At 37.1% G+C, this 108,493-nt stretch overlaps 2 protein-coding genes across 3 annotated transcripts; both read right to left on the reverse strand.

Moving 5' to 3' along the window:
• Positions 1-936: 936 nt before the first annotated feature.
• On the reverse strand, positions 937-50,819 carry LOC141489667 (glutathione S-transferase A4-like). Its single transcript, XM_074190179.1, has 7 exons — positions 50,774-50,819; positions 30,737-30,847; positions 28,312-28,363; positions 9,887-10,019; positions 6,739-6,880; positions 4,144-4,275; positions 937-1,667 (listed from the first exon to the last, which is right to left on the reverse strand). Exons 2-7 carry the CDS (start codon positions 30,821-30,823, stop codon positions 1,545-1,547), a joined length of 669 nt encoding a protein of 222 aa, XP_074046280.1. The 5' UTR covers positions 30,824-30,847; positions 50,774-50,819; the 3' UTR covers positions 937-1,544.
• Positions 50,820-76,865: 26,046 nt separating this feature from the next.
• LOC141523755 (glutathione S-transferase-like) lies at positions 76,866-103,965 on the reverse strand. 2 transcript variants are annotated; one of them, XM_074237198.1, is made up of 7 exons: positions 103,859-103,965; positions 98,808-98,912; positions 91,371-91,422; positions 88,946-89,075; positions 88,243-88,384; positions 84,652-84,783; positions 76,866-77,672 (listed from the first exon to the last, which is right to left on the reverse strand). In XM_074237198.1, the coding sequence occupies exons 2-7, from the start codon at positions 98,892-98,894 to the stop codon at positions 77,553-77,555; spliced, it is 663 nt and encodes a 220-aa protein (XP_074093299.1). In that variant the 5' UTR covers positions 98,895-98,912; positions 103,859-103,965; the 3' UTR covers positions 76,866-77,552. The 2 variants fall into 2 exon arrangements, with proteins under 2 accessions (XP_074093299.1, XP_074093300.1); XM_074237199.1 differs by having other exon boundaries at positions 103,855-103,959.
• Between the last annotated feature and the right edge of the window lie 4,528 nt (positions 103,966-108,493).

The raw sequence follows: 108,493 nt of genomic DNA on the forward strand, positions 1-108,493 counted from the left end.
CTATGGTATTGCCCAGAGGTTCACAACTGTGGTCTTCTATGAGTCAAAGGAGCTTCCTTTGATTCATGGGTTCAGTAGCCACTTTTTTTTACTCTTAGGAGCATAAATAGTCTAAAATGAATACTAGACTGGAAAGTCCTTCCCACATTCATTCATCCAATGGACTAAATCCTAGTTCTGGCCCCAGAGCATTGGTTATGCTAATGACCTCAAAGCATCTACCTCACATTTGCCTAGTATTCTCCTAGGTGATAAAAAAGTGATTAGATTATTTTCCAGAGGTTGGTAATCAATAGAAAATTGGCCCCTGGGTCCATAGAGAGCAATGAAGGGATATTGAGAGGTTAAATATCAATGGGAGCTGAGGAGGAGAAAGAGAATTTTGTGATGTTCAGATAGCTGAGTCAGGCTTTGGATGGATGAGAGTATATTGTTATGTCCAAGTATGGCTTCCCAGCAGCTTGTGCCTAAGCTATGTTGGGGTTTGTAGCTATGTTGGGGTTATCCTGAAGGGTCTTATTTGTCTCTGGGGTTGAATCTGAGATTGAATTAAGATATGAGGGCAAGATTTAAGCAGTAGATGTCCCAGCTTGTGCAGATGAATATTCAGATTGTGTATGAGTGTGTATACCCACACATTGGTACCCTAACCTATGTCTGGAAAGCAAGCAAGCAACAAGAATCCTAAGAGATGCTATATCTGAACAGCAGAGATCTCAACCATCGCAGTAGTTTTTGCATGGAAAAAGAGAAAACCTGCATGTAAAAAAAAGCTCAGTCACTAAAAATAAATAAATAAATAAATAAATACAATATTGGAGAGAGGAAGAGAGAGAGATGGGGGGAGGGGGGGAAGGACACAGAAGGATTTCAGGGAGATCTCAGGGAGGCAAGAACTTGAAATGATTAAATTTACAATTTGCATCAATTCTTCCATAATATGTTTATTTTAACTAAGTTGTAGTACTTCATTCCAAATTATCAGCTACTTGAAAAAAACAACATTATACCAACAGAGCATTTATTGACAGACTTCACTAATGTATTGGTGTTTTCCTGAACTGCTTTATTTTTCTTTTTTATTTATTCTTTATATCAAAGAATGATTTTCTTGGTAGAGAGAAAAGGTTTATTAGAAAATAAAGGTAATATGAAAATATCAAAAAAATCTTTAAAAGGACATATCATACACCACAAAGATAGTTTTAAACTGAATCAACTTTGCATTTGATTTCAACTGTTGTTTTTAGGGGCATCATTAGTTTTATACTCATCTAACATTTTATTTTTGGTTCCCAGAGATAAGCTTCAGTTAATCACTATAATGCTGACTTTGTGCTATTGATAACAATATTGTTAAAATCTTTATACTCTCTACTTCATAGATTCATTGATTTAGAGCTTAAAAGGACTGTTAGGTCCAGGCCTATCATTTTACAGTTAAGGAAACTGAAGGCCAGGGACAAGCTATACAAGCATCAGAGACAGGATTTGAACCCTCATCTTCTAATTCATGAACTGAATCTTTGGTCCACTCTTGGCCATTACATCAGTAGAACCTTCTTCACGGTAGCCACGTAGTGGTCATCTGGTTGGGGTTTCCTCTGACTACCAGGCTGAAGGAATTTCTTAATTGTAGGGATGTTGCTAATTCTTGCTTTAAATGCCTAATTGAAGAAGAAAAAAAAACATAATTTAGAGGTGAGCTGCAAAACAATACTATATACAAGGCATATAAAAAACCTTCCTAAAAGAAAGTTGGGGGGGGCAGCTAGGTGGCGTAGTGGATAAAGCACCGGCCTTGGAGTCAGGAGTACCTGGGTTCAAATCCGGTCAAAGACAATTAATAATTACCTAGCAGTGTGGCCTTGGGCAAGTCACTTAACCCCATTTGCCTTGCAAAAAACCCCTAAAAAACAAAAAAACAAGAAAGTTGGTCCTCTGACCCAAGATATAGATAGAAATATTTGACCTAAGCAGATTGAGACACTGTGTTTGAAGGAAAAATAAGGAGATAAACCAGCTTCTCAGTTGGATATTAGTTTATCTGATTCAAAGAAATATCTACTCAAGGATACCAAGAAGAGAATAGGGTTGTGGGTTCAAAAGAGGTCAGCTAAATTTTGATGCTGCAAAAAAGCAGAGGGAAAGGTCTGAACATAGTCAGTCACTAAGCTCTTAGTAAATAATATATACTAGCCACTGTGCTAAGTACTAGGGGTACCAAAAAAAAAAAAGATTAAAAAAGCTGCTCCTGAGTTCAAGTCTACAGTCAGACACTTAATAATTAATTACCTAGCTGTGTGACCATGGGCAACCCACTTAACCCCATTGCCTTGCAAAAACCTAAAAAAAAAAAGTGCTCCACTCTCATAGAGCTCACATCCTAGCAGGAAAGATAACTGGTAGATAACTATGTAAATACAAGCTGTAAAATAATAATCATTGTTTTTTGTCTAGTCATATTTTTTTTCTAGGTTTTTGCAAGGCAAATGGGGTTAAGTGGCTTGCCCAAGGCCACACAGCTAGGTAATTATTAAATGTCTGAGGCCGGATTTGAACCCAGGTATTCCTGACTCCAGGGCTGGTGCTTTATCCACTGCTCCACCTAGCTGCCCCTGTTTAGTCATATTTTACTCTTCATTACCCCAAATGAGGGTTTCTTGGCAAAGACACTGGAATCGTTTGTCATTCCTTCTTCAGTTCATTTTACAGATGGGGAAACTGAGGCAGATAAAGTTAAATGATTTGCCCAGGGTCGCACAGCTAGTAATATCTGAACTGGATTTGAATGCAAAAAAAGGAGTCTTTTTTGACTCTAAGTCCAGAATTCTATCCTCTACTCCACCTTGCAGCCCAATAATAATAATAATAATGGCTAATATTTATATAGGGTCAACTATATGCTAGGTACTTTAAAAATATTCATTTTTCTAACGAGAAAATTGGAGGCAAACAGAGGTTAAGAGACTCATTGAGGGTTACATAGCTAGTAAGTGAATGAGTAGATTTCAGCTTAAGAAGACTCATGGTCTGGACCTCTATCCACTGAACCGTCTAGCTGTCCAATAATAATAATAATAATAATAATAATAATAATAATAATAATAATAATAATAATAATGATAGCTAACAGGGTCTACTACTAAAGTAGTGCTAGGTACTTTAAAATAGTATATTTTACAGATATATTATTTCCATTTTATGGATGAGAAAACTGAGAACAAACAGAGATTGTGTCTTGTCCAGGATGATATATCTAATAAGTGTCTAAGGTCACATCTGAACTCAAAGTTTCCTGACTCTAGGTCCAGTGTGCAATCCACTGCACCTTATTCTACCCCACTATTCTACACAGAGTAGACCGAAGGTAATCTCAGAGGGAAAACTTTTGTAAGGAGAGAGGGACCCTTAGGCCACCTTCAACAGGTCAAATTTGATATGGGTATTGGAGGAAGCCAGGGATCAGGGTAACCAAGTGATAGATAGAGGTGGATGTGGGGGGGGGGATGAATTTCTGGGAGAAAGCCAAGATAAAGTCATAGAGTTTAAAGATAGAAGAAAATGTATGGCCAAGTGGACCACTGTAACTGGGGAATAAATAAAATATGTAGAAGAATGGTCACTGCTATGAAGGGAATTCTGAGATTGCATAGTCAGTGGATAGCATGAAATACTTGGCATGATACAGAGTATGAGTGAGATGACTTTGGTAAAAGCAGCACTGACAATCTCTATAGAATATATATGTGTGTGTGTGTGTGTGTGTGTGTGTGTGTGTGTGTGCACACACACACACACACACACACACACACACACACACGTTTTGCCTAAGGTAAGTCCTTACTTTAATTAAGAAAAACACAAAACAAAATAAGCCCTTGAAAATTAACAGTGAAATTAGAAGCCCAAAGGATTTAATCCTTTATCCAGATGTCTCCAAAATAGATAGCAAAAGAAGGAAAAGTTAACGGAAACATCCAACTGGTATCCTTAAATTTCTTTTAGATACCACATGGAGTCCTAGGGATTAATTTGGATAGATCACTTCTATTTCAAACTTTTCCTGCTCCTTTTTTCAGATGTATGTTGGGAGATAGATTTCCCCCCTTCCCCCTTCTTCTCCCACACTTAATCACATACCTGTAGCAGAGGAAATTTGGAGAGAGCAGTAGCAGATAATTCTTCTACCATTAAAATAACTTCCAGCAGTTGTATGTCTGCCCAACTAAATTTGTTGCCAACCAGAAAATCCTGTCCATGGTTCTTCAAAATCTGTAGAAGGGAAAGGAAAAGACAATAGCAAAAGGATGTTGGGTAAAAATAAACTTTATCTGACCTTGGCTCAGCAGGACTAAAAGTATGTCTCATTGCTTCATTTGGATTACAGTATTTGTGTGCATGCTTTAGGCAATTAGGTGGCTCAGAAGATTGAATATTGAACTTGGAGTCAGGAAGAATTCATCTTTCTAAGTTCAAATCTGGCCTCAGACACCTATTAGTGTGAACTTGGGCAAGTCACTTAATCCTGTGCCTCAGTTTCTTTATCTGTAAAAATGAGCTGAAGAAGGAAATGACAAAACCGCTCCAGTATTTCTTTGCTAGGAAAAGCCCAAATGGGATCATAAACAATTATGTATATAGTTGTGAGAAAAGAACTGGATTCTTTGCTTGAGCTGGTTTCCTTGGTTGATACTTTAGGCCAAGGTTTAATCCTCATAAAGGCCATTGAGATAAATTGCTTCTTAGTCATGTTATCATAGATTTAGAGCTGGAAGATTTAGACCTCTCTAGCACAACTCCTTTATTAATGAGGAAATTGACGTGAGCAAGAAAAATTAAATGATTTGTCCAAAGTCACCCAGGTAATAGGTGACAGAAGCAGGACTGGAATCCTTGGCTTCTAATTCTAAAATCTATATACTGTTGTTATTCATCCTTTGTTTCCAAAAGCAACCAATGGCATCCCAGGAATGATGCCTTGATTCTCTAGTGAATTGGATTTAAGAGAAGCAGAGTTGCACAAAGTTTCTATCTTCCTAAGTTATCTAAGTTCAGTGACAAGACAAAAGTCAAGATAATTGGTGATGGTCCATCATCTTCGATGTCTGACCAAACTCCATAATGCCTTGTTCAGCCGCCTTCATGGACACTGGCACAAATTGTTCTCATTCACCCATTCCACCAGGGGAAGACATCCCCCTGATTCATCAATAGTTTGAGACCTGTTGGTTACCTCCTCTGTAATAGTCAGTACTGAGTTGTTATCCCCAAAGTGTATCCCTTTAATCAAGAAGCTCATTTCAGCCCCAAAATTGTATGGTAACCTTACAAGCAATATGAAATACTAACTCAAATATTCTTTTTAATACAAATTCAGTTGGGTGAGGGAGAGGAACTCTAGGATATTATCCTATGGAATGGTGGCAAAGACCTTGAAGGCAATGTGCCTCAGAAAGAGGAAAGGACTTGGAAAAGTGAAATGATAAGGTACTCCCCTAAGATACAGTTGATGGGGGGTGCAGTTGGAGGATAGGTTTTTATTGTTGAGTCTTTTTAGTAGTATCCAACTCTTTTTTTTCCTAGGTTTTTGCAAAGCAAATGGGGTTAAGTGGTTTGCCTAAGGCCACACAGCTAGGTAATTATTAAGTGTCTGAGACCGGATTTGAACCCAGGTACAGGCGGGTGCTTTATCCACTACACCACCTAGCTACCACAGTATCCAACTCTTTATGATGCCATTTGGAGTTTTCCTGGAAAAGATACTGAAGTATTTTACTATTTCCCTCTCCAATCTATTTAATAAATGAAGAAACTGAAGCAAACATGATTAAGTGACTTGTCCAGATAACATAGCTAGTAAGTGAATGAGGTTGAATTTGAATTTAGATCTTCTTTATTCCAAGCCCAGTATTCTATCCACTACACCACCTAGCTGCTCCTGAAAAAAAATATTACATGCTTTCAAACTTTTAAATTCATTCAAACAGTTCTGTGTATAGTATTAAAATTTTTCCTTAATATTGGCCGAAATCCATGAAGTTCTGGTCTGATATTGTCTACTCCTTCTGAGACAATATATAAATATTCTCTTCTCACACAACCTTTGATTGAATCCAGTCCAATTCAACAAACACTTCTAAATGTACACTCTATTCAAAACCTCATGCTAGATATTAAGACCGAGACAAAACTGTCCTTGTGTTCAAGGAGTTTACATTCTTCTGGGGGGAAATAACATGAACAGAAATAAGTTTGAAAAGTAAGTGTGAAGTAAATTCAAAAAGAAGAGAACCCCAAAAGGATGAGTGGGGTGGGGGGTTGATAATCACAAATGTACTAATGTAGGAAAAGGTTCTTCAATTATGCTTTTATGGAAGCCAGGGATTTTTTGAGGCAGAAATGAAGAAGCAAATGTATTTCCCCATTCTGATGGAATCTGGTAGAAAAGAATGCAATTAGGAACTAAAATGTTGCATAAAGGGAACAGTTCTCAGGCTAGTCAATCTAGAACAAAGAGTAGGTTCAAGACCAGAAAGAGAAAAGGAAATTTTCATTTCATTTTATTTTAAAAAAATTTTTAATTTATGGAATAAAGCAAACATTTCCACAGATGATTGAGGAGAAAAGGAAAAGAACCTTTAGGTTCTAAAATATTTATAACAGCACTCTGTGATGGCAAAGATTTGAAATTTGTCATGTTAGAGCAGGTGAAATCCTTGACTCACAGTCAGTTACCTTTTCAAAGACAGAAAAATAGCGGCTTTTGGCTTTCTCTACAACAAGCTCAGTCTCCTTCTCCCTTTGTTCAGGTGGTTTGAAATAAAGCATCGCAATTAAGAATATCAGGTCCATGGTGCCATCTGTATACATATCAATCCTGAAAGCAGAGCATTTCAAGTTTTACTCAAAGTTATTCTTTTGGTGCAGTTTCTATATCTACGCTAAGTCATAGGAGCATAGATTTAGAGCTGGCAAAGATTTTAGGTTCATTCCAACCCATTCATTTTATAAATGAGGAAACTGAGACACAGAGAAGTAAAATGACCTACTCAGAGACACACACATACAGGGATTGTCTGAAGCAAGATTCAAATCTAGGTTATGTCTGGCACACAGTTGGTGCTTACTGCCTTGACTAATGCACCACAGCACACTGGCAGAAATTATATTTTTCCATCTGTAATTTTTTAAAATCTCTTTATTTTAGTAATTTGGGTTAGACCTTCAGATAGACCTTGCAATAGTGTTGACATTTCCCAGGTGCTGAGAAGTGACCCTTGTTTACCAAATGCCTTTCACAACTGGCTTGCTGATGCCTCTAATTCTACATTGTTCTTTTACTGAGTAATAAAGTAGAATGATGATGAATTTGAAGATCATCAGGAACACAGGCATACATAGAACAAAGGCTAGATATACCTGACCATGACGGTTTGTCTTGGAGAGAACATCACCATCATGGTGTGAAGACAAAAGCATAGAACTTGGAGTCAAGAAAGACCTGAGTTCAAATCCTTTCTCAAATCCTACTAATTTTGTAACCCCAACAAGTCATTTAGCCTCTCTCAGTCTCAGTTTCCTCATCTGTAAAATAGAAATAATAATCATACCAACCTCACAGATTATCATGAAGATCAAATAAGATAATGCAAATAATGGGCTTTAAAATCTTAAAGTGACATAAAAAGGCTAACTATTATGAAAATCATTATCATTATGATATTTTTTATTTTAAATTTTATTTTCTTTTATTAATTTTTGTGTATGAGGTGAGCTAGGAAGTTATTGAGCTGGCTGAAACCTAACCCATGGGATGTGAAAATTTACTTAAAATAAAAGGCCAAAAAATGAATCAAGGCTTACCAAATAATTTGATTTGGTTTATTTGAAAAAATAAAAATGACTATAAGTATGTAAATCTCCCTTCTCAACCAAACCTTCTAAATATAATATAATCTGTAACTTGATTTAGTTTACATATAGAATCTGTTTTAGGGGCAGCTAGGTGGCACAGTGGATAGAGCCCAGGCCCTGGAGTCAGGAGTACCTGAGTTCAAATAGGGCCTTAGACACTTAATAATTACCTAGCTGTGTGGCCTTGGGCAAGCCACTTAACCCCATTGCCTTACAAAAAAAAATTAGTCTTTAGAATCTGCTTGATTAGGCTTGTTTGTTTAGGGATGTGTGAGATTATGATTCCATTTAAGTTTGCTCAACTTTTGTGATTTATTTATGGGATTATAAATCTTCACTGTTTAGTTTTTATAGTCTAAAAGAACGTATGAGTGCATAATATGTATTATTTCTCTGTCCATCTGATGTAATTTTGCCTATTAAAACCTCTTTATAATTCTAATTATATGCTTAATCATAATAAAACCTAAGATATTACCTCTTTAATTTCTGCAGTATTTCAGCAGCAGTGACCTATCACATGAACTCAAACTCGAGATATTTCTTACCTAACATTATCCTTTCCATCAAAAGACAAGTGCTAATGCTTATCCCTAATGTCTCCTAGAATAATAGCCCCAAGATCAATGCATGTTATTGAAAAACCTGAGTTCGTATCTGGCTGATTCCCAGTGGATGTATTTATTACCTTGGGGAAGTCACATCCCTGGGATTCAGTTACCTTATGTCTAAAATGGAGGAATTGGAGTAGATGGTATCTCAAATCCCTTTTAGTTCTAAATCCTCTGATCCTAAAATATTTCTGGTATAGATAATATATTAAGCCCCTTTAGAAAGTTTCATCTCAGTTTTCCCCTGTTTATTTGGTCCTTCCCTGGGGAACAGATTTTGATAGCAGACTCAAGAGGGAATGTGAGAATAAGAAAGAATGTGAGAAAATTGGGAACTTATAGAGTACAAGAAGAAGTGTACTAAGGCTAGGGAAAAGACCCAGAAAGAAGAAGAGAAAACAATAAAGAAAAACTGTTCCCATTTTTGAATTCTCCTTAGGGTCAGTTTCCCAGTTGAGAAATTACCAAAAATATGAACAAGCACTTTTTAAGGAAAGATATCCAAGCTATTAGTAGTCATATGAAAAAATATACCAAACCACAAATAAATCTGAGAAATGCACATTAAAATACATCTGAGATTTTAGTTCCCACCAGTAAGATTGACAATATAGACAAAAAGGGCAAAAGACAAGGGGAAAATAGGTTTGCTAATCCACTGTTGGTGATGTTATGGTTATTTCAGTACTTCTGGAAAGAAGTTTGAAATTATGCCCCAAAGTTACTACTGCACATAGCATTTGACCCAGCAATCCCATGACTAGACCTATATTCAAAGAGATCAAAAGAAAGACCCATATTTATATCAGTACTTTTTGTGGTGACAAAGAGCTGGTAACTAAAGGAAATGATATTACTAGGGAATGATAAAGATGAAAAACATGGAGTCAGAGAAATCAGAGAAGAATAATAGGAACTGATTGAAAGGAAAGTAAACAGAACCAGAAGAAAAATTATTCAATAATGACAAAATTGTAAAGAAAACAACTTTGAAAGACTTCCAAACTCTGGTCAACACATCAACCATGAATCCAGAAGATCAGTAGTGAATGATACCTCCTGACAGAGATGTGATGGTTTAAATATACAGAATAAGATATCTTTAGGGGCATGATCATTATAAGAATTTGTTTTGCTTGTTTATTCTTATTTGTTACAAGGACTTTATTTTTTTTAACTGAAAAAGAATCAACTTAAAAAATTTCTCTAAGGACAGTCTAGTCTCTGTCATTATCTGACCCACCCTCTTTCTCTTCTAAAAGGTTGACTTCTTCCCAAAGGTTATATCAGAATAGGTTCTCTATTATGGGAAACTTATAGTGGGTCAAAATCAGGTAAGGAAAGAGTTGATACTGTACAATGCTGTTTCTTTCAGGTCTTTCCCATACAGCTTGTATTTAGCAGCCAAGTAGCTAAGAATGGCCCGGGTTTGGGTGAGTTTCATCCCATCTATTTCAACCAAAGGTACTTGCTCAAAGAGGAGAAATCCATCTGTGGAATAAAAAAAAAAGACAAGTTCATTCAATCTCCTTTCCTGGTCATAAGAACTCTTAAAGAAATACATTTGTTATTATCTGACCTAAAGATCACGAGTTAGGATTTTCTATAAAGATTCAGCTATAATTTTCTTAAGGAACACAGTTATTTCATTACCTGTGCCTAGATGAATAAACACTGTAATTAAAAAAACGTTGTACATAGCTAAAATGAAAATGTTTTGCATGACTACACAAGCATAATCTATATCAAATTGCTTGCCTTCTCAGTAAGGGGTAAGGGGAGGGAGGAACAGAATTTGGAACTCAAAATTTTCAAAAATTGAATGTTAAGAACTGTTAACATGTAAAATTGGGGACAATAAAATATTAAATACATTTATTTTGTTTGTTTTTGCAAGGCAATGGGGTTAAGTAACTTTCCCAAGATCATACAGCTAAGTAATTATTAAATGTCTGGTGTCAAATTTGAACTCATGTCCTCCTAACTCCAGGACTTGTACTCTCTATCCACTGTGTCACCTAGCTGCCCCCATATTAAATTCATTTTCAAAAAAGTAAACCAGGGGTAGCTAGGTGGCTCAGTGATAAAGCACCGACTTTGGAGTCAGGAGTACCTGGGTTCAAATCCGGTCTCAGACACTTAATAATTACCTAGCTGTGTGGCCTTGGGCAAGCCGCTTAACCCCATTTGCCTTGCAAAAACCCCATTTGCCTTGCAAAAACCTAAAAAAAAAAAAAAGTAAACCAAAAAACTTCTAAAAAATAAAGTTGCAAAAATGGTTTTCTATTCATGTTTAGCAGAAAAAAATAAAATAACAATCTGACCAAGAGTAGAAGCCAGTAGTCACCAATATGTCCTTAGTAATGGGTTGTGATCCCCCCCAAGTTTTAATGATTATTAATTTCTCAAGAGAAAAGAATAGAAAGAGATCCAAATAAGGGATTAGCTGACCTGAGTTCTAGTTCTACTTTACCATTAACTGGCTCTGTGATCTTGGGCATATCTCTTAACCTAAGATGCATAGATTTGTTTTTAAAATATTTTAATAATTGTGTTTCAATATAATTGACTTTCTTTATAATCCTAAGTATTTTATTTTATGGATTTAAAGACATAATTCTGAGGAGTCTATAGATTTCACTGGACTGCCAAAAGGGTTCATGATTCACAAAAAAAAAATCCATTAACAATGTCTAGTTTGTTATTGTTTTTTAATTGTTCAATTATTATATTCACTTCTTTGTGACCCAGTGGATCATGGCACTAAACTATTCTCTCCTAGGCTATTTCTTGAAATAGTCTCTAAAACTATTTCCAGTTCTATCAAATGTTCAGCATGCAGAAAGAGCACTCCAGTCAGAAGACTGGACTTGCTCTTATGAACCTCAGAAAGTTATTTAACTTCCTGAGGTCTCACTTTCCTCATTTGTAAAATAATGGGACTGAAATAGCCTCTGATGGCTTCCCAGATCTCAATCTATGATGCTACCATAGCAAAGGGGTATTTAAATTAGCATCCTCTTGTGTCTCCACATAATAACACCATCTTAGGCCTTTGAAAGGCCGCATCCCATCCCCCATTTCCTTATTTATTTTTCTAACTACAAGTAATGGTATTTTTCAACAATATTTTTTTATATTTTTTCCCGCTCCCCCAAACCCAACAGAACACAATGTAATATAGGCTCTACATCTATAATCATGCCAAACACAGATCCATATCAATCATGTTATAAAAGAAAGATCACATCCAAACAGAAGAAAAATAATTAGGGAGGAAAAACAACATAATTCATAAGACACTTTTTTTTAATTGAAGATAGTAAATGGTCTGCATTTAAACTCCACAGTTCCTTTTCTGAATATGGATGATATTCTCCATCACAACTCTTTTAGTATTGTCTTTGAGTATTATAATGATGAAAGAAGTCCATCATAGTTGATCATCAATCCATGTTACTGTTAGTATGTATAATGTTCTTCTGTTTCTGCTCATTTCATTTAGCATCAGTTCATATGCAAGTCTTTCCAGGCTATTCTGAAGTCTTGTCCCTCATGATTTCTTATAGAACAATAATGTTCCATCACATTCATATACCACAATGTGTTCACCATTTCGCAAATGGTGGACATCCGTTGAATTTCCAATTTTTTGTCACAATGAAAAGAGCTGCTATAAATAACATGTGGGTTTTCATCCTTTTTCATGATTTCTTGGGGATACAGGCCTAATAGTGGTATTGCTAGATCTATATATAGCTCCAAATTGCTCTCTCCAGAAAGGTTGGATCAGTCACAACTCCACCACCAATACTTTAGTGTCCCAGTTTTCCCACATCCCCTCCAACACTGATCATTTTCCTTTTTAGTTATATTGACCAATCTGAGAGATATGAGGTGGTACTTTAGAATTGTTTTAATTTGTTTGTTCTCCTACTTGGCTTATGATATCACCCTTTATGTCTAAATCCTGTACCTATTTCAACCTTATCTGGTATAAGGTGTGAGATATTGGTCTATGCCTAGTTTCTGCCAAACTATCTTTCAGTTTTCTTAACAGATTTTAATCAAGGAATGAGTTCTTATCCCAGAATCTGGAATCTTTGGGTTTATCAAGCAACAGATTACTATAGTCATATACTACTATTTCTCTTGCATCTAATCTATTCCACTTATCTACCACTCTATTTCTAAGCCAGTAGCAAACATTTTGTTGACAGATGCTTTATAATATAATTTTAGATTTGGTATACCTAGGCCACCTTCCTTGGCATTTTTTCATTAATTCCACAGGGGGTATATTATTTTTAATGTATTTAGTATAATTCAATTTAATGTGTCTATGTATTCCATCTCAAATGTCAGACTCTGAAAAGAAGTAGGCAATTTAATTAAACATTTATTAAGCACCTATAGTTTGCAAGGGCCAGTTCTAAGCAATAATGAAAAAGAGGAAAAAATAAATATGTTCTTACTCCCAGGAGCTTAGTAGAGGGATATGACATATATACAGATAAGTAACAGAAGTGATTGGGAAGAAATGAAAAGATAGAAAAGGAGATGAAAATGTTAGGATGAGGATTATGGAGTTTGAACAAAGACCAAAGACTGTTGCTTTTAATTTAAAAAAAACTTTATCATATGTAATTTTGCTATCTCTTCTACTTTATTTTTTTTCCCTTAAGGATATGATCTCTCTCTCATCACATTCAGCTTAGATCAATTCCAATATCATGGAAACAATGTAAAGACTAACATAACAGACTGTCTTCTGTGGGGGGGGGGGCAAGATTAGGGGAAAAATTGTAAAACTCAAAATAAATAAACAAATTTTTTTAAAAAAGAAAAGGTTAGGGAGGTCAAAGGAAAAAAGATTTCTATGTTGGTATCTCTGATTTCAATTCATCAAATTAAGTTTCTGTAAGATGAAAATGTGTCTTATAGATTGAGGGCAAAGCTTGCAAAAAGGAAATTCTGAGTGCATATTTCACCCTTGAAACAAACAGTTTTAAGATCATGGACAATTAACTTAAACCTCTCAGCATCTTCTATTAGAATAGGAATCCTTAATCTCTCTCTCTCTCTCTCTCTCTCTCTCTCTGTGTGTGTGTGTATGTGTGTATGTGTGTGTGATGTGTGTGTGTGTGTGTGTGTGTGTGTGTGTGTGTGTGTGTGTGTGTGTGATGGACTTCTTTGTCAGTCTGATAAAACATATGGACCTTTTCTCAGAATAATCTTTTTTTAATGCATAAAATTAAATATATAGGATCACAAAGGAATCCAGCTAGGTGGTACAATAGATAGACTACTGGAATTCAAATCAGGAAGATTCATCTTCATGAGTTCAAATCCAATCTCAAATACTTTCTAGTTGTATGACCCTGAGAAAGTCATTTGACTTTGTTTCAGTTTTCTCCTGTAACATGAGCTGGAGAAGAAAATGGCAAATCACTCCATTATCTTTACTAAGAAAATCCCAAATGGAGTCATTAAGAATCAAACAGGGGCAGCTAGGTGGCGTAGTGGATAAAGCACTGGTCTTGGAGTCAGGAGTACCTGGGTTCAAATCCGGTCTCAGACACTTAATAATTACCTAGCTGTATGGCCTTGGGCAAGCCACTTAACCCCACTTGCCTTGCAAAAACCTAAGGAAAAAAAAAAAAGAATCAAACAGAACTGAAATGATTCAACAACAGTTACAAATCAAATCTTAAAAGCATTAAATAAGTGTAAGTTTTTTATGGTTTTATCAGAGAGGGAAGGGCATAAATTTGTCCATAAGCAATCGAAGAAGGAGGATACTAAGAAAGGAGCAGTATCGGGGATAGAAAAATAATACCTCACACTAACATGTACTGTACAAAGTGCTTTCAAACACATTATCTCACTTTAACTAGTCAACCCTGTGAGGTTAGGTAGCAATTATTATGCTTCAGATGAGGAGAATTCCTGTCTTGCCCAACACAAGACATCAGATACTGATCTGTTAGAAGTAAATCAACCTTAAGGAAGCCAGTAGGCTCAAATAATTGTATTATGTATTAAAACTCAATTTTCTATCTTTTCATAGGATTCTGAGGCTTATACACATACTTTCCAGATCAACTGCTTTAACAGAATTTAATTCTGTTCATTCACTGAGCTAGCTAGACTCAGCTCTACAATACACCAAATCAATCATATTATTGTTCAATGGTTCCAGTCATGTCTGATTCTCCATGACCATATTTGAGGTTTGGAGTGATTTGCCCTTGTCTTCTCCAGCTCATTTTACAGATAAGGAGACTAAGGCAGACAAGGTTAGATGACTTGCCTAGGATCACATAACTAGTAAGTGTCCAAAGAAAGATCTGAAATCAAGTCTTCTCCAGATCAAACACCCAATGGGCTCCTAGTAGCCCTTTCATCATATAGACAAGGTCATTATACAATTGTCATATATAGTGTTACAGAGTGGAAACTAGTATAAAGCAGTTAAAGTTGTACTTTGGTTACCAGTATCCTACCTGTTCCCTACCCTGAGCCCTACACATTTCTATAGTTTCACTGATTACTTGATCCCTCTTCCAGGTCCTGGACTCCTAAGCTTAAGGGTCTTATCTCATAATAAATAAAGCACTGAAATTGAATTCAGGACAACCTAAGTTCAAATTTTGCCTTGGACACTTAACTATTATGTGACCCTAAACAAATAATTTAATGTCTCTCAATCTCAGTTTTCTTACCTGATAAATAATCTTGCTCTTATCTGAGGGTAATAATCTCACCTTCCTCAGAAGATTATTTTGAGGACCAAATGAGATCATATGTGGAAAACTCACTTTGCAAATTTTAAAGTGATCTATATTGTGCTCTTCTCTCACTAGAGATGGGCCATATACCAAGACCATCTGACCAGAAGACCCATGACAAACTGGAACTTATATCCCATAAGTATCAAAATCAGCTTTCCACTGGTCATATGGGTTATCACCAACCCCTAAATAGTAAACACAATACAGGTTCTCTCTAGTTGCTATCTCCCTCTACCCTTCCATTCTTCACTCCTGGAGCCTTCCTTTCTTGTGTAAAAGTGGAACAATCACTAGATTTTAGTCAGAGTCTTTAAGTTTAAATTTTGATTCTGCTATTTACTACCTGTTTGACCTTGGGCAAGTCCCATCCCTCCTGCCTGGGTCTCAGCTAGGTGGCACAGTGGATAGAGTCTCAGACACTGACTAGTTGTCTGACCCTGTGCAAGTCATTTAATCTCTGCCTGCTTTGGTTTCTTCATCTATAAAATGAAGATTATTACACTGCTTAGCTTCCAGGGTTGTTATGAAGCACAAATGAGATATTTTTAAAAGTCTTTGGAACATAGTAGATGCTTAAATACTTCCTTCCTTCCCTTGCCATCCTCACTATTCTTCTCCTCCCAAGTCTCCTCATCTATAAAATGAAGAGATTGAGATTGGATTAGATGACCTGCAGGATCTTTTGCAGGTCTAGATTCATGATTCTATGAACTTTCCTGACCCTGGGTGAATCACTTATCTTATGTGGACCTCACTTACCTCATCTGTAAAATGAGAAGGTTGGAAGAGACAGCTTCCAAGGTCCCTTACGGTCCTAGATCTGTGACCTTATGATTCTGTCCACCTACATGATCTTAGTAAGTTGCAATAACATCATCATCATCATCATCATCATCATTGCTAACATTTCTATAGTGTCTACAGGCACCACATAAAGAGTTACAATTATCTTATTTGATCCTCATCAGAACCCTGGGAGGGAGGTGTTATCATTATTCCCATTTTACAGATGAGGAAACTGAGACACTTAAGTGAAACATTATCTGAGACTGTATCTGAAATCAGGTTTTCTTGACCACACCTGGCTCAGGCATGACTAGGTGACCTCTGAGGGTCCATCTTGCTCTAATGCTTCTCTGTTTCTTCTCATACTTCTATTGTTCACTGAAACTAGCCTTCTTCTAAAGAAACCACATACTTGATCGAAGGTTGGTTTCTCCTTTTATTAAAACATTCTGACATATGACACAAAACTTGTTTCTCACTGCTTCTTTCAGAAAAATATTTCCTTTGCTAGGTGGCACAGTGGATAGAGTACTGGCCTTGGCATAAGGAGGATAGGAGTTTGAATCTGACACTTACTAGCTATATGTCCTTGAGCAAGTCATTTAACCCTATTACCTCACATCCAGGACCATCTCCAGTCAATCCTAATTCATATCTGACCACTGGACTCCAGATGGCTCTGGAGGAGAAAGTAAGGTTGGTGACCTAGCACAACACCTCATATCTAATTTACATGCCTGTCATGGCATTATCTCCCTGATGTCTTAGTCTTCTTTGTGAACAAAGGATAAACAGTATCCTCTGCTCTCATCATACAGAAACCAACTATTCTTTAAAATTCTCTTTATCCTGTCCAGATTCTTGTTGCCGTCATCTCTGACCCTGCCCCATTCCCATCCAGACTGAAAGATTAGGCCTGTTTCAGTCTTCTCCCATCTGGTCTTTGTCCCTTCATATACTCTGGTATCCCAACTGAGGTCTCCAAATGACCTCAATCATAGTCAAATCTCAGAACACCTTCAGGTGGTAGAATTATCCATTACCTATCCATCTGTTTTACCAGCTGATATTTAGTCAGGATGCCAAACAAAGAAGTATTCCCAATACTGTTAAGCTTAGGTATAAGGTCTTGAGCTTCAAGCATGTCCTGGGATGATGGCCTCACCTACCATTATAGAGAGAAGGAAAGATAGGTCAAGATCAGACACAGCAATATATGGACAGAATAGTAGAACAACCAGCTCCTTCTAGAAGCTCTCAAAATAGAGTAAACATCCTGTTACTTGGTGGTTTTACTTAATGGCATATAATGTTTTCAGTTCCACAAAAAACTACTCTTCTACAAAGATCTACAGATGTGCTTAGGGTCAGACATGAGTTGGAGGATGAGGAGAATAGGAGTGGGGAGTAGTGTGTGAAAAACTGAGGAAGGTGAGCTTCCAGGCTTCCCTCATCACCCCTACCAGCCCCCCAGGGCTGACCCTGAGGTCTCATCAACCCCAGCTGCACTGGAAACACCAACTACATTCCTTTTCTCTCATTTATTTCTCCTGAAGAAAAATTCCAGGACAGCAAGCTGTGGTGGGGAGGGGTGTGCAGAGAGGCTTGGGTCAGGCAAAAAGAAGACCTTCATTTGGCAAGGGAAAGAATGGTACTAAACTTTGTTGTTCTTAGTATCTGAAAGATTATTTAGCGCAATCAGCACACCAAGGCCAAGGCCCCTACCCCAAGGAGAGGTTTTTGAGTACAAACAAGAGATAATATGACTGTGAATAAGTATTTCAATAATTTAGATAGAAATATTTTTGAGGATATAATCAAAATAACTTGATTAGGTAAATTGAGTTTGGAGATGGCGTAGATTAGGGTCAGGAAAGAGAAAAGTCCAAAGTTTAAGTCTGGGTGGCCAAGAACATTAAAACTTGAAACTTTATGTACAGTTCCCTCATTTTACAACCGAAGACCTAAGAGAAGGCATAATTATACCTACCCTTTAGAAAATTCAATATGACGGCTAAATGGAGGATGAATAGGAGAGGGGAGAGACTTGAGAATGAGAGTCCAACCAACAGACTACTGAAAAAGTCAAGGAATGAGTTGATAAGGGCTTGCACCAGGATGGTGGCAATTTCAGGGCAGAGAAGTGGGAGGGCACTATATGAGAGATGTTATGAAGGCCAAATCCATGAGTCTTGGAAACAGGTTGGAAATAAGAGTTGAGAGAGAGTAAGGACAAAGATGAGACTTAGAATGAAAGCCTGGGGGAACTGAGAAGATGGTGATATCCTCCATACTAATGGAAAAATTCAGGAGAAGGGAGGTTTGGGGTAAACGATAAGTGCAGATTTGGACATGTAGTGCTTAATATGTCTTCAGGATATATAGTTTGAGATGTCCAATAAAGAGTTGGAGATGGGAATTAGAGACTGTACTGTCACCTATTATTGAATAGGCCTAATAATTAGATCTGAGAATCATCTGCAGAGAGAAGACATTTGAATCCATAGAGATTGATGAGATCTCCAAATAAAATAGTAGAAGAGACAAAGAAAAAAGGATCCAGGATAGAATACTGGGGCCACTGAGGACTCTGGAATTCAAACTTAGCTCATGTTATGGCAAATACAGACCCTAATATTTTATGCTTTTAAAAATATATTTTCAATGATTAATTTAAAATTGGCATCAAATATGAATAATTCAGCTTGCAAAAACAAAAAATTAAATTAGAAATTATGAATTTCTATTTCATAATTTTTTCCAAAAGTATATATTAAACACAGGAAGGACAAATTTGCCCTGTTTGCTTGTGACCCTTTTTAAACTATTTTGAGTCTTATGTGGATTTTTTAATTGAAGCTTTTTTCTTTCTTTTAATTTTTCTAATCATTACCTCCTGACTTCTCCCCATCCTCTAATACACACACACATACACACATGCAAACTACACACAAACATACACACACATATGTATAGTTTCTTTTGAAGTACAATATCAATGTTTGAGAAATTCCTGTATAGAAAGGGGTCCCTGACATCCTTCTGGGCCCTGAGAAATTCCTTAGAAATATAACTTTGGCTAGGTGCCTTTAGGTCTGAAGATAGTCTGATAGGCCCCAAGGGGTCATGGTTATACCATAAAATTGTCTAAAGATTTACAAAGCACCCTTGTTAGCCTAATTGTCTTGCTGTATCTGTTAAATTCCAGGACTGCCTCCCCCTTTCCCAGATGCAGCTGGAACCATAAGATAGTAAATTCCTGACTCCCTCCATCTCAGAAAATGTGTTCAATCATTACACAAAGACCCTGACACCTTCTCACCCTTATCTATATGGAACCCTATGTTTACATATGTATATGTCAAGATAATATATCTAACTGCTGTCTTTGCTTTTCTGTATTTTGCTTGCTCTCAGTACCCCACCCCCCAAAACACTATAAAAACCCTATCCCCTGAATACTTAGGTACTGTCTGATTTGGGTACTCAATCCCCAGATAGTCCCCCGGAATAAAGATCTCCTTATCAAATTCTGGTCTCTGTCTCGCTCTTTGGGTACAACACTTTGAAGATTCATAAATATAAACAAGGCCATGGATGTGTTAGTGGGACACCATAAACTTGACTACTTTAGTAATATGTTTTTCTAAAAGTCTGAGCCTATGCAGTCTCACAGATCTGAAGTTACACATCCTTCCAAGTCAGGGAAAGCTGAGTTAAAGAGAACAATGAAACATAGCACATCCTGGCTCCATATTGATTTGATTGATTGTGCGGTTTGGGATGTCCTATTACTAAAAACTGGTAATCTGAGTGGCCTAGCAATAGTGAGGTCTGTCTATTGCTCCCCATGGCTGGACTTTCAAAGTGACTCAGCACTGAGGTCCTCATTGTACATATAGGTCTTTTGTTAAAATAATCTCCTAAACTGGAAAGGCTATAATCCTTTCACAATAATCTTTGGCATGTTGCTAAGGCCCTGGCACAGCTGGCCCAGTCACATCCGTGGAGGGAAATCTGAGTGTGGGGTTGGTATAGTTATGGTCTGGTCATATTGGGGTGTTTCTATTCTGAGTGCATTCCTTACAAATGGGTTTGCCCATTTGGAATATGTCACCATGCAACTCTAGCAGCACAATTATAAGACAAAGCAGAATTTCACTTTATTTTTTGATGTCTGTGAGAAACAAATTGAGGATCATGATTTTGTGATCAACAGATTAGAGAAAAGCCAGGGTCCATTCAAGGTTGGGTTTACAATTACTGTTTGTGTATAAGGATTTAATGAGATCACTGAGTTGGAAGTGACCTCAGGAACAATTTAATTCAATCCCCTCATTGTACAGATAATGAAACTGAGGCTGAGAAAGTTTAAATGTCTTTACCAAGGTTGCTAAGGTAGGAAGAGGCAGAGCTGGGATTTGAACCCAGGTCCCTTGGTTGTCCCTTCCAGCTTTCTTTGTCCTGAACCTACTGGTAGTCAAGAAACAAAAGGCACAGTGGAACCTCTTCTTCCTCTACCTTTCAGTCAATTATGTGACTATTAACAATGTGGTCTGCCTACCTGTCACCTGTTACTTTTACAAAAGATGCTGTCAATATAGATCATTCCCATAAAATTTCTTATTAAAAAATAAAAATGGGCAACATGTGGTGAATAGAAAGTCGACCTTAGATTGAGGAAGACCTGGTTCAAGTCCTACCTCTGATGTATACTGGCTGTCTGAGTTGGGCAAATCATTTAATCTTTCAGTGCCCCTAGACAATCCTCTAAAACTAAAAATTGTAAAATTGATGCCAATCTGCATTAGTATAAGTTTTCCTTCATTAAAGGTTCACCATGTATCAATCACATCATAGTGGACCTAGTGCCCTCCCCCCCCAAAAAAAATTAGGTCTGTGGCTTGAGTCATTGACATTTTTTGGTCACTTTTTTGGGGGGAGGGAGGAGAGAGTAACAATAAGGAATGAAATATTTTCTAAGATTTTGGTATCCTTTTTTATTTATTTTTATTATTGGTATTTTTGTCTTCCCAGCCCCTTTTAGGATATCTTGAATACATTAGCTAAAATGTTCAAAGGTATTTTCCATCTATCTGTATAGCTGGGCGGTGATGTTCTCTGTCAAGGACCGTAATTCAACCTCCTCTAAAACTAAGCCTTCCAAGAAGCAAAATTACTGCAACTGTTCTTTCTCAACAGCTGCAAAAGGCAATGACAAATTAGACCACCAACTCTCCCCATTCATCTCCCTGCAAAATTACTAAGCAACATCTCCAAGATATATGAATAGGAAGGAATCCAAAAGACTGAGGATTTTTTTACAGGGTGGGCTTATATATCAAGCAGAAACTCATTTCTTTTTCTTTATTAATCAAGATATATCATAAAAAAGCCAGCCAGGTGTCACAGTGGATATAGATAGAGCACCAGGCCTAGAGTTAGGATGACCTGAGTTCAAATGTGACCTCAGACGTTAACTGTTTGACTCTGGGCAAGTCACTTAACCCCTGTTTGTCTTAGTTTCCTCATCTGAAAATGAGCTGGAGAAGAAATGGCAAACCACTCTATTGTCTTTGCCAAAAAAAACCCAAATGGGGTCACAAGGAGTCAGATACAACTAAATGACTGTCCAAATATTTTGAAGACACCCTGCTTCCCATAGTTGAATTCTAGCAAGAAGGCTGTGCCCTGAGCACTCTGGATGATCTCACCCTCTGGCAAAGTGTGTTGCTTTGACTGACACAGGTATTCACGGGGATTTATGTTCTTATCTCCTCCTATTTCCCAAGGTCCTAGGAGCCAACATCCATCACATCTCTTGACATGCTCACAATCCCTGTTTATTGGAGCTGCCAAGTGAACCTAACCAGGTCTGTACTCCAGTTCCTCCCACACTAACTCTGGTTACCCTACTGTGAGACTATCAACTTGGAAATTATTACCATGGGATCTAGGAACACCTGCATTGTATATATGTAAGCCTGCAGTGACATACTAATTAATTCTGCACTTATTGGCAGCTAGGTGTCACAACAGAGAGTTAGGACCACCATAGTTCAAATGAGGCCTCAACACTTCCTAACTGTGAGCCTGGGCAAGTCACAGCCCTGTTTACCTCAGTTTCCTCATATGTAAAATGAGCTGGAGAAGGAAATGGCAAACTACTCCAATATTTTCGTCAAGAAAATCCTAAATGGGGGTCACAAAGAGTTGGATACAATTGAAAAATGGACAATATCACACAAAGAAATAGTACCAACTGTTAGAGAAAGCATAACTCTTAAGCTATTCTCAACAATAACAACAAAAAAGTATTACTTGAATTGTTAAACCCAGAGAATCGCTGTCACTCATCTAGTGAAAGAGGAAAGCCCTGCCTGAGATCCAGTTTGGAGACCTCTTCCCTACTTCAGGAATATGCTGCCCTGGAGTATCCTATACTACATCAATTCTAAGCTTCTCTAGAAGACACAGAGTAGATAACTTATTGCAGACCAATAAAATGACAACTAGACCCTCTGACTAGAAGAAGGAGGCTCAAACTTTTCTGACTTTTCCAGTCCACATAGGTCTTTTCTTTCTCTGAATTCCTAGAAACATTCTGAATCTGAATTATGCAGAATAATGCTTATATATAGAAAGTGGTAGTGGAGAATAGTGAAAAAAATTAAAGTAAAATGAGAGAATAAACTTTTCATAACTAATGTTATAAGAACAATAACTAAGTGAATAATAGTGGGGGTCATAAAAGACAAAATAGATTATTTGGATAATATGCAATTTTTTAAAATTGTGCACGAACAAAATTAGTGCAACTATAATAATAGAAACTATCAAATGGTAAAAAATTGCATTAGATATTTCAGATAAATTTTTATATATGATACAAAAGGATTTAACAAAAACATATAATTAAAAGCATTCCCTAATAGATCACTAGATAGGAATAATTTTTTAAAAGATTAGATCATCAACAACCATATAAATGTCTTCCAAATCACTAAATAAAAGAATATTAAAACAACTTTGAGGTTTTGTCTCATACCCACCAATTTGACAAGGATTTTTAAGGATGGAAATGATGTTTGTAGACACATCAACCCATTCTGGAAAGCAATTTGGAAATAATTATGTGAGAAAACTTACCAAACTGTTCATACCTTTGACCCAGTGATTCAACTACTGAGCATCTACCACAAAGAAATCAAAGACACAAAGACAAATCCAATATTCATGGTAGAACTTTGAGTTCCAAGGAACTAGAAAGAAAGCAGGTGCCTATAAGATGGGATAAGGGCAGCTAGGTGGAACAGTGCCAGGCATGGAATCAGGAAGATTCATCTTCTTGATGTCAAATCTTATCTCAAACGCTTAAGCTGAGTGACCCTGAGTCAGTCATTTAACCCTGTTTGCCCCAGTTTCCTTACCTATAAAATGACGTGGAGAAGAAATTGAAAAAGCATTCTAATATCTCTACCAAGAACCCCCAATGGGAGTCACAAAAAGAGTCAGACACAACTGAAAACAATGACTGAACAATATCAGATGATGAAAGGATGAATAAATTATGGCTTAAAAATGCAATGGAATATTCTAGTGCATCATACAAAAAGTAAATATGAGAAATTCATAGAAATTTAAGTAGACCTGTATGAACTGAGGCAGAAATAAAAATAAAAAAAAACAAGAAAACAATATATAAGTATACAATGGTACAAACAAAAAGAATACTAAAAAGACAACTGAACTCTAAGACAATGACCAATCTTGACTCTAGAGGAGTGATGAAAAAACATACATACCTCTTTTCTCTTGTACAGAGGTAGAAATTGAAATGGATTTTGGAGTCAGAGGACCTAGGTCTCAATATTGTATCTATAACTACTTTGTGAACATTTACCCTTTCTGGGTCTCAGCATTATCAAATGTAAAAGGAAAGTTGGAGGGACCTTCCAGTTCTGCACTGATATCCCAAATTAAGGTAAGGAATCACATGATTAGAATATTACATACACAATAAGATGAAATCATTATTATCTTGTTTTGTTTGATTTTCTTTGTTTCTGCAGGGTAGGGAATGTCTATGGTGTAAAAATGAAAGATAATAAAACTATTTTCAAAACTAAGAACACTAAACAGAACCTGAAAACCAAAGTTTCAGTTTATCATTTACTAATTTTGGGATCTTGTACAGGTTACTTAGTCTCTATGAATCCCCATTTCTTTATCTACAAAATGTAGAAAACAGAGAGGCAGCATGACAGTGATTATAGTGCTTGAATAGAATTCAAGAAAACCTGTATTCCAATTTCTTCCTCAAATACTTGGGAGAAGTGTGATCCTGAGGAAATTCACTTGAGTGTCAGTGTCCTCATCTATAAAATGGGAATAATAACAGAGGCCCCTCTCCCCAGGACTGCTGTAAGGAGCAAATGAGATAACTACCATATATAAGCACTTTGTAAACTTTATAGTGCTATATAAATGCTAGGAATTGTTTTTCTACCTCACAAATTATAAAAATTAAATGAGATAATGAAAGTAAAGTACTTTAGAAATGTAAATTTTTATCATCAGGTAAGATTTTGATAACTACTGGTGCCAGAAAGAGGTGTGCAATTTATCTTTTTTTAAAAAAAATTATACTATGTTATAGAAATGTTTGCTTTATTCCATAATTTTTTTTTGTTTTTGCAAGGCAATAGAGTTAATGATTTGTCCAAGGTCACACAGTCAGGTAATTATTAAGTGTCTGAGGCCAGGTTTGAACTCAGGTCTTCCTGACTCCAGTTCTAGCCACTGTGCCAACTAGCTGCCCTATTCCATAAATTAAAATAAAATAGATAATAATTAAAAAAGAAAGAAGTTGAGTCTTGGTGTAGTCTGACTCTTGGAGTGAGTAGTTTAGAATCTCCATCCTTACCTATCTGCTTTTGCTTTTCATTACTTACTACTATAGGACATAAGTCTTGTGTCTATCTTACCTTCAACCTGTACTCACAATTGATTCAGTATAAAAAAGCCTTAACAATGAAGAGACCTACAGGTGTTGTCAATAACATCCTAGGCTAATAAGTTCCAAGGAGGAAAAATATGACATGAGTATTTCTCTGGGCTGGGTCCTCCTGATGCTGAGCAAAGCCCAAGTTGGGAAAATTACAAATAAAACCACGAAGAATGGACAGTGGACCCTGCCTTTGTCAAGGTCCACAGAGCATTTGAGAAGGAAAGAAAACACAGGAAGATTGGATACTGACAAAACAAAGGCAACTCCCTCCAAAAGTCTAGATAATCAAACAGGGTAGAGATTGATGAAAATAGTCTTGGACTCCCATCAAAGACCTCAGAATTAAAAGGTCAAAGACAAAGGACTGTTTCAAAAGTTAATAATTAGGGTATTCAAGAAGAGAGAGCTGACAGAGTCAATAAGGATGGAATCTGTGTTGATTTTCCTTGATTGCTTATCCTTACCTCCAATTAGTTAGCCAAGGGAAAAACTGGCAACATTTTTGGGAAAGAGTACCAATACAAGGACTAACCAAAAAGAAGTGGGGTGGTGAGCAATAATCTCTTGTTTTAGACACTGAGCTTTTCAATTGTAGCCAGAGGACCACTGAATTTGGAGAGAACATCTTTTGGAAAAGAAAGGAAAACCATACATAGATAATAATAATAATAATACCTTTAAGGTTTTCAAAGCACTTTGGTATATCATCTCGTTTTATCCTCAATAACTCTGTGGGCTTGGTGCTTTTATGATGAGGAAATTGAAACTTATAGATAAAGCAAATGACACTTACCAGTCATAGAGAGCTGAGAAGGCAAAATTTGAATTCCGGTTTTCCTGACTCCATGTCCAATGCTCTACCCAACTACACCATTTTGGGTAACTGCTTTTCAGATTCACAAATAATTAAGAGAATAGATAAACAAAAGCATTCAAGCATTAAGCCTTATGATGGTCTTTTTTGTATGTTATAGACAAAAAGCTATCCACTAAGGAGACATGACATAGGAGGAACATAGACCAAAAATCTGAAGATGATGAAACAAGTTGTATGCATGTATGTCTATATTTGTGTGTGTGTGTGTATATATATATATATATATATATATATATATATATATGAGTATATAGTTCTGTATATATACATGTATATGTATATACATAACATAGGTAAAAATGTGTTTATATTTATAAAAATGAGGAATCTGAGGGAGGGAAAAGAGTTACAGTTTCTCAGAGCATCTATCTCTTCCAGGGATGTTGTAAGGATCAAATGACAAAATAATTGTCCATTTTACCCCTGATCCTAATTTTATTTGTAATTCTCCCAACTTGGGCTTTGTTCAGCATCAGGAGAATCTAGTCCAGGGAAGTGCTCATGTCATATTCTTTCTCCTTGAAGTTTCTTAGCCTATGCTGCTATTGACAACACCTGTAAGATCTCTTCATTTTTAAGGCTTTTTTATATTGATTCATTTGTGACCACAGGTTGAAGATGAGATAGATACAGAACTTATGTCCCACAGTAGCAAGTACTATAAGTGGAAAGAGACCTGGTCTCCTGCAAGGAGCAAACAAGGTGAAGAACAAACTTCTCTGGTTTCTCCCTCTCTCCAGTCTCAGCAAGTAAAGTTCAAAATAAGCCAGGAGAATCTGTTAAGTCATTGCTATTTTTATGTCAATGTTCTCCAAACAATAACCTTGACTTGCTATTGCCCCTGGATGATAAGAAGTGGGGTGTTTTCAGCTTCCTTGTAGATGAACTCTCCTGAACTCGATCTCTCTCCCAATTAGAATATGAGGTCCTTGGGAGTAGGGACTGTCTTGCTCCACTACTTGTGTCCTCAGCACTTAACATAAAACTTTACACATTGTTAATGCATGCATTTTTCCCCACTCATTTAGTTTAGCCTGAGACTAGAAACTAAAAAATTTCTTGTCATGCTTTAGAAACATGAAGATCAGTGGGAAGGAGAGAAGAAGAGGTAGAGTGAATGGGAAAGAGGTAGAACGAAATACAAAGGGAGACAGAAAGGGTTGGAAAGCCACAGAGAGACACAGAAAGGCAGGGACTCCCAGATATTTAAAAGTATTTATAAATTGGAACCAAAAGAAATAGTCAGGAGGAAAGGGGTCTCTATGTAGTACTCAAATTTGGATCTGTGACTTAAATGTACATACATATTTGAAATTAATTGTTGTTCATTTAAGATTTTCTGTTTTTGTTTTCCTTCTTTTGTAGTGTATGCTTGCAAGCTGTAAAACAGTCTCAGAATACTGAGGGAAGAGAGAAGAGTTATAGTTTCTCAGGTTTCTTGAGGGAAGTTTCAAGTTAAGAGAGGGAGAAAGTACCACATGATGCAAACCTACAGCTTTCAACTCGTATTCCACACCATGACCATTCCATAATATTTGGGTAAAGTATTATCAGATGTAGCCAGACAGTAACTAAACTCAGGAAAAAAAAATTTCCCTGAGTAAACCAAGTAATAATTTTGCCTCATCATCATGGAGTTTACTCAAAGAATATGCTTCCAGAAAGTTTACTTTGCCCGTCATAATCAATATGCCATCTTCCAACCCATACCTGAAATACTCTCCTTTCTCATACCATTCATGGGAATAATAGTGGGACAAGCCAATTCCCTGGCTTACTTACCTTCAGATCATTTTGTCTTCCCACTCAGGAGTGGGAGTAAATGATTCATAGGTGATAACCATTAATACCAGTTATGAGAAAGATTGAAGAAATACAAAACCTACATCCCTGATCCTCTTGAACATTCTAACCTTAGAGTCAATGCTTTCTTCCAGGACCTGGAGTCAGGAAGACAGGAGTTCAAATTTGGCCTCAGACACATGCTAGCTATGTGACCCTGGGCAAATCACTTAACCTCTGTCTGCATCAATTTCTTCAATTGTAAAATGGGGATAATAAAAGCATCTACCTTTCCCAGGGTTGTTGTGAGGATTAAATGAGAAAATGATTTAAAGTGTTTAGCACAATGTCAGAAATAGAATAAGTACTAGACAAATGTTAGCTCATAGTTTGCTGTTTATGTTTATGAAGTGAAATACACATACATTTGCTTAAAGTACACTATGTCTTTTCTAAACGTTTTAAATGATTTGAGTTCTAAAGAGTTAGTTTCCATTTCAAGCACAAGCTATCAATAAAACAATTCAGGCTTACCCTCCAGTAATTTCAAATATTGTTCTCTTGTTTCCAAAAATACTTCTTCAAACTAAAAAAAAAACAATAAAAAGGAGACATTATTTTGTTTTCAAAATCTTAGATAAAGGCATGTTTCTAAAATGGAATGAAGAAGAGGAAGTAGATTATAATATAAAAAAGTAGTTTTGAAAACATTGCATCTCAAAGTTGGAAGGGATTTGGGGTATTAGTACAACCTGTACCTGAGAACACAGGTATCTTTAAGACATACCCCACAAGTAGTCATCCAGTCTCTGATTAATGACTTGCAGTGATGAGAAACCCTCTACCTCCCAAAAAAATCTAGGTCAAATTTATGTCACCTATGTGACCTTGGGTAAATCATTAAATTTTCCTGAAGCTTAGTTTCTTCATTTGTTAGTTAGACTAGAAGGCTTATGAGGTTCCTTCTAGCTTTAAATCCATGATCCAGAGACACCTATCCTCACTTGGGAGGTAAGGCTAGAGGGCAATTCATCTGAAAAAAAGTTTACTTAATTGAAAACTCTTAGTGAGCAACTATGTGATATTGTGTTCTTCCTCTCCTCCCTATTCCCACCCCGAGGGGGTGGGGGAAGAGGGGAGGGAAATTGATTTGATCTAAGATTGCATTAAGAAAGTCACCTTACTCCCAACTCTGACCAAGCTACATTACAGTCAAACTGGGTTACTGTCATTCTTCATAAACAATATTCTAATTTTCACTTTTATGACTGGAATGCTCTCACTCATATTATCACCTTTAGAATCCCTGCCTTCCTTCATGGCTCAGTTCAAAGGCCACCTCTTGCGAGAAGCTTTTCTTAATTCTTCCAGTTGATAGTGCTTCTCCTTCTCTCCACAAGATTTTGCATTTTTGGTATACATTTTTAATTACACTTATCTGCAAGCATATTGTTCCCCACTCCATATAAACTCCTTTGAGATCAAGGTTAATTTTGTTTTTGATTTGGTTATCCCTAAACCTTTAATAAGTGTGAATTGTATTGAATTGAATTCAATTGAAATGGAATTAATTACATTGAAGTTGAGAGGGATGACACAAACATTGATGAGTAAATATAAAATATGTAAAAAAGTAAATTCAAAATAATTTCAGGGAAGTGGTGAAATTCTAAGGGGAGAGAAGGAGGGGAGGAGAGAAGAAAGGAAAAGAAAAAATCTCTGAGTGCCTCATTTGAATTGAGCCTTATTATTCCATCCCATACTTATTTATTTATTAGACCTTGCCCAGGCTTATAACTCACCCAGAAACTATGCTAGGTCTTAGGTATATAAAGATAAAAATGATAGAATTGCTGCCCTCAGAGTGCTTATATACTATAACCTGCTAGCAATTGTAATAGTAAACTAAAACTGATTTTATGTTATTGAATTCATTGGTGATTATAATACCAATTTTAAAAAGCAAAGTTTATGTTATTGAGTTAAACAAGAATATGGAATTTGAATGAAGTGTCTTTGTGAATTCACATGGATAGGCTGTTTATGGTTGTCAGTCTATATGAAGATTGGCAGGGAATTATCAAGCTGTTCAGGATAAATAAAAGGGGATAAAGAAAGAGAACTTCAAAGGCCACCCAGAAAATCCCACCAAGGAAGAGACCTCACAGGGAGCATAAAAGCCAGATTTTATATTCAGGAACAATGTAACTAAGTGGATTTAAAAAAAGACACTGAGAAACAATGAATGAACTTTCACCCACAGAAACTTGGCAAAAAAGCTCCATTTGACTTCAAAGAAAGACACAGGATAATAAGTTCTTCCATTAGTGATTTACATCACAACCACAACTTTAAGGAGTGAAGACAAGAAAATTTGTTCAAATTGCTTATTTACTTGAGGCCAGATGCCAAGTTGTTTTGACATATACAATCAAGCTTTGTTCCCCCTTCTCTCTGATACCACCGAGACCTTCCCCTTCACCTCCCTACAATGTACGCTCACCAAATGAAGGATAACATGGATAAATGCAGATATTCATGAATAGAAATATAAACATGTGGCAGGGGGCATGAAGCAACAAATCTCTAAAAATTGTACTTCTGTGTTCATTGCTCATCTGCCCTCATATGTCTTCTCTCCTTTAGGGTTTCCCTATGTACTTAGCAACTTCTTTCTTCCATGATAAGTTGCTAATAAAATGGAGGGCAGAACATGAGCTTAGATCTAGGGACAAAAATGATCAGAACATGTGGTAGACACAATAAGAACTGACTGCAGCAGAGGAATAGCCCAAAAAACCATCCCTAATTATTTTCTGTCTCTTCCTCCAGATAAAAACAGTTTAACCCCTTCACTTATGAAAGAGGGTTCATTAGAAGCAGACAGATAGCAGGAACTTGCAGGGCTTTGACTTTGTCCTGGAAAGCCAGCTATTAAAAATAAAGTCCAAGAACTAACCTCAACTCCAGCTGCTGCTAGGAGCCATCGAATGGACTCCATTCGACCTCTCCCATTAAAGTAGTAGAGTCTGGGTTTCTCTGCCATGACTTCAGGTTATCAATTGGCTGCCTGGGGAACAAAATAAAGAGAATTTTTAAAAAATATAAATTAGGAGTTGATTGATGAATATTTTTCACTCAGATACTCTGTAGCTGAAAACCCATTTGTGACTGAGTTGAGTATGACTTACTGTTGTTGAGTGTGATCTCAATATGATTGTCTTTTCAGGCAGAATATAACCTTGCTTTTAGTCAGCATATTTAGACATGTCTGATTCTTCATGATCCTTCATAGGATTTTCTTGTCCATTTTCTTCTCCTGCTCAGATTACAGGTGAGAAAACTGAGGCAAAGAGGGTTCAGTGACTTGCCCATGGTGACACAATAAGTATTTGAGGTTGAATTTGAACTCAGGTCTTCCTAATTCCAGCCCTGGTGCTCTATCCTCTGCATTACCCACCTGCCCCTTTGGATGACCCTGTAAACCAATGTATCATTCAAAAGTAATATATAATAATAATAATTAACAATTGAAATTAATATATTATACATATTATAACATGTAATTACATAACTATAATAATAGTCACAATTAACATTTAGATAGTGCTTTAGATTTTATAAAATGTTTTACATATTTTTTCTCATTTGAACCTCAAAACAATTGCAGTTATTATCCTCATTTTACATAGGAAGAAATTGAGATTTACAGAGAGATTAGGTAACTTGCCCATGATCACACATCTATAAAATGTCTGGAGAAATAGGTGAATCTAGGTCTTCTCACCCAAAGCCCAGACTTCTCTCTACTAAGTAACATTTTCTCTAGTTCAACAAGTCTAGAGACTTAGCTAAAGTACTTAATTTGGACTTTGAATTGAAAGAGTTAACCATGATATTATGGCACCTATCTTTGTGTGGAAAGAAGTCCCAGACAGAGAATTACTGACATGAGCATGTTTTTGTAAACTGATCTCAGTATGATTGTCTTTTCAGACAGAGTATAACCTTGATCCATTATCTTACCCTCCCTTCCTCTCAAACACCATCCTTGAAAACTTTGCAGATAGAAAATTCCCTAGCCTATGGGGTACCTGGCTAACACTTAAAATATTATTTTATAAGCACCCCCCCCATAGTCAGTCAACTATCTTAAACTCATTCTTTCCTTGACTCCAAGAGCTTACAAATAATAAAGGTTGACTGAATCTCTCACAATCATTTACTTTTTTTTATTTTTTTAGGTTTTTGCAAGGCAAATGGGGTTAAGTGGCTTGCCCAAGGCCACACAGCTAGCTAATTATTAAGTGTCTGAGAGCAGATTTGAACCCAGGCACTCCAGACTCCAAGGTCGGTGCTTTATCCACTACACCACCTAGCCACCCTTTCACAATCATTTATGAACCACCGTGGGGTTCCTAGAAACTTTCTGGGTCCCTTCCCTCAACAATGGAAGCAAAGAACAAAGAAAAAGTCCAGTACAACATGGTGGATAGAAGTTGAAGACATTTTCCAGAGTTCAAATCCAGCCTCAGACACTTACTAGCTGTTTGACTCTGGATAAATCACTTAAGCCTGTTTGTCTCAGTTTCATCATCTATAAAATGAGCTGGAGAAGGAAATGGTAAACCACTCCAGTATCTCTATCAAGAAAACCCCAGATGGGTTCATGGAGAGTCAGACATGACTGAAAAACAATCGACTGCGTAATACAAGGTAGAAGGCAAGGGGAACAAAGGAGAAATCTATACAAGTTGCTCTAGGAAAATTTGAGGGGGGAATGATCATACTTATTATTTATTCCAATTCCTGTATAAATCCTTGAGAATTTTCTAAATAGAAATAATTTGAGCTCTAGCTCTCAAGTACACTAATACCAAGTCACTGGAATAGTGACCACAATTTTTTATAAAATTAATCCTTTTAAGTCAAGAATATCCAGAAAGATACTGTTCTTGAAAGTAGCTTTAACATGATCACCCAAAGCTAAATTGTCAACAGGTCATTAATATAAAAAAATCAGTCTGTATATTAAGGGGGTTCATTTTGTTGCTCCTTCTGTAATCCATGTGTGAAATAAAACAAAGAACAACACTTCTGATTTCAAGAACAGTACAGCAAAGAGGAGAAAACTAGGAAGACAGAAATAGTGGAAAAGGAAGTATAGAACAGAGTGATCATGTACTTATTTATTGATTTACTTATTCATTCATTCATTCATGCCTACATTATTTTTTCCCCCTGAATCCTTGTCTCCCTAACTTGTCCAAGTTGGAAGTGTCATGACTATGTGAGACTGATCCCATTGCTTATCAAGTTTTGCCTTGTTCCATTTGTGGCCTTGGCTGGTTTCCACATTCTTAGATAGCCTGGTGCTTCCTTCACTCTTGAAGGCTCACCATATTGGAACTAGATTTAGAGCAATACCCTATGAACCCAATTAAGTGTAGCTCAAGTAATCCAGTTTCATTCTCCTAGTAGTAGGGATTATGGGCAAGGATCATCATTCCCAGATGGCCTACAGCTTTATAATAATAATAATAATAATAATAATAATAATAATAATAATAATAATAATAACAAAACCCAGTGATCTGATTTAGTTTAAGCCATGCCCTAATAGAACATGTGCAAAATTCAACTGCAGGAAAAGGGGTTTGATTCCCTCACCTTAATCAATCAATCAAAAAGCATAATGAAGTTTTTGAAATGTATTTATTATTGCAGAGAAATATATATGCCTTAGTATGCTAACCACTTCCTGACAGGCATTAGACTCATGTTGAGGAATGAAATAGACATTTTTATATGGAAATTTATTTTGTTTGACTATGTATATTTGTTATAATGACTTTATTCTTTTTTTTTATCCATTGGGGGATGAGAGGAGATGGAAGGGGAAAAAATACAAATGCTTGTTAATTGAAAAATATTAATTAAAAATATTGCCAAGTATCTGCTAATCAATTAGAAAAGATGAGTAGATTCATGGGAAAGCTTCAAGAATCAGTTAAAGGATGTATGAAGGGCCTGAAGACTATGAGCTTTGGAATTACCTGCCTAGACTGTTTGCAAAGATTAGAGAGATAATTTGATTGTGGTAATAAGACAACAAACAAAGGATATATTTGTCCAATCCACCATTCTATAAAAAGAGGAAGGACTCACTGACAGGAAGACTTAAACACAGAGGCTGATAGAGAGTTGAGTGCTTCTGCAGATTGGGTTAGATGGTATTATATATGAAATGGGACTTGACATACAGCCAAGAGACAAAATGGTATTTCATCCATATTGGTTTTTGATTTCTACCAGTTGGTAGAAACAGTGTGCTAATGTAGAATGAGTGTAAAGCTGGTCAAAGAGATTTCCATAAGAAATTTCAGACTTGACTGGCTCAGGAACATCCTCTCATGTTTGGGCCACAGAAGCAAAGGAAGGGAGCAGATCAAGAAATACAGAACCTGACCAAAAAGACTGATCCTTATCAATACAGACAAACAAAACTATAAGTCCAAAGACAGGACCATTGCTGTCTAGATCTTTTAGTGTAGAAATTCATGAGGTTAAAATATAATTCACACATAAATTTTTTTTAAATGTAATTCACAGAAGGTAGAAATATTGATAACCAGCCTTGACCTTCAACAAGGTTGGACTTTGGAATTCTGATCAATAGATCTGATGAGGAAGAGAATCAGTTGATAGCATTAACCAAATCAACTCTAGAGACAGAAAAATGAGCAGATCATGAGAGCTAGGTCCCTCCAATCTGTAAATAGACTAAGTTATGAGGTTACAGATGAAACTAGAGAAGTATAACCCAGAAAAGCTATTTGCCCACATAACATATGATTGTTTGCTGAATCCAATACAATTATTCATGAGAATCAATTACAAAATTTTCAGTGTAAGGATTTGCATCTCAAAAATGGGCAAATGCTAAAAATCAGGACTTGTTTTTATTGTTTTTTCATTATCTAAAATTAAGAAAGTAGAAGGAAAATGTAAATACTGCAGATTAAATTTTAAAGTGAGTCATATATCATGTACAATGATTATTTATTAATATATCATTCATATATGATTATTAATATATGTGTTATTTACTATAAGTTCTGAATTTTGTGTTTGTTTTTTATTTTTATGTCTTTGTGCTACTGTTAAAAATGCAATTTGGCAGTATCTGTATGTTAGCTATGCATTGCTTTGTTGTCCATTTATTTGTGTACATAGTAATGCTTATATTCATTATTTATATATCTATTGCTATTGCTAATTTTCTTTGAAGGTTTTATTTTTCTTTTTTTTGCTTATGTAGTATGAGGATATGTGTGTCCTGTATGTAACTTAGACATTTAGCCATTTAAACAACCTGCCAAGTGATGGTTTGCATTGTGCTTTGTCTATTGCATATAATTTTTTTCACATATTTTAATTTTATTTCATTAAATATTCCCCAATTACAATTAATTTTTTTTAATATTCATGCTTTAAAATTTTGAGTTTCAAATTCTCTTCTTCCCTCCTACTTTTCTTCCACTTCTTGAAAAGGTAATAACTGATATCCATTATACATATGAAGTCATGCAAAACATATTTCCATATTAGTCATTTTGTAAAAGAAAACCCACACCCACACAAAAAAAGAAAAATAAGGTTAAAACAGTATACTTCAATCTGCACTCAGAGTTCAATTTTCTTTCTGGAATATAGATAGCATTTTTCATCATGGGTCTTTTGGAATTGTCCTGGATGATTATCTTGATCAGAGTAGCTAAGTTTTTCATAACTGATCATCCTTACAACATTGCTGATACTATCTATGATGTTCTCCTGATTCTTCTTATATTATTTCATGCAATATTAATATGAATTTGATATAAAAGGTATCATGGGGTACCTGTGATGCTAGAATACATATCTTTATTTTTTTTTAAATGTTGATGTTTATTTTGATGCTTCTGACATATATTTGCAGATGTCAGGTATACCTCAGTTGATTTTGCAAATTTCTGACCCTGGGAGAAAAATATAATCTGGCTTTGTCACTTCCACAGTTATTGTCATGGAAACATGGTAACAAAGGAATTTACCATCAGCTCAGGAGACTATCTAGAATTCCCTCCTACTTAAGAGAGTCTGATTTATTCCCTATCTTTGAAATTCTTTTATTTTAGGATTTTTTTCAAGGCAATGGGGTTAAGTGGCTTGTCCAAGGCCACACAGCTAGGCAATTATTAAGTGTCTGAGATGGGATTTGAATTCAGGTACTCCTGACTCCAGGGCCCGTGCTCTATCCACTGCACCATCTAGCTGTCCCCAACTTATTCCCTATCTTGAAAAGACTTCTAAGAAAAAGAAGTCAATAAAGTGACCAGATCAGAGAAGTTTTTTTTTAGTTTTTATTTTTTTGCAAGGCAAACGGGGTTAAGTGACTTGCCAAAGGCCACACAGCTATGTAATTAGTAAGTGTCTGAGACCGGATTTGAACCCAGGTACTCCTGACTCCAGGGATTAATATCCCTCATGATTCCATCCTAAAGTCATTCAACAATGAAAAAAAGTGTTGTATGAGTAGAGCATTAACACAAAGAGAAACCTAAAAAATTTTGGAGAGGCCATTAAGACAAAAGTCCCTAATAGCTTTGTTTTCCTCTTTACAGTCACTGGCAAGGCAAACTGCTCTCCCTCAAAACTAGTTATTGTGATTTCCTTTTCTAACTTTTACCCTTCTCCAGGGAAAAAAGGAAAGAAGCATAGAGGGGAAAAAAATGCCAATTTTGTTCCCTATCAGGAAAAGCACCAAGCAATCATATTTTAGATGAACTATTCCCTGTCTGTTCATTCCCTGTCCATGCTATTTAAATGGTTGATTGATAAAATCTATGTCCATTACCCAAATTGTTTGCAGTTGTTATTAAGTGTGCAAACAGATAGAGAGGAAAGTCCCATTTCTTAGAATAGGGATGGGGAATCTTTGGACAGTGGACCATATTGGTCTGGTGTTATCAAGATGACAGCAGGTGGGACTCAAAATTCAATAAATCTAGGTGTTTTAAGGGGTAAATTAATTAAATATTTGACCAAATATAGCCCTCAAATGATGTTATAAGTATACAAATGGTCCTTGGCAGAGAAAAAAAGGTTCTTCAACCATATCTTAGAGGAAAGGATAAGAGTTTTCTTTCAGCATAAGGTGGAGGATCAGGGAGAGGTTAAGAAAAAGGAGTGTCTGCTATTTTCAATACCTTGGAGAGTGCAAATGAGTACAAGAGAACTAAACAAAGAGAGAAAAAAAATCACTTTTTTTTAGGTTTTTGCAAGGCAAATTGGGTTAAGTGGCTTGCCCAAGGCCACACAGCTAGGTAATTATTAAGTGTCTGAGATCGAATTTGAACTCAGGTATGCCTGACTCCACTGCACCACCTAGCCGCCCCACTGCGCTACCTAGCCTCCCTGAAAAATGTCACTTTTGAAAGCCAGAAAGTTCACCCATTGGAAATAGCATCCACTTTTAGCTTTAGAATATTTTAAGAGTAATTAGCTCTCCACCACCACCACCCCCCGCCCCACTTTGAGTGACAGCTTGAAGGAGCAGCCCATCAATCAATCAAAAGGGAAAGGTGATAATGTCATCCATGCACCACTGGTCAGAATTTGAGGGTTTTGATTGCACAAGCATCAACTTTATTGAGGTCACTACTGACAAGCTATCTGTGCTTAGAGCTGAAGAGCTTTTGACCTTGTTCACACATGTCCTTTGATGGTTATGCAATAATTTATTTTTCTTAACTAACAGCATGCTCCGCCTTCTCTGACCACAAAAATCAAGTTTTATAGTGTTAAAGGAAAATGCAATGAGTTTATGCACAAAAATTTATGAATAGCAAACTACTCAAATTCTTCAATTGAATGTGTGAATAAAGTAAGAGTCAAGAAGAAGGGAGAGAGGAAGAAAGAAAAGAGATGCCTTCTATAGTCATTATTTCTCAGTTTTAAAACCTAACCTTTCCTTTCTTTACCTGAGAAAGAGATCTCATGTCTTTAATAAGACATGAGATTTTAATAAGAGATACTTTTTAATCTTGAGTCAAAACTATTTTTAAGAAAAAGTTGAACTCTTTTTACTTCTTACCTCCTCCCCTTATTATAACTAAACTGTGAAAGGTCATTCTGACTCTGAGATAGCCCCTTTCCTTGGGATAACGTCAAATATATTCTTAATTTAGACACAAATATATAACAATCTACCAATTTTCAGATAGATATTGTACCTTCTGGATTTCTCCTCTCATTCCCTTAAAAAAATATCATAAGTTCTTAGGACTATTGATTTAGAATTAGACTTTACCTTAGAGATAATCTCATCCAAAATTTATTAAATAAATCCCTGTTACTGAAATGCCTCATTTTCATTTCTAAATAATTTTACTCTAAGGATTTGGGGGATAAGATTTTTACCATGCAAGTCATCTTCCACCTTAGCACACCAATTTTTCCAAGATGCTCCAGTAAGCTTCCTGAAGATAGAGATCATATCTTGCACTTGTTTTACATTTCCCTTTCCTCCCAGCCAATTTTGGATACAGTTAAGTAGATGCTTCTTTTTTAATAAACAAATTTTTATTGATACCTTTTTTCCAATCTGGATTTTTCTCATATCTTTCCCTCCTCTCCTCCTCCCCCTCCCAGAGAGTTAATGTAAAACAAAGGATTTTTTTAAGAAGAAAAAATGTCAGGAAAACTGTTTAATGCATCCAAAAAAAAAAACTTGACATCATATGAAATGTTTCACTCCCTGACTTCTGCAAAGGAGCAAAAGAAAACTGTCTACTTATATCTCTTTTTTAGGCCCTAATTTATTCCTTATAATTTCTCAACATTCATTTTCTTTTTTCCCTTTTACTTTCTTTTTTTCTCAATTACATGTAAACAAATGTTTTAACATTTTTTAAAATTTTGAGTTCCATATTCTCTTCTTCCCTTGCTTCCCTGCCCTATCCTTGAAAAGATAAGCAATTTAATATGGATTATACATGAGCAATCATGCAAAACATTCCCATATCAGCCATCAACATTTACTTTCTTTACTTCTTTTTTTCCAACATTTACTTTTAATTATTTTGGGGTCATTGTTCTTTCTGTGTACATTGTTGTAATCTTTGTGTACCTAAGTTTCCCAGTACTGCTTACATAATAAATGCTTCTTAAGCAATAACTAAAAACTAACCCCTTCAAGCCTTGCTAACCTCAAACATTTCTAATATCCCCTTCTCTCTTTCTTGATTTCTATTTAATTTCATTGAACAGTGTCCTTTAAGCCACATTTAAGAAACAAAGAAGGCCACATTTGCTTATAATCACAGGATTCAGAGTTGGGATGGAACTTTAGAGATTGTTTAGACCAGAGAAATAAGTAGATATCCTGGCACCTAGGGCCCATTCAATTACCAAAGGAGGGAGTAGGATAGGTGGTATTGATAATGGTCAAAGTTAATGCTTGTCAATCCACAACTTTGCTAAGATTTTTCCAGTACCAATGTATGACTGTGAGAGTTGGACTATAAAGAGCCCTGCACAATCAATGCCTTCACATTGTGGTTCTGAAGAAGACTTTTCAGTCTCCCCTGGACAGCAAAGAGATTAAATTAGTCAATATTTAAAGAGATTTGTTCAGGCTATTCACTGGAAGGTCAAACACTGAAGATGAAGCTTTTTAAATTTTTTTAAAAAATTATTTAAAGCAATGGGATTAAATAGTCACACAAGGTCACATAGCTAGGCAATTATTAAGAGTCTGAGGTAGGATTTGAACTCAGGTTCACCTGACTCTAAGGCTGGTGCTTAACCACTGCAACACCTACCTGACCCAAGCTGAAACTTAAATACTTTGGTCACAGAATAAGAAGATGGGTTCAATGGAAAAGATCCTGATGTTGGAAAACAAAAGGAAAAGGGGAATGGCATAGGATGAGATTAATAGATTAGTTTCAAGGAAACAATAAATATTAATTTGGACAGACTTAGAGAGATAGTGGAGGGGGCAGAGCCAAGATGTGATAGGAGAATTAACTCTCTTAGGTGCTCTCTCTATATATAATATTTCAAAACTTATAAAAATAAGGACTCTAACTGAATTTTTGAGAGACAGAACCCACAGAGGGATCCAGTGAGGTAGTTCTTCAGCCCAAGGTAACCTGGAAAATAGTGGAAAGGCTCGGCTCCATGGGGTTGGAGGGGTGGCCACCAGACTGAACTAACTTCAGCCCCCCAGAGATAGCCCCAGGACACCTGGGAGCCATGGCTCATGGCAGTGGGGGCAGTTTCCTGACCTACACCCTGGGAAGTACGGGGCACAACTTGGAAGATCAGCAGGGGGACCTCTGCCAGAGAGAGTGCGTGAAACCCAGACCTCAGGGCACTCAGCAAGCAGCCTGGCAGCCCAGATCCAGGAACCAGAAGCAGGCAGAGTGGGTAAGCAGGACCCCCCAGGCAACTGAGCCTTGAGTACTCAGCCTAGGTGGGGGAATAAAGAGAAACTTCTGAGATTTGTCCTCTGTACCTGAAACAGGACTCTGGGGCTCTGACTACATTCAGACCCTGATCACAGTCTAGGACCCCCATAGAACAGCAGGGTCCCCCCCACCTCAGCCCCATGGCAGAGGTGGGGCAGTTGTGGTCATTCACAGACCAGGAGGGAAGATAGAGCCTCACACACTGAGATCCTTGTGGGGAGGCATTGTCCTAATAATACTCAAAAGCTCAGGAAGCACCCCAAAACCAGGCACAGATTGGGGAAATGAGTAAACAGAGAAAAAAAGAGGAACACCATTGAGAAATACATTGTTTATGATCTCAAGAAGGATCAAAAATACTCAATCTGAAGATGAGGAAGTCCAAGCTCCTGCATCTAAAGACTGTAAGAAAAATGGAAATTGGGTTCAAAAAAGACTTTGAAAATCAAGTGAGGAAGATAGAAGAAAAATTGGGTAAAGAAATGAGAGAGATGCAGGAAAAACATGAAAAGGAAGTCAGCAGCTTAGTCAGGGAGATCCAAAAAGTTGCTGAAGAAAATAACATGTTAAAAACTAGCATAGGTCAAATGGATAAAACAGTTCAAAAAGTTGAGGAGAAGAATGCTTTAAAAAGCAGAATTGGTCAGATGAAAAAGGAAATAAGAAAGCTCTCTGAGGAAAACAAATCCTGCAGATATAGAATGGAACTAAAGGAAGCTGCTGACTTTATGAGAAATCAATATGTAATACTTCAAAACCAAAAGAATGAAAAATTAGAAGAAAATGTGAAATATCTCATTGAAAAAACAACTGATCTGGAAAACAGATTCAGGAAAGATAATTTAAAAATTATTGGGATACCTGAAAGTCATGATCAGGAAAAGAGGCTTGACATAATTTTTAAAGAATTCCTACAGGAAAATTGCCCAAATATCCTAGGCAAAATAGAAATTGAGAGAATCCACCAATCTCCCCTGGAAAGAGATCCAAAACAAACCCCCAGGAATATTATAGCCAAGTTCCAGAACTCCCAAGTCAAAGAGAAAATATTACAAGCAGCCAGAAGGACACAATTCAAATATCGTGGAGCTGCAGTCAGGAACACACAGGACTTAGCAGCAACTACATTAAAGGCTCATAGGGCTTGGAATATAATATTCCAGAAGACAAAAGAGCTCAGAATGTAAGCAAGAATAAACTATCTGGCAAAACTGAACATCCTCTTCCAGGGAAAAAGATGGACCTTCAATGAACCAGGGAAATTTCAAATGTTCCTGTTAAAATGACCAGATCTGAACAGAAAGTTTGATCTTCAAATACAGGACTCAAGTGAAGCATAAAGAGTGGAGAAGAAGGGTAAAATATGAGGGACTTAATGATGATAAACTACATATATTCCTGCATAGAAAAATGATACTGATAATATTCATAAGAAACTTCTCATTTAACAGAGCAGGTAGAAGGAGCTTTTATAGATGAAGCACAGGAGAGAGCTGAATTTGAAGATATAATATGTTGTAAAAATGGAGTCAATGGCTAAAAGGGAAATGTAATGGGAGTAAAAGAAAAGAGAGGTAGAATAAGCTAAGGTATTTCATATCATAAGTTTTTTATTACAATGAGCTATTGCAATGATATGGAAGGGGGGAGATGAGGGGGAATGAGGGAACCTTCGCTCTCATCAGAGGTGGCTCAGACAGAAAACAGCTCTCAGACAGAAAACTCTCAATGGGATATAACATCTAGAGTAAGGAGGAAAGAAGGGGGACAGGGGAAAGGTGGGGGATGCGAGTGATGGAGGAGAGTGTAGACCATAGGGGAGAATGGTCAGATATACACATTTTCTTTTTTTACTTCTTACAAGGGGTTGGGATTGGATAGCCTGTCCAGGACCACAGGGCCAGGTGGTTGCTGGGTCTTAGGGGTGGTATGTGGGCTCAGGGCCTCTTAGCCCCACAGCCGGGTATCTGTCTGCTGTGACACTCAGCTACCCTACAGCACATTTAAGAAGAGGGATAGAATGAAAGGAGAGAGAAAAATATAGTGTATGGTAGTGGGGAAGTACGAATGGAGGGAGTTGCAATCAGCAATGGCAACAGTGGAAAAATATGGACATAGCTTTTGTGATGGACTTATCCTAAATAATGTGATCCACCCACAACAGAGCTGGTGGTGTTGGAACACAGACTGAACCACATTTTTCATTATTATTATTATTATTATTATTCTGGGGAGGGGCATTGTGGGGCAAATGGGATTGGGTGGCTTGTCCAGGATCGCGTGGCTGGGTGGCCACCCTTATTATTATTATTTTATTTTGGGTTTTTTTTTTTTTGTTTTTGCAGGGCAATAGGTTTGGGGTGGCTTGCCCAGGGTCACACAGCTGGGTGACCGGGTTTGAGCTCAGGTGTTCCTGACTCCAGGGCCGGTGCTCCATCCATTGTGCCACCTATTAATTTTTTTAATTTTAATTTTAATTTTTTCTTCTTTCCTTTACTTTATTGCTCATGAGGGTATATATTTTTTCAGGGAGGGGTATTATGTTTACTCTTAAACAAGAATATTTTAGTAATTATAAAAAAAATCATTTGTACAAAAATAAAATAAGTATAATAAATATCAAATGGGGGGGGGGGAGATAGTGAAGGATAAAAGTACCTGGGCATGTTTTGGTCCATGGGGTCACAAAGAGTCAGATACAACTGAATAACTGAACAACCAACAACTATTTCTTCCAGGAAAGTCCAATAGCTATACTACCATGTTTCTCAAACTGAATATAGTACAGAGGAGGCCATTCCCTATCCCAGGAGGATCCAAGGCCCTGAAATTCTCCCTCTTCATGAGTGGAGGGAACTTTACAGCCCACTTCTTGTCTCTGAGCTGTCCAGGAGTTTTGCTGCCCTTTTCTCTAGGTGGTGTGGAGGTCTGAACACCAGTAACATAAGGGAAAGTATACCTATCTGGTCTAGTAGGTGAGTCTAGGTTTCTGGCGTGGTATACATGGTCAGAGAATATTAAGGCCATGGTGACAAGATGACCTGGAACTGGCACAGAGGTCTAGACCCCAGCTAGTTATAAGAAAAGAGAGCAGAGTTCAGATCTCCTAACTCCAAATACAATCCTCTTTTCACTATATCATATTGTTGTTGGAGAGATTGATGTCCCCAAATTTAAGATTGAGAGTTGGTGAAAGTGAATTCACCGAAAGCCCTGAGATTTTAAACTGCTCAGGATTTATTATAGAAACCTACAAAGTATACAAATTAAAACCTTTTCTCCTCCTGGAGAAGCAATAAGCACTTTAAGGACAGGCTAGGTGAGGGGTGTGTGTTTGTGTGTGTATGTGTGTGTGTGTGTGTGTGTGTATGTGAGAGAGAGAGAGAGAGAGAGAGAGAGAGAGAGAGAGAGAGAGGACAGACAGCTATAAGGGCTATGCCCATGGCATAGGGGCCCATGGTTCGCCAGCAGGAGTACATGGCCTAAGAAAGAGAAAAAGATATCATCTTTACAAGGCAAATGTAGAGTGAAGATGAATGGAAAAGGGAGCAGGCACTTCTCTTCTGGACTTTTAAATACACTTCTGTAGTAGGCTGGAAAAGGGTGTCACTTGGGAAGTGGTCTAGCACCTGGCTCCAGGTGTTCACCAATTGGCGAGCTACATACTGGTCCTTTCTGTCCTAAGGTGCATGTCCTCTATGTCCAACATATCATTTCCTGTCATGCCAGCATAAACTTGACCCATCAATGGCCAAGATCAGACTGGAGGTCAAGGTGAAATGTTTTAATAGAAAGTCAGAGGATCAATAAATTATAAGATTTTAACAATGCAAACAAAAGATTTACAAAATTTGTTTCCAATGAATTTAATATTTTCTATGCCTTTGATTCTCTGCATCAATATTATCTGCTTTCTGTCCCTAAAATTATTTCTCCCTTTGACTTTGCCATTTCTGTCAATGGGTCTGCCTTCATCTGATTGGTCTTTCCCTATTGGAAACTTCCCTTACCTCTCATATTCAATCAATTATCAAGTCCTTTGAAATCCTCTTCTATAATATCTCTGACATCTTTTTGCTACTATTTTCACGCCAGGGTCCTGCAGTGAGGAGGCGGCAGGTGAGACAGAGTGTTGAGAAATATAGGTGAGACTCAGTTCTACCTCACCAGCCACCCCTTTACCACACAGCCCTGTCTCCCATACTGGAACAATTCAAAGAATCATCAACTTAGAGCTAGAAGGAATCTCAAAGGCTAGTTCAACATGAGGAAGCTGAGGTCCAAAGAAGTTGTGTCTTGTCTAAGATTAATGAAAGGAAAATGCAGGGCCAGGATTCAATTCAGAACTTCTGTTTCCAAAGTCAACACTCTATCACCCTGCCTCCTCCTAAAATTAAATGCATTAGTTTCCACATCTCAGGGTCAGGGGTGTGACACCCCACCATTGGAAAATCCTTTTAAAATTTTTTGGCTTTCCTTTTGTACCAGAAAAGATGTCTGAATTATTATGGTATTAAAAGTTAAAATACAGAAACAGATAGGTTGCCCAGGGCATAGAGTACCAACCCTGGAGTCAAGAGGACTTGAGTTCAAATGTGACTTCAGATGCCTAATAATTACCTAGCTATATAATAATTACTTTGGGCAAATCACTTTGACCCCAGTGCTTTGCAAAAACTAAAAAACTAAAAATAAAAGGTACAAAAAAGATAACATATGTTGATATTAAACAATGATATACATATATTTATCTGCATGTATTTATTATGCATTTTTTCTTTACATGCCTTCCTTAGTTTCCTCAAGATTCCCCCCAAAATTCACATTTTAATTTCTTATGCCAACCTGAGATTTTGAAACTGAAATGGGGAAAGTCTCAATGTAGAAGGGATAACTATACTTAAAAACCATGAAATCTAACTATTCTCATTGTGAGAGGAGAAAAGGGCCACAAATCAAAACAGCAGGTGCAGCAAAGCAGGCATTGTACCAGTAGAAAATAAACCACAAAGGAAACAAAAGACAGCCTAGGGTTTCCAGAAAACAGCAAAGGCATTGGGAGTTCTAACTCCCTTAAAACTAAGATTGAATGGTCTCACTTTTTCAAATGGCTTTTTGATCGTTATCAGATGCACTTTTTTAAAGTAAATCTGATACCTAAAGATTCTGAGCCACCCTCCCAGGACTCTACCCCAGCCCTCTACCCACTCCATCCTCAGCCCAGAGTAAGCTCTTTGGGACTAGTATACCTGAGAATGTTTTCAGAATAGAGCAGCTTTACCTGAAACCTGATGTCCTGAGCTCACAGAGAATATACCATTGAAAACACTAATCACACAATACCTAATGTGAGTCAGCTGGAAAAATATTGAGGATGAATTGTTTAAGTTTGAATAAAATGGGTGAGGCATTCTGGACAGAAGAGAGTGAGGACCGATGCCTAAACAATGCAACTCAATACTAGAATAAGAGTCAGAAAGGCCAAGTTCAAGTGTCCACTCTTCCACTTTCTACTCATATGACCAAGTCTATAATTTCTCTGAGCCTCTTAAAAAACAACTACTTGCATAATCCACTTCACCTGGTTACTGAGAGGCCATGTCTTGTATAATCTAAAGTGTCGCCTCCATTTAAGCCATTACAAGAAGAAAAGTAATGACAATAGCATTTATTTTTGGTTTAGAGATGAACCAATTGAGTCTCCAGGCAAAAGAAGTCCATCTGATAACCTTTCCTCAGGAGATGACAGATGTTCACAATCAAGATGATGCAGGAGCAGTGTCTTTGTACAAGTCATAATGGATAGTTGTGTGAAACCTGTGTACCTGGTAACAGTACTTTCCAGAAAAAACTTCTAGTTCTGACTTAGTATGGCTAAAGACACAAACAGAATGGATTGAAAAGTCCATTAGTGTAACAAAAGAATTTCTGTGTCTATTCTTATCTGACTCATTATTAACGGATTTATTCAAAAGGTGTCTAGGGTCTGCTTACTCTAGGTTAGCAAATTTGAAAAAGGATCCAGTTTTCTTTGCTCCACTGAGTAAAAAAATAATATTAGACCTAATTGATGGGGGCACTTAGATCTAATCTGGCCAGGGATGTAAGGAAGTCACAACTGGTTGCCTAACGCTATCCTTTTGATGCTTCTAACTCTCAGAGACCAAAAATGGACATCTTTGATTTGTGTTATTAATCAGTATACTTATAACTTTCTTATGTGGGTATACCCCCAATGTTTTGCATTTTAAAGAATTTTTTAGATTTCAGTAACACAAATAGGGAAGAAAAACAATCCTTTGGAGGTGTGTTCTAGTCACCTTTTAGCTTTTGTATATATACATATATATATATATATAATATGTATCTTTTTTGTATATATACATATATATAATAAGAAATTATAGTATTTCCCCCTCCTCCAAAATAATTTTTATCCATATTTTTCATTTTTATATCAAGTTTATTTCCAAATTTATCCCTCCTACCCAGGGAATCACTCCTTTCAGCAAAAAATAAAAGAGAGAAAAAATACTCAGAGAAACGGAGCAAAACATTAGCTGAGTCAAGCACTGTTCCACACCTTCCGCAAAGAAGGAGGAAGATCTATTTTAAAAGGTCTATTTCCTAATCTCTTCTTTAGGGAAAGATTAGGTCATTATCATTGTACCTGTTGTACCCTTTTTAACAAGAGTTTTCTATATTAGAACTAAATCTCATAGTTTAGAGTGGTACCTTCTGAAAGGGAATTGGATCAGGTAACACTGCATTTGTCAGATAACTCATTTGATGACATAGGCATTTTCTGAATATTGATTCTGTGCTTAGGGATGTTCTAGATTCTTTGGGAAATTCAGACAAATATTTTTAACCTTCAGGACTTAACCCCAGATCCCAATCAGATTCTAAGACTGATTCTCTATCTACTATACTACGTTTCTTGTAATGGGGTAGGGGTAGAAGTGGGATGGTGAGGTATAAGTCCCAAGATAAAATTTTCCAAAGTGTACACTTATTTTTATATTTGCAAAACCTGAACTGCAAAGATTTGATAGCTGTGGGACAAGTGACCATTTCACAGGCATTGTAACTTGGAGTATTTCAAGTTTTGTTGTTCAGTTTTTTCAGTCCTGTCCAGCTGATTCTTCATGACTCCATTTGATGGGGCCTTTTTTGGCAAAGATACTGGAGTGGCTTGTCATTTCCTTCTCCAGCTCATTTTACCAATGAGGGAATTGAGGGAAACAGGATTAAGTGATTTACTTGCTCAAGATCACATAGCTAGTAAGTGTCTGAGGCAGGATTTGAACTCAGCAAGATGAGTACTCTATGCTGTGCCCCATTTCAAGTTTTAGTAAGATTAATTTATTAATGATTAATTCAAATTATTAATTCAATATATTTTATTTTATTAATTTATAAATTTAAATTATTTTCTAATGTTGGACTTTTCTTATATCCCTGGTAAAACTCCAACTTGATCATAGTGAATGATTTGGGGGGATATATTGATGTAGTCTTTTAGTTCAGATTTTATTTTAAGTTTTTAAATCAATTTTCATTAGTGATATTTATTTTTCACTGCTTTATGGTTCCTTGGTTTAGAACTATATTAGTCTGGTATACACTAAGTGCTTAATCAAAGCTTTTTCATTTATTCATTTTTATTTTTTTAAGACTAAGTCTTTGTCGTTCAAGCTAGAAGTTGTCTACTACTCATGGATTCAATCCCACTGTCCATCAGCAAGGGAGATTTGATTTGCTCTGTTTCTTACCTGTCAATTTACCCCTCCCCCTTAGCTCAGAAAGGTATTTGGCATAGCCCACTGTAATCCAGATATTTGTAAAGTGCTTAGTGCAGAGCTTAGAACATGGATGTTAAATAAATGTTCCTTCTCTTCATCTCTCCTTTCCCTCCTTTGCTCCCTTCCTTTAGAACTCAAAAGTTCCACCAGCCTCAGCCTCCCCTGTTTTGGGGTTTAATGGTATGTACAAATATATCTGGCTGTTCATTTATTCATAGCTAGAGACTATATACTACACTGTGGTGAGAGGGAAGCTACAGAAATGACTTGTGGATCATTAAAGGACTGAAGCACTGGAATAAATGAAGATCCACACAAAACCCTATTTGATACAATGAATACTATCCCACTGTGAAGAGGGCATCACTGAGAAAAGTCCTGCTGAATGTTAAGGATTCTATAGGCAGCAGTAGATTATTGGTCATCATGTTTTGAAGGGAGAAGGAAACAAATGAAGCTGTGTTGTGAATATTCTAAAGACTTTTAGATTTAGATTCCCAGAGAAAAGCAATATATGGAAAGTAACTATAATAAGCTACTTGAGGGCAGGGACAGATTTTGCTTTTTATTTGTATCCCCAGTACTAATCACAATACTTAGCACATATTAACAGCTTACTAGTTTCTTGAATAAATGCTTGTTGATAACACATTTTCTTCTTCTATATTCAAACTGAACCCTAAATAAATAGATCTCAACCTCCTTTCTGGTCAAGAGAGAAATATGTCAGCTCTGACAAAACCACTAGGGTAGGCATGCCTTTAAAGAAAGGTTGTCAGGACAGCCCAGGCTCTTGGGCAAACTCTGAAGCAGAGATCACATCTATACCTTGAGAGTATCATAATCAAAAAAGTTGCCATTATTTTCAGAAGATAACAGTTGCACTAGTAAGATAAAAGAAAGTTGAACCCTATCTGTCAAATGCTACTAAAACACTCCTGGAGTGGAAGGTGTCAGATAAGGAAAACTAACAGTTTGGAACAGTTTCTGGGAAGTTTTCCACATGTAAGAAAAATGGGAAACTTGTCTGCTTGGGGATTCAAATAACTGAAGGCACTGCCTCATCACTTTAGGAATATGAAAAATCCTGTTAGCCTCATTAAACTCTTAAAGGAAAACACCCATTTTTGAGGTCCTGCGGAAAATGGTGGTTAAAGGCACAATTTCCTTAGAGTATGTGAACCACACCAAACTTGCCCAAATGTACACAAGGGGCCTTTGATGCTAGACTGCCAAGGCTGCCTGAAAAGCAAGACCAACTTCTTACCCTTTATGATGTTGTAAATGGAGGAATTTTTAAGTGTCTTTTGTGACATGTATCTTATTTCAGGTTGTCTCAGCTCTAACACACCCTATTAGACTTTTCTTGATTCTCCCAGCTATTACTGCCCAACCACCCAAAATTAACATTCTAATAATTCTAAATATCTCATATATGTACAGATTTTCTGCCTATAGAATGTAAATTCCTTGGGAGCAGAGCATGATTAACTTTTGTCTTTGTATTTTCAGTGGTCAATTGTTGTCTAAGCCCAGGAAATCCCCTTTTTATGTAATGTAACCCAGCCTATTTCTGACATGGACATTGTCCCAGACTTTCCAAGACATTTGGGGGGGCACAAATTCTGATGCCTCTTATTTGAGATCAGACATGGAAAGATCCATATTGGATCTTTTGTCCATTGATCATCCCAACTAAGTCTCATTACCAGGTTGACCCCAGGGGATGAATTTTTCAACCCCCCAAACCTTCCAAAACCATTCATCAAGTCTTAGAGTGCTGCTAACTAAATCTATGAAGTGAGTTGATGTGGAAGAAAAACATAGCTCCTGGAAGTATTGGTAAGGTATGATTATAAATTCCCATATCTTAAGATAGACTAGAACTTGAACAGTCAAATGAATGCGGTCTATCTCAAAATCATCAAGTTGGGATGCTATGCTTTTGTTTTAATACTGATTTCATTATTTATAGAATTCCTATATTTTTGGAATTTTCTGTCAGGGTCAATTTATGGATACTCAGAATCAGTCTCGTTTCTTTATACTTGCTCTTGAATGTTTTAAACCCCAAATAGCATAAGCCAGCTAAAATTGATGGGTTTATTTATGAAGGCGTGAAGGGTTTCTTAACTTATAATTAAGAAAAGTGGCAGCTTTTAATTCTTCTCTAATTCGCTGCAGTTTTTATGACCATTTGTAATCTCCCCAGGCTTCCCAGGAGAGGTAAATTCAGAGAACACCAACTCCCCTCCATAGACTTTGGAGTTTTGTCATATCATCCTCCTTCACCCTAACAAACTATCCACCTACACACTTGAACTAGGAATACAATAAACTTTGAGACGCTCTCAAATTGCTGACTTGGATTAAACTCTACTAAAATAAAAACAGAATAGACCTACTTTTGTAAAATAATTTGCTTTGGGTTTTTTATACATATCCCTGGGCTATCTCTAAGCCAAATTATAAACATCTTTCTGGGTGAGTTTTTCTCTCTATAGACAAGCATAGAAGTAATTCAATTAGCATTGAGGCAAGAAGTCTAGAAACATGAAATTAATGATCCAAATAGCTCATTTACTGAATTAAACTGCAAAGCTGCATTAAAAAAAAAACTCTGCTCCTGTTGACCAAACCTTAAGATCCTTCTATGAAAATCTCACTACTAACCTTCTGTTCCTGAGCAGTCTCTCTGCTGTCCTCAACTGAATGAGAGTTTGGGACTTGTAATTATATATCAGAAGCCCCACCCCTCCAAAGGAGAATATACAGTGTAACTCAGTAACCTGGGTATTTAGTAGGGCCCCTTTCTAGTCAACATACTTGAGATGTGTTGAGGGCTCTATGCTCTGACTCTATACTTATCTAAAAATAGAGGGAAAAAAATCCTGACTTCTAAGTCAGAGGACCTGAGTTCAAATTCTAGTGACATTTATTACCTATATAACTTTGAGAAAATTACTTCACCTTTATGGATCTCAGTTTCTTCATCTGTAAAATGAAAAACTCAGAGTAGATGATCTTTATTTCTAACTGATGCAAAGTTAAGTGAGTAGAACCAGGAGAAAATTGTACACAATGTTCTTATAGATTTAAGTTGATGAGAGGATGTAAAGTGAGAATGGATAACAATAATCATTATCATCCATTTATATAATACTATAAAGGAAGGAAACAAATACTTTAAAAAAAATCTACTATATGTAACCTTCATGATTAGCGTTTTGTAAATATCTCATTTGATCCTCACAACAGTCTTATTGTCTTCATTTTACAGTTAAAGAATTTGAGGTAAACTGAGGTTGAGTGACTTGCCCTGGATAACAACTAGTAAATGTCTGAAACTGGATTGGAATTCAGGTCTTCATGACTCCAAGTTCATCATTCTGTTCACTGTTTGTCAAACACTTTCCTCACCATTACTTTACATAAGAAGAAGCTAGGCTCCCAAGAGCTGTTTGACTAGAGTCATATTTATCAGGACAAAGTTGGGACTTGAAACAAGGTCTTCTGCCTTCAAGATTAGTGTTTGTTTCAAATGATCACCAAAGGGAATCCATGGCTGCTGGTTTTACCATAAAAGTGGTACAAGCTGGAAATATAGTGACATGGTGGCCACAAGCTGGAGGCATAACAGATGATATCACAAAACTCACCTTTAGCTACCTGGATGGTTACTTTACCCTGTTGAACCTCAATATCCTTAACTATAAAATAGTTTTAAAAAAAAACCCAAACAAGAAACCTATTATTTCATTGTTGTGGGGAACTTCCAGGAGTCAAACTCCTTTAACTGATGCATATCAGAACCTGCTCTTCAATTTATAGTCTCAGAAAAGAATTTGGAGCAGTGAGAGATTATTATCTAGAACTCACCCTTCCCCTATCCCCCAAACTATATGTGTACTAAGAATTGAACCCTGGACTTTCCTGACACCAAGACTAGCTCTCTATCTCTACTACATTTCCTCTTTGGAATCATAAACTACTATCTAAATATAGCTTGTTATTGTGAATTTATGGAAGACGGAATCATGTTGGATTATGACATTGATAGGAATGAGGATAATTTGTATTAAATCTCTAAATTTCCAAGCTGGCGTGATGTAGGACAAAAATGTTCCTTGGTGTCATAAGATATGGATCTGGTCATCTGTGGGAATTCTGTTCTCATGATAGTATATAAAATTCACAAGTAGAAGCACAACAATTTCTCTTTATCAAAGATTCCCATGGCCTCTCCCTTTGAACATTTTACTAAGCCTGTTCACATGGAGCCAAAAGGACTGAAAGGAATTTCACTTCCTCTCCCTGCTCTTGTTTCCTCTGGAATATAATAAGCAAAGAATGGTCAAAAGGTGGGGAAGAGAAAAGAAGGGATAGAGGAGTGTATATCATCTTCCCACAGTTTAATCAGCTCAGTGTCATGAAAAGATCCTTCCTAGGTTACTTTCCACCTTGTCATTTTAAGCAAGTCATTGTAAACTCCTCCCTCAGTTTCCTTAGCTGCCAAATCAGGGAGTCTGATAAGATCCTAGCTCTGAATCCAATGATCCTAATCTCTATGGAAATAGACCTACTCTAATACTGTTGGTTTTTTGTTTGTGAAAAGAATTCTTTTTTAAAAATAGAGAAACTGAGACCTCCACTTTGTGACACTGTGGGGAGAGGTGTGCTGTTAAATGTTTAACAATTAACTGAGGGGTGAGTGAGAAATGTACCACAGACAGACTTTAAGCTTAGTCTTAATTATTAACAATTTCTCCATCATTTTCTTAAGTCTAGATCATGGATATACAATCTTTTAGCTCCTCTGGACCGTATCAACCAATAAAAACTTGTCAAGGGCTGCATATAGAATTTAAAATTTATTTATGACTATAATGCAACCCATATTACCAAAGAGGATAATAATAATAATATATAATAATGCTGCATGTGACTCACAGGTTAGACACACTTAGTCTCAACAATTAACAAAACTTTAAATCAAGCTGTGACCTGTAGCATTTTCTGATTTCCAAAGTATAATTGCTCATCCTGTGATCAACCTTGACGGACTTGCTCATTCCATCAGTGCAACAATCAGGGACAATTTTGGCCTCTTTGCAATGGAGAATACCATCTGTATTCAAAGAAAGAATTGTGGAGTTTAAACAAAGTTCAAGGACTATTCCCTTTAACTTAGGGGGAAAAATGATATTTTATTGTCCGATCTTGTTATCTCTTATACTTTTTGTTTCTTCTTTAAGGATATGATTTCTCTCTCATCACACTCCATTTGGATCAATGTACAACATGGAAACAATGTAAAGACTGACAAATTGCTTTCTGGGGTGGGGGGGGGGGAAGCAAGATTGGGGGGGAAAATTGTAAAACTCAAAATAAATAAAATCTTTAATTAAAAAAAATGTTCATCCTGAAAAGTTAACAAATTAAACAGAAAATGATAGAAATAATTAATAATTATATCCAAGAAAATTATAGTAATGAGATATCATATCAAAAATTTATGGGATACAACAAGGTAGTTTTTTCTTTATTCTTCTCTTTTTTATTTAATTTATCATGTCCTTAAGGAAAAAAGATAACATATAAGAGATAAGAGATAACAAAATTATGTAATAAGATAAGTTTTTTCTAATTAAAAGTCTTTGGTTTTTCTTCAAACTCCACAATTCTTTCTCTGGATACAGATGGTATTCTCCATCACAGATACCCCAAAATTGTGCCTGATTATTGCACTGATGGAATGAGCAAGTCCATTAAGGTTGATCATCACCCCCATGTTGCTGTTAGGGTATACACCTAATGTACATCTAATCTTCTTCTTGTTCTGCTCATCTCACTCAGCAACAGTCCATGCAAATCCCTCCAGGCTTCCCTGAATTCCCCACCCTCCTGCTTTCTAATAGAACAGTAGTGTTCTATAATGTACATATGCCACAATTTGTTCAGCCATTCCCCAGTTGATGGACATTCACTCAATTTCCAATTCTTTGTCACCACAAACAGGGATGCTATGAATATTTTTGTACAAGTGGTGTTTTTATCCTTTTTCATGATCTCTTCAGGGTATAGACACAGTAGTGGTATTGCTGGGTCAAAGGGTATGCACATTTTTATTGCCCTTTTGGTGTAATTCCAAATTGCTCTCCAGAAAGGTTGGATGAATTCACAGTTCTATCAACAATGTATTAGTATAGAAATTGATCATTGTTCTTTCTAATCATATTGGCCAGTCTGAGAGTTATGAAGTGGTACCTCAGAGATGCTTTAATTTGCATTTCTCTAATGAATAGTGATTGAGAGCAATTTTTCATTTGACTATGGATTGCTTTGATTTTCTTATCTGTAAATTGCCTTTGCATATCCCTTGACCATTCATCAATTGAGGAATGGTTTGTTTTTTTAAAAAATTTAGCTCAGTTCTCTGTATATTTTAGAAATGAGTCCTTTGTCAGAAATAGTTGGAAAAATTGTTTCCTAATTTACTTTGATCTTGCTTAGAGTGGTTTTATCTGTGCAAAACCTTTTTAATTTAATGTAATCAAAATTTTTAATGATATTCTCCATCTCTTCTTTGGTCATAAACTACTTCTCTTTCCATAGATCTGACAGGTAAACTATTCCTTGATCTACTTTGCTTATACTATTGTTTTTTATGTTTAAATCCTGTATCCATTTTGATCTTATCTTGGTAGAGGGTGTGAGGTGTTGGCCTAATCCAAGTTCCTGCCATACTAACTTCCAATTTCCCCAATAGTTTTTATCAAAGAGAAAGGTTTTTTTTTTTTTTTTTTTTTAGGATTTTTTGCAAAGCAAAGGGGGTTAAGTGGCTTGCCCAAGGCCACAGCTAGGCAATTATTAAGTGTCTGAGTTCACATTGATCTCAGGTACCCCTGACTCCAGGGCTGGTGCTCTATCCACTGTGCCACCTAGCTGCCCAAAGAGAAAGTTTTTATTCCAAAAGCTGGACTCTTTGGGTTTATCAAATAGCAGATTACTATAATTGTTTCCTGCTATTGAACCTAGTCTATTCCACTGATCCACCACTCTATTTCTTAGCCAATACCAGACAGTTTTGATGACTGATACTTTATAATATAATTTTAGATCTGGTAGGGCTAAGTCACCTTCTTTTGCACGTTTTTTCATTAAATCTATGGAAATTCTTGACTTTTTATTTCTTCATATGAATTTACTTACAATTTTTTTCTAACTTATTAATGTAATATTTTAAAATTTTGATTGGTAGGGCACTAAATACTTTAATTTAGGTAAAGTTGTCATTTTTATTATATTAGCTCAGCCTATCCATGAGCAGTTGATATTTGTCATTATTTAAATCTGATTTTATTTGTGTAAGAAGTGTTTTGTAATGGTTTTCAAAAAATTTCTGAGTCAAGTAGACTCCCAAGTATTTTATATTGCCTGAAGTAATTTTGAATGGGATTTCTCTTTCTAGCTCTTTCTGCTGTATCTTGCTAGTCATATATAGAAATGTTGGGGATTTATAAGAGTTTATTTTAATATCCTGTGACCTAGCTAAAGTTGTTAATTATTTCTAGTAGTTTTAGATTATTTGGGGGGATTTTGATTTTATTAATTTCTCCTTTAATTTTTATAATTTCTAATTTGGTATTTAATTGGAGATTTTTAATCTGTTCTTTCTCTAATTTTTTAGTTACATGTTTAGTTCATTGATTTCCTCTTTCTCCAATTTATTCATGTAAGCATTTAAAGCTATAATATATTCCCTGAGAGCCGCTTTGAGTGAATCCCATAGTGTTTCATTATTATCATTATCTAGGATAAAATGGTTAATTCTTTCTATAATTTATTTTTTGGTTCACTCATTCTTTAAAATGAGGTTATTCAGTTTCCAATTGGTTCTGGGTCTATATCTCCTTGGCCCAATATTGCATATGACTTTTATTGCATTGTGATCTGAGAAAGATGTATTCACTATTTCTGCCTTTCTGCAGTTGATCATTAGGTTTTTATGTCCTAGTACATGGTCAATTTTTGTATAAGTTTCATGTACTGCAGAGAAAAAGGTATATTCCTTTCTATCCCCATTCAATTTCCTCTATAAGTCTACCATATCTAATTTTTCTAACAATCTATTTACCTCCTTAACTTCTTTCTTGTTTATTTTATGATTCAATTTATCTAGATCTGAGAGTGGGAGGTTGAGGTCTCCAACTAGTAGAGTTTTGCTGTCTATGTCTTCCTGCAGTTCTTTCAGTTTCTCCTCTAAGAATTTGGATGCTGTCCCATTGGGTGCATATATATTCAGTATTGAAATAACTTTATTGTCTATGGTACCTTTTAGGAGGATAAAGTTTCCTTCTTTATCTCTTTTAATGCTATCTATTTTTGCTGCTGCTTTGTCTGAGATAAGGATTGCTACCCCTGCCTTTTTTACTTCAGCTGAGGCAAAATATATTTTGCTCCAACCTTTTACCTTTACTCTATATGTATCTCTCTGCTTCAAATGAATTTCTTGTGAACAGCATATTGTAGGATTCTGATTTTTAATCTACTCTGCTATTCAATTACATTTTAAGGGAGAGTTCATCCCAATCACATTCAAAGTTATGATTACTAATTCTTTATTGCCCTCCATGCTTTCTTCCCTCTGTTTGTATTTTCCTCCTTCCCCCTTTATTCATATTCCCCAGTATTTTGTTTCTGAATACCACCCCCTTCAGTGTGTTTGCCTTCCTATATCACCCCTCCCCTTTCTTTCCCCTTTCCCTTTTTCCCTTTTTCCCTTTTCCTTCCCTTCCTTTTGTTAGTTCCCCTTTTCCCCCCACTCCCCCTCCTCTTTTCCCCTTTCAATACTTGAAAGGTTAGATTTTTTAAGTTAAATAAGTATGTGTAAATTGACTTTAAGCCAAGTCTGATGAGAAGAAGATACAGGTGTTTCTCATCTCCTCCCTTCTTTCCCTCTATTACCATAGGTATTTTGTACTTCTTAGTGTAATGAGCTTTACCCCCCATTCAATCCCCTCCCTCCTCCTGTCTCCTTCCTGTCCCCTTTTTAAAGGAGGTAGTGTTTTTTAGATCATTCTGAGTCATAGAAAATTCTGAGTATCTGTCTCTTCTAGCTGAGTACATTCTATCTAATAGAGGTAAAATTCTTGAAAGTTATTAGAGTCTTTCTCCCAAGTGGGGTTAAAGCCAGTTATATCTCATTGGATAGCAGTTTCATGGATAGGTCATGAATGTCCATCACTTCTCGTTTGGTATATTCTCTCTGTTAGAGTCTTAATTCTCAAGATTTATGAGAATCTTTTCCCCCATGCTGGAATATAGCTAGTTTCAACTTATTGGATAGCATTTTTTTTTCTTTTACTGCCCCCCCTTTTTTTACCTTTTCATGTGTCTCTTGAACCTCCTGTTTGAGGTCCAAATTTTCTATTTAGCTCTGGTCTTTTCATCAGGAATTTTTGGAATTCTTCCATTTTGTTAAATGACTATGTTTTTCCCTGGAAGAGAAGGCTCAGTTTTGCAGGATAGTGGATTCTTGGCTGCATTCCAAGCTCCCTTGCTCTTCAAAATACCTAGTTCCAGGCCCTTCGATCCCTTAATGTTGATGCAGCTAGGTCCTGTGTAATCCTTACTGTGGCTCCTTGATATTTAAATTGTTTCTTTCTGGCTGCTTGCAGGATTTTCTCTTTTATCTGATAATTCTGGAATTTGGCCACAACATTCCTTGGTGTTTTCATTTTAGGATCTTTTTCTGGAGAATATAGATGTATAACTACTTTGCCCTCTGGTTCCATGATATCAAGGCAGTTTTCCATCACTAAATCCTGTAATATTAAGTCCACACTTTTTTTTCTCTTCAATGTTTTCAGGAAGTCCCATAATTTTCAGGTTACTCCTCCTCGACCTATTCTCGAGGTCAGTGGTTTTGCTGATGAGGTATTTTACATTTTCTTCTATTTTTTTTTATTTTGTTTAACTGGCTCTTGCTGTCTCATGGAGTCATTAGTTTCTGCAGACTCCATTCTTTTTTTTAGAGAGGAGTTTTCTTCATTAACCTTTTGCAACTCCTTTTCCAATTGGTCAATTCTACTTTTGAAAGAGCTTTCCATTTGACCAATTGAGGTTTTGAGAGAATTATTTCCTTTTTGTATTTGTCCACTTGATGATCTGAGAGATTTATTCTTATTTTGTATTTGTCCAATTGTATTTTCTAAGGATTTGTTTTCTTGTTCCAAGGTATTGTCTCTCCCAAATTTTCCAGTTGATTTTTGAACTCCTTCCTTATTTCTTTAAGGAAGTCTTTCTGTGCTGAAGACTAGATCATATTCTCCTCAGAGGTTCTAGGTCTCTCTGAGTTAGGGTCTTTCCCTTCCAAGAATTTTTCTGTGGATCCACCTTTCTGCTGACCCTTCTTCATTTTGCTAAGACCTTGAGTTGGGGAGGGGCTGGTTCACAGGGACTTGGGATCACTAGAGGCTTTATTCACTGAGTGCAATTTCTCTGGATGGCCAGTAGGAGGTGCTGGTTGCTTTCTATGGAGTGTCTGTGACCTTGATTGAGGCCTTCTCCCTTAGCTTGAAAGGAGGGGTTGGAGCTAATGAATCCTTTTGCCTTCAATCAATGATGGGCTTTACCCTGGGGTGAGGTCATTCCTCTCCCTATTGCCATGTGGGCTAGTTCTTCTGCTCACACACCCACGCCTGAGGCAGAAGTAGTCTGCTATTGTTTGTTCTGGGAAGGCGTGGACTCAGAGTTCCTCAAACCAGAGGAGCCCAGGGATGGTATCAGTAGCTATCTTCCACTGGAACTCTCCCCCCAGCCCTGTTTGTAAGCTCTAGAGGGTCAGCATGCCTCTGTTCCCTAGTTGACTCAGGCCCCCACCATCCAGCCCCACCACTGATCGATCCAGCAGGTCTGGCTCTTGGGCCCCCAGACTCCCGGGCTCCAATTTAGCGACCAATCTGGCTGATCCGGGGCTGATGTGCCCTCTACATTGGGGGGATTCTCTAGGTATACCATCATGTCATCTAACCAAGGCAATGTCGAGGGGAAACTTTGTATCTCTAACTGCTTAGATGAATAAAATAGAGAAAGAGGAGATCAATGAATTGGGTATGCAACTAAAAAAAAACTAGAAAAAGACCAAATTCAACATCCCCAATTAAATATCAAACTAGATGTTTTGAAAATCAAAAGAGAGATTAATAAAATAGAAAACAAAAAAACCCATTGATCTCATAAATAAATCTAAGAGTTGGTTTTATGAAAAAGCCAACAAAATAGACAAACCTCTGGCTAATCTGATTTTTAAAAAGAGAGAAGATAACCAAATAGCCAGTATCAAAAATGAAAAGGGTGAACTAACCACTAATGAGGAGAAAATTAAAGATATAATTCAGAGCTACTTTGCCAAGTTGTATGCCAATAAATCGGATAACTTGAATGAAATGGATGAATATTTACAAAATACAAACTGCCCAGATAAACAGAAGAAGAAATAAATTACTTAAATAACCACACTTCGGAAAGATAAATTGAAGAAACCATCAATAAACTCCCTAAGAAAAAGTCTCCAGGTCCAGATGGATTTAAAAACGAATTCTACCAAACATTTAAGGAACAATTAATTCCTATCCTACATAAACTATTTTAAAAACTAGGAGAGGAAGGAATTCTACCAAACTCCTTTTATGATACCAACATGGGGCTTATACCTTAACCAGGAAGAACCAAAACAAACCAAGAAAATTATAGGCCAATCTCCCTAATGACTATTGATGCAAAAAGATTAAATACAATTTTAGCAATGAGACTACAGCAAGTTATTACTAGGTTAATACACCATGATCAAGTTGTTTTACCAGGCAGTCAGGGATGGTTCAATATTTGGAAAACACTCAACATAATTAAACATATCAATAGTAAAACCAACAGAAATCATATGATTATCTCAATAGACACTGAAAAAGCCTTTGATAAAATACATCTATTCCTATTAAAAAAACACTAGAAAGATTAGGAATAAATAGAATTTTCCTTAAAATGATAAATAATAAACAAAATAAATATTATATTTAATGGGAACAAATATTATATTATATTATATTATATTATATTATATTATATTATATTATATTATATTATATTATATTATATGTTATATTATATTATATTATATTATATTATATTATATTATATTATATTATATTATATTATATTATATTATATCATATTATATTTAATGGGAATAAACTTGTAGCAGTAAATTCGGGGATGAAACAAGGATGCCCACTATCACCATTACTATTCAATACAGTATTAGAACCACTAGCAGTAGCAATAAGAGAAGAAAAAGAAGAAAAAGAAATTGAAAGAATCAGAACAGGCAATGAGGAAGCAAAACTTTCACTCTTTGCAAATATATGATAGTATATCTAGAGAATCCAAGAAAATCATCTAAAAAACTTCTTGAAACCATTAACAAATTCAGCAAAGTAGCAGAATATAAAATAAACCCACATAAATCATCAGCATTTCTTATATGAACAACAAAGCCCAAGAATAATAGATAGAAAGAGAAATTCCATTTAAAATAACTGTAGATGACATTAAATACATGGGAATCTACCTCCCAAGACAAACCCCAAAATTGTATGAACAGCATTATAAAACTCTCCTCAGCCAAATAAAGTCAGTTCTAAATAATTGGGAAAATGTCAAATGCTCATGGTTAGTTCGAGCTAATATAATAAAAATGACAATTCTACCCAAATTAAATTACTTATTCAGTTCCATACCAAACTACCAAATAAATACTTTACTGAGCTAGAAAAAAAAATAGTAACAAAATTCATCTGGATTAACAAAAGGACAAGAATAGCAAGGGAAGTGATGAAAAAATGTAAAGGAAGGTGGCCTAGCTCTACCAGATCTAAAACTATTCTATAAAGCAGCAGTCATTAAAACTGTTATTGGTTAAAATATAGAGTAATGAATCAGTGGATTAGGATAGGTTCAAAAGAAAATGCAGTAAATGATTACAGCAATCTACTATTTGACAAACCCAAAGACATCAGCCTCTGGGATAAGAACTCACTATTTGACAAAAATTGTTGGGAAAACTGGAAAAAAAGTATGGCAAAAACTAGGTATAGATCCACATCTCATACCTTACACCAAAATAAAGCCAAAATGGTACAGGATTTAGATATACAGAGCGATACCAAGGATAAATTAATGGACCAAAAAATATTCTATCTATCTGATCTTTGGGAAAGGGATAAATTTATGACCAAACAAGAATTAGAGCACATTATAAACTACAAAATGAGTGATTTTGACTATATTAAATTAAAGAGTTTTTGCACTAATAAAATCAATGCTGCCAAAATTAGAAGAAAAACGGAAAGCTAGGAAACGATCTTCACAACCAGGAGTTCTGATAGAGGTTTCATTTCTAAAATAAATAAAGAATTACATCAAATTTATAAAGTCACAAGTCATTCCCCATTGGTATGTAGCTAAAAGATATGAACAGAGTTTTCAAATGAAGAAATTAAAGCTATATATAAGTATGTGAAAAAATGCTCCAAATCACTATTGATTAGAGAAATGCAAATTAAAACAACAATGAGGTATCACTCACACCTATTAGATTGTCCAGATGAGAGAAAGGGAACATGATCAATGTTGGAGAGGTTGTGGGAGGATCTGGACATTGATGCATTGCTGGTGGAGTTGTGAATGGAACCAACTTTTCTGGAGAGCAATATGGAGCTATGGCCAAAGAGCAATAAAACTGTTCATACTCTTCAACCCAGAAATTCCAATTCTAGGACTATATCCAGGAGAAATTGTAAAAAATGGGAAAAGTCCTACATGTTCCAAAATATTAATAGCAGCTCTTTTTGTAGCAGCAGAGTTGGAAATTGAGAAGATGCCCATCAGTTGGGGAATGACTAAAGTTATGGTACATGAACACTATTGAATGTTATTGCTCTATAAGAAATAATAAATGGTCAGACTCTAGAGAAGCATGGAATGACTTATGGGATCTGATGCTGAACGAAGGTAGTAGAGCCAAGAGAACAATGTACACATCAACATTATGAGATGAACAGCCTTGTCTGGCACTCCAGAGAGCTAGGACAACTGAATTTGACAGATTATGGACTATATTATCCTTAACTAAAAGGAGAAAAACAAAACAAAACAAAACACACACATATACAAAAAACACCCCTACCAAATCTGATGAACACTTTAAAAATTATCTCTTATATATCACTTTCCCTTAATCCTAATTCCTCATGACAAAAATTATTAATTTGTTAATATGTTTAACAAAATATGTATGTAAAATGCTAACCTGACTGTTCCCAACTGAGGGGAGGGGGTGGGAAGGGAGGGTGGAGGGAAACTTTGTAACTTGGAAATAGGCATATACAAATGGATGAAAATAAATCAATTTAAAAAAAAGAAAAGTTAACAATGGAGCAGGTAAGCGATAACTTAAATACACCACTGCCTGGGAGTATCCCTCAAATGTCGGTACAGGTTCTCCAGAGTTCAATTACATCAGCCTAAGGTAGGTACTTTGTTGTTGTTGTCCCTAAAACTAAAGCTCACAAGTGCCTACCAATGAGAGACAATGTGGTATGTTGAAAGGACACTGCCTTTAAGGTCAGAAGACTAGCTTCAAATGGTGACTCTGTGTGCCTGTGTGGCCTTAGGGTGACTCAAATCTCTCTGGGCCTTAGTTTCCTCATCTGTAAAATCAGGAAATCTGAGTCAATTAACTTCAGGATTCCTTCACATTTGACATAATGATTGGTCATATACTTTAGATCCTCGGATAGCTGCCTGGGACTTACTTCTTATGTTGAATCAGAAGGATAAAATGGGGAGGATGCCCTACAAAGGATTTTCCAATGTCAGTTGGCTAGTAGCTATGAATAAGAATTCTGTCCCAATCTTAAACTTATTGTTTGACCTTAGTTAAGTCAATTTAACATCTTTGGGTCTTGGGTTTTGATCTGTCAAGTGGGGATATTGCTCATACTTCCTGAATCACAGGGTTCTTATGATACCAGAATAAAGAAATTTGAGCTGGTTATTACTATCAGGTTGAATGTTAAGGTCTGAAACATTCAGAGACACTGATAGGAAATGATAGCTGTGTGACTTTGGACAAGTCCCTTAACCCTAATTGCCTCACATCCATCTCCAGTTGTCCTAATTCCTATCTGGCCACTGAATTCAGATGATGCTGGAGGAGAAAGTGAAGCTGGTGACTTAGCACAGCACCCCTTCACTTAAAATCCAATTCAATTGACTTGTCATGGTATCACCACCCTTGATGTCATGGTTTTATTTGAGAGTGAAGGACAAACATCATCAAGCTTTATTTTGTACAAATATTTTAATTGGTATGGAAACTATTTCTGGAACCCAATTATTATAATAATTATTATTGTACTACCCTGTCCTGAGCATATGAGCACAGAAAAGAGGGAAAGCTTTTTTATGGGCATTTCTTTCCTAGAGTCTTTTTGTATCAGCACCACTGTTCTGGTTTCCTAACATGGTGGATGATTGTTGACTTAAGAATTTATATTATGTCTTCTAAGTTCTGACATTTCACTCATCTACGCCATGATAAGACATTCTGATGCCCTAGGGAAAGTTTGAAAATTGAACTTCCTAGAGGAATTGACTCACAGGTCTGCATATCCTTTCTCCCTTAATAGAGAGTTTAGTACAAAGTAAGTACCTAATAAATGCTTGTGGATTAATTGATTGTTATTTTTTTGTTCAATCATTTCCAACTCTTTGTGATCTCATTAAGAGTTTCTTGGGGCAAAGATATTAGAATGGTGTAACATTTTTCTTCTTTAGCTCATTTTATAGATGAGGAAATTGAGGCAAAAAAAGCAAGTGATTTTCTCAGAGTCAAAGTAAGTGTCTGAAATCATATTTGAATGCAGGTCTTTCTGACTCCAGGGCCAACACTCTATCCACTGCGCCACCTATTTGATTGTTACCATTCACTTTAAGATTTCACTGGGGGCAGTTAGGTGGTGCAGTGGATAGAGCACTCGCCCTGGATTCAGGAGTCCCCGAGTTCAAATCCGACCCCAGACACTTAATAATTACCTAGCTGTGTGGCCTTGGGCAAGCCACTTAACCCCATTGCCTTGCAAAAAAAAAAGTTTCACTGTAAGATATGTGACAACATAATACAATAATTACTCATGTGCCAGTGAGAATAGAATTTGACATACAAAAATGTATACATTTCAAAAAATATTAAAATTCACTAGAATTTCATGTTGTCTTTTAAAAAATTATTATTTTAAAAATTATTTATCTTTTATTCTTACAAAACCTCCATTTTCTCCACTATCCTTGCCCCAAAAGTGACTTTCTACCTTTCCTACTCTTAGTATCAGTTCTATGTCTGATAAAGTTTAATCTAGATGGCAAGTGATCAAATGAGATAATATTTGTAAAAGCATTTAACGCATGGAAAATGCTTAATAATTACTTATTCCTTATGCCCAAAGGGCAGCAAAAATGTACATACCCTTTGATCCAGCAATAACACTACTGGGTCTATACCCTGAAGAGATGATGAAAAAGGGTAAAAACATCACTTGTACAAAAATATTCATAGCAGCCCTGTTTGTGGTGTCAAAGAATTGGAAATCAAGTAAATGTCCTTCAATTGGAGAATGGCTTAACAAACTGTGGTATATATATATATATATGTCATGGAGCACTATTGTTCTATTAGAAACCAGGAGGGATAGGAATTCAGGGAAGCCTGGAGGGATTTGCATGAACGGATACTGAGCAAGATGAGCAGAACCAGAAAAACACTGTATACCCTAACAGCAACATGGGGGTGATGATCAACCTTGATGAACTTGCTCATTCCATTAGTGCAACAATGTGGGATAATTTGGGGCTGTCTGCAAAGGAGAGTGCCATCTGTATCCAGAGAAAGAATTGTGGAGTTTGAACAGAGACCAAAGACTATTACCTTTAATTTAGAAAAAAAATACTGATATCTTATTATGTAATCTATCTCTTATACTTTATTTTTCTTACTTAAAGATATGATTTCTCTCTTTCATATTCAATTTGGATCAATGTATACCATGGAAACAATGTATAGACTGGCAAATTGCCTTCTGTGGGGGGTGGGAGGAGGGAAAAACTGTAAAATTCAAAATAAGTAAAATCTTTAAAAGGAAAAAAAATAATTACTTATTTCCTTCCCACTCAATTTGGTATGATGGAAACCTCTGGACTCAGAGGTTCTTTTTATTGTTCAATCATGTTTGACTCTTCACAACTCCATGGACCAGTCTTCTATCTTCCATTGTCTCCTGAAGTTCATTGTTTACATTACACAATCTATCCATCTGTCTGTCCCCTTTTCCTTTTGCCTTTAATCTTTTCCAACATCAGGATCTTTTCCAAAGGAGTTCAGTTTTCTCATGTGGCAAAAATATTTAAATTTCAGTGTTTGACCTTCCAGTGAATAGCCTGAATTAAGTTCTTTAAGTATTGATTGATTTGATATATTTTCTGTCTAAGGAATTCTCAGAAGTCATCTCCAGCACCACAACTGGAAAGTGCTGATTCAGGTTCAGATACCACTTTTGATACTTAACTATATAACCTTCAGCAAGTCATTGGGTCTCATTTTCTTCATCTGTAAAATGAGGGATCAAACCAGAAGGGAAAGGGAAGATGAAAGGAATAAATATTTATATAGCATCTACTATATTCTAGACACTGTGCTAAGCATTTTTATAAATACATCACTTGATCGTCACAAAATGGCATCTGAAGTCCTGTCTAGACCTGTTTGGGATGCAATAGAGTTCATCTATTTGTAGAAAGCAGACTATATACATATATATACACACATAAATATACATATATATGTAATATATTTGTGAATGTATACAAACACATACAAAATCATCTCCCCTTTTCCATTTGCATTGGACAAAAGAGAGAAATTGAAGTTTGTAGTAGAATAATCCTTTGTCACAATATTGTGGCTTTAGTCAGAAGTAACACAGTATACAAGTGGCATGCACTGTGAAAGAAGCATTGATTAGACAAAGAGGATTGAGCACATTGCTGGTGCTATTGAAGCAAAAAGGACTCTGGATTCTCCCCAGAACTCTTAGGATATGGTATAATCTGACCCAGAGAGACTGGTTCAGTCTTAAAAGTTTTTGAAGTATTTTTCCTTCCCTAAAAGAAAAGGTTTATAAGAGGAAAGATAAGAAGGAAGCTCAGAGCTCAGCACAGCTTTGAGCATGTCATTCCTTAACACCTTAAAATGCTTCCCCATTTCAACCACAGTGGAATCAAATTATAATAGAAGGGGAGATACTGTACATAAAGTTCCCTGCTGTAAGCCTTTTTATTTATTTTGTTAAATATTTTCCAAATCACATTTTAATCTGGTTCTGACTGGACCTAGAAGTATTGTGTATCATGTTTGCTCTTGGTGGCATACTTGATCTACCATATCAAATATGAAATTGGCATTTAAGGTCCTCTATAATCACATTCCACCTTGCCCATGCAGCTATTCAAACTGAAATGACTTCCTATCTTTTCCTCTTCTATCCTTTTCTCTTTCAGCTCTCAATTTGTTGAAACCCCAAGTGAGAAGTCATTTTATTCATGAAGTCTTTCCTGAATATGCTCAGTAAAAAGGTTTCTCTCTCTCTCTCTCTCTCTCTCTCTCTCTCTCTCTCTCTCTCTCTCTCTCTCTCTCCCCCCCCCCACTTCTTTCCACCTGTTTTAGGATCATAGGTTCCAAGCCATCTAGTCCAACTAGCTCACTTTACAAAGAAGGAAGCTGATACTCAGAAAAGTTGTGACTTATCCATGGTCACATAAGTAGTAAATAGCAGAACTGGAATTTGAACCCAAATCTTCTGGATTCCAAGTCCATCACTTCACAGTGCCTCTATTACTCCCCCCCCCCCCTTGTATCACAGTAATTTGTGTACTCATCTTTTCCTTTCACTTAGAGCATCATAATGAAGTCTGTGATGTACCTATCTATTTTTCCCCCTAAGGCCCAGGACAGAGTGTTACATATAGGATGGCTAAGGTAAATTTTTGTTGAATTGTTTAAATAAGAGAGGGAAGTCAGAATGGTCTTAGGACCAAAAAGAGAGAGTCAATTCACCAAGATGGAAAGTGCAATTCACCAGATTTAATTTACCATATTTCCCCATGTTTAAGATATACCCTTTTCTGAAAAATTTGGGGTCTAAAAACTGGGAGTCTTATACAGTGGTTGTAGATCTTTTTCCTTGCATTTCCAACTTTTTCATGCCTGTTGTCTTTGCACTCATTGCTTTGCATTGTTACCAGTATACTAGGTTACATTTTGTCATGTTCTGTCCAGAAATGGCTCAGAAAAGATTTTCATACAGTGCTGAATTCAAGTTCAAAATGATCCTGCTTGCAAAAGTGAGTGGAAATCGCACTATTGAACGTCAGTTCAATCCTCCTCCAACTGAGAAAACAATCTGAGACTGTCTAGGGAAAGAAGAAACCCTACTGAAAATGCCATGGCAGAAGAAGGCCATGAGAGGCGAGTCAGCAAAATGTGCTGATTTAGAGAGGGAACGAAGAGATGGATTGAAGAGCAAAGGGCAATTATAATTCCTATGTCCACAAAGATGGTTCAGCCTGTGACCAGAAGAATTGCTAATGTTAAAGGAAGTGCCTGATTTCAAAAGAGGACAAGAATGGTGCTTCAGGTTCATGAAATGGAATGGACTAAACATGTGTCCATGCCCTGGACTTGCCCAAAAGATGCCTGAAAGCTATGAGCAGGAGGTCCTTGAATTCAATAAAAAGTTCAATAACTTTATGTAATACCTTTTTTTTTCAAATTTCAGGTCCCAAAATTAAGGTGCATCTAATACATGGGAGTGTCTTATACATGGTGAAATATGGTAATTTTAAAACCCTGAACAGTTCAGTCATAGCAACCATTCTTCTGAGATCATAGCCCTCACCTCTTATACACATTTCCTCTCTTTCAGGTGCCTGATTCCAAAGACTGACTGTTCTTCCACATTAAAAGTAACCTCCTTGACTACTCACAAGGCTGGCTCTATGGTGCCCTCATGTGTTTTTTAAGTGGGAATTACAATTTGAATTGTAACTGAGAATTCTCAGATGTCCATAACTCATAGAATATTATTTGCTAGAAGGCACTCATGAGGTTTCAATCCCCTTACTTTTAGGATGAGATTAACTGATGGCCAGAAAGGTTATACAGGAAAGAAGGAAGAAGAGGAGGAGGAGAGGGAGGAGGAGGAGGAGGAGGTAGAAAGGAGGAAGGAGAAGAAGGAGGAAGACAAGGAAAAGAAACATATAGCACTTTACAATTTTCAAAGAGCTTTACAAGCATTATCTTATATGGGTCCTCTCACCTCTCTTTACCCCCCTCCCCCAGTTATGCTGTTTGGGAATTTTCAACACAGAAATGTCCTATTCAGATGTCTCTTTGAGGCATCTGAGTTGAAATCAGATTTTAAAGATTACTCAAGTAGAACAGAAGCAATGGTGGACTCTACCAAGCTGGAAGGCTTCCAGTATGATCATAGAATCATATTCAGCTTCTGATCAAGGCAACTCCATCTTATGATGTAGAGCTTTTTTCTTACTATACACCACATCTTCTTTTACCCTAATTTATCTATCTAAAGGTTATGATGAGATATAATTTTGCAGCAGAGATTTAGAATTTGAAGGGGAACTTTATAGAGAATCCATATAAAACATAAACTTCTTGAGGGCAGGAACTATTTCACTTTTGTGAATAATATCTGGCACTTAATAAATGGCAGTCAATAAATATTTAAGTGGCTAGAATTTGCTAGGATCTGTGTGAAGACTAGAGTTACAAAAGGTTAACAAATTGTCCCTGATCTCAAAGTGCTAATGGCTTAACAGTGAAGACAGCATGCAAATAACTATGTACAAAGAAGTTACACACTGAATAAACTGGAAATAACAGAGGAAACCCACAATATTAAGAAGAATTGAGAAAACTTTTCTGCAGGTGAGATTTTAGCTGGGATTTATAAAGAAGCTAGGAAGCAGAAAAGAAGACAGAGAGCATGTCTTCATGGGGACAGCCATTGAAAATGCCTGGAGGTGGCAGGTAGAATCCAATGTCACTGAATCAATAAGTTTGGGGTTTATTATGTAAGGTATAAGAAGATTCTAGGAGGGAGTGGTTTCAGGCTATGAAAGACTTTGAATGCCAAACAGAATTTTATATTTGGTCCTAAAGGAGTTAGGAAGTCACTGCAGTTTATTGAGCAAAGGAGTGACATGTTCTATCTTTTTTTTTTGGCAAGCCAATGGGGTTAAGTGACTTGCCCAAGGTCACACAGCTATGCAATAATTAAGTGTCTGAGACTGGATTTGAACTCCAGTTCTCTTGACTCCAGGGCTAGTGTTCTAACCATTATGCAACCTAGCAGCCCCAGAGTGACATATTCTGACCTGTATTTTCAGAAGATCACTCTGACAAGCAGGGTAGAGCATAAATTGGAATTGGGAGAGAGACTTATAACAGTCCTGAAATGTCTGTGTCATTTTCCCTACACTTGTTTGTGTCTCTGATTTTGGTTTATCTTAAAGAAATCACAGGGTATCTATAAATATCACTTACCTGTTAGTACCCTGAAAGTGAGTGAGACTTTTATCCAATAACCACAATGTTTGCATGAAAGAACTGGATCACATCAATATTCTCATAATAAATGAAACTAAAAACCAAATGAAAAGATGACTCAGGAGGAGAAAAAAAAGTTAAAGAGCTTAAACCTAAGCAGATGAAACAAAAGGACAGATATCAATAACAGAAGGGAATGTTACTTGGGGTTCAATTAAATAAGCACTGATATCTATGTTTAAATATTTCAGGATAAAGAAAATAAATCAGTGCCCAAAAAGCTAGGGAACCCTGTACATTCCTAAGAGAACACAAAATCAAAGCAAGATGCTGCTAAGAAAAATCAAATTGATTTCATTTTGTAATTGATTCCATTCTTTACCAATCTTTCATATAATGGCTGCATCACATTTCTTTATCTCTGGCTTAAGTTCAGTCTTCTGTAAATCACTCTTTTTATCTCTATATTAAGAATATGTCATCTCTGTAGCACTAACTGTCCTTGCAAGGATACAGGTGGACACAACCAATCAGCTTTCCCTAGCAACAAGGACAAAAAACTCATCCATCCCACCAATAGAAATCATATGACTTAATCATGGTCCTGCCTACAAGATATCCTATTTTTATCTACTTTCCCGAAGCTATGAGAAGTATTGTAAGCCTCACTTTGAGATCTTTTGATTTGCTGAGGGGTTAAAGACCCCTTTTATTAGTCACTGCTACTCTTATCAATGAATTGAATATCCTGGAGCTTTGTTACCTCAGTATAACTTAATTTCAATCACTGCAAGTTAAAAAAAAATAAAAATTGTGAAAACAGAATGTATAACCTGCTCAGTCTAGATAATCAACAAAACAGAATGTAAACTGAATTGTGAATATTAAAGAAGAAAATATTGAAAGTTCGTGAGCCTCACAAGTCAAGAAAAAGCATGGGAGGCAAAATATCCAGAAACATTGGCATGAGACCCAATAAACTCTTTCATCTGGAAGGCATTTTTTTTTTTTAGGTTTTTGCAAGGCAAATTGGATTAAGTGGCTTGCCCAAGGCCACACAGCTAGGTACTTATTAAATATCTGAGGCCAGATTTGAACTCAGGTACTCCTGACTCCAGGGCCCGGCTCTATCCTCTGCACTGCCTAACCACGCCCCTCCCCAAGGCATTTATAACTGAAACTAGGACAACAAATAAATGAAAATTGGATCAGATATGCCAATGTTGCCTTTAGGGACATTGGAATAAATTGTTCTGATCTACCCATTTCACCAAAGGAACTCTTCACATACTTGGATAAACATTCCCCAAACTAACCAATGGCCTGGTTTAGCCATCACCATTAACCTGGTTTAACTGTCCAGAAGGTTTTAGCATAGTGTGGCTTCTATGCATGCTACAAGCTTCATTGAGGCATAGGTAAGAGTGAAAGATAGAGACCAAAGGTGAATGAACAGCCCTGTAAAGGCAAACACTCACATCAGAAGTACTACTTCTCCTGAACACCCCAAACATCCTGTAGACAATTTAAAATAAATCATTAACTCTATTCTTTACTGAAGTTAGAAAAATCAAAATTACAAGTAAAATGGAGAAACCATAGGTTAGTAAGTGCAGAGCTGGAAAGGATCTTAGAGGTCATTCAGTTCAACCCTCTTATTTTACAGGTGAGGAAGCTATGAGACTAAAGGATTTATCAAAGAATGTGGAAAAGAATGATACAGATTGAAAGGCATGAATTTTTTGCATTCTGCATTTTTGCACTTACACTAAGGAAATCCTCTATCCACTGAAAGTAGGGAAGTTTACAGTCACAATAAATCTAGGTGAATTCTTAATAGCGGTTTAAAGCAGTAATTCTCAAAAAACCCTTGAGGGGGCGGCTAGGTGGCATAGTGATAAAGCACTGGCTTTGGAGTCAGGAGTACCTGGGTTCAAATCTGACCTCAGACACTTAATAATTACCTAGCTGTGTGGCCTTGGGCAAGCCACTTAACCCCATTTGCCTTGCAAAAACATAAAAAAAAGACCCTTGAGGATATCCAAGACTTTTAGGGGGGCTCTGAAAGTCAAAATTATTTTCATAATAATGCAAAGATTCTATTTGCCTATTAAGTACTCTTCTTTTCCAAATGCATGTCATGAAATTGAATTTTCTTCATATACTTCAGGTAAAACAACACCTCACACCAGGAAGAATGTAGAAGCAGATATGAGAATCCCCATATAAGTTATAGTATTAAATATGTCAGAAAAAATATGTAAAACAATACCACTCATCTCATTAAACATTTTGTTTCATATTTTTCATAAAATTATTATTTATAATAACATTTAATGGATTTATTATTGCTTTTTCATGGATTAATATCTTAAAAAATTTATTAGTTTTCATTTCTGATACAACAAATGAGCATAACATAAACAAACCCTCTTGGTGTCCTAAATAATTTTTCAGAGAGTAAAGGGGTCTCAAAACCAAAAAGTTTTGAGAACTGCTGGCCTAAATTACTAATTTTCAGTGACCGATTGTCCATTCCCATGATATTACAGGGTCAAAGCCCTAAGAGATGGATGGAACCTCAGAGGTCATCTGGAACAAACCCCTCATTTTATAGATGATAATTTGCCCAAGATCACAAAAGTAAAGTCAGAGGCCAGATTTGAACCCAGATCCACTATAACTAGAGGCCCTGCTCTTTCCACTATACCATGCTGATATAGGGAATTGTAATCTCTATTATGTACAGCCTTCTAGTTAAATTCCAGTGACATGTATCCTACAGAGGCATTTGTTGCACTGAATGAATAAGCTTCAGACTGTAACCAGGGTTTTCGAGGCTTGGAGGTTCACAGGATAGTAGATTAAGAGTTAGGTAGAACTCTGGGAGCTATCTATCCAACATCCCCAATCCCATTTTACAAAGGAAGAAAATGAAATTTAAGAGTCTTAAGTGACTTAACCAGGGTCACATATTTTATAAGTGTCAGAAACCATCCCCAAGTCTTCCTGATTGCAAATTTGTGTTTTATCTATTATTTCATGCTGCTGGACCAGAATGTTCTTCTTGGTTACTCCTCTCCCCTAGGAAATTGTTACTGTACTGAATGAAAGCAACACATGGGAAGAACATGGGGAGGATGCTTCAGTTCCATGATGGTACATACTTAGGAGCTCCTTTCTTTGTTGACTTTTCCTCTAGCAAAATATACTTTCAAGTCTGGGCTTGTTTTTCAAACTATTATTTTTTTAATTACAGGAATCATGTTCTATGTCAGTGAATGGTCCCCTTGCAAATTTCAGCCCTAGGAGACAGGCATTATGGAGACCAACCATATCCCCATGCTGAAACAAATATACACATACCTATACACAGAGCATATTGATAAAGGGAAAATTTTTCAAGAAAGAATTGTTATCTAGACCTTACAAAAACTTTGAGATGCTCAAATATAGAAGGAAAAATTGTCAACAAAACATTGGAAAGAGACAGAATCATCATTCACATGTTACCAAACCTTACTCCTCCTCCCCCTCAAAAAGTAATGCTTTTGAAGGACTTCATCAAACAATCCATATTAAACCAATAAACACAGTTCTAAAGACTAAAATTAGGCTGCAAAGTTGGGGTTTTTTTTATTTATTTTTTATTCTCATTTTGTACAAATGTTTTTCTTTACATTAATAAAATATACTTGTTTACAAGTAAACAAAATACCCCTCCCCCCATGAATATAGATAGACTTGCTTGGGCAAAAAAGGGGGGAGAAAAAAAATTAAAATTAAAAAAAAAATAATAGTAATAATTGTAGGTATGGCCAGGTGGTGCAATGGACGAAGCACCAGCCCTGGAGCCACGAGCACCCGAGTCCATATCCAGCCTCGTAAACCCAATAATCACCCAGCCATGTCACATGGACCGATCTCCACTGCCCTGCAAAAACCAAAAAGAAGAAAAGAAAAAAAAAGACCCAAAATAAAATAAAATAGTAATAATAGTAGGAGTGGCTGGGTGGCAGACAGAGCATTGGCCCTTGAGCCAGGAGCACCTGGGTCCGAATCCAGCCCCAGACACCCAATGATCACCCTGCTATGTGGCCCCAGGCAGGCCACCCAGCCCCACTTGCCCTGCACCCTCCCCCAAATAATAATAACAAAAAATGTGTTTCAGTCTTGGTTCCAACACCATCAACTCTGTCGTGAGTGGATCACATTCTTTATGATAAGTCCATCACAAAAGTTACTTCCATATTTTTCCAATGTTGCCATTGCTGCTTGCAACTCCCTCCTTTATTTCTCCATTACCATGTACTATATTTTCTCTCTCCTTTCACTCTGACTCTGCTGTAGGGTTGCTGAGTGGCGCAGCAGACAGATCCCTGGTCCTGGGGCCAAGAAGCCCTGAGCCCCCATACCATCCCTTAGGCCCAGAATCCACCTGGCCCTATGGTCCTGGGCAGGCCTTCCAATCCCAGCCCCTTGCAAGAAGTAAAAAAAGAAAATGTGTTATATCTGACCACTCTCCCCCCATGGTCCATCCTCTCCTCCTTTATTTACATCCCCACTCCTTCCCCCTGCTCCCCCCCTTCTTACTCCAGATGCCTATACCCCATTGAGTATGTTTGCTGTTTCCTCTCCTAATCACCTCTGATGAGAGCAAAGGTTCCCTCATTCCCCCTTGCCTCCCCCCTTCCATATCATTGCAATAGCTCATTGTAATAAAAAAAATCTTATTATGTGAAATAGCTTGGACTATTCCCCCTCTCCTTTTTCTTTCTCCCATTCCATTTCCCTTTTTTTCTTATTGACTCCATTTTTACACCATATTTTATCTTTGAATTCAGCTTTCTCCTGTGCTTCAAATATAAAAGGTCCCTCTACCTGCTCTATTAACCGAGATGGTTCATATGAATATTATCAGTATCATTTTTCTATACATGCAGTTCATCCTCATTAAATCCCTCATATTTCCCCCCTCTCCTCCAATCTCCATGCTTCACCTGAGTCCTGTATCTGAAGAGCAAACCTTCTGTTCAGCTCTGGCCCTTCCAAAAGGAACATTTGAAATTCCCCTGGTTCATTGAAAGTCCATCTTTTTCCCTGGAAGAGGACATTCAGCCTTGCTGGGTAGTTTATTCTTGGCTGCATTCTAAGCTCTTTTGCCTTCCGGTATATTGTATTCCAAGCCCTAGAGCTTCCAATGTAGCTGCTGCTAAGTCCTGTGTGATCCTGACTGCAGCTCCACGATATTTGAACTGTGTCCTTCTGGATGCTTGTAATATTTTCTCTTTGACTTGGGAGTTCTGGAACTTGGCTATAATATTCCTAGGGGTTGGTTTTTTGGGATCTCTTTCTCTGGGGGATTGGTGGATTCTCTCCATTTCTATTTTGCCCTCTGCTTCTAGAATATCAGGGCAATTTTCCTGTAGTAATTCTTTGAAAATGATGTCAAGGCTCTTTTCCTGATCATGACTTTCAGGTATTCCAATAATTTTCAAATTATCTTTCCTAAGTCTGTTTTCCATATCAGTTGTTTTTTCAATGAGATATTTCACATTTTCTTCTAATTTTTCATTTTTTTGGTTTTGAAGTATTGATTCCTGGTTTCTGGTAAATTCATCAATCTCCCTGAATTCTATTCTTTGTCTGAAGGATTTATTCTCCTCAGAGAGTTTTCTTATCTCTTTTTCCATCTGGCCAATTTTGCTTTTTAAAGCATTTTTCTCCTCAATAACTTTTTGAACTGTTTTATCCATTTGACCTAAGCTGGTTTTTAGCATGCTATTTTCTTCAGCATTTTTTTGGATTTCCTTGACTAAGCTGCTGACTTCATTTTCATGTTTTTCCTGCATCTCTCTCCTTTCTTTTCCCAGTTTTTCTTCTAACTCCCTCATTTGATTTTCAAAGTCTTTTTTGAGCTCTATCATAGCCTGAGCCCAATTTCTGTTTTTCTTGGAGTCTTTAGATGCAGGAGCTTGTGCTTCCTCATCTTCAGACTGAGTATTTTGATCCTTCTTGGCCTCATTTGCAAAATATTTCTCAGTGGTCTTCCTCTTGTTTCTTTGTTCATTTTCCCAGCCTAAGCCTGTTTTTTTGGGGTGCTTCCGGAGCTTTTGGGACACTCTCACAAGGGTCTCAGTGTGTGAGGTTCTGTCCTCCCTCCTGGTCTGTGAATGACCATAAGCACCCCCCTATGCCATGGGGCTGAGGTGGGGGGAGCCCTGCTGTTCTATGGGGGGGCCTAGACTGTGATCAGGATCTGAATGTGGTTAGAGCTCCAGAGTCCTGTTCCAGGGGCAGAGGACAGAGCTTGGCAGTCTCTCTTCACTCCCCTCCCTCAGCTCAATGGGCTCATGCCCTGGGGGCTCCTGCTTCTGTTTCCGGGTCTAGGCTGCTGAAAGACCAGGCTGCTTGCTGTGTGCCCCGAGGGCTGGGCTTCACATGCTCGCTCTGGCAGAGGTCCCCTGCTGTTCCCCCAATTTGTGCCGGTGCTCCCCGGGGTGCAGCTCAGGAGACTCCCCCGCTACTGTGAGCTGAGGCTCCCAGTGCCCTGGGGCTGCCTCCGGGAGGCTGAAGTTCTTTGGCTCTGGCGGGCCACCCCTCTGGTGGGCTGCCCCTCTGCCCCGGGGGAGCAGAGCCTTTCTGCTCTTTTCCAGGTTACCTTGAGTAGGAGAACTGCCTCACTGGGTCCCTTTGTGGGTTCTGTCTCTCGAAAGTTTAGTTAGAGTCCTTAGTTTATGAGTTTTTATCAGAGAGCTCCTAAGACTCATCCCTTCATGTCGCCATCTTGGCTCCACCCCCCAAAGTTGGGTTTTTTTTTTGTTTTGTTTTGCTTTGTTTTTTTTTAGTTTTTGCAAGGCAATGGGTTAAGTGGCTTGCCCAAGACCACACAGCTAGGTAAATATTAAGTGTCTGAGGCCAGATTTAAACTCAGGTACCCCTGACTCCAGGGCTGGTGCTCTATCCACTGTGCCACCTAGCTGCCCCTAAAGACTAAAATTAGAACATAAACTACAGATCTGTGTATACAAAGCCTTTATTTGATGCATATGTGTTTCATTTGTTGTCTCACTACAGGCGATCATGGTTTAGATCAGTAGCACTAACTAAAATTTTGCCATTTATTAGGCCCCCAACAATTAGAGCAATCCAACTTCAAATGTTATGTTCTGCACAAAAAGCATAGTACAAAATTCATCCATTCAGCATGGTGTTAGAACAGTTTAGATAAGGTCTCCCTCCCAAGGTTACCTCTGGAAGGTGAAGGGGGCATATAGCTGATGGTGGTCTCCCTCAGGTAAAGGAAACAAATGGGAGGGTTAAGACTAGGACCGGTAGTGTCCCTGAAGTTAGGTAGTGAACCAGAAAAACTTGAGGTTTAGAGCAAATTAAAGTGAAGAAACTCCTAAGGCCAAGAAATCACTGGTCTCAGCTAGGTAAGTGTTCAATTGTGACCCTTAGAGTCAATATAATAGATTACTGAAAAAAGAAGAGATTTTTGAATGAAAAGTGCTCTTTTCCCTTGTCCCCTCTCCCCATCCTGGGTTTATTAGGTTCCTTTGAAATATTATTTAGGGCAGTAGCTATATCCAGAGAAGGCTTACAGGTTATCAGAACTGGCATGATTGGAGTTTAGCATAGAATCACAGAGTAATCACAAACAGAATCTCTCTCTCTCTCTCTCCCTGGGTGCTGTTTGCTGTAGAATCAAAAGAAGATCTTGATAACTTCTTCCACATACTTAGCATCTGGCATAGGCTTTCTCTTACTGCCAGGGGCCAGGAATTTCTTAATTGTTGGGAGATTACTCATTCGAGTTTTGAATGCCTAGAGGAAAAAAAAGTTGAAAGAAAAGTCAGTTGATGCAAAAAAATCTAAACAAAGTCCAAATGACAATGGGAGATTACCCCTAGAATTCAAAGGTATCAGTGTTGAAAAAGAAGATGGTCTTAACAAATAATCAATCTAAGATTAATTGAGTGAACTTAAAATCAGTTAAGTGATTGTCCCAAGGTTACACAGCAAATAAACTGGCACCAAGATTAAGATTTGTGAGGCAATCCCCTCTACATTTCAGGGTCTTTCCTCTACTAATTAACCCCTCTATTTATCATTTCCTATTTATCATATATATATATATATATATATATATATATATATATATATATACACACACATACACACACACACACACACACACACACACACACACACACACACACACACACTATTTGACATATATTTGTTTTTATGCTGTCTCCCCCAATAGACTGTAAGATCTTTGAGGACAGGGTCTGTCTTTTGTCTCTTTTTGTATCCCCAGAGCTGGTACAGTGCCGATAGCAAGTACTTAAATAAATGTTTATTGACAAACTGTAATCATCTGTCTTCTATAGCACACTATTTACTCTCCTTGATGCAATGTGAATCAAATACATGGAAATGTCAATAGGTGCCATCCATGGTTAAAAACAAAATCAGCTTCTACAGATTTTGATTCCATTTTGTTTTGCCTGAATCTGGGATTTCTTTGGCAGAGAGAATGCCTACTGTCCTGATTCATATCTGGCCACTGGACCCAGATGGCTCTGGGGGAGAAAGTGAGGCTTTTTCAGCACAGCACCCCCTCACTCAAATACAATTCTTATGCAAACATCATCATCTCTCTACCAACAGATTGACAATTATAGGGTAACTTAGAATCTTAGAAAATTTTTGTCCAAGGTAACCCAGGCAATAGGCATTAGTTTTAAAATGTGAAGTCCTCTTGTCTCCATGACTATCTCTCTCTTAATGCTGCTGTTTCTCTTTCAACTTTAGGTAGAGAGTGAAGCCATCTCCTTCTGGTCATATAAATATAGACTTGTGGGGAAAAATTCAATGCCTGTGGCTTACTCCTACCTCATTCTGACTACCCCAATCCCATCCCACCAACTACATAATTAAGATTAAACAAAAAAAGTCACATTTTTGCATCTAGTCAAACTTCAGCGATTCAAGATGAATTTGGAAAAGGGAAGACCAATATGAATTACTAACAGCTGATCAGCAATGGCAACAGTGGAAAAATAAGGAAATAACTTTTGTGATGGATTTATCATAAAGAATGTGATCCACCCGCAACAGAGTTGTTGGTGTTGGAACAAAGACTGAAGCACATTTTTTATTATTATTATTTTTTGGGGGGGTGCAGGGCAAGTGGGGCTGGGTGGCCTGCCTGGGGCCACATAGTAGGGTGATGGTTGGGTATCTGAGGCCGGATTTGGATCCGGGTGCTCCTCGCTCAAGGGCCAATGCTCTGTATGCCACCCAGCCACCCCTACTATTATTACTATTTTATTTTAGGTCTTTTTTTTCTTCTTTTTTTTGGTTTTTGCAGGGCAGTGGGGTTAGGGTGGCTTGCATGTCACATGGCTGGGTGATTGTTGGGTGTATGGGGCCGGATATGGGCTCAGGTGCTCCTGGCTCCAGGGCTGGTGCTCTGTTCATTGCACCACCTGGCCATACTTACAATTATTACTATTATTTTTTTTGTTTTAATTTTTTTCTCTCTCCTTTACTTTATCGCTCAAGTGAGTCTAAATTTTTTGGGAGGAAGGGGTATTTTGTTTACTCTTAAACAAGAATATAAAAAACATTATTTGTAAAAAAAATGTGCACACCCTTTGATCCAGCATACCACTCCTCGGTCTATACACTGAAGAGATGATGAAAAAGGGTAAAAACATCACTTGTACAAAAATATTCATAGCAGCCCTGTTTGTGGTGTCAAAGAAGTGGAAATCAAGTAAATGTCCTTCAAGTGGGGAATGGCTTAGCAAACTGTGGTATATGTATGTCATGGAACACTATTGTTCTATTAGAAACCAGGAGGGATGGGATTTCAGGGAAGCCTGGAGGGATTTGCATGAACTGATGCTGAGTGAGATGAGCAGAACCAGAAAAACACTGTGCACCCTAGCAGCAACATGGGAGTGATGTTCAACCTTGATGGGCTCGCTCATTCCATCAGTGCAACAATCAGGGACAATTTGGGGCTGTCTGCAAAGGAGATTACCATCTGTATGCAGAGGAAGAACTGTGGAGTTTGAACAAAGACCAAGGACTATTACCTTAAATTTAGAAGAAAAAAAAACCCTGATATCTTATTGTCTGATCTTGCTATCTCTTATACTTTATGTTTTTTCCTTAAGGATATCATTTCTCTCTCATCACACTCAATTTGGATCAATGTTTGCCATGGAAACAATGTAAAGACTGACAAACTGCCTACTGTGGGGGTGGGGGGGGAAGTAAGATTAGGGGAAAAATTGTAAAACTCAAAATAAATAAAATCTTTAATAAAAAAAGAATTACTAAAGCTGATAATTACATAGTATTTCAATGTTTTCAGAATATTTTACATACATTATCTCATTTGATCCTAGAAGCAATCCATGCTACAGTATCATTCCACTTTACAGATGAATAAACTGAAGCTCATTGTTTATGCAGCATTTTCCCAGGCTGTACACCATGCCTGGTATTTCTCCTCTCCTCTCCTCTCTCCCCTCCCCTCCCCTCTCTCCTCCCCTCTCTCCTCCCCTCTCCTCTCCTCTCCTCTTTTCTTTTCTTTTTAGGTTTTTGCAAGGCAAATGGGGTTAAGTGGCTTGCCCAAAGCCACACAGCTAGGTAAGTATTAAGTGTCTGAGGCCAAATTTGAACTCAGGTACTACTCCTGACTCCAGGTTTAGTTCTCTATCCACTGCAACACCTAGCCACCCTCTGGTTTCTTTTAAATCCCATAGAAAACTCATTTGACAAGAAGCCTTTCCTGAACCCTATTACTGTTAGAAAAGAAGGAAGCAAGGGGCAGCTAGGTGGCACAGTGGATATATAGAGCACCAGCCCTGGAGTCAGGAGGACCTGAGTTCAAATTTGACCTCAGACACTTAATACTTACCTAGCTGTGTGACCTCGGGCAAGTCACTTAACCCCGTTGCCTTGCCAAAAAAAAAAAGAAAGAAAGAAAAAATGGAAGCAAACAAACATTTATTAATTGCCTATTAGGTAGCTAGGTGATGTAGTAGTTAGAGAACCAAGTCTGGAGTCAGGAGGATCCAAGTTCAAATTTGAACTTTGACAATATTTAGGTGACCCTGGGCAAGTCATTTAGTCCCATTTGCCTCAGTTTTCTCATCTGTAAAATGAACTGGAGGGAAAAAAAAACCTCAAATGGGATCACAAAGAGACAGACTCAATTGAAAATGACTGAACACTTTACAAATATTATTTTGTTTAACCTGGGAGGCAGGTGCTATTGGGAGCTCCATTTTATAGGTGAGAAAACTGAGAAAAGCAGGATAAGTGACTTGCCAAGGATTACACAGAGCCAGCACACGTCTGAGGCCCCAGACTCCAGACCTAGTGAATACTTTGTCCTTTGTACCCTATAAAGCCAATGCCCATCTTCTGATGATTATCTCCAATTTATCCTGTATATAGTTTGTTTCTAAACAATTTGTCTGCATGTTGTTTCTCCCACTAGACTTGTTTTTCTGAGAGCAAAGGAGAGACTGACAGAAGTAAAGACCTATGTGACTTGTCCAGGATCATTAGAGGCAGGATTCAAACTTAGATATCTGCTCCATTCTGATTCCAGATTGTCTGCCGCTCTTACCACATCTACTTTTCCTGTTTAATGAGAAGCCAGAGCTATGTGCATATAGATTAATAATATCCTACTACATCAATAGAATATCTGTAAGCTACCTAAGTACCTCCCAACTACCAATCATCTTTAGGGAACTAACAAGAATACAATTTATAGTTACAGAGATACTTTATAACTAAATATGAACTACTTGAAAGCATTTGGAAACAGTTTGTTTAAACAACACAGGCAGTTATCTTTCAACATGAATTTCCTTGTCTAAGCCTGAATTTGCCTAGTAAATCTTTTTTTCTCCTCACATTATAATAAATAGTCGTAACTATTATCTACATAGTACCTAAGTGTGTCAAGCCCTTTATAATTATTATCTCATTTGATTTCTCACAAAAACCCTGGAGGGTAGATGATTGTTTTATCCCCATTTTAGAGCTGAAGAAACTAAGGCAAGCAAATTAAGTGACTTAGCCAGGGTCACTGGTAAATATCTAAGGCTGGGTTTGAACTCAGATTTTTCTGATTCTAGGTCTGGCACTTTATCCACTGTGCTACCTGGTTGCCCTAAACATATGGTTGCAAGGACAAGTTTCAGAATCAAAAACAGAAAACTTGGCATTAGCGGAATCAAAATTAATAAGATTTTACTCTGTTTCCTGAGTTTGTATTTGTGTGTGCATATACATACACACATATATGCATATGTTGCATATATTTACAATATGATATCATATGTGTCTCTGTGTAAATATAGATGTAAATAAATGTACATATATATTTAACACATGACTATGGACAGTTTGTCACAGTGGATAACAGGAATATCCCCTGGAGTCAGTTAGATTTGAGTATAAGTTCTGTTTCTGATCCAAACTATGGGATCAAGGGAAAGTCATTTAATTTCTCTGGGGCCCAAGTGACTGTCCACTCTAAATCAATGACTTTTCCAAGTGTGGTCCAAAGTCTCTGAGGCTGTCAAAGATCCTTTCATGGGGTCTTCAAACCAATTTCCCTGATAATATTAAAGACATCTTAATTTCTAATACGGTAAACATCAATAGATACAACTCACATACACAAAAGCTTTTGGAAGGTGGTGGAGTCTCTCAATCATTCTTAAAAATTGTAAAAAGGTTCCTCACATCAAAAAGTTTGAATACTGGTACTCTAAGTTTGCAGACAAGATCTACATTGCTGGTCATTAATGAAATGAAAAGGTACTAAAAACCATATCTTTGCTACATAAGCACCTATCTACCTTTAGTTGCACTTGGAATAGTCTTAGTTTCTGAACTTGGCAAATGTAAACACAATCAACTATCCATGTATCCAAGTCAAATTATACAGTGGATTGTTCTTATTACTCTTTGTTTTTTTTTGCAAGGCAATGGGGTTAAGTGACTTGCCCAAGATCACACAGCTAGGTAATTATTAAGTGGCTGAGACTCCAGGGCCGGTGCTCTATCCACTGTGCCACCTAGTAACCCCTCTCACTACTCTTTGCAGGAGGGAAGTCTGGATGTTTAGAGGGTCTGAGAAAGTAGTTGCCATTGTAGAGATTAGATGAGGAAAATACTTGGGTTTCATTTCGTACAGTATCTGTAATTTATAGTAATATCTGCTTATTTACAGGGAATAATCTGGAGAAACAGATCTGTTATTGTTCAGTTGTTTCAGTTGTGTTTGACTCTTCATGACCCCATTTGGAGTTTTCTTGGTAAAGTTATCAGAGTGGTTTTGCCATTTCCAGATTAAGAGAATTCTGGGATCGACTGTAAACTGCCTTTTTGTGAAGAAATTTGGCCCTATGACTCTTGAAGGGGGAATTGGATTTGGGCCACAGAGACAAAGAGAGAGGATAGGGCAAAGAATGAGTGCCCAGATATCTCCTTGTACCTGGGAAGGGAAGAATGGTGAAATGGTAAACAAAGTTGAACTGGGCTTGCCATGAACCTTAACCTATTCCCTAGGTGAGCCAAGTGGCAAATAAAATTAAACCAGATGTTTATACTGAGAAGAGTCCAAGCTGCTCTTTTTCTACAGAGGCCATAATCACTGAAGGGGAAGGGTGTAGGGGTGGCCAGAACTAGTCTGTAATTAAGAGCAGAGTCTTAAATTTGAGGCTCTATAGATTTAGGGAAAGAAAAAACTCCCCAATATCATAAGAACTGACTCTTTCCTATTCTTTCCTATACTGTAGTTTGTACAGAGCAGACTGATAAATTTATCTTTCAGGAATGTTACCTTAGGTCAACTTTCAATAATGAAATTTTGGGTCCAAGAGGCAGCTTGGAAGAAAAGTAGAGATAAAACCGTTTTTAAAATACCAAGAAATCTTACCATGGAAAGAGTATTGAGAATTCAATTCAATCTTTCTTTATCCTTACTTTAATCTATACATATGTGTATGACATAGACATATGTACATATTTTCATATATACATAAATGCATATATATGTAGAAATATTTTTACATATTCCTTTTCTTTTCCTTTCTGTCCAGACCTGTAAATTTCATCACTGTTGAGAACTCATAGGGTGAAAATATCCTCTTAAATCAGCATTTTAGAAAATTGATACTCAGCACTGAGAACCCCATGACCAGGCTCTGCATGTGGTAGGAATTGATCCCTGATCCTTCTGACTCCTTAGAAGCTGGAAAGGACCTCATAGGAAATAAAAGACCACTTACTCAAACTCCTTATTTTACTTTATCTTTAATGACTGAATCTTCTTATCTCATCTAGCCCATCTCATCTAGCCCCCTACAGGGGCTACTCCTGGACCAATCAACTGTTCCATTTTTTATCCCATCCCAACTACCATGTTAACTCCTAACTTAGTGTGAATGGTCCATCTACAATGCCTACTCCAGGACTGCAAAACCCAAGAGGTCCACAACCTACCTCCCAGGTAGTTAGGCTTACAACCCTATGCCACCATACCTAGCCAACCTTCCATTTTCAGAAGAATTTGAAACCTAGAAAGGCAAGGTAATTTCTCCATTGTCATTTAACTGGTAAGAGCAGAATCAATTTTTGAATCCAGATCCTCCTAATTACAATCTTACTGATTAAAATTTAAAGTTGAAAACCAACTGATCATCAGCTATTTAAGGAAGAAGTACTTATCAATTTTCAAACTTGATGTTTTAATTACCTGGAGTGACGGGAATCCAGAGAGTGCATCAGGGACTTTCTCTTCCACCATTAAAATAACTTCAAACAGTTGCACATCTGCCATGCTCAGCTGGTTACTCACAAGAAAGTTTTGTCCATGACTTTTGAAAACCTGAACAACATAAGCACAGGAGAATGATGAGGATGCCTGTAACTTCCCAGACAAGGAGTAATAGATTGGACCAAAGCAGCAGAGTATATAGCTTAATGGAAAGTCAAAATAGAATCCCTCTACATCATGAAGGAGCAAGAAGAGGTGAGGAAAGAAAATATGACTATTAATTCCAGTTCAAAATGATGTGGTATCATCAAATTCCAGACTTTTACTCCACTCAAATATCATATGTTTATAAAGAAATGGGTACAGGGGCAGCCAGGTGACTCAGTGGATACAACACCAACTCTGGACATGAGTTCAAAGCCAGCCTCAGACACTTAATAATTGACTAGTAGTGTGATGTTGGGCAAGTCACTTAACCCCATTGCCTTAAATAATTTTTTTTAAATAGATGGGTACACATACTATAAATCTATAGAATCATAGACTTAGAGTTAGTACAGTCCTTTTATTTTACAGATGAAAATGATGAGACACAAAGTGATTAAGTGTCTTACTCAAGGTTGATAATGTTTGTCCTCCATTTTCCTAGAAGACTTTGACATCAGGGAGGTGATTCCATGACAAACAAATGAACTGGTTTTGAGTGAAAGGGTGCCATGCTAAGTTACCAGCCTTACTTTCTCCTCTGGAGTCATGTGGGATCCAGTAACCAGATATGAATGAGGACAAAGGAAAATGGCCCTGGATGTAAGGCAGTCAAGGTTAACTGACTTGCCCAAGGTCACAAAGGTCCTTCTGATTCCAGAATTGGTGTTTTACCCATAGGACCCTCCTCCCCTCCCCCAAGGTCACACAGGAAGTGATAGAGAGGTAAGATTTAAATCTATATCCTTTTACTATACCTGGTGTTTCTTCTACTGTATAAAGGGAACTCTTTGGAAATCAGTTTATCAGAAAAATATGTTTTTTTCATGAGGGAAAGAAGATTAGTGTGGAGGGACATTAGGTGATTTACAAGGATCCCAAAATTGGTCACCCAATGCAGTATTCATGACTGTCTGTTAATCAGACTCGGGGAAGAAATTTTCTAAGATTTTTCTGAGTTGGAGAAAACGAACTGGTTTCAAAGTAGAGGGATACCTTCTCCAGCTTTCCTCCCTGCCCTTCCATTTCCATAAAGACCAGCTTAAAGACTAAAGAAGGAAGCCAGTAATCAAATCAGATACATTCCCCATTACAAAGACCCTTTGACTTTCTCAGTCTAGTTTGTTTACTTTGCAGATTATTTACAATTCTTTTACAAAGCTGATCTCAGGAAGAAAGGAGGTGAAGAACAGCCATCCAAGGAAAAGTGTGCCTGACATTGTCTCCAACCCAATTATAAGCATCTCAATTTTTGGTGATGTGAGACATTCTGTACCAATGTTATTACTCCATGTGTGCATTATTATATTTTATGATTACTAGGTTATTTGCCATTCCTAGAATTAAGAACTTCTAGAGAAGAGTAAAAAGAATTTTGACAAATATAGAATATCAGGTCTTCTCTACAACTTGCATTTTTCCCATTTCATTTCTTTTTTAAAAAAAATATGTGGGGGCAGCTAGGTGGCACAGGAAATAGCACCAGCCCTGGTATCAGGAGTACCTGAGTTCAAATCTGGACTCGAAAGCCACTTAACAACCATTTGCCTTGCAAAAAAAATACACACACACACACACACACACACACACATTTGTGTTTCCAATCTGTTTTGATTAAGAAAACCATATAAAGAGACAGGGACAGAAAAGGGCAAATAGATTAAAGAACAAAGACAAAATAAAAAGGATCTCTTTCCCTATCCCAGATTTCATTGGAAATTTTACTAAGCTAAGGCAATCAAAATTTGGACCCAAAGTACTAAATTTAAAGGACAATGACAATATGTGCTATCCTTCTGCAGGGAAATAACAGAGTATAGGCCATCATTAATAAAAATTGGATAAAATAAAAAACTACCAGTTGCCATATTATAGGGGAAGGGGAAGGAAACAAAATTCAGGAAGCACCTATCTTATACCATGAACCACGGAATCGTTTAAGTGATTAACAAATTTTCTCTCATTTGATAGTGAGTATGCCTTTCTAATTCTTGTTCTTCATTCCCTACCCATACTGACAGTTTTTTGACAGAGTATCCACTCAACTGAGCGGCATATCACTTGCCCCAGTAAGAAAGTTTCTTTGTCTCAGGTCTAACTATGAATTTTTGCAGTACTCAGTCTTTGGTAGCTCCAATTTACCAGAGGCCAGGGTGGTCACAGTTAAAAGCAAAATTACTGATGGTCTGGGACACAGTATTATAAGATTATAGATTTAGAGTAGACAGTAATCTCAGAGGTCAACTGCTCAACCCCCTTGTTTAAAGATGAGGGAATTTAGGCCCAGAGAGATTATTTGATCTTCTCAAAGAAACCCACATAGTAAGTGAGTGAAGCAGGAGCATGTAATTGTGTGTTTCTTTTGGATAAAATTCACAATTTCATGGTAATAGGGACATCTCAGTGAAGAACTTTCCTTACCAACAACCTTCTCTACAACTAATAGTCTCAGATAATTGGAGGCAGTTAAGTGGTATGGTGGCTAGAGGTTAAAGTCTGGAGTCATAAAGACCTGAGTTCAAATTCAGTCTCAGACATTGTCTATGTGACCTTGGACAAGTCTTCATTTTCTGTATATCCAAGTTTCCTCAACTGTAAAACGGGAACAAGATTAGAAGTTACCTCTCAGGGTTGTTGTAAGGATCAAAATGAGATAATAATCTTAAAGAATTTAGCAGAAATGTAACATATTGTCATATAACAGGTGATATATAAATGTTGTTCACATCTGACTCTTTGTGACCTCATGGACCATATCACACCTAGACAAAGATACTGGAGGGGTTTGCCATTTCCTCCTCCAAAAGATTAAGGTAAGCAAATGTTAAGTGACTTGCCCAGGATCTGCCTCCTGGACAGAGGATAAGTGAATTGTCCAAGGTCCCACAGCTATTAATTGTCTGAGGTTTGTTTTGAACTCAGGTCTTCCTGACTCCATACCTAATGCTCTATCTACCTAGCTGTCTGGTTGACTCCATATAAATGTTAACAATAAAAATAATAGTAGCTGCAGCCTGGAGCATGAGAATTTAAATGATTTGTCTAAAGTCACGCAGACCATGTATATCTGAGATAATCCTTGAACCTGAGTCTTCCTGCCTCTGAGACAAGCACACTATTCTGCCATACTGCCTTTCCATACCCTATTATGAGTTCTCAGTAATCTAAAATATGTTCTCTTGTAGTTACAAAATACATGGAGCAGGAGGGGAAATCATTTAGAGAACTGTCGTATCTCTTGCTCCTCTCTCTCTATTTTTTCTTTTGGTTCCATTATTCTAAAAGCATCAGACTTTCTATCATTTATCTTTTTTTGGGAGGGGGGGTGTTTTGTTTTTGCAAGGCAATGGAATTAAGTTCATTTACCTTTTCAAAAGCAGGAAAATATCTGGTTTTGGCCTTATTAGTGATTTCAGTGATTCTTGTTATTTGCTCTTCTCCTTTCAGGAAAGGACAGATAATGATTAACTCCATCAGATCCATTATTCCCTCTGAGTACATGATAGTCCTTTAGAAGAAGAAAAGACATGCAGTGTCACAGTTAATGTATCCTTCCTTTGTCTTCCCCACCTAAGCTTCCTTGAACCACAATAGCAGAGGTAAAGGAAAGGTGCTTTGTGAAGTCAAGGAATTTTTTTTAATTCCCTGAAAAGTCTTGTCACAAACTGGGGAGTATTCATTCATTCTCCATTCTCCCAGTCAGTCTCTGCTTCCTATCTCCAAAAGTAGAAAAGCAACTAAGGTTTTTCTCAATATGTGCTAGAAGATCACACTATTGAGGACCTAGAGGGCAAAAAAAGAGGCTTCTACACACCCTTAATCTCTGCATTTAATTCCTGATGACAAAAAAACTATTGGGAATAAAAAGGTAGGCGGGCAACCAAAGGCTAAATTGGTCCTGACACTGCTCCAATCTTTACTCAAACCAATATCATATTCAAAATCAATAGTCCAATATCATTACTCAAATCAGTATCATACAAAAAAATCAAGAGTCTGTTTGTGGGACAGGGTCAACTAACTATTTAGCCAAGTCAACCCCCAAACAAGCACAAAACCATAACAGTACAGCGCTCTCTCCTTCAGATCCTTTCCAAGTAGATTGTATTTCTCAGCAATATAGTGGAGAATGGCTCTCGTCTGAACCAGCTTCATCCCATCGATTTCAACCATTGGCACTTGTTGGAAGAATAGTTCAGCTGAGGATAGGAAATATAGTCTTAGAAATCAAAACTTTTGGCATCCAGCAAATCCCACAAACTATAAGACAATATTGGCATGCCCTGGGGGAGCAAACCAGCAAGAAAATTAAAAGGAGGTAGTCATAAAAGAAGGATAAAGAACTTGAACATGGAACCAAGAATCAAAAAAGCATCAGTCTTGCCCACAACCCTTTTAGTTCTTATGGAGAGGAAGAGAGACATACTTTTATTTATAGCACTGATATGAAGATGGGGAATTTTAACAGAAACTTCTAGGCAATCCTGATCCTGAATTTAAGAAGACCTGAATTCTAATCTAGCCTTAAATATTTATTAGCTGGATGAATCCCTGACCAAGTCAGTCAAATTTCTATGGGCTTTAATTTCCCTATTTGCAAATGGGGATTATATCATCATCATCATCATCATCATCATCATCATCATCATCATCATCATCATCATCATCATCATATCCCAGGGTTATTGTGAAGGAAGAATGAGATATTTATAAAACACTTTATAAATCTTAAAATTTTATATCCATGTGAATTATTAATATTGATATCATTATTATGGTTGGAGTCCTGGGTTAATGAAGCAAAAGCTACTTTGACCCTTGGCTAATGTTCAATGTCTGCCATTGTGCTTCACTGAAATTCTACCTTCAACAGGAAAGGAGATTTCCACATTAGTGTACATCATCTGCTGATCATTTCCAGTTTGCCCTGATTAAATTTTATAAGTACATAGTTGTTTGCATTTTCTTACTTCTGTTAGATTGGAAGATCCTTTTTATCCCCAGAAATTAGCACTATGTCTATTATAGTAGGCATATATTATAGTAGGTGCTAAGTAAATAAACATTTATGGATTTGACTCCTTCCTGGTCACAGATCACAGTTCTGTCATTTTGCAAAAGGGAATCAAATGTGTTTGGATTAAAACAAATCCATCATCCCAAGGTAAACCACAAAGAAACTAGATATAAGAGAGAGAGAGATAGACCTATATATCTATATAGATATAGATATGTAGATATATAAACTATATTTACTAATGAGAGGTCAACTAAAACAGCTTCATTTACAAAGCACAAACAAATGATAATAGAATATTAGAGCTAGAAAGGATCCTCAGAGATTATCTCATATAGTATTTCTTTTTCACAGAGAAAGAAACTGAACCCTGGAATAGTGAAGTAACATGTTGAAGGCTATGTTATGATTTAGAGTGAAGACCAGAATTCAGATATCTCAACTCTCAGATGAATATTTATTCCCTCATAACTTCCCTTGTCACTTACAGTACAATGAAATCTGTAGCCTTTCAGAAAATTAGAATTAGCAGTGGAGGCATCTTTGGCCCCTAGGAAAGAGGATAGACCTCTGCTGTTTGTGAAATACACCCTAACAACCAAACAGGATTCCTGATGATGAGTTATCAGTGTCCCCTGTCTCTCCTCAAATTATATTGTACTTACCTGTTTGAATATTCTATCTCTTGAGCTCTTTAAGGTGAGAACCAGATTTTTATTTTTGATTTGGTGTCTGCAATACTTATCATAATACCTAGCATATGGTAGGTGTTTAATGAATAAATTCATGTTGAATGAATAAATGTACAAGGTCTATTCAAGTTCACTAGGCACTTCAAGTATGCCTACTTGGTTTGTAACTTTGAACCATGTTGTTGTTGCTTTTTGTTCAGTCACTTCCTACTTTTTATGACCCCATTTGGAATATTCTTGGCAAAGATAACAGAGTAGTTTGTCATTTCCTTCCCCAACTCATTTTACAGATGAAGAAACTGAGGCAAACAGGGTTAAGTGACTTGCTCAGAGTCACACAGCCAAATCTGAACTTAGGTTTTCTTGACTCCAGATCTGGAACTCTATCCATTGAGCTAATTAGAGGTCCCACTTGATCCTATACTTTGAGTTTAATTTGTATATTACATTGGGGAGTTGATCATATTTATATTATGAGTCATCCAGTAATGTAATGAGAACTAGTTTCCTTTTAAAAACTTGTTCTGCCCATTCTAATTTTATTATGACAGTGTTTTTGATGGCTTCCTTCAGTTGAATAAAAACCGAGGCGAGATTATAGATTTACAGCTGGAAGAGATCTTAAAATTCTAAACTCTCATTTTATAGATGAGAGCTGACTTGTCCAAAGTCACAGAGGTAGTAAATGACAGGCAGAACCAGGATTCACACAGATATTCTCCAACTCCAAAGGCATCAGGCTTTCCACACCTTCTAGAGTTTTAATTGTATTTTTTTATACTCACTTTTTTGTAACTTTTGTAATTGTTCCTTTGTTTCAAAAAATTTTTCTTCAAACTAAAACAAAAACAAAAATACAAAAAGATATTAGAAAGTGCCATAGGCAGTACAAGAAAGTAAACAAAATTATAAGAGTCAATCAATCAATCAAGCCATCATTTATTAAGTGCCTATGACATATCAGACATTGTGTTAGGCTTTGGAGATGTAAAGACACCAAAAGACTAGGGTAGTTGAGAGGATCAAAAACAGTAAACTATGGAAAATTCTTTGAAAATTATAAAGATTTTATGGGGCAGCTAGGTGGCACAGTGGATAGAGCACCAGCCCTGAGTCAGGAGTACCTGAGTTCAAATCTGACCTCAGACACTTAATAATTACCTGACTGTGCGGCCTTGGGCAAGCCATTTAACCCCATTGCCTTGCAAAAAACAAACTAAAAAAAAAAAAAGAAAACTATAAAGATTTGGGGGAAAATTACTGGTTGTGTTTAATTCAACTTTTGCATTTTGGCTTAAAGGTATTTTGTGATAAGAAAGGCACAGGAAAAATATTCTTCATTATAACTAATAGCTAGGAAGGGTAGAGAAAAGATACAGAAGGAAATTTAGGCAATATACAAACAAAAGAAATCAATAAAAATTTTACTTTAAAAAAACAAAAAAGAAGGGATATCCAAGATAGAAGTTTAAAGATATGTCTATTTTTTGTTTCCAAAATAGAGACAAAAGAAGTTTTAAACTTCTTACTGCCTTCCAAATAAGGTTCAAACACCTTAACCTGGCATTCAATTCAATAAAACAATGATGATTTTTGACCTTCATTCTCAAAGAAGGCCATGACATCAGGGAAGTGATGCCATGACAAGCACGTGAATTGGATTTGAGTGAGGGGTGCTGTGCCTCCAGCCTCACTTTCTCCTCCAGAGTCAGCTGGGTCCAGTAGCCAAATATGAAAGAGGACAACTAGAGAAAGCCAGGGATGTGAGGCAATCAGGGTTAAGTAACTTTCCCAAGTTCACCCAGATAGAAAGTGTCAAGTGTCTGAGGGTGGATTTGAACTCTTATCCTCCTGACTCCAAGGCCAGTACTCTATCCCCTGTGCCACCTAGGGGCAGCTAAGTGGACTTGGAGTCTGGAAGTCTTCCTGAGTTCAAATCTGGCTTTAGTTGCTTATTAGTTATGTAACTCTGGACAAGTCACTTAATCCTATTTGTCTCAATTTCCTCATCTGTAAAAGGAGCTGGTGAAGAAAATGGCAAATCACTCCAGAAGAGTTAGACAGGACTGAAAAATGACTGAACAGCAACATATTGGAAAAGTACAAAAGTACTAGGAGAAGTATGAGAGGAAAAGAAAGATTTACTGATACAGGGAGGGCAGTGATGAGGAAAGGCTTCATTGAAGAGATAGATTTGAGATGAGATCTGAGACAGAAATCCTACAAATAGAGAATATTCTCAGTAAAATCACAGGGATAGAATGACTCAGATAGTACTGAGGAACTGATAGATTGAAAAAAGTATATATAATAATCATAATCATAACATTGATATAGCTCTTTATGGTTTGCAAAGCATTATTTTCTCTTTTGATTCTCTTTGATTCTTACAACAACCCTGTAAGGTAAATCCTCTATTTTATAGATGCTAAAACTGAGGCTGAGAAAGGGTAAAGGATTGCCCGAGGTCTTATATCTAATAAATGCCTGGAAATAGAACTCAGCTCTTCCTAATTCTAGTTAGGAAATAATCTGTGGAGTAATCTATCCCCTATGCCCCCAGAATATACCTTTAGGAGATGAGGCTGGAAAGAAAAGGCAACAACAGACCATAGAGGACTGTGAATGCCTAACTAAGGAATCTAAAGTTGACTTAGCAGGCAACTTCATGAGCAAATAATAAGAAAGACTATTCTTGCCCAATATGAAGGACATATTGAAGACAGGGAAGCAGGAAGTCAGGGAGACTGAGTAGGAAGAAAAACTTCCATGGATGGCTATTTGCCTTCTCCTTAATGTCTTTGCCGGTGTTGATCTCTATGTCTCCCTTTAACTTGTGCCTTTTGCAATATTAGCTATCTATAAAGACCAGATTAAATGCTGCTTCTTCAGTCATCAAGTTTTCTCTCTAATGTTCCTTTCATCCTTAAATATCACATAGCAGCTGCTTTACAACTATTATAGAAATAGGTATAACATCTAAATAGCACAGTATTATATACATATAATATATATAATTATACCTGCCAATGTAAACAATATTACATATAAATACAAATGATAATTATACAATCTATTATATATTATGTGTTTATATATATAACATTGTTATATATTTACATGCATATAGAATACAAAATATATTACATTTTTAGTTGTCTCCTCTTTCCATAATTCTATAATATATTATATAAAATTACATATAAGTAAACAAATTATATATGAACTATATTATATATTCAAATATAATAAACATACATACTACAAATACAAGCTACATAAACCCCCTTTTATGTGGACTTTTCACATTATATAATTAAGTTACCATCACACTTATGAAAAGGACAAAGGCTGTGCCTTCATAAGAATAATCTCACATTTAAATAGTTCTTTAAAGTTTGCAAAATGATTCATATCTATTATCTCATTTGATCCTCATAACAACATTGGGAGGTTGGGGATATGTTGCACCCATTTTATAGATGATGAATCTGAATTTGAGAGAGGTTAAATGACTTGTGCAGGATCACACAGTTACAAAGGGTCTGAGGCTTTCAGGATTCAAACTCACATCTTCCTAACTCCAGGACTAACACTCTAACTCTAATTTCTCTTACCCCAGCATCCAGCACAAAGCAAATGGTTAAGAAATGTTTGTTTACTCTGCCCCAGCAACTTTATTGGAAAATAATAGTCTTCTATAGATAATAAAAAATGAGTTAATCTAAACCCTTAAACTATTTTCAGTATGTTTCACTCAGTACATAATAAGTTCAATGAGTTTATTGAAAGTCCAACTTTCTGTCCATGTTCTGCATCTAATATGGAGCAGGTGCTTAATGAATACTTGCTACTGTTATCCCCAAGCAGCCCTATCTTCCCTCAATAATCCCTATTGTTTGTCCTTCCTTTCCAAGAGGACCAGTGACATCACAGGATGATGTCTTGACTTTAATAAGAATTGTATTTAAATGAGGCAGAGTTGTAGAAAGTCATCAGTCTAACTTTCTCTTCCAATTTTATCAGGGCATGGCTACTGAACATGCTATTGCTTCTTGAAATCATAGGTGATACCTGATTGGTAGGCCACTGTCCCCACATATTCTCCTCAATTAACTGAAACCCCATTAAGTGAACACTGAACAGGGATGCAGAAAGTCTAGATTCATTTCTGAAGTTTTCTTCCCCTATAACCTCAGCCAAGTCATTTAACCTTAATGGACTTTAGTTTCCTCATATGGAAAATGAGAGGGCAGACAAGATGGGCTCCAGAGCATCTTCCAGCTCTGGACTGGTGGTTCTGTGATCCCTCTCATTTCCTAATTTCTACTGGTTGGACCAAAACTCAGAATGCAGGGTCTCCAGTTTCTGCCTAATTTTTTAGAGGCTGCCCAATCAATGGAAACCATCTGCAACTGTATTTGCTTTAGGAGATGAGTGAGGGAGATGAGGGACCTAAATACCAAAAAAACCCTCCCTTCTCCAATATATGCATGTATACATAAAGTATGGGCTTGAAGTCTGTAAGACTTGAGTTCAAAATCTAGACTTAGACATTGGGCAAGTCACTTAACCTTGTTTGTCTCAATTTCCTCATTTGTCAAATGCGCTGAAGAAAGAAATGACAAACCATATCAATACACTTGCCAAGGAAACGCCAAAAAGGGTCACAAAGACTTGGACATAACTGAAACAACTGAATAACAACAATGTATGCATGTATGTATGTATAAACCTGATCTGTCATTTTCTGACTTAATAAGTTTTATAAGCTCCTTATTACACTTAGGATCAAAGATGAATTTCCCTGGTCCTTAACTCTTTTCACAAACTGATCCTTTTGTAACTTTCTAGTTTTCCTGCATATTACTCTCTCTCCACACACACTCTACATTTTGGCCATACTGACTTATTTACTGTTATTTAAAAAGAACATTCCATCTCTCATCTCCTAGCCTTTGTGTTGACTATTCTTTATGCTTAGAATTTTTTTGGTCCTTACCTCCTATTTCTTAGAATTCTTGGTTCTTCAAGGTTCAGTTCGGCAACCAAATGCAAGAGGCATTTCCTGGCTCCCTCCCCCAGCTCCCAACCCTAAGGAGCTTCCAAGGGATGTAATATAAGGAGAGGTCTGGACACTGACCTTATGCTCTATGTTCTGGTCCTTAATCCCTCATAACCACAGCTGACCCTCTTATCCTGGAACTTCAACTTGAACTGGGGTAACAGGCAATGGTGTTGGCAAATGACATGTGATTCCAGTGCTAGCACAGAGGTCCTCTGTAATCTCTTTCTGTCAGATGTTGAGGCCCCTGACTGGTACCAACAGCACTCCTGGTACCACAGTACTGCCACCACCACTTCCAAGGCCCAGCCTATGCTGTGTGCCTCTGGTAGTATTCCACAAATCTCTATGTCAATGGTACTTACATGTATCACAACCACTAATTATATTCCTTTTTTCCTTCAATCTGCTAGATGAGTTGGTAGAGAAGTTTTTAAGAGGGCTTCCTGGCAAACGGATGCAGAGAGAAAAGAGTACACTGAAAGAAGGGTTGCAAAGAGAAACTGAAACAGATAAATGACATGATTCAGAGGAAGTTCCTTATGAAACCTCAATTTATGAAAAAAAAATTTCATTTATAAGAATCCATCTCCCTTCTTTGTAGAGATGGGAACTATGGGAATAGGATACAGCATATAATATTGAACTGAGCTGATGTGTTGGCTATCTTTTAATTTTTTTTGTTTATTTAAGGAAAGGGGTTAAGTGACTTGTCCAAGGCCACACAGGGTAATTATTAAGTGTCTGAGTTCGAATTTGAACTCAGGTCCTCCTGACTCCAGAGCCAGTGCTCTATCCACTGCACCACCTAGCTGCCCCCAAAAATAGTTTTGGCTGTCCGCCCCCCCGCCTCTATTTTTTCCTTTATTCTTTGCTATAAAGACTGGTTCTCAGGAAGGATTGGAAGAGAATGATTCTGGAAAATGAAAGTGATATGAAAATATATAATCTCTATCATTAATAAGTCATTTATTACATAAGAATTTTACTCTTCTGGCAGAGTCCTGAACTGATGACTTATGTTGGCATGAAGGTTACCTGATTTTCTGAAGGGTGTGTCAAGTGACTGCTTATTTTGTTAAGTCCCACTAAGTCTGAAAAGCTTTGGTTGCATGCTCAAAGACAAACTGAATATCTGTCATCCAAGGACCTGCCTTGTTAATCATCTCTGAATGTCTTATCGTTGTATGGCAGGTAACCAAGTGAAGAATTATATAACAACTCAAAAAGCTATTTGCTTTGCTAAAAAGGGGTTTCTTTGTAACTTATATAACATAGAAGTGAGATTTGGGGCTACAGAATACTCTAAGAAATCACATATTTTTATGTAAGGATCATTCCATTTTTATAATGATAATCAAAGTTGTTTTTGTAGGGACTCTCCTACTTCATTTATAATTTTGATGACTAGCTTGTGAAATAGCCTTTCACAGATACTCATTAAAAATACCTGGCAGAGATTCTGAAAGCCTGAGCCAGGATTAGGAGAAAGCAAGTAGGCAGTCATGAAGGAGAGCAACCCACAGTTGAACATAAGGCACAATTTTTAATAAAATTCAGAAAAATTATATGATCCACAGCATCTAAGTATTGGATTTTTGACAAGCAAAAAAATACATGTTAATTATAGGGAAGGCCAATGCCTCAGCTTCACAGGGAGCCTGATTTTCTTTCCTTTTTTTAATCTAAAATTTTGAAAATTAAGTAGCACTTATTTTTTCTCACTCTTACCTCCCTCCTCCATTGAAAAAAAAAGGAAAAGGAAAAAATCCCTATAACAAATATTCATAGTTAAGAAAACAAATTTCCGCTATATGAGATTTTTGATTTTCAACAAAGTCAATGAAAATGGTCACAAGAGTACCAATATATATTCACACTTCACCAAACTGTTTGGGATTCAAATTATTCCCACAGACCACAAATTCCTTGTCCTAGATTCTAACCTAGTTTAAAAGCTTTGGAAGCTAAATTTTGATTCATTACTTGCATTTAGGAAGCTTTCTAAATACTACTTCAGTGATGGAAAACTGAGGGCCTTCAGCAAGTCATCAGCCTCTGTGGGATTGAATTAAATGACTCTCAGTGTGCCTTAGAACTCTACCCTGGTGATCAAATATCTCTAAAACTATAATGAAAAAGCAATTTGAAAGTAAGACTGTAGTGAAAAAAAATGTCTATTAATTGTACATATCAACTTTGTGGGGGGAGACAATGAAGTACAATATCAATGTTTGTGAAATTCCTGCATAGAAAAGGGTTCCTGACACCCTTCTTGGCCCTGAGAAACTCCTTAGAAATATAAATTTGGCTAGGCGCCCTTGGGTCTGAAAACAACTGGACAGGACCGAAATGCTTGACCAGGGTGGGGGGTCACAGATATTCCATAAATTTGCAATATCAGTATTTGTGTAATCCCTGTATGGAAGGAGTCCTTGACACCCTCCTGGGCCCCAAGAAACAACTCAGAAATATAACTTTGGCTGGGTGCCTTTGGGTCTGAAAGTAGTCTGATAGGACCCAAGTGCTTGACCCTGGGGGGTCACAGATATACCATGAATTAGTCTAAGATACACAAAGCACCCTTGTTAGCTTAATTATCTTGCTGTATCTGAAAAATTCCTGCTTCTTCCCAGGACTGCTCCCCTTCCCCAGATGCAACTGGAACTATAAGATAGTAAATTCCATTCCCTCAAACCTATGGGAAGCCCATGAATACATGACTCCTTCCATCTCAGAAAATATGTTCAAATATTACACAAAGACCTGACCCTTTCCCACCCCTATCTATACAGAACCCTATGTTTACATATGTTTATGACAAGACAATATATAACTGCTGTCTTTGCTTCTGTATCCTGTATCCCCCCCCCCCAAAAAAAAAAACACTATAAAAACCCTAACCCTTGAACACTCAGGTACTGTCTGATTTGGGTACTCTTCATCCCCAGGCAGTCCCCAGGAAATAAAGATCTCCAAACTTATCAAATTCTGATCTCCATCTTGCTCTTTGGGCTCAACAGCATCTCTTGGCTAAAGGGAGGAACTGGGTGTAATAATGAGGACACTTATGTCACAGTTTGTTTGCCTCTAAAATATCCCAGAGCTTGAGAACAAGGAAATCTTGGAAAGTCCCCCAATTCTGAATTAGACAAACCTCCACTCCAGCTGCTGCCAAGAGCCATCGGATGGTTTCCATTCTTCCCCTTCCATTAACGTAGTGGAGAACAGGTTTATTTGCCATTGTGATGTTTCAAATTTTCTGAAAAAAGACAAAAAATATTTTTTACTGTGTTAGGCAACATTGTATCTATAAATGACACAGTATATGGAATGTTAGTGGAAAAATCAGACACATATATAAAATAGAAAACTAAGGACTAGCTAAAATACCACAATCTCTGACACATGGATTTGGGTAGATGGGGGTCTCCAATACCTCATCTATAAATGAGAAAACTGGGTTAGGGACCTTTCTAACTTTAACTGCATGATCCTAATTCTGCTATTTTTACATTTAGCAAAAAAAAAAAATCAGGCATCATTGTGTGTCTCTCTATTATCGGAGGTTTTAACCTTCTTTTAAAAAGTATAGTCCTGGGTATACTTTAAAAAACAGCAAAAAGGGGCAGCTAGGTGGCGTAGTGGATAAAGCACCGGCCTTGGAGTCAGGAGTACCTGGGTTCAAATCTCGTCTCAGACACTTAATAATTACCTAGCTGTGTGGCCTTGGGCAAGCCACTTAACCCCATTTGCCTTGCAAAAAACAGCAAAAAAAAAAATCCAACCCAAGTCTGAATGAAGCTCTTAAGTAGGAAAGAAGGAGTAAGAAGAAAAGGCCAGCTACAGTCTTCTGTCACCTGCTGGTCCAGCCAACACTGTTTGGCTATTCTTTGATCTCTTCCTCTCTCTACCTATCCCTTCCCATGTGCTGTAACTTCTTTTAATAAATTTTTGTTTTATTTCCACCCTTGCTTTCTGGAGTCTGAATGATTCCTCATAGGTAGAACCAAACTCAAATAGCCCCAGCTACATAATGGTAAGCCAGCCAGAGAAAAATTCCCTGCTCAGACTTGGGAAATTGGATTGAGCTCCATAGCTGTATATCTCCAAGACCAACTGCTGCAGGATACCAACCAGCTGTGCCAGCTAATCATTCTCCGAAACCTGCCTTAATGAAGTCCTCACCAAATGGACTCTGAAAGGTCCAGAATAATCTGGGTCCCAAATAATTTTGAAGGGGGAATGATGCAGGGGAAAGATGAAGAGAATTGTGAATGTAGAAATTGGGTGGAGACTACCACCTACTCTTGGGATGTAAATTGACTACCATTGATTCATTGTTTAATGTAAAATTTGTATCCTGATCTCCTTAGTTTTCACCTTCTACCTAATTCCAGATTCAGTAAGGGAAGGAAGTTCACCTTTTGCCCCCTGGATGAGAAGCAAGACATAAAAACCTGGGTTGGACTCCCACACAAGGCTGCAGTCTTCTCTGACTTGTTGGCCCAGCCAGTGCTGCTTGGCTGTTCTTTTATCTCTCCCTCTCTCTCTACCTAAATAAAATTTTGTTTTATTTCCAAAAAAGAAAAGAAGAAGAAGAAAAGGCCAAGGTTGATGATAGAAGCACAGCAGAAGAGTATATACTGGGGAAAAGAAGGGCAAGGAGGGGAAAAAAGGAAAAGAGGGAAAGAATAGATGGACTCTGAAAAGACTGAATTTTCTGACTCTAAAAAGAAATGATTTTAGAGAATGGAAAGGACCTAGCCTAAAGCCTTTTTTCTTTACAAATAAGGAAACTGAGGCTGAGGCAGCTTGCCTATGTTCACACCATAAGGTCTTGAATTAATTTAATTCATCAAATATTGACTAAGTACCTTATTAGTGCAAAATATACTCTTGGGCAGTTAGAAAACAAAGGTGGTGTAGTGGATAGAGTTGAACCTGGAGTCAAAAAGGTCCAAATTCAAATCCAGTGTAGTTAAATCCATACTAGTTATTTGATCCTAGGCAGATCACTTAACCTCTGTTTCCCTTAGTTTCTTCAGCTATAACTTGGGGATAATAAATTGACCCCCAAATGAGATAATAATTGTAAAGTGCTTGGTACATAATAAGTGATATATAAATATAAATATAAATATATAAATATTACCTATCATTATTCTTCTGGTCTCAAGTAATTTATATTTATATTTATATTTATATTCTAGTAAGACTGAAATGTACTCCCTTTTCATTATTCCACAACCCACAAAATTTATTACCCACAACCCCTAACCCCAAATCAACCCCAATCTGAGAAATAATTGCCCCACTTCATTTTTCATAACCATTAATTCAGACAGTTCCCTCTCCCCCTTTCCCCCCCATTGCTCCCAATTTCCTTGAAATCCTTGAGAGGGATTTTATGATTCCATATCTTAAAATTAACAGTACAGAGAGAGCTTCTCCCTCAGTACTCCACCAAATACACTTTGTTCCCTAATTCAGAATATTTAGGCAATGATCAACTCATAAAGGATTCATATCTCAAGAAGATACAAAATTTGAATACATTATGGGTTAATTAAGTTTCTGTGGACAACCCGGGCCATTCAACCGCAATTTCCAACATTGTTTCCAAAGGGAAAAGTTTTTTGTGGCAGAAAATCATCCTTTTCTGAAAGAGATGGGTACAGTCTGTCAGCACATATTTGATTATCAGAACACTATAAACCAAAGGATTTGTATTTGCTTACAAAATACATTTCTCATGGAAATAAGAAAATTACAAGTTACTGGGGCTTAATCTTAACCTATTCCCCCCCCCTCGAGTTATGAGGAAAGGTGAAGAGAAGTATAAGAAAATTCATATTTCCTATCACAAAAGTGGTCATTAGCTATAATTGAAATATCTTGAATAGTTCATAAGAATGGCAAATTTTTACCCACCATCCTCCAGATTAGTATATAGACTTCATGAATTGTTATGTCCCCTTATCCTTCTCACTTCAATCAATAACCAGTTTTCTGGAGATAAACCTTAAAGCTCTGATAAGATAGTACTTGGGGACCCAAGTCAGCTAATCTCAGGGACACCAGATTAATTACGTTTTCATGGACTGGGGTGGCCTAACTTAACCAACTATTTCTAACACTTTCCATGGGGAAAGAATTTTTGGATCAGAACCATTTTATTTAAGGGGAGAAAAAAGAGAGGGACAGCCACTTCCATAGTAACGTATATAGTTTATAAGAGCAGTCTGATTCTTTAGAATGCATATCTATCACTTTTGAACAGAAGAAAAGAGTTTCCTGAATTCAAAACATTCAAACCTATCTCACTGGGAAGGAAGATTAAAAATATTTCCAGTAGTTTCCTAAAGACAAAATTCTGGCAAATTCAGGTCTGCAACTATTATCCAGTCTTCTGGGCCAAGAAAGATCTCTCTCAAAAGAAATAACTATTTGTTTTCACAGCAATTCTGACATGACTCCTTTTCCAAAGAAAGGGCAATCTGTCCCTGTGCAACTCCATCAAGACAAATTTTTAAAGTATTATAAAGGTACAGACCTTTGAGGGTTACCATTATACCTATTTTATAAGAGGAAACCAAGACACCAAGAGATTATATAACTTGTCAAATATCTTTCCTCATACTTGGCTTAGAGTTCTAAGTTCCTTCTTATACAATTTTGGGTCTCTTCCCAGAACCTTCAGTAATGCTTCTTTGTCAAGCTTTAATTTAGTCACTATATTTACATGTATTTCACATGTTTAATCTGTATCAGATTGCTTGCATCTTGGAAAGGAAGAAAGAGGAGAAAGGGAGAATAAAAATTGAAATTCAATCTTATGAAAAATGAATGTTGAAAACTATCTTTACATGTAATTGGAAAAAATACTATTTACAAAAATAAAAGAAATCATCCTGCTTGTCATTTCTTATAGCATAATCATATTCCATTACAATCATATACCAGAGCTAGTTTATCCATTCCCCAATTGATAGGCATTCCTTTGATTTCCAATTCTTAGCTACCACAAAAAGAGCTGCTATAAATATTTTTGCACAAATAGGTCCTTTTCACTTTTTTTTGGATATCTTTGGAATAGAGAACTAGCTTGCTGGATCAAAGGGTATGCCCTTTGGGCATTGTTCCAAATTGCTCTGTGAATGGTTGGTTGGCTTAGTTCACAAGTTCATCCACAGGACATTAATGTCCCAGTTTTCCCATATTCCTTCTAAATCCAACATTCTCCCTTTTTTAGGGGTCATATTAATCATTCTATCAGATCTTACTTTTTAAATTTTTATTTATTTTTTATTGTATTTTAAGATCGGAACCGTTTCCCTCCCAGCCCTGCTCTAGAGAAGACCACCATTGGACACAGAAGTCTGTGAATTTGTGTGAAATCATTTTATTCCTTCTCCAGAGATGGGCAGCATCTTCCTTTGGAAGTCCTTTGTCGTTGATTAGAGTATTTCTAATACTAAGAATAAAGTAGGCATTCACTGTTACTCTTGGAACATTACTGCTGTTACAATGTTCTTTTGGTTACACTCTTCTTTATCTCATGTATGGGTTTTTTCCTAAAAATCAACCTGCTCAATTCTTACAACATCCCAAACACATCCTGCAACTTATATAGGCATTCCTCAAATGATGGGCATCTCCTCGGTCTCCAGTTCTTTGCCACTCCACCTGATCCCCACCCCGCACCCTGTCCCTGTCTCTAGTTCCCTAGGCTCTGCCCCTTCCCCAAGGGAAGATCTGGGATCCCTTTCCGACCCTGGCCTCCGAAGTCCTGCTCCCGGCCCTCCGCCTCCTCAGCCCAGTTCCCCACCCCTCTCCCAAGTTCCCAAGTCCTGACTCTTGCTCCATGTCTCCCCCTGGTCCCATGTCCCCTCTGCCTCACCACCCTCTTCCCCGGTCTTTTTTGCCCTTGCCCCCGAGCTCTGTCACCCACCCCCATCCCCAGTCCCCGAACCCGGGCTTCCTGCCTCTAGTCCCCCTGCCTCAGGCTCAGCCCAGAGCTAAAGATGAAGGGAAGGGAAGGGAAGGGAAGGGAAGGGAAGGGAAGGGAAGGGAAGGGAAGGGAAGGGAAGGGAAGGGAAGGGAAGTGTGGAGCAAGTGCAGCCAGCGGCAAAGCAGAGCCCGGTCGCCAAGGAGCAGGGCAGGGAGAGACCCGGGAGAGGGCGACTTCTGCACATTCTCACCTACCGCTGCAGGGGCGAGAGGGTCGTCCAAGTGGAGCAGTCTCGGGAGAAGGGAGCGAAAAGATGTCGGGGCGCACGGGGTGGGGGGCCGCCCTTAAGAGAAGTGGGCAAAAAAAAAGCGAAGTGGGCGAGGACTTTGGGCGAAGTCTACCAATGGTGACTCTGGTGCTTTGCATGCCCAACCCAGCTGCAAGGTATCATGGGGAGGAGGAAAAAACCCCAAATTGCAAAGCAACTCAACGTTGCTAAGTATCCGAAAAGGGCGCAAAAATAAGATTTATAAAGAGTCAATATAGATACGTTCCCCCCGGATTTCCCTCTTTCCTCCTACTTGGCTACCCTACGCGTAAAGAAAACCCAATTATCGGCTCTATATAGCGAACGCCCCCAAGAGGCTGCTGGATGTGAGGGCGATCTGGCTGCGACATCTGTCACCCCATTGATCGCCAGGGTTGATTCGGCTGATCTGGCTGGCTAGGCGGGTGTCCCCTTCCTCCCTCACCGCTCCATGTGCGTCCCTCCCGAAGCTGCGCGCTCGGTCGAAGAGGACGACCTTCCCCGATAGAGGCGTACCGTTCTTCGGTCAAGGGTATACGAGTAGCTGCGCTCCCCTGCTAGAACAAGCTCCCAAGGTCCATTTGTAGGAGAACGTAGGGTAGTCAAGCTTCCAAGACTCCAGACACATCCAAATGAGGCGCTGCACGTGGCAGTCTGCCTTCCTTTTGCGCCCCTCGGACCCTCAAAATTCTTTACAACATTTACTGCTTTTTTTGCAAACTGTCCGGAACCTTGCGATTTTAATAAGGATAGAAGAGTAGAGTGAAAATCTGAGTCTGCCTTTCTTTTGTAATGTTCCCGGAACCCCATAATTTCAAAAATTCATTTATATATAAACAAAGTGAATTTCCTTTTGTCCATCCACTCCCAGATCCGAAAAATTTAAACATAAACGGAATACAGATAGTTTTGATTTTGTTTTGTTTTTTGCAAAATGTCCGGAACACTGAAATGTATAAAGCAGAGGAATAGAGATGAAAATCTGAGTCTGCCTTTCTTTTGCAACATTTCCAGAGCCCCATGATTCAAAAATTCATTTATAAAGGAATAAAATGAAATGTAGAAACAGTTATGTAAATTAAAAGAAAATATCATGATTTCTCTCTCATTAAATTCAACTGAGAGCAATGCATACCATAGAAACAATGTAAAGACTAAGAGACTGCCTTCTGGGGGGGGGGGAGGCAAGAATAGGGGGAAAATTGTAAAACTCAAAATAAATAAAATCTTTCTTTAAAAAAAGTAAAGTAAATATCAATGGAATAAAGTCAAAAATATCTAACATGTTAACTTGTCTGATTACTTTCCAGTCAGAAACATTTGCAGAAATTCAATCTGCAATAAGTTAATTTGTTCAGTTTTTGGTTGGTTTGTTTTTTTTAAGACGAGACAGGCAAACAGTCCTGGGGGTGGGGCAGAGAAATAGATTTTACCGAGAGAGATGGGGGAGGGGAGAGACAGAAACCGAAGAGAGAGAGAGACAGAGACAGAGACAGAGAGAGTGATAGAGACAGAGACACACAGAGAGAGACAGAGACAGAGAGACAGAAACAGAGAAGGAGACAGAGAGACAGAGGCAGAGACAGAGAGACAGGCAGAGAGAGAAAGACAGAGACAGAGAGACAGACAGAGAGAGAGACAGAGGCAGAGACAGATAGACAGAGAGAGATAGGCAGAGAGAGACAGACAGACAGACAGACAGACAGAGGAGGGGGAGGGGCGAGGAGAGACATAGAGCAGAAACAGACTAGAGTCTGGGACCACGGGAAATAGAACAAACAGAATTTCTATCCATCATGGCTAAAATCCTCAATGAAAACAAGACAAAGTTCAAAACAAAAGTTGATTCTGACCACGAGGCGGCAGATTTCAGCTTCTTTCAAATTTACCTTAAATCTTTCAGTAACATTGTTAGGCTCAGAGTGGGAGAGACTCTCTTTCCGTTATCCTATTTGCGTTTCTAGTTTTTAGTTCTTGCTCCAAAAGGAGTCTGCATTATTTTCCAAAAATCATGGGAAAATACTTGTACCATCAACCTGTGTTTTGCTTGTGTAGGTACTTTGTTTATAAAAGACAGTATTTACATATATGTGCACACATATATAAATGATAAATATGACTTCTTTTCTCTACTCATATGATAGGAAAGACTTACATAAGATCAAAGCATTAAAACAAAGTTCAAAATTAATGGGAAAATATCTGTAACATCAACCTGTGTTTTTGTGGAGGAACTTTATTTATAAAAGACAGTATATGTGTATTTTTACCAGCATATATATATATAATATATGTATACATACATAATGTATACTATTTGTATATATGTATTTATGAAGGGAAGGAATTAATGAAACATTCATGGTTTCATATGCAATCTTTTTTCTGTTTTTCTTTACATATGGAAATGTTCATAGTTATCAGGCTCATAATTTTTAAAGGAAAATAATAAAAAGATTAATTTTTGTTTCAGGAGCTTGGAATTATCAAAAGAAATATAATATGTCAAATGTAGACCAGCCAACTCCTCTTTTGTTCAATTTTATTTTGCAATTAGGAAAAAAAGTTGAGGTTGCAATAGTGACTCCTCTTTTATTGATTGAAAAACAGAAAAAAAACTCACATCTACAAACAGGGCCTTCTTCCCACTCCAATTCCCTTTCTCTCTCCCCTACTTTTAATATATGCATTGATCAGACAGTCCAAAACTCTAAAGGCACCAATGTATCATTGAAGAAGAAAATATTTAAATATAACATGCACACCTTGAGTATATAGAAAACTGACTATTAAATCCATGCCAGACAAATGAGTATTATTTAGAATTCCCTTCTAGAATTTGCATTCACTATTTTTTTTTCTCCTAGTAGCTTATAACATAATTTATTTAGCAAAAACTTATTATACACATAATCTGTGCAAAGCATCATGCTGGGTACTAGAGTATACAAAGATAAATGATGCTTTTAATTTAGTAATGGAATAAGATGTAAACAGATAATAACAATATAAATATATGAGTATCTTAGTGGATCCTTTCCAGGTGGCACCTGGAAGAGGCAATATGATACCTGGGAAAGAAGATGAATCCTGGAGTCAAGAGATATAGGTTCAAACTTTTTAGTTGTGTAATTTTGAGCAAGTCACTTAACTTTCTTCTCTGGACCTCAGTCTAAGTCTCCTTCTCCTCTAAGACTAAGTCTATGGTCAGGTGAAACTTCAGGGAGGGGTCAGCATTTGAAAAAGTATTTGAACAGAATTTTGAGAAATGAAAATTGGAGACTAGAGCATAATATGTGTAAGTGGAAAAGGTAATTATGCTTATCTTAACTTTTCTCTTGGCAGTCCTACTCTTTAAAGGATTTCTTCTGCGGTATGGGGCCATAAGAGGGCAAAAGAGTTCCTTGAAACAAAAAAATTAATAACTTTTGCTGTGGACCAAGGCAAGATAATCTCCATCATCTGGCTGTATTTTTTATTAAAACAACTCAAGACAAGGTTCTTTTTAGCAATGACCCACTGGACTCAAGTCAAAAATACAACCTCTAAAACATTTGAATCTTTTCTTGTTAATTTGCTACAGGTCTCTCCCATCTTCTACTTTTGCAGTTTTTATTTTAATGCAAATATAAGATTTTTCTCTTTGTCCTTATTATATTTCATTTTAGTTTAATCCTGTTCTTTCACATAGGAGAATTTTTGAATCCTGATTTCATTATCTAAGGCATTAGATATGTTACTAACTTTATTGCATCTGTAAACTTTTTTTTTAAAATGCCCTTATATTCTTCATACAAGTAAATGTTTTTTAAAATATTATTTTATTTTATTTTTTCCAATTACATACCCCAGTAAATGATTCATTTATGTATATTGAACTTGGGTCCAAGGGAAGCCACTTTGGTAAACTTTGTCAGCTTGATATCAATCTTTAAGCTAATAGTCTTTCAAAGGCAAATTCAATTCAACCTTGATTAAATATAGGTACACAACAACCGGAGAGTCTGGGACAGCTGCCATGTTTAATAAGATGAAATAGTTCCTGTGCTCAGTTTACAGTCTAGTATAGGGACATGACACAAATATAAGTGACTTGAAGATAGTCCATTAGAGAAATGTAGGAAACAAAGTACCACTCAAGAGTTAGTTAAAGGAACTAGGAATGGTTAACCTAGAGAAGAAAGGTTTAAGAGTGAAATAACTGCCTTCAAGTATTTGAAAGGCTGCCATTTGGAAGACAGAAGAGACTTGCTTTCCTTGGCCCTAGAGAGCAGGATTTAAAAGCAATGGGTGGAATAATAATAGTATTTCATACACACACACACATATTTATATATATAAATATATAAATATATAAATATATATATATATAAATATATAAATATGTGTGTGCTCACGTGTGTGTTCAATCATATCTGACTCTTATGACAATGTGGATCATAGCATGCCTTTCCATTGGGTTTTCTTGGTAAATATACTGTAGTGGTTTGACATTTCCTCTAGTGGAATAAGTGACTTGCCCAGGGTAACACAACTTGTAAGTGTCTAAGACTGGATTTGAATTCAGGTTTCGTAACTCCAA

Source organism: Macrotis lagotis, chromosome 5 (genome assembly GCF_037893015.1).
Source record: "Macrotis lagotis isolate mMagLag1 chromosome 5, bilby.v1.9.chrom.fasta, whole genome shotgun sequence".
Lineage (NCBI taxonomy): Eukaryota > Metazoa > Chordata > Mammalia > Peramelemorphia > Peramelidae > Macrotis > Macrotis lagotis.

Bases quoted from the DNA above. Each gene is read 5' to 3' on its own strand.
- LOC141489667 (XM_074190179.1), bottom strand. From the start codon at position 30,823: ATGGCAGAGAAACCCAGACTCTACTACTTTAATGGGAGAGGTCGAATG. The intron at 10,020-28,311 runs GTAAGCCTGAAT...TTTATTCCACAG, and splicing joins ATATTTGAAATTACTGGAGG to ATGGATTTCTCCTCTTTGAG. The intron at 4,276-6,738 runs GTAACTGACTGT...TCCCTTCTACAG, and splicing joins ATTTTTCTGTCTTTGAAAAG to ATTTTGAAGAACCATGGACA.
- LOC141523755 (XM_074237198.1), bottom strand. From the start codon at position 98,894: ATGGCAAATAAACCTGTTCTCCACTACGTTAATGGAAGGGGAAGAATG. The intron at 91,423-98,807 runs GTTTGTCTAATT...TTTTTGTTTTAG, and splicing joins TGGCAGCAGCTGGAGTGGAG to TTTGAAGAAAAATTTTTTGA. The intron at 77,673-84,651 runs GTAATTAAAACA...TTTTTCCTCTAG, and splicing joins CTGGATTCCCGTCACTCCAG to GCATTCAAAACTCGAATGAG.